The sequence below is a fragment of the Micromesistius poutassou genome (genome assembly GCF_964030765.1).
Source record: "Micromesistius poutassou genome assembly, chromosome: 11".
In the NCBI taxonomy this organism is placed as follows: domain Eukaryota; kingdom Metazoa; phylum Chordata; class Actinopteri; order Gadiformes; family Gadidae; genus Micromesistius; species Micromesistius poutassou.
In genome coordinates, this window is record NC_140281.1 from 14,762,831 (window position 1) to 14,885,746 (window position 122,916).

General features: G+C 45.6%; 6 protein-coding genes across 13 annotated transcripts in view; 4 read left to right on the top strand and 2 right to left on the bottom strand.

The window, feature by feature from the left end:
* The window catches only part of LOC311355874 (nuclear receptor-binding protein 2-like), a 30,494-nt gene extending 29,337 nt beyond the window's left edge, over positions 1–1,157 (top strand). The window contains exon 18 of the mRNA XM_084475692.1: positions 1–1,157. This exon is cut by the window's left edge and continues 1,268 nt beyond it. The gene's annotated coding sequence lies outside the window, so the exon portion shown is untranslated.
* Positions 1,158–1,589: 432 nt separating this feature from the next.
* LOC311355299 (poly(U)-binding-splicing factor PUF60-like) lies at positions 1,590–11,096 on the top strand. 3 transcript variants are annotated; one of them, XM_084475056.1, is made up of 11 exons: positions 1,590–1,682; positions 2,428–2,523; positions 2,615–2,704; positions 3,511–3,561; positions 4,924–5,085; positions 5,788–5,880; positions 7,670–7,883; positions 7,982–8,214; positions 8,873–8,987; positions 9,711–9,973; positions 10,320–11,096. In XM_084475056.1, exons 2-11 carry the CDS (start codon positions 2,446–2,448, stop codon positions 10,617–10,619), a joined length of 1,599 nt encoding a protein of 532 aa, XP_084331182.1. In that variant the 5' UTR covers positions 1,590–1,682; positions 2,428–2,445; the 3' UTR covers positions 10,620–11,096. The 3 variants fall into 3 exon arrangements, with proteins under 3 accessions (XP_084331182.1, XP_084331181.1, XP_084331183.1); XM_084475055.1 differs by having other exon boundaries at positions 1,590–1,631; XM_084475057.1 differs by having other exon boundaries at positions 1,590–1,631; positions 7,982–8,172.
* Positions 11,097–15,377: 4,281 nt separating this feature from the next.
* LOC311355433 (B-cell receptor CD22-like) lies at positions 15,378–19,327 on the bottom strand (the record flags this gene model as incomplete). Its single annotated transcript, XM_084475197.1, has 7 exons — positions 15,378–15,450; positions 15,557–15,699; positions 17,901–17,961; positions 18,030–18,156; positions 18,383–18,643; positions 18,770–18,985; positions 19,312–19,327. 6 exons carry the CDS (start codon positions 19,325–19,327, stop codon positions 15,595–15,597), a joined length of 786 nt encoding a protein of 261 aa, XP_084331323.1. The 3' UTR covers positions 15,378–15,450; positions 15,557–15,594.
* An 8,809-nt stretch (positions 19,328–28,136) lies between these two features.
* LOC311355338 (uncharacterized protein) lies at positions 28,137–33,469 on the bottom strand. The gene is made up of 8 exons (XM_084475100.1): positions 33,209–33,469; positions 32,338–32,721; positions 31,360–31,563; positions 30,973–31,233; positions 30,626–30,746; positions 30,497–30,557; positions 28,735–28,970; positions 28,137–28,610 (listed from the first exon to the last, which is right to left on the bottom strand). Exons 1-8 carry the CDS (start codon positions 33,339–33,341, stop codon positions 28,589–28,591), a joined length of 1,422 nt encoding a protein of 473 aa, XP_084331226.1. The 5' UTR covers positions 33,342–33,469; the 3' UTR covers positions 28,137–28,588.
* Positions 33,470–51,575: 18,106 nt separating this feature from the next.
* LOC311355434 (tubulin alpha chain, testis-specific-like) lies at positions 51,576–53,364 on the top strand (the record flags this gene model as incomplete). Its single annotated transcript, XM_084475198.1, is given in 6 exon segments — positions 51,576–51,593; positions 51,935–52,116; positions 52,118–52,439; positions 53,077–53,112; positions 53,114–53,288; positions 53,291–53,364. Coding segments are annotated over 6 exon segments (807 nt in total).
* Positions 53,365–53,962: 598 nt separating this feature from the next.
* scrib (scribble planar cell polarity protein) lies at positions 53,963–121,651 on the top strand. Of its 6 annotated transcripts, XM_084475412.1 has the most exons (44): positions 53,963–54,270; positions 54,724–54,955; positions 80,566–80,683; positions 80,864–80,942; positions 81,749–81,838; positions 82,616–82,672; positions 83,110–83,173; positions 84,384–84,458; positions 84,984–85,128; positions 86,493–86,611; positions 87,690–87,889; positions 88,344–88,510; positions 88,773–88,903; positions 89,173–89,298; positions 89,934–90,107; positions 90,752–91,168; positions 95,959–96,048; positions 96,178–96,255; positions 96,590–96,907; positions 99,065–99,145; positions 101,517–101,774; positions 103,126–103,236; positions 103,986–104,162; positions 104,515–104,631; positions 104,872–105,060; positions 105,442–105,561; positions 105,694–105,750; positions 106,351–106,407; positions 106,628–106,708; positions 110,060–110,578; positions 111,700–111,771; positions 113,202–113,258; positions 113,515–113,637; positions 114,737–114,847; positions 115,295–115,342; positions 115,785–115,937; positions 116,538–116,697; positions 117,136–117,445; positions 117,964–118,053; positions 118,450–118,635; positions 119,616–119,762; positions 120,695–120,834; positions 121,125–121,162; positions 121,547–121,651. In XM_084475412.1, the coding sequence occupies exons 2-44, from the start codon at positions 54,797–54,799 to the stop codon at positions 121,634–121,636; spliced, it is 6,099 nt and encodes a 2,032-aa protein (XP_084331538.1). In that variant the 5' UTR covers positions 53,963–54,270; positions 54,724–54,796; the 3' UTR covers positions 121,637–121,651. The 6 variants fall into 6 exon arrangements, with proteins under 6 accessions (XP_084331538.1, XP_084331534.1, XP_084331533.1 ...); XM_084475408.1 differs by lacking the exons at positions 106,351–106,407; positions 110,060–110,578; positions 114,737–114,847; positions 119,616–119,762 and having other exon boundaries at positions 54,721–54,955; XM_084475407.1 differs by lacking the exons at positions 106,351–106,407; positions 110,060–110,578; positions 114,737–114,847; positions 119,616–119,762.
* The last annotated feature ends 1,265 nt before the right edge of the window (positions 121,652–122,916 follow it).

Genomic DNA, 122,916 nt, shown 5'->3' on the forward strand with positions numbered 1-122,916 from the left:
TGGTCAAGCAAGTGCCATTGCCGTCTGTTGCTACTGTACATTGGAATAAATAACTGGCTATGGGTTGTTGTTTTTACTCATAACTATCAGTCAACACTAACATGCAGATCATAATGTGTGTGAAGAAAGTGTACTTCTGTATGTCTGGGAGAAGGGGAGTGGGACAGAATGTGTGTTCAAAGTCACGCGACCAAGGATTTACAGAAAATTTTTGATTTTGTTTGATAATATAAATATTACTACATGATTGTTTCTCTTAAATGTTCACATTTCTAAATGGCTTCTCATTTTGATTTGTTTTGGCCCAAAGTGAACATATTTTGTTTCTGTTTGTCTGTATGAACAGGAGCTGTTTCTGTAGCATGTAGACATGTCTAAGCTTCTGTTTAGACAGTTCAGAGGTCAAATGTGTGTTTAGTCAATTAAACACTCATTCTAATTATCCAATTATTGTGAAAAGGTGTGGGTTTAAAAGCAATACTAATGTAACCCAAACTGGTGAAAGTGAGAGATATTTTCCCTGTGTCTGCTAGAAGCTTTCGGTGAATGTATAGATACAGCTGGACATACTAGAACTGTTATTATGGTATGTGTTTTCCTTGGCAGAAAAAACTGGGGTCGGGGTACATGTACATTAGTCCAACTCATCTCTAGCACTTCAGTTCTAGACAATCTCCTGTTGTAGAATGGTCATCCTAGGAGGTATGTGGTTCCACAAAACCCTCATGTACAGTACATGGTTTTCAACTCCAGACCTGATCGCTCTGGTTCTGCCGATTAGAGAGGAGCCAGGATGTCACCGGCGCGTGTTGTACATATTTATTTATGGATTTCAAAGAGGTTTTACTCTCAAGCTGCTCTGCTTTTTGCTCTTGTGTTTCTCTGATCAGCAGCATGTTAATAAAGCCTGACAACTTTGAAACTTTGGGAACTTTGCATCTTCAGTATTGCCTTTGTTATGAGCGGCCAGAGTCCTGGTCCAACATATGAATGTTTAGACTGCAAAAACAAAACAACCATCCATATCCGTCATATTTTCTGTTTTAATAACTTCCTGTTCCTGTGAATCTATTGAATGAAACTTGGCTTTGGATGTGATATTTTCAATATTGTAGCTATGGCAACTACAGAAATTCTAATAAAACTATGTGACGTGATCATGTAACATGATTTCTATTTGTTATTACTGTCTATTAACATGTACAAATATGTATTTGTCCAAAGCATAAAGCAGGACAATAAAGCTTAATCTGAACTAATATATCAGAAAGATGAAATACGCCACACAACATCAACGGAGAAGAAATTAGGTTCTGTAGACCTATGTTTATTACATTAATTTGTCACTGACAAATAGATTTCTCTGTTCAAATCATCTGGGTGAGCCCAAATATATGCACTTGGAAATACAATTCCGATAAACATAAACCGGAATGATGATTTCAAAATATGTAGACGAGGTGGATAAATTTCAGCAATTGGTGGTACGAACCAACCCGCACAGACGCAGGAGCAGCCAGTTGCATCCTGTCGCGAGAGTTGCCAATTGCATTTGCGGACTTCTCGCGGTAGCTAGCGTTTGCGGGGGCCTTTGGAGTAAGGCGTGCTACATGGCGATTACTGACACTGCGGTAAATTTCTTACTTATTGAATTGTTGCGTGTTTTTACCAAATAATTAGTGGTAAGTTAACATCAACTTTAGTAGTGCATACTGTGTACTTCGGAAATTGTAAAGGAGTCGTATTTTTTTTTCTTGGTAAATATGGTTATTTTGTGGCGCCTTGTGAGTAAGCTATGCTAAACTAGCTAGTGCGCGGCTAAAGAAGCGTTGAACGGGCCCGATCCTGCAGAATGTTGTCAAATACGATGATTTACTTCTACAGATATTAGGCATGTGATACCAAAAGGCGGCCCTGGCCAACCATAATCTATTTCTACGTGGTTTGCATATGTGTGTACGACGTTTCAAATAGCCATATGATGCTGGCGCTAACGTTCGTCATTCAAACAAAAGAGGGAAACATGCTGTTTGAGTGCTCTGTCTGTGTGTCTCCGTGATGGAGGGCTTTTAGTCTGGAGACATATTCCTTCTCTTAGAATGTGTTGCGTTGTTAAAGATTCATCTGCGGCCTGCTACCTGTCTCTGTGGAGGATTGTTGACCTCCCCTACTAGCGGGTGGAGGAGCCTCCTGACTCGCGGGTCTAGTCTGTTAAGCGCTGGGCTGGCCGAGCCGCATTCAACTGCACATGGTCATCTGATGTATGGGCAAACGTTTACATATTTTATGATTTTATAATCATTAATTGCATTTAAATTATATCATGACCACGCTCTCCCAGTATGTAGACATATCCCGATGCACTGAATGATATCGTAATCATACAGTTCTGAAGAAGTGGTGTTAAATTGGTGTCCCTGCTTCCAGGGAGGAGACGCCGTGAAGATGGAGAATGGACAGGGGACGGGCTCGAAGCTCGGGCTCCCACCGCTCACACCGGAGCAGCAAGAAGCGCTCCAGAGGGTATGCCAATGCCACACGTACTTCCTGGAGTTTGATCACAATCAATGTGTTATTTTGCTTGGCTTACCTTATAACGTGACTGTTCCCCCAGGCAAAGAAATATGCGATGGAACAGAGCATTAAAAGCGTCCTGGTGAAGCAGACAATAGCGCATCAACAACAACAGCTCACAAACTTGCAGGTGAGAGGATATTTAGGATACTGCCTCTTCTAAAGATGAAAAAAAAAAAAAAAGATGAAACCGTTCAACTTATGTATTGACTGAAATATAGCCTGTTGTATATCCCCGTATCAGACATGACCTTTTGGGGTCATGGCATTCAACTTTAAATCCTGCCAATACTATGTTCCTTATATTCCAATAGGTCTGGGTTAGAATAGGTATTTTTTCAATATGGTTAAGTTTGGGTATTTTGTTAGCTATGTGTGTCATCATGTTTTCATGAATTGTTTCATGAGTAACTCATGAGATTTAGGAACTTAATTATTGCAGGAACATACTACTCCATCCTGCTAAGCTAAGGGTCAAACATTTGGGCAACGTGACTATGCCACGCCACTCTTTTTCCCAGATGGAGAATGTAATGTTCTTATACCTTGATAAGACATTCAAAAGTTGGTAATGCCAATGCTAGCTATTTATTGAATGTAACACATTAATCGTGTCTCTGCTTCTACCTATCACCTGTTATCAATAGGATGGAGTCTACGGCCAACTAATGGTCAGTGATGCATATAGCCTAGCTATAGACATCTATCATTACAGAGAAGTCTTATAGACGATTATAACCCTGTTAAATGCTTTGCAAATATTTCCAGATGGCTATCTTTGTTAAAATGTTAGTGATTTTGATAAGGGTTCCTTAAGGACTTGAGGTGATATTTGTGTTAAGGGGAGATCTGCATATGTGTGTATAGACTGTCCATTGCATGAATCAAAGCAATGCCTAACCTTTGAGCCCTTTTTCCACCTTTACTGTCTTTCAGATGGCAGCCGTGACAATGGGCTTTGGAGATCCGCTCTCACCTTTACAATCGGTCAATAGACTATTACATTTTCTTCTGTGCTCATTCCCAATTTTTATAACTTAGACATGGACTGTTCCCCTTTTTATGCTGCTCCCTCTGGATACGACCCCTTTGTTTACCCCTGACCATGAATGCATCGTTGACTAGAAAGCTAGGAATACTCTAGTCTTCTAACTCATTATCTACTCATTCAAATGCTTATTTATTTAATGTTTGGACAGTACCATATAGCGTTGGGTGATATTCTGATAAAGTGGTCTATAAAACTAGGACTGTGTCCATGTCAATACCGTCTCAAAATAAGGCATTCGTAAGCGTTAAATTGTTTTCACACTTGTAATATATATTACAGAACTAATGTTTCTCTAACTGACACTGATATGCCATCGTGCCAGCTGTAATTTGAGGCTAGAGAATATGATTCATCAATTGTTGGGATGTGCTTTAGCGAGCCGCTCATGGTATATTAGAAACGCATATAATGTGATTGATAAGTTAACGTTTTTTCTTTTCAATCATAAACCTCAATGTTTTGGGGAGATTCAAACGTTTTTTAAAAAATGGATCTCACCCAACCCTACCATCAGTCACTTTTCCTTCAGTTCATTCACAAGTTTATTTAGAGAAATGTGATGCAAATTCCACTTTTCAGAACTCTTCTAAACATTCATTCCCTTAAAACTGAATCAGGGCAAGTTACTTTAGGGACCAAGAGGGATGGCAATTCCTTTTTATTTTACAAAATGAGAGAACTGCTGGACCAGACGTCTTTCAAGTCATCTCAAACCCTTAGCGTTACCCCAAGAACATGTAGATTTCCATATATTTGCCCTACAACCAGGTACGCAATGTTAATACCTGGACATGGCACAGATTTGATTCAAACTCTCAAACTATTATTGCATATTATAAAACCTTACACTTGAGTCCCAGGAATACAGGTCAGTTACAGAAGCAAACTCGAGTGAAGGCTGTGCAGGTCTATCAGCAACTATTCTCCCCTACCGTTTTCCTACTACCCCTACTTAAATATCATTACACTGAAGGACTGTGTGGTAATAGTACATTGAGGATCTTTATTGATGTTGGAGCTAGCACATAGATCCTGTAAACAAGCACTCCATGACTTATGAGTTATCTCATGACTTCTGACTTAACTCAGCTATATTCAGGTTGGGCCTGACATAAGCTTCTGATTTCCACGTCCACGTCGTTTCATGCTAAATGAGCTAAAACAAACCACAGCTCTGCACATACATGAACCCCTAACACAAGCCCTTATACTGACTATACTTTTGTTACATATTGATTTGTAGTATGTGTGGTTCTGAGGGGTGTACTAACGCCAGGTGTGTTCTTGTTGCCTGACAGGTGGCGGCCCAGCGTCAGCGTGCGCTAGCCATCATGTGCCGAGTCTACGTGGGCTCCATATACTATGAGCTGGGCGAAGACACCATCCGACAGGCCTTTGCCCCCTTTGGACCCATCAAGAGCATTGACATGTCATGGGACTCCGTCACCATGAAGCACAAGGTCAGTCTGGTTTTAAATGTTATATTTTCAGGTGCATGTCCATAAGCGAAAGCTATTGTGCACCTAGTTGCGGGCCGGAAGACTAGTCGTTTGACTCTCAGCCGAAGGGATCTGGGTTCAGAACCTGAAGTCTGCACTTATCCTTGAGAAGGAGGCCAGATCACACACTGTGTAGCCTGGCCACAGTAGATCTACACTTATTTAAATATTATTCCGAGAACGTTCATCCAGTTCCAAAGATTTGTTTCTTTTCGGTAGAATATCTCAAACAATACGGGAAACTGCTTAACGTCTCCCCCTTGCAGTTTTTTTTTTTCTGGCCCAGGACCTGTGCTGTCTCCCTCCAAAAGTTTTGCGACAACATCGTAAGATAGCTGGATCCCATATTATTGTCCACCTTATTAGGAGCAAGGTAATCTACAGTTAAGGGTGTTTGTCTGCAAGATACCCCTAAACCCTAGCTGCTCCTTAGAGACATGTATGTTGTATAAAAATGTCTGCTTAATTTCAAAATAGTAATGGTACGTGAGATACTCCCACCTGTGTTCACCTGTGACTCATTTGGAATCGGGCTGTGATGCCACTAACTTTCGCACCGCCTAATAAAAGGCTTAGGGAGAAGCCGTGATGGATACGTATGGCTCCGTATGGCAGGACGTATCTGGTTGGTTGTGAATTACTGAGGTGTTTGTGTGAACTCAGGGCTTTGCCTTTGTGGAGTACGATGTGCCTGAAGCTGCCCAGCTGGCTCTGGAGCAGATGAACTCAGTCATGCTGGGGGGACGTAACATTAAGGTAAGTGGCTTTTAAACTACTTGCAATGGGTCTCATTCCCCCAGCGGCCATCTTGGTTCTTTACGCTCTAGCTGGGTGGGGGGGGCTGAATGGGACATTCAGTTCACCCCCCCCGCCAGCCTGTTTACAACTAAGATGGCTGCTGGGTGAATGAGGCCTATGGAGCTTTCGACTGGGTCTTGGATTTTTGTATTTTTGCTTTGCTATTTTGGTATTTTTTTTGGTTTTTGGCACATTTTAGTTGTAGTGCACTTGGAACTACACCGCTGTATAAAAATAGTTTTCCTTTTTGTAGGTGCTTGTTTTTTCTTCTAATCCTGCCTAGTCATGCCACACACAACCTATTGAAATGACACTAAACATTTTTATCCTCTTTTCCCCAAGTTTGTCCCTCTTGTGTTTTCATATCCTAATTTATTTTTTGTTCCTCCCACAGATTGTATAATGATTAATAACTCCAGTCAACGTTTTTTGTGAAATGATCTAAAAACTTGCTTTCATTTTTTCCTCTTTTCATTTGTGTGTGTGTGTGTGTGTGTGTGTGTGTGTGTGTGTGTGTGTGTGTGTGTGTGTGTGTGTGTGTGTGTGTGTGTGTGTGTGTGTGTGTGTGTGTGTGTGTGTGTGTGTGTGTGTGTGTGTGTGTGTGTGTGTGTGTGTGTGTGTGTGTGTGTGTAGGTATGTATGAGTGTGTGTATGCTGTGTCTCTGTGCTGTCTCTTTGCTTCCATGATGTCACCACAATGTTCTAGCACCCTGGTCCAGCGAGGTGCCCCCCGGCTGCGCGCGCCTCGGCTCTGTGTCCAAGATGTGCTGATGATGGGCTGCGCCTGTTTGGTGTTGCTTGGCCGCCCCACCTGCAGCACAGATGCAGTCACACCTAGATACTCCTGCGGTTAGGGAGCCCCGGCTGGTGGATCAGCGGGTTAGCTTCCAGGGTTAGCGACAGGCGCTCGTCTCGCTTAGCTGCTGGAGTGGTCAGACAGGGATGCTACGTGGTTAACGTTGGGCCAGTATTGGATGGATGTAGGGTTGGTTATAGTTCTGGTTAAGACGCTGTTGGTGGTTTTCAGGTTTCTGTTGCAGTTTCATTGCATTGCTTTTTATTTTTTTAAAGGAATTGGCTTTTACACAAGTGGGATGACGCGTTGACTGATTTGCACTTGTGTAATCAAAAATTTGCTATATATCGGAGGTTTTTCAAATTTGGCTCGTTTTATTTGGGGAAGTCGACAACAAAAACAATTTTTTTTATTTTCATAGTGAATGCGGTATGCATGGTGCATTTAAAGACTTGGAAGTTTGTCTGGATTAACCTGTTTGTTGTATAAGAGTGATCTAAATAAAAGTCCATTTCAAATTAAATGGACTTTTGGGATGTTTCCTTTTTGCATTTGGTAGTGAGACCTATTAATTCTAATCTCTATTTAGGTGGAGGTATGCCATATAAGTTAATACCAGATTGTGAGCTGTTGAGTGACAGGACTGTTGCCATACAGCAGTAGGTAGTCAAGTGATGCTCAAGGAAGTGGATTATGGTGAAACCCTTCTGTTGCTCCTTGACAGGAGGGCTAGTGGAGATGCAGCTGACGGCTAGCTGAAGCCATGGCAACAGTGTAGCGCTCCGTCGTTTAAATCTTTGGTTCCTTCGTAAAGGTTCCTAGTGTCCGCGCTCGCCCCCTGGTTGCGTCAGGTGTGACCCGAACGTACTAGTTTGCGGTAAAACGTATCTCGGTTGGCTCTCTGGACCCCCCCCATTCAGTGGCCCTGTGCTGGTATGATCTGTGCTGTAGGTGGGGCGGCCAAGTAACATCGGTCAGGCGCAACCCATCATTGACCAGCTGGCAGAGGAGGCGCGTGCCTTCAACCGCATCTACGTTGCGTCGGTCCACCCCGACCTCTCGGACGAAGACATCAAGAGTGTGTTTGAGGCCTTCGGACGCATCAAGTCGTGCACGTTGGCCCGCGACCCCACCACGGGACGCCACCGGAGCTTTGGCTTCATCGGTGAGCTGCGAGGAACTTCTAGCCCTGTGGTCGCCTGGCACCGCCCCGCACCGCTGCTAAACTCCTCTTCCCTCCCCCTTAACCCCCCCCCCCTGCAGAGTACGAGAAGCCTCAGTCCTCCCTGGACGCCGTGTCCTCCATGAACCTGTTTGACCTCGGGGGTCAGTACCTGCGGGTGGGCAAGGCCGTGACCCCGCCCATGCCGCTGCTGACCCCCACCACCCCCGGTGGGCTACCGCCAGCTGCAGCGGTGGCCGCAGCGGCCGCCACCGCCAAGATAACGGCCCAGGCAAGTATGAATCCCTTCCAAAGGGATTTAATGGCCTTCCAGGTAAATATGACCCAGATCTAGCCCAGACATAAGCTCTTCAACTTCTCAAAAATACATTTGAAACGGTAACACGGTGCTTCATGAAGCTGTAAATGTATCTTTACTCAGTCACCCCCTCCCACTACATTATTAATACTTTGATGGAGACTATTCCTTTGTTGATAGGTGACTGGTAGAAGACCCGTTTGATTCTGTTTCCCCACTAATACATTCAGGTGACGGCAGCAGCTCCGCCTTAAAGCCATTCCAAGTCTTTCTAAAATGGCCGACCTTTCCTTCCTCAAGTTTCCTCTTCAAAACCTTGAATCAACCTTCAATAAAAGATTCAGTCTCATTTGATTGGATAAAACGCACCTGATAAAGTAATGACAAGTCAAGCTCCCACTCACTGCCCGGCTGTGTGAGCCTAGAGCTTATCTTGGCTCGCACAAAATGTAAACCACTAGCCATTGCCATGCTATGTTAAAGAGGATAAAAACCAGGCCCTTGCCGCGTGTCTTTATGAGCCCGTAGTGTCGTTAGTGAGCTTCACGGGCCTGAGGAGAGGTATGGCCGTGCTTGCCGTTTGCTACACTGGGTGGTCGTTGACTGTGCTGCCTTGTGCTGTGTTCTGTGTGTTTTTCCCTTGCCTAATGTCTCCGGCCCCCCCTCTCTCAAGGAGGCTGTAGCCGGGGCGTCAGTCCTGGGGGCGCTAGCCGCACCCCAGCTTCTCGGCCAGCAGATGGGCATCCCTCAGGCTGTCATGGCTGCCCAGGCGCCGGGGGTCATCACAGGTGCGTAGAGACCACGGATTGTCACACTAGGGACTTGACATTGCCCGTCGGTTTGCACGTCATATTGAGGGTGTACATCTACAGACGGAGTCCCGACATCCAAACTAAAATCTATCCTAATTACAGCCATCTGACACTAGACGGGCTCGCCCGCGCCCCAAGTGTTTAGCGGTGTGTCTGCCCAGGGGACGGTCGGGCAGCAACCCTCGTCTCTATGGAGCCATTGTTTTGTCAATACTTTTACCCAATAGGTGAATTACGAAGTACCCTGCCCTAAACAGCTGCGCCTGTATTCCATTCGTTTATGGGAGTATTTCTGGCATCCCTAATAATGTATATAATGAAGATATAGAAACTAAATGTACAATGATAGATAAACACCCCTTCTGAGTTGTATTTCTTGATTATAAAAGAGATAAATAACTATAGTCTTCTAATAGTCGTCCGGATTGCTTTTAGTCAACTACCAAAATCCTCATTCGGGGACTGCCCTAAACTGGTCTCTCCAGGTGGCCGGATTGTTCGGCCCCTGGGACAACACCTGTGAACCAAACTGGAACGCACAGTACACTAGTGTGAACTCAACCTTTGTCAAAACGATCCATTTCTTCTCCCTGCTTCTACATGGCTGGTTCCCAGTCCTAATGCGTTTCTGTATCCCTATCCCACACCTGTTACGTTCTCCATCTCTTGTAATGTTTCTGTTGTGAACACCTGGCCCAGGGGTGACGCCGGTGCGGCCGCCCATGCCAGTGCTCCCCCAGGTGGGCCTGGTGAACCCGGTGCTGGCCTCGCCCCCCGTGCTGTCCAATCAGGTGATGGCTGGAGGCCCTGGCCAGCAGCAGCAGCAGGAGAAGAAGGAGGAGAAGGAGGAGATGCTGCAGGAAGGAACGGGCCAGGAGATGCTGAGTGACCAGGAGCATATGAGCATCTCGGGCAGCAGTGCCCGACACATGGTGATGCAGAAGCTGCTCCGCAAGTCGGAGGTGAGGTCCATTCATCACCAGTGTTTACATGCGTTAATAACAGTTTAATCAGGTTGACCAAACTACCTGGTTTGGTAGCAGCCATGGAAACATCTCAGGTCAGTTAAGTAAATCACTTGAAGCCTAACCCATTTAAGACACCTCCTATGAGTAGATCATTCTCCGATGTAATTTGTCATGTTATGACCATTAACGGTCTGAATTTGTTCTCTGAACACAAAAAGTCAATTCAGTGTGACCCAATCGATTATGTAGCCTTAATAAAATAACCAGTTAATCCTTAACCGGATGAAGCTGTACGTGCAACCGCGCAGCCGGTACTCAGCCTGTCCATGGCGTTCTCCAGTCCACAGTCATGGTTCTGCGCAACATGGTGGGCCCGGAGGACATCGACGACGACCTTGAGGGAGAGGTGACCGAGGAGTGCGGCAAGTTCGGAGCAGTCAACCGGGTCATCATTTACCAGGAGAAGCAGGGCGAGGAGGAGGATGCGGATATCATCGTGAAGATCTTCGTGGAGTTCTCCATGGCATCGGAGATGAACAAGGCCATTCAAGCCCTGAATGACCGCTGGTTCGGCGGTCGCAAGGTGGTGGCCGAGGTGTATGACCAGGATCGTTTCAACAGCAGTGACCTCTCTGCATAGACTGCCACCCATTTGTACCACTCCTGAATCCTTCCGGTTGATGACCAGTAATATGTAATTATCTTCTGTTCCTTTTTTTTTTTTATTGATGTTCATGTTATAGAGGTCTCGTCCCAGGGGTTGATTTGGGGAAAGGGATCAATCTTTGCTTTGTGAATTGTGAAGAATTATTTTGTATCTTTTTTTTTTTTTTTTTTTTTTAAACACCTGCCGATGTTAACCCCTACTTTCCCCACTGCTAAAACTGTCATGACATGTCGACTTTTTATGAATAAAGCTTATTTGTCCAAAAACACTGTACAATAATACATTTCTTAAAAAGATGGTTGAGTGATTTTAAGAGTGAATGATGACCTGTATCTCTAAAACACGTAGAAGAGTTATGATTGAAGTACTGGTATTTGATAATTCAGTGATATCTTGTGCTCAATAAAATCCTTTAGCCTCAAGTTAACTTTTCTCTACCATTCTTGTGTAAGGCCATTCTGGAGGGATATTGCTTGGGTATTGTAAATGACTGGTAAACTTTTCTGATGTCCCTTTTTTTTGTTTATAGAATAGTGTATACAGGTGCATCTCAATAAATTGGAATATTGTGGATAAATTAACTTATTTCAATGATTAAATTTTAAAAAGTGAAAGCTCATGAAACCCCAAAATCCACTATCAGAAAGTCTGAATAGTGTGAAAAAGTGGCAGGCATGCAAACTGCTTTGGGGTGAGAATGATGCGTGAGCCGAGGAAAACACAGACCCACTAGGGCAGTGGTTCTCAAACGGTGGTACGCGAGCGTTCTCTAGTGGTACGCGGAGTATGAACGATTTTTTTTTTTTTTTAAGTTGAAGCAGAGCTGGGTTCACCGTGTGACACACGCTTTTGCCTGCTTACACACACGCCACACATCCAACAACAATAACAATCCTGATCGCTCCCCCCCCCCCCCCGTCAAAAATCCCGATCGCATTGTTGACGGTTCATTACATAAATGAACTGGCTACAACAATGAAACAATAAATGATTTACAATGCTCCGAATGAGCACATGTGTGATGGCCGTGCAGTGTTTCCCACACATAGGTCAATGTGTGGCGCTGCGCCACAGATTGAACAACGAGCGCCACAAATTGATTCCGCTTTTCTTATTTATTTTTACTTGAACGCGTTTTTTAAATGTAACTCCGCCAGCCCGTAATCGCGCCCCCGTAATGCTGCCAGTCCGACATGTTCCCATTCCGACAGTCCTGTGCGCGTATGCAAATTAGCCATGTGCGCCAAACAGAAGAAGGGCCCTATCTTGCGCCCGGCAACTTTCTACACCGACGCATGTGTCGTTGCTAGTTTGCACCCGGCGCAAAGCTGATTTTCCCCCGCAGCAACCAGGCACCACTACACTTGCATGTTAAATATTATGATGTCAAAGATTATGCATACGTGTGAAACTGCATAGAAATAGCGTGTGGATTGTGGAAACATTTTTTTTTCCATAGGGCTGCATGAATGAACATGAATGAAGTATAGTAAGCTATGCCATGCGTTAAAATAATAATAATAATAACAATAATACATTCGAGAAAGTATATTCCAGACTTCCAAAACAAAATCTAGTTTTAGGGTAAATGATTGGTTAAATGATTTGGGAAAAGAACAGCTGATACAGCGGTAAATTGTAGGCCTACTTTTAAATCAATGCATCTGCAAACACCGTACAGCAAACACATATGTTCTTGACAAAGACATCGTGTACAAGCCCATTACTTTTAGGATTGATGAGTATTTGTATCGTGAGAAAACATAGTTTTACCGCGAGTGAGTGTTTAAAATAATGAATGAATGCGGATGATGCTTGGTGCGCGTGTGTGTGCACGCCCATCTGTCTAAACACACGCAAATTAAACACGTCAGTGTATGAGAAGGAAATCGAGTCAGTCGACCTGCGATAAGCAGCTGATTCTGAACGAACTCGTCTTCGAGATGGACGTGTTCTAACGCATTTTTAATCAATGAAATGTTAAGACAACAGTATATATCTGACCATTTAATTTTCGGGGAATTTTAGGGGAAGCCGAGCTTCCCTTGCAGTCGAGAAGTCGCCACTACGAAAGAATGCAATGTATCCAACTAGCGGGATCTAAACAAACTAAGCTCCAGCGAATTACTACAATGCAGAAGTGGTGGAGAATGGCGAAACACAGCAACTCTAGCCTACTCTCAACCAAAATAAAACTAATCGCAAACCTAAGTTAGGTTACTTTTTAGCAGGATGGAAGTGATGCTGATGCGGCTCTCAGCTGTGCCAGAGCGTTCACAGTTGCTAGGGAGACCACCTGCCGTCGCCGCCCGGTGCAGCAGTGTGAACTGCCCCGTTTTTAGAACGTCTCAGCCCGTCTCGCCGCAAGGAGTTGCGAGTTGCAAGCAGTTGCGTCGCGAATCTTTGGTCTGAACTGGGCTTAAATGTTGATTGTGGGGGGGGGGGGGGCGATCGTGATTGTTGACGGAGGGGACGGGGGGACCGACGATCGGGATTGAGGGGGGGGACGGGGGGGTCACACGGTGAAACCGTGCAAGTTGGCAGCTCTGAAATGTATAAATCGAATTACGTGGGAGCCAGAGGGAACCAAGCTCCCAAAAAGGCAACAAAGTCAAAAAACTGGGGGTCTCTCATATATCTGAAGGTGTCTGCCATATTTGGCATTGTAATTTCATCTTAAACAACGCTCATTATCCATCCCCGTGCGGTCTTACCTATTATTAAATAATAAAAAAAATAATTATAAAAAATATATAAATATATATTAAAAAGATATTAAAAAATTATGAAAAAAAAATGATATTAAAAAAAATTGTATAAAAAAATTATATAAAAAAAATTATATAAAAAAAATTATATAAAAAAAATTATTTAAAAAAAATTATAAATTAAAAAAATAATAATAAAAAAAAATTGGACCTGCGCACAAATGATTTTTTGGACCTGCGCGCGCATGTCCAAAAAAAGATGCGCGTGCGCATGTCCAAAAAAAGATGCGCGTGCGCAGGTCCAATTTTTTTTTTATTATTATTTTTTTAATTAATAATTAAAAAAAAAAAAAAATTATATAATTTTTTTTTATATAATTTTTTTTTTTAATAATTATTTTTATATAAATTTTTTTTTAATAATTATTTTTTATATAATTTTTTTTTAATATAATTTTTTTAAAATAATTTTTTTTATGATTTTTTTTTTTAATAATTGTTTTTATACAATTTTTTTTTTATATAATTTTTTTTTCAGAATTTTTTTTAACTCTTCTAAATTAAGGAAATGATACAGGGAAACGAATAAATCATTACACGCCACGAGTGAACTTAATAAGCGATCAAAATACTTTTTTCAACCACCGCCTCTTTCCCTTGACATTTAGTTTTCACCTGACAAATGCGACCGATGTAATTAAGGCAACCCGGTCTCACAGGAATCCGTGAAATGAGTCAGTCTACGTGACGTATAGTAGGCTAGCCTATATTTTAATCTAACATCTTTAATGGTAAGAGACTGCACGGGGATGGATGAGTGTTGTTTAAGATGAAATTACAATGCCAAATATGGCAGACACCTTCAGATATGAGACCCCTCAGTTTTTTGACTTTGCCTTTTTGGAAGCTCGGTTCCCTCTGGCTCCCACGTAATTCGAACACTGATTTATACATTTGCAGGGCATGTTAAATAAGTGCGGTGTAAAACCAAAGATAATACCGTTAGCATCTACAACTTGTATTTAATAAGCCTAAATTGTTGTGCTGTGTCCTGATTGGCTGAAGAGAAATAGCCACATCGTTGCGTTCTAAAACAGGACCTGGCGATTTGACATGTTCAATCTTTAGGGACTCCTTGCAACGGCATCAGCCGCCTTGCGACGACCAGTTCACACAGCTGCAACTTTTCCCCTGCGACGTCCCAAAAGAGTCTCGTTGCGTCGCGAATCTTTGGTCTGAACTGGTCTTAGGAGACCGTCTATGTGGTATCAATGATGAATTTACCTTAAAGGCCAATGTGCAGGTTAAACACCACTGTCGATTAATGGGTACATAAAGCACTCAAGATATGTATATAAAGTTAGAAATGTCTCCAAAATGGTGTTAAATGGATGTTGTGCTACATAACAATATGTAATATATGAGTGTATCCAATATACTATTGGGTACACTCATATACCCAATTTCTCATGAATTACATTTGGGAACAGATTCAGTCTGACTCTCTAGATAGGCATTGTGTTGTTTAATAAAGCATGGTCATTTTTTGAGTTACAAGACAGAAATATAAGTCTTGAAAGCAAAAAGTGGAAGATACACAGGTTATATAGGAACAGTGGAAGGGAGTACAGAAAACGATGTATTATCTATATATTATTATAGAATCTAACCATAGAAACCCTAACTCTAACCCTATGTAACCATACCTAAACTTAACCATCTATAAACATACCTAAACTTAACCATCTCCAACATGATAACTAAACATTACCATCTCTAACCTCATATCTAAACCTAACCGTCCATGAACTTCATGTGAACACAAGAGTAGTGTCTGAAATCAATCACTCGTTCACAATTTCGAGCACTATTTGGAAGTCAACATTTTGTTGATAAGATGTTCTTATTCCCACACTATATCCACATACAGACACATAAAATTTTCCTTATAAGTCTCTTTAAAGCACAAAGTGGAAGATACACAGGTTATATAGGAACAGGGGAAGGGGGGGGGGGGGGGGGGTACAGAAAACGTATTGTTTGTCCAATTACCGTCATAACCAAATTCACCCCAAGAGGGCTGTCCCTCACTGTCCCTGAAAGAAGACAGAAGATATGAATCATCTTACATACAAAAATGTATTATGTCAAAGTCCCAAACCTTGAGGTCTATTTTCTCAAGAAATACCAAGAGGTGCATACTCAGGGACAGTGTTGGATCTTTGAAACTTGACGGCAGACTAAAGGACCTGCTCGTTCTGCTGTCCTATTGGTTGTCCCTGTGTCACAGGAGCCGAGTGATTGGTCAGAGCTGAGACGTTGTCATCAACAGCAACCAGAAGTGACTGACAGGGAGATAGGACAGAAGAATACATGTAGAAAACCCTTGACCCTTGGTGTGTTTCTGGTTCAGAGACCCTTGGTCTAGGAAGGCGGCTGTAGGCCTCACTTCAAGACTCTTTAAGGGATATGAGGAGATACCTGTGAATTAGCGTTTGTTGGTCTTGCCTAGATTCATCATCATGACTCCAGATGTTCATTGTTCACTACATACAGCATATTTCATAGCCTTATTTATTTATTGATCTATTTATTTATTTAATATTGACTCAAATAGCATTCCATACTTGTGCTGCTAAGCCCAGACACGGTAAGTAGACATCATTGTACCGACTACTTTACCGGTCTTTGCATTGCTGCAACATACACTATACTACCTCTGACCATGTTCTCTGATGCCCCTGTTTCTGTTTTTGTCTTTCCTTGTTTACACTCCATGCCCCCTCCCCCCCCCATATGGACAGTAACCACACTCCACCTTACAATAACTGTGAACTGGCCTTTGCATTGCTGCAACATACACCATAGTACTACCTCTGACCATGTCCTCTGGCGCCCCTGTGTTTTCTTGTCCTCTTTTTCATGTACATGATATGCCCATGGGATTCTGCACCATTGCACATTTTGCACTATGCACTTTTCACTATGTAAGGCTGTATGCTCCAACGTAATTTCATTGTTATTTATGGCAGTGACAAATAAATAAATATTCTATATTCTATATTCTATTCTACTGTGGTGAAAGGGGCTGAATCTGGAGACAGGCTGAGGATCCGTGTATGTCCTCATCTAGGGTGGCGGGTGAGTTTGTGTCTGAGGTGAAATAAACGTTTGAATCCACCAAATATCCATGACTGTCAATGTTTTGGTGTGGGCTGGTCTCATCGCTGCCATCACAGCTGTCACAGCCGACCCAATGACTTTTTTTTCAAACTTTGATTTGTTGTGCATGCTCACCTCACTGATATATACTGTATGTAGTGAACAAGTTACTCCAGACTGTTCTGAGAGTTGAGGCAGATGTCTTAAAGTTCAGAAGTGTATATGGTCAGAAGTCTATAAGGTCAGAAGACTGTATAAGATAGATCAGAAGTCTATAAGGTAAGAAGTCTGTAAAGTCAGTGTATAAGGTCAGACGTCTCTGGGTTTTTGCAGAATAATTAGGTAGTTTCTACTGTGTGTTCACACCAAAAGACACACGTTTCGCCTGTTCGCGCGAACAGGCGAATGTTGCTGCGCGACAAATCATCTGTCGCTGTGCAGTTATGTGTGCAGTTATGTCAGGCGAACTTGTCGCGCAGCGAATTTCTCATCAACCATGGCCGAGATAACCACCATTGCATGTCTTTACCTGTTGTGGAAGAGGGAGAGACGTCGGAATGCCCGTCGTTTATGGGTTAATAATAATCGGTTCACTGCGGAGTGCAGGGAACGGTTGGCCCAGCCGGTTGAACGGTGATTGGCTGTTTTACGTTACTTCACCCACGTTACCCACAGGGAGTGAACGCTGATTGGCTGTCTCACGCGAATGCCGTGGAAAAAATGAAATATTTAAACTTCAGCGAATTTGTCGCGCTGCAAATCCTCGTGAACGCGCTCGCCGTTCACGTGGAAAAATGTTGCGCCGTCAATCAAATCTTGTTGCGGGTTTCGGCGACAAAAAAATTTGCCCGATTCGCGTCTCTACGTTGAATTTGTATTGAAACGTGTTGCGCCGTCGCGTTTGGTGTGAACACACAAGGGTGTGTGATTTTAGAATATTCATAGATTCTAGCATTAATGTGTGAATTTATTTTTGGGGGTTAACATTCTTTACATAGTCCTCTAAACTCGCCATGTTCCATCCAAGAGTGGAGTTGAATGTTAAGCCATAGCTCCTCATGGTTTCCTTTGTTTATGACTTGAGATGATCACCTATATATTGTTTAACCCTTTGCTGTCTTTAACTTTGTTTTGTTATTGTGTGTAACGATGAATGCATGGAAACCTACGTCTGCATGCTTAAGAAAGGAGAACAAAGAATTCCTCAACATTAGTTACTGTGTCTCAGCCGCCCCAAACAGGATTTGGGCAGTTTCTGTTCTTTCTCACTTCTTCATTTCAACTTAATAAAAAACTAGAAGTGTCACATGTGGTTTTGGGGAGGTTCTGTTTTTCCACTGTGTTGGTAAAGGATGTGTTAGTAAAATGGCTTCCTGTTTCTCACCTCTTCTGTGGTATCTGGCCTTCCTCCCTGGTCACATGCTTTTCTGGAGGCCCTCCTTCGTCTGGTGAAGAGAAGACGAGTTAATAACAAGAAGTGAACGCATGTCAAATGATAGAGAGAATATCTCACCTCAACCAGAGGAAGACGAGGAAGAGTAGATTGGCCAGGAAGACCCCAACAGTTCCTACAGCTGCTGCTGTTATCACTGATGATGATGAGGATGATGATGATGAAGATGATGAGGATGATGATCTCGCTGGAAAATATTGATCAGATTTAACGCTTGTAAAATGAATTCATTTCTTTGAATTGACCATAAGAAGGTTATACCATTACCAGAAGAATATAATTTTATGATTAAATATTGTAGTTTCTGCCCCCTAAACTATATCTAAACAACTTGTTACTGCTGTTACTGAAGTTGTATTCAAGTGATTGGGTGCTCTTTGAACAATGAGGATTATTTTTAAAGCAACCATTACCTGTCACATTACCGGACAACCAGGTGGAATTATGATGTCCGATTGCATTATGAGCTTGACAGTAATAATGTCCTCCATGCTCAGATGTCATATTAGTGAGGGTGTAGTTCTGTCCTGATTCCTCCACTGAGTCGTCATGTTCCTTGAACCAGGTGTACTTAGCTGCTGGGTTGGCATCACTGCTGCAGCTCAGAGTCACTGAACTGCCCTCCTCTACTTCACCAGAGGGACTCACGGTCACTAAGGGGGTCTTTGGAGCATCTGTTCAGTTACATTTCATTATTATATTAAAAACCAACAGTTTTAACATTAAATGTACATGTAGTTCTTAACCCTAGTGGTCCATAACATCTAGCTTCATGTCAGTGTACTGTGGAGTTGACTTACACACTGAAGGTGAGGGAAAACGTTCAAATCCTTCAACAGCACATGCATAGCTGTCTTCAGAGTTAACCAAGCCTTTGTAGTACTTTCCTGATCCTGCATTCTCTCCATTCCTGAGCCACTTGTAGGTAGGGTTAAATAGACCACAAATGCTGTGACATTCCAGGTCTAGCTTGGTAGGCTTGTCACTGTAAAGAAAGGCCAATTTCACCTGCAGATCTGGGAAGGAGAACAAATAATTGTTATGTATACAACCACAAAACCTTTGTATTATGTTTGGGGTACAGCGATCATGAGCAGCTGGTAATGACCTATTACACACATTACATGGTAAAAACAAGGGAATAATTATTATCACCAATTCCCATTCAGGCCACATTAAAAATATATTGTTGTCAAGTTTACCTTTTAAAGTTACGGTCACTCTATGGTTAACAGTAAATTCCAAATCTGGTCTTTTTGTTGATTTCCTGAATGTGTACTCAGCAGAATCACTCAGTCTCACGTCTTTGATTCTCAGGTCACATGCTCCATAACACTTGGACCTGCTATATGTCTCATCTTGACAGCTGTAATCAACCCGACCTTCATAGTCGGTATCATTTCCTATATCAACTGGCTGATTTCTGTCTCCTTTAATGAACCACAGTTCTTCCAGGACTGTGGCATTGCAGGGCTGACCTTCTTTAGGTTGGTCATAGGTAATAATAATAGGATACCAAATGTTGATCCTCTTAAAGCGCAGACCGGACGAGAGCCGGAATGACTTTGACGGATTGCACCCTGTAGCTCTGTAAAAAAACATCTCATTGAGAAAGAACAAACATTTAAAGTCAGGAAACTACAACTTACATTTTTTATGTTAAATTCAGACTATTGCATTTAAAGACCCGGACACAATATGCAAAAGGAACCATATTTAATATTGTAAAGAGTTTATAGTCATCAGATTATGGCCAACATATCTGTACTAATATCTGAAATGAAACCAGCGTGAAAAAAATGAAATGGGCAAATTCCCAGAATATTATCTAAATGTATATATATGTATGTACTTTAGATAATATATATATTATCTAAAGTACAAATGACACCGAACTAACGTATGGATAGGAACTATTTTACACTTTAAAAAACTTTCTTTCAAAGACTCAAATATTTATAGTATTTTCTCAACCAAACCATAGCATTATGAAGTTGGATTATCAAATGTGAATCTCTACAAGTTGGTTTGAACCTCTCTTGATTGTGTTTTCATTTCAGATAAAGATAAAGGTTCAGAATGTAAATGTACCAACCTGGTATCAACAGAAGAAAAGCTAGAAATCCTCTAGCTGCTGATCGAAGATTCATTGTTTGTTCTCACTCTCTTGCTAGAGATTTATTTAAACACATCTGCGGGTTAGGGTTGAAAAAGAAAAGACATAAAATTTGTAAAATTCAAATCAATCATAATTTAGCTGAGAAAACCATCAACAAAAATCTTCCATGTATTTAATATGTATCACATTAACTCTTACCTGCTATGCTTGATACATAAATGTTAAGTTTGTTAATTCTATTCAAGAAATAAAATCTAGAGGAAGGAAGCGGGTCTGACACAGTTTCTGTGGCGGGCCTGTTTTGGATAAGATGGTAGACCAAAGAGGAACATTCAAGGACTTCTTCCTCTTTACACAATTTATATACACCAGAAGTAACATGTGATACGGCCTTCGCCGCAGCAGATGCTCTGCTCTGTCTCCCCATCTGGCGAGGCATTCCCTTCCCCGGCTCTACACCTATTGGACATGCACACCTGCCATCCATCTCCGGTCATCATCTCTGTCCTACCTCAACCCTGGTTCTTCATCCACTCATCGCCAAATCGTTGTTTCAACCACAGTGGTAGACAGGGATGGACTGATACAAAAATTTGGCCCGGACTTTGGGGTGGAGAGGCCTTTAATGAGACTGTGAGAATAACACGTGTAGAATTTTGACACTGTAAAATAATATAAACTATTCCTTACCCATGGATGTGCATTGCAACTACATGTCAATGTTGGGATGTGCGTGTGGTTAGAATTTTGTCAAGATCACAGGCAAATATTTTATAAGCAATCTTGTCCATGTACAACATATTAGAAATGGCATGTGCCTAGAAAGGTAAATCAATGGTGAAAAGGTTCCAAATAGTGCAAGATAAAAGTATTTTAGTGGAATGAAAAAAGTGGGAGGTAGAAATAGTCATATCTAACAGCATACAACAAAGATGTCCCACTGTTTGCCCCACACTGCTGGATACCGCTCCACATAAATCACAAATCAAGCTTTTTTTCAACATTTGCAATGACAAATGAAAAAAAATGGCTCTGTCAGTCTCTGGCTAGGTAGGGGCTATGTGACATTTCAGAGTGATAGGTCAAGCTATAAAGGAGAAAAATGAGGACATACAGACAGACAGACTTTCCTTGATTTATACATGTATATATTGAGCCAAACATACTGAGCAGTACAGAGAGTTGTCTTTGTTACAGTATGTGAGCCACTTTCTGTTTATACCGTCTTTGGTTTCATAGATGCTCACACCTTTTCTGGGGGTTGTTGAGGGTTGTTGAAGGAAAAAAATCGGTCAAAATCTTTTGAGGCTGGGAGTGCAAAAAAATGAAATCCCTCATCTTCATCTGGGTGTATAACTAGCTCAGCTCTCCGTTGCTGGACCCTGAATTTGCCTGTGTTGACTGACAATAATTGTTGAAGAAAAATATTCAGTCTGACCTTCTGGTTAAATGTTAGCATGGTCATTGTTAGAGTTACAAGACAAATAAGATGTACCCTATAAGTCTTTAAAGCACAAAGGAGAAGATACACAGGTCATATAGGAACAGGACTCAAGAGTACAGAAAACTATAAAAACATATAGATAAAACTTAACTATGTCTAGGGTTAGGGTTACCCATCTCTAACCTGATAACTAAACGTTACACAGGTTACATAGAATCAGGGTATGCTGCCCTCGCAATGAGTTCCAGTCAAAACTAGACAGCTAGTTAACACTTTTTATAAAGAAGTGGAATCCAGTACGCAAGGCTTTCTTTTCTTGTTTCTTAACTGAATGTTATTTTCTTCATTTTCTTCTTCAAGTTTGTTTTGTAAAACAGTAACAAATACCGAAATAAAGACGTACATGAGTTTACATGTCTTGCATCATTTCTAATACACGAGAATCACGAAAGCTAGTATTGTTAATCTGATTACATTTTCAACTTAAACTCGGTCAGAATCTTATGGATTTGACGTAATTCTTGTAAATATTAACACAAACTAGTATGAAATCATCCGATATTTACTTACAGACAAATGATTTCCAAAGTTCAAACGTATTTGCGATAGATTGCAGGAGCGATATTACAACGTGGTTTTTCTTTGTAGAGTGAATCAGGAAGAGAACGAAAGTAGGCTTGCAGTTGCTTATACGCCAGTACCACAATTTGACCACAGGGTGGCAGTACACACGTTTGTGGCAACCAAAGTCCTCTAAATTACTCAGAAAGGAGCACTACAATTTCTGAAATAGGCCTCAAAAGCAGTTTAGAAGTCCTTCTTTTACTATTCTAACTTCCACCTTACGGATCCTCTTGTCACCGCTCGGCAGAGTGTTGACAATTACTCCCACAGGCCATTCGTTTCTGTGGGCCTGGCTGTCCTTGAGCAGGACGACGTCGCCAGCTTTGACATTTGGCCTTTCTTCAGTCCACTTTCTGCGGCCTTGCAGTGTTGATAAGTAGTCCCTTCTCCACCTTTTCCAAAAGGTGCTTCCCATGTAGATCAACCATTTGGAAGTTTCCGGAGGGGGAGGAGACGGCACTCATCTTCTGGGTAAGCAGCATCGCTGGGGTGAGGACTGCAGGCATATCGGGGTCGGACGACACCGGGACCAGGGGCCTGGCATTCATGATTGCCATCACCTTAGACATGAGAGTGCTCAGGATCTCGTGTGTGAGGTGGGTGTGTCCTGGCTGAAGCAGCATGGCATCCAGGATGCGTCTGGCGACACCGATCAGTCTTTCCCATGAACCCCCCATATGAGATGCGTGTGGCGGGTTGAAAACCCAAGTGCACCCCTTGCTTTGGAGGTAGGTTGTTATGTTTGTGTCTTGTGTATTAATACTCAGCTCTTTGCAGGCTCCCACAAAGTTAGTCCCTCTGTCCGAGCGGAGAAGTCTGGCTGGACCACGGATTGCAAAGAATCTTCTGAGGGCGTTAATGAAGCTGTCGGTTGTCATGGATTCGATGAGCTCAAAGTGGACTGCTCTGGTGGACATCTACATGAATATCACCGCCCATAGTTTACTGTCTGCACTTCCTCCTCTTGTTCTCCGTGTTGTGATGGCCCATGGTCCGAAGACATCAAGGCCTACGTTGGTGAATGGAGGCTCGGGTGTGAGTCTGTCGGCAGGTAGGTCTGCCATGTTCTGCTCCTGTAACTGCCCACGCAGCCTGCGGCAGGTCACACACTTGTGGATGACAGAAGACACCAGATGCTTACCGGCGATGATCCAATAGCCTGCTGCTCTGACGGCTCCCTCTGTTATGTGTCGCCCCTGATGCACCACCTGCTCATGGTAAAACCTCACCAGGAGAGTGGCGATGTGGTGTCTGCGTGGAATGAGCAGTGGGTGTTTCTCTTCCCGTGACAGGTCCGAAGCGAATGTTAGACGACCTCCGACCCGCAGCAGGCCGTCCTCAGCGGTCACTGGATTGAGTGACTGGATTGCAGAGGTTTCTCCAGCTCGAGAATGTTGTAAACCGCTGTGTTCCCAGCCGGGCATCCGATGTCCTGGTAGCCAGAGCAGTGACCTCAGGTCGGATCTCTGCATCGTTGTTGGGCTCCACCAGGGTGAAGCTGTGAGACTCCCAGGATTCCTCTGGATTGGTGTGTGTTAGGAAACTGGGCCCGGAGAGCCAGCTGCTTTCCTGTAGCTGTGTTGCAGGCATGTACCTTGTCGCATGGTCCGCAGGATTTCGGTCCGTGGGGACGTAGGACCACTGGTCCGGGTGAGTGGATCGTCTTATGCGGCTCACCCTGTTGGACAGGTACACGTAAAATCGTCTGGATGACTTACTGTCTGTGAATAATCTGTCGGTGTCCACATGGATGTCCACTTCATCTCGGATCAGCTCGTACAATTCAACGGCAAGCATAGCCGCACATAGTTCAAGGTGGGGAATGGTGTGTGTAGGCCGGGGAGCCAGCTTTGACTTTCCCATAATAAATCCTACGTGCGCTTTGCCATCAGAGCTGATTGTTCGCAGGTAGGCCACAGCCCCTATCGCCACTGTCGACGCGTCAGAGAAGATGCAGAGTTCTTTTCTCTGGGTTGAAGACAGCAGAATGGGGATATAGCACCTCTGTATGTGTAGGTCTTCCAAGGCTATGAGTGAATCTCTCCACATCTTCCACTCTGTTTCTCTATCGGGGTCAAGTGGAGTGTCCCAGCCTTGCTCAGATGAGAGCTCGCGTACTAATGCTTTCCCCTGCATAATTATGGTAGCGACGAACCCCAGGGGGTCGTATAGACTATTGACTGTGGACAGGATGCCCCTTTGCGTGTATGGCTTCTCCTCTCGAGACACCAGGAATGTGAAGCTGTCTGTTTCCAGGTTCCAGGAGAGGCCCAGGCTTCGCTGGATGGGGAGAGGATCGACGCCGAGTTCCAGGTGCTTCAGGTCTTTGGAGCGGTCTTCCTCGGGTAAGGCCTCCATCACCTGTTCGTTGTTCGACGCCACTTTGTGTAGCCGCAGATTGGAATCTGCCAGCATCTGTCTGGTTCGCATAAAGAGGTCTACTGCCAGCTGAGGGGAGGCAGCAGATGTCAGCCCATCATCCGCTCCACGAACTGTCTTGCATCGGAGCCGTATTCCGTCTCACCTTTCTCTGCAGCACGTCTCACGCAGTAGATGGCGATGGCGGGTGAAGGGGTGTTTCCAAATACATGGAGTTTCATCCGATACTCCACCACTTTCTTGTCCAAGTCATTGTCCTCGTACCAGAGGAAGCGGAGGTAATCTCTATGATCACGCTTGACCACAAAGCAGTAAAATATTTGCTGCACATCTGCTGTAACAGCTATTGGCTCTTTGCGAAACCTCAGAAGCACTCCCAGCAGCATGTTGTTCAGGTCTGGGCCGCTGAGGAGTACATCGTTCAGGGATACGCCGTCACATTCAGCGCTGGAGTCGAATACTACTCTTATTTGACCCGGCTTCTTTGGGTGATAAACACCAAATGTGGGGAGGTACCAGTGTTCTTTACCTGCCTCCAGTTGTGGCTCACGTTCAGCTTGATCGTCCATCATTTTCTGCATGAACTCTGTGTAGTGACTTTTCATTTCTGGCTTTTTCTCCAGGGTCTTTCTGAGACAGCAGAGACGTTTGACAGCTTGTTCCCGGTTGCTTGGAAGAGGTCGTCGTGGCGACCGGAACGGCAGGGGTGCTACCCAGCTGTGGTCGACGTCCTGGAAGACCTCTCTGTCCATGATGGTCAGGAACGCTTTGTCGTCCATTGACAACGCTGTCTTGTTGTTGTCTCTGGAGCTTTCGAACACTGTGTGGCCGAGGCTGTCTGTGCTTGTTGTCCAGCCTGTGCCTTTGTCACAGGAGGGTGAGAGGGCGTTGTGTCGCTGCGGTGTGCTGTTGTGGTGCTCCTTTACGTGAATGTTGTTTGGACAGGGAGGGAGAAAGGATGTTCGTCCATTTTGCAGCACGTTGGCTTTGTACACGTTGACTTGGTTGTGGGCTGGTTTGTGGGCCGCCCCCAGGCAGACGACACCCACGATGACCCAGCCCAGGTCCAGCCTTTGAGCGTATGGAGCGTCGTGTGGCCCGTTGATTTGTTCGCGCACCTTATGCACTCTGAGGATGTCTCTTCCCAGGAGCATGAGGATAGGTGCGTCAGGGTCCACAGCTGGAATCTTGTTCGCCACTGGCTGGAGGTGGGAGTGTCGCTCTGCAATGTCAGGAGACGGGATTTCAGATCTATCGTCCGGCACCATGTCACAATCAATTAGTGTGGGGAGGGCGAGTTGTAGTTTTCCATCCATAGATTCAAGCATGAAGTTGTCGACTTGTCGGCCGGAGGTCTCTGTCGTCCCTGCGCAGGTCTTCAATGTGTATGGGGCTGGACTGGCCTTGACACCGAAGAGGTTGAAGAACCCTCTTCGCGAGCGATTTGTTACTCTGTTCATGCAGCACAGCATATATCTTAACAGCTTGATCTCTTCTCCCGACAGGATAGGCTTTGATCAGGCAGATCTTAGCACATGAGCGTGGGCTGTCTGCATTACCGCATATCTCTGCACTTGGATGTGACTGTGGGTGCGTCTTCATCTGGCTCCCCGCTTTCCTCCTTCTCCGTGTGAGCTCTCTCGCTGGATGTAGGAGGGCCTGGGCCTTGATGTGTCTCTCACTATTGCACTCGTCACATTTGATTGATGCTTTGCAGTCTTTTGCCATATGCTGAGTTGAGCTGCAGCACTTAAAGCAGATGTGATTATCTTTCAGATAAGCTTTACGTTCTTCTATAGGCTTAAATCTAAATACTTTACATTTTCTGAGTAGGTGAGGCTTTCTGTGTATTGAGCACTCATGGTCTGGGTCGCCTGTTTTCTTCTCCGCAGAGCTGGTGTCGTTGTTAGTAGGTTTGGGTGTGACTCCTGTCTTGTGCACACTTACTTGGGCTTTGTAGCCGGGCTTCACAGCTGCTTTCGGTGGCACGTTGCTGTTGGAGGTGTTGAAGGCAAAGCTTGGGTCGTTCCTCACCTTGGCCTGCCGTCGGACGAATTGGGAGAAGAGAGTGAACGGAGGGAAGGCCACTCCGTGTTCTTCCTTGTACCTGGATCCCGTGGTCACCCACCTCTCTTGCAGGCTGTAGGGGAGCTTTTCTACGATCGAGTTTACTCTGCGAGCCGTATCCAGAAAGGCAAGGCCCAGTAGGTATCCTTCTTCTTTGGCGCACTCCAATTCTAGCAAAATGTCACCGAGTTTAGCATTGTCTTTGTTGGTTAGCTTGGGGAACACTTCTATCTTTTTCAGCAGTGCATGTTCTACGGCTGGTGTCCCATAGCATTCCTCCACGCGTTGCCACACCATGCGGAGCCCTGCAGCAGGATTTAGGACGTGTACTGAATGGATTTGCCGTGCTTGTTCGGCTGAGTCTGCACCGAGCCACTTCACTAGCAGGTCCAGTTCTTATTTAAGTCCTGTGTGACACTCAGGAATGATGCTTTCCATGACCAGTATTGTTCGGGACGGTCATCAAACTGTAGGAGGCCAGAGCTCACAAGTTCTTGGCGCATGAGGTACCTGGCAAGGTCTTGTGCTGGCTGCGGCTTGGGGGAAGGTCCCTTGTTCAGATTGGGGGACGGACGAGGCGGCTGTGGGCAAGGCTTGAAAGGAGACGGTTCGCTTGGCGGTTCCTTCTTTATGTTGCTGATTCTCGGCTTTGGGTCTGTGTGAATAACTGCTCCAGCGTATTGGTGGGGTAGTCTGTGGAAGTCCAGCGGCTCATGTGTTGATGGTTCTCTGCCGAACATTGCTGAGTGCTGTTGGACGTAATCACCTGCACGTTATCACCTGCACGTTCATAGGCAGTGAAAGGCTTACCCGGGACGTATGGCTCATAGCGCTTCTCCCCGCTTTCAATCTCCTCATCCTCGTATGCTGCAGCTGCTGCCTCAGCAGCAGCAGCCATCTTCTGGCTCATGAGAACGTGGGGACTGGCTTCGAGTTCAGCTTTCTGCCTCATCACGCTTGCTTCTTTTTCAGCGAAAGTCACCTGGGCTTGTGCTGCTTTTGACTTGGCACATGCTCTGGCAGCCGCTGACGATATTGCTGATCCACCAGACCTTTAGGATATCTGTGACCGGGAGTCGGGTGTTCTGTAAGCGTCTTGCCTCACGGCCATCTTCTAGTGGCTCTTGAGCTGCCGCGCCCTGTGGCTGTTCGGCGGCTTCCACCTTCGGTTTGTCCCCGTGTAACGACATTCTCCTGGGCTATCTTCTTAGCTTGAGCTTGCTGAGCTCTTGTCTTTTTACTATACTGCCCTCGCAATGAGTTCCAGTCAAAACTAGACAGCTAGTTAACACTTTTTATGAAGAAGTGGAATCCAGTACGCAAGGCTTTCTTTTCTTGTTTCTTTACTGAATGTTATTTTCTTCATAAGTTTGTTTTGTAAAACAGTAACAAATACCGAAATAAAGACGTACATGAGTTTACATGTCTTGCATCATTTCTAACACACGAGAATCATGAAAGCTAGTATTGTTTATCGGATTACATTTTCAACTTAAACTCGGTCAGAATCTTACGGATTTGACGTAATTCTTGTAAATATTAACACAAACTAGTATGAAATCATCCGATATTTACTTACAGACAAATGATTTCCAAAGTTCAAACGTATTTGCGATAGATTGCAGGAGCGATATTACAACGTGGTTTTTCTTTGTAGAGTGAATCAGGAAGGGAACGGAAGTAGGCTTGCAGTTGCTTATACTGACGCCAGTACCACAATTTGACCACAGGGTGGCAGTATTTACCAAACTAGGGTATTTACCAACTAGATGTACACGAACACAAACTGAAAACAATGCATTTCTTATGAAAACTTTGTATTGTTTTGTAACAGTTGAAGACACCCCCAGAGGGTTGGTAGTCTGTCCACCACAGTCTGTAATCATCTGTTGGAGACACTGCACTGCATTTGGTAACTAGGGTTGCTCTAAAATGGTCAGCTTTAGTAGTGGTCCCTATTATTATTATTTTCATTATTTTTTGAGTCTAGCAGCTCCCGTCCCTGTCCCTGAAAAGAACACAGAAGATATTAACTGCATCCCCATGTGAAGCATCTTACATGGATACAAAAATGTCTTTGAAAATAGACCTTGAGGTCTATTTTCTCTCTCGAAATACTAAGAGGTGCTTACTCAGGGGCTGCGTTGGGTCCTTGAAAGTTGATCGCAGAATAAAGGACCTGCTCTTGCTGATCTGATTTGACATGGGAGCCAGCCAACCGGTGAGGCACTTCCTGTTTCTCTGAGCGAGAGATGTGGATGACGGAATAGTGGACTTCATCCTGCTGTTTCATTGGTTGTCCCTGTGCCGCAGGAGCCAAGTGATTGGTCTGAGATGAGACGTTGTCGTACACAGCAACAGGAAGTGACTGACCGGGAGAAAGAATAGAAGAATACATGTAGAATTCATTTTGGACCCAAGGGGAGGTTACCACTGAAACATTCAGGCTGAAAGAATGTTTAAAAGCTTCCTGTCAAAGCCTCTCCTGGCATCAGAACCCCCCTTCTCCCACAACCCCTGATTTTACCCTCAGATTTTCCTGACCTCTCCCATCATGTTGGCAGCAGTCACTGGCTGGAGGGAGCGGAGCACCCATTCTTAAGGGCTGATTATAGTTCCACGTTCATGCAATGACCACGCAGACGCTTGAACCTTTATGGTTCTGCGTCAGGTTTTAGTGAGAGGACTAATCACAGCCCTTGCGGCTGCGTTGCAAGGAGGGTCTGCAAGGACGTAAGGGGTCCATAACCCCCTTGCATTGCATGAACATGGGACCATCTGTGGCCTACTGGTTAAGGGGGGCCGGTTCGAATCTCGACGGTAGGCAAAAATATGGACGGGGGCGAGTAGTTGTGCAGCACTCTCCTACGTCCTCATCCCCGGATGAGGTGCCCTTGAGCAAGGCACCTGAAACCCCCACCTGCTCCGCGGGCGCTGCACTGCGGCTGCCCACTGCTCCTGGTGTGCCGGTGAGCCCCCTGTGTTCACCGGCTCCCGGATGGGTCAAAAGCAGAGAAAGAATTTCCCCCAAAAAGGGACAATAAAGGATAACTTAACTTAACTTAACCATAATCAACCCTTTAGTGTGGACCAACCACAAGAACTTGGAGTAGGGTCACACGTTGTTCTCCTTCTGATCTCCTACGCATGTTCCTGGCCCTGCATTGCCGCTGGTCGGACATCTCCCTGGACTTCGTAACTGGACTACCCCCTACTGAAGCTAACACCACTTACAGTGGTGGACCGATTCTCCAAGATGGTGAACTTCATTCCTCAAACTACCCTCCGCCAAGGAAACGGCAGAGGCCGTCCTGTCCCATGTCTTTCATCGACATGGTTTCCCTAGGGGTAACAGATAGCGGTCCCGGATTTGTGTCCCGTTTCTGGAAGGTGTTCCACTTTCTACTGGGGTCTACGGTCCGTCCCTCCTCCAGGTATCACCCCCAGTCCAACGGCCAGACTGAATGGCTTAACCAGGAGTTGGAGACTGGTCTGCGCTGCCTCGTCTCCCTTAATCCCACCTCCTAGAAGAAGCAGGAGGAGGTTTACGTTCCAGGAGAGAGGTTTTTGGTCTCGGCCAGCAACTTACAACACGACTCCGGCCTCATCCGGGATTTCCACCGCCGTCGTCCTGACCTGTCTGGGACATCAGGTGCCGTTCCTAGGGGGGGGGGGGGGGGGCGGGGTACTGTCATGTCTCACTCTGCTCCCTAGATGCGTCACTCCCTGCCTCTGTGTTCCCAGAGTGTGTGAGTGTTCTCCGTTCCGTTAATTGTTTTCTTATTAACTCTGCTCCTCCTTGTATTTAGTCAGTGTGTTTCCCTCCTTCTGTGCTGCCATTAACTCTGCTCCTCCTTGTATTTAGTCAGTGTGTTTCCCTCCTTCTGTGCTCACCTCTTCTGTGGTATCTGGCCTTCCTCTTTGGTCACATGCTTTTCTGGAAGCCCTCCTTCTTCTGGTGAAGAGAAGACAAGTTAATAACAAGAAGTGAACGCATGTCAAATGATAGAGAGAATATCTCACCTCAACCAGAGGAAGACGAGGAAGAGTATGGTGGCCAGGAAGACCCCAACAGTTCCTACAGATGCTGCTGTTATCACTGATGATGATGAGGATGATGATGATGATGAGGATGATGATCTCGCTGGAAAATATTGATCAGATTTAACGCTTGTAAAATGAATTCATTTCTTTGAATTGACCATAAGAAGGTTATACCATTACCAGAAGAATATAATTTTATGATTAAATATTGTAGTTTCTGCCCCCTAAACTATATCTAAACAACTTGTTACTGCTGTTACTGAAGTTGTATTCAAGTGATTGGGTGCTCTTTGAACAATGAGGATTATTTTTAAAGCAACCATTACCTGTCACATTAACGGACAACCAGGTGGAATTATGATGTCCGATTGCATTATGAGCTTGACAGTAATAATGTCCTCCATGCTCAGATGTCATATTAGTGAGGGTGTAGTTCTGTCCTGATTTCTCCACTGAGTCGTCATGTTCCTTGAACCAGGTGTACTTAGCTGCTGGGTTGGCATCACTGCTGCAGCTCAGAGTCACTGAACTGCCCTCCTCTACTTCACCAGAGGGACTCACGGTCACTAAGGGGGTCTTTGGAGCATCTGTTCAGTTACATTTCATTATTATATAAAAAACCAACAGTTTTAACATTAAATGTACATGTAGTTCTTAACCCTATTGGTCCATAACATCTGGCTTCATGTCAGTGTACTGTGGAGTTGACTTACACACTGAAGGTGAGGGAAAACGTTCAAATCCTTCAACAGCACATGCATAGCTGTCTTCAGAGTTAACAGTGCCCCTGTAGTACCTTCCTGGTCCTGCATTCTCTCCATTCTTGAACCACTTGTAGTTACCACAAATGCTGTGACATTCCAGGTCTACCTTGGTAGGCTTGTCACTGTAAAGAAAGGCCAATTTCACCTGCAGATCTGGGACGGAGAACAAATAATTGTAATTTATACAACAACAACAAAAAAAGAGCTATTATTGTAGCACTATGTCTCTAGGACGCTGAGGAGCAGGGGGGGGGGGGGGGGGGGGGGTATAAACACAGGAGCACAAGGCTGCGGCCTTCCTTTGCACCAAGCCTGAATTGAGTATTTGGTGAACCGATTGTCTGAGCAGCAACAACAAAAGTTAGTGCTATTACTACTATAATTGCATTACATTCAACCATGGCATTTCATGGCATTACCTTAATTTATGATAAATGACATAAAATCTTTTTATATTCAGGCTAAAGCTACTAATTCATATGCCACTGTTTTTCCCATGTTTTATTTGTGCTGCATTATTTTCTTTGGCTAATGTTATTATTGAGGGCTGGGCAAGCATCGTCATTTGGGCCAGGAACGGCATTGTGAGGCAGGCTTATGGTTCTCTGTAGGCTTTGGGCCTTTTTGTGTGCTGTGTTTTAAGTATAATTGTGGTTCTGATTACATATTACTAAAGCATAACCCTACGGCCTCTGGTCCTATTCACCCTGGACTCATCCCTGTTTGGGGTGACTTCAACAAGCCTCTATTAACGTGTTATATGGTAGTTGCTAATAACCTATTAAACACATATTACATGGTAATAACAAGGGGATATGTCATCACTGCAAATTTCCCCACTGTGGGACTAATAAAGGATTATCTTATCTTATCTTATCAACAATTCCCATTCAGGCCACATTAACAAAATATTGTTGTCAAGTTTACCTGTCACAGATAAGATTACTCCATGGTTAATAGTATATCCCAAATCTGGTTGTTTTGTTGATTTCCTGAACGTGTACTCAGCAGAATCACTCAGTCTCACGTCTTTGATTCTCAGGTCACACATTCCATAACACCTGGACCTGGTATGTCTATCATCTTGACAGCTGTATTCAACCCGGCCTTCATAGTCGGTATCACTTCCTATATCAACTGGCAGATTTCTGTCTTCTTTAGTGAACCACAGTCTTTCCAGAACTGTAGCATAGCAGTACTTTTTATGGTAAGGGTATTCATAGGTGAAGCTGAAATGAACTGTTGATCCTCTTAAAGCGCAGACATTACTCAATGTGTAAGTGGCTGTCCAGTTATTATCACCCAGTAGCTCTGTAATAAACAAACATATCATTGAGAAAGAACAAAACATTTAAAGTCAGTAAACTGCATGTTAATGTTAAATTCAGACTATTACATTCAAAGACGTGGAGAACCTACATTAACAGTTATTAATATTGTCAACAACTGTAACCTATAGCCGTTGGATAATGGCTAACAAGTCTGTATTGTAATCACAATTGAAACTAAATTAAACAGGTCAATGTGCCAATTCCCAGATTATTATCTAAATGTAAGAAGTACAAACAATACCTAATTTACATACTGACAGGATTTATTTTTTATTTTTATAAATACAATTTGGATAAAAGGACTTGAATATACAAACTGGTGTTCTTAACTAAACACAGCATTCAGAAGTTGTAATATTTCGTTTCTATCTCTTTGCAACATGGTGGATTGATCCTATATCTTCATTTGGTTGTCATGTGAAACTAACTAAAGTTAAACTAAATGTTCAGAATGTAAATGTACCAACCTGGTATTGTCAGAAGGAAAGCTAGAAATCCTCTCGCTGCTGATTGAAGATTCATAGTTTGCTCCTCTCCCCTCTTCTTAGTGAATTTGCTTGATACACAAATTTTAAGCTCACAAGTTAAAAAGTAAACCATTTATGTTTATAGCTGAGAAAATAATTAAATGGTTTTTTGTTTTTTTTTAAATCTTGCCTCCTTTTCTTCATGTATGATTGTTAAGATTGTTCAGCAATTAAAGTATGATAAAGTAAAAATACATCTCGCTGTCACGGCGGCCACTGGTATAGAACAGAAACTTCCTTTCTCTTCACACCTTATACACACACTGGAGTTAACATTAGCTACTGAGCTCCAGAGGTAATGCAAGAGGGAGAGAAAGCAGAAATACTTTCTGTTCAGTCAAGATTCAATGGACGGTGCAGCTACACTGAATTACATTACTGCCCTACTCTGAACAAAACTCAACCACAGTAGAAACAGAGTACGCCTACATCATGGCATATTATAAAAACAACATTTGAATATTTCCACATGTGTAGTTCAAGATAATAGCTAAAGTCTAGGTTAGTATAGATTAGGTCTTGTTTTCCTCTGTGGGCATGTGTTCATCATTCAGTGTGCATCTGGTTTTCACTTCCCTTTATGGATGGCTGAGGCGAATATGACGATGACATCAAGATGTCACACCCTGTTAACACTATGTTAGAGCTCACAGCCTCTGTTGGTCACTAGTTTGATCCTGCAAACAAGGTGGCTGCAGTGTCAGGCCTGCATTACTAGGACTCTAGTTGTTTAAATATATTAAAATACTACTTCTGTCCAAGTACTGATTGCTTAAAAGTACCTCTAGTTTCAAAGGTTAATCCACCCACAAACGAAACAAACCTCCTCTATTGCAGGAAGATGCTACTCCTGTTGGTTCTGTCTGTAACAGTCACTACAATAGACACAGCTGCAAGACTGCAACAAACCATAGGCCTTGGTCATCTGTTGACATCGCTTCATCTATTTTTTTCTCATAATCTGGAGACCCTAACTGTTAAATAGTGCTAAATGTAATTCAGTTATATTATGTTTCTTCACTAATCCTTACGATATGAAGGTAAAACTTGTAGGCCGGTTGCTGTGCTACACCACACACTTCAGCTAATTAAACATATGAAACGAAATTCACCACAGAAGGCTTGATCAAGGACGGGAACTCCCCCATAGTAAAGTCACTGTTGGTCCGGACTTAGTTCTGCCCGGAACCAATATCTGCGTCCCTGTTCCTCATCGGCATCCTTTGCCCGTCGACGCAGGAGCCGCACAAGAAACCACAGGTGTTAAACTCCCAATCTATTTCGCTATGTAAGTGTGGCGCCTTACCTACAATAACGACAATAAATATGTGCAACATGCATTGAAGTAACTTAATCGTTTTGTCATTCTTATAACCGGTTAAAATGTCCATTGACGTTGTGCAAAACTCGCAAAGTAAAGTGCAGGATGTTTGTGGCGTTAGCCGCTTAGCTATGGCCAGTAGCTGGTGCCTCTTCCTGTTTGGCGCAAGTCCACTCTTTGTGTGTTATCAGTAAGTGTATTGATCTTCTTAATCTTCGGGATTTCACACGGTATCAGTATACATGTCAGACCATCAATGTATGTAGTGCGTGCGTGCATGTAGGTGTAACCAGCTGACCGGGAGGCCAGACGAGTGCCGAGCCGGCACTTCTCCTGTGCGGTCCTCTGGACCGTCACAGCAGGAATATGGCCAACAAGGTTCTGAGTAAAGTCAACTCCAATTTTTTAAATAGGTAAACAATGATCATTTTAGCTAATTCCTTAATTTTAAATAATTTTACATTTGCTAGCACTTCCTTGTTTGAAGGCCTAACAAACCGACTCAAAGGGAGGCTGCAAACAGCACAGAATAAATGAATGCGAGTCATTCTGAACTCGGGCCATAGGTCTCATATAGGTAGGTCAATCCATAAAATATTTAGTAATTTTTTTTGTCGTGTCTTATTACGAAGGTAAAGGATACACACAATATTTGCACTCGTGGCAGCACTTCAGATCTGCGTCCTTATAAATTTAAGACATTGTCTGGGAAGAGCACTTTTGCCTATATAAGGCCAATTCAGTGGAACAAGTTAGATAGGCAAATTAAAGTCATTTCTAGCCTGAACTCGTTATATTCTTATGTATTTTCATGTGTGTGTGTAAGGCACTTTGATACAATAAATAAATCAAATGAAAAAGTGAGTGAGAGAGACTCACCCCACCCAGAGAAGGACGAGGAGGAGTATGGTGGCGAATGAAACAACAGAGGTTGTCAAAGTGACTGCCAGTAGAGATGAGGATGGTACTACAGGATAGAAACATATATGCTTATTAAAGATCTCTGATTAGAGTGATTTTGATTTGTGTCAGGATTATCCCTATAGTAATAATTTGACATGATTCAGTTCATGATTTACATTGTGTGTGTGTGTGTGTTTTAAAGCAACCATTACCTGTCAAATTAACAGACAACCAGGTGGAATTATGACGTCCAATTGCATTATGAGCTTGACAGTAATAATGTCCTCCATGCTCAGATGTCATATTAGTGAGGGTGTAGTTCTGTCCTGATTCCTCCACTGAGTCGTCATGTTCCTTGAACCAGGTGTACTTAGCTGCTGGGTTGGCATCACTGCTGCAGCTCAGAGTCACTGAACTGCCCTCCTCTACTTCACCAGAGGGACTCATGGTCACTGAGGGCGTCTTTGGAGCGTCTGTTAAGTTACATTTCATCACTATATAAAATACCAACAGTTTAAACATAGAAAATGTAGTTATTTACCCTAGCTGTCCATTAAGTGGATATCAAGTCAGTGTACTGTGGACTTGACTTACACACTGAGGGAGAGTGATGTTTGTATCCTTCCACAGCACAATAATAGCTGTCTTCAGAATTAAGGTTGCCCTTATAGGACCGTCCTGATCCTGCATTCTGTCCGTTCTTGAACCAGATGTAAGTAGGGTTATGTAGATCACACATACTTTGACATTCCATGTATAGAATGATAGGATAGTCGGTGTGAAGAAACAATTTCACCTGGAGATCTGGGTCAGACAAACAAATCATTTAAATGACACAACCACAAGATCATTATATTGACAGGACATTGTTGCCAACGTTTACCTGTCACAGATAACATCACTCCAGGGCTACCAGTATATTCCCAATGTGGTTGTTTTTTTCTTATTGTGAGCTTGTACTCAGCAGAATCTGTCTGTCAGGTCTTTGATAATCAGGGGACACCATCCATGATACATGTGTGGTAGGCTTCTTCTTTCCTACTGGACTACTACACAGGAGTGTGTAATAAGGATGTTGGCAAATGATACTTTAAATCATAAAAATAAATTAATAGAAAAAACAAACAAACAAAACAAGACAAACTAACAAAATAAAATAAAAATAAGTAAATAAATATATATTTAAGGTTAGATTCTTCTAATTAGTTCAGTATCATTAAGATACATAGCAAAATACCTGTTTCTTTGTCCCTCCATACCTTGCTCCTGTAAAAAATTGTGTGTCACTTTCTTCATCCAGTTCTTTCTATTTCTGCCTGTGTTGGTCAAATTTCTTACATTTAAATAAAACATGATTTACAACCTCTACAACATTGCACTCAGAGCATACACCATTACTTATTATTGTGGAATTAAGGCCAGTATGCCCCAATCTCAACCTTGTTATTACTACTTCCTCATGTCTGTTTAGCCCCTTTGAGGTGATTATTCTCCCTCCAACACTGCTCTGGTTCCTATGGTAGAATCTGGCTAAGCTCTCTGACTCCCATTCATCTTGCCACCTTGACATAACCTCTGATTTAATTAATGATTTAGCATCATTTTTGCCCAATGGAATGTGAATATCTGCTTGGTCTAATTCCAGTGCTTTTTTAGCTAATTTATCAGCAGTTTCATTGCCATAGATTCCATAGTGGGCTGGAATCCAACAGAACTGAATAACTAATCCAAGGTTTATAATATTTAATAGAAGATGCTTTACCTCTATTAACAAATCTTCACATATTGAATTATCTGTTATACAACTTTGTAGTACTGCCATAGAATCAGTACATATAACTGATCTAAGAGGTTTAGTATCTACAACCCATCTAAGAGCTGTTATTATTGCAGTCATCTCTATTGAGTATACTGATAAAAAGTCAAGACTCACTCTATATCCATATCTTTTTTTCAAATTCTGGAATATATATACCAATACCACATTGCCCTTTGGGATCTTTAGAACCATCTGTAAATATTTTCAGATATCCATAGTATGAAGTATTTAAATAACTTAAACAGGCATTAGTAAAACTTTGCTTGGTGAGATGCAATTGCTCATACCTTAAATTAATTGGAGCTTCCTTAGATTCTACTAATTGGGCGCTTGTAGGAGTTGTAGTAAAAGCACCTAAGGCAATCTTCAACGGCTTATACTGCATTATTTCAATTTTTTTGAGGGATGTCTTACATGCTAAGCTGTACACTATACAACCATAATCAATTGTTGATCTCATCAATGCTTTATATATGTATATATCAATGACTGCCTGTCTGCTCCCCAACTATGCCCTGTAACCATTATAAGATTAGTTACATTTTTACACTTTGATCAATATAATCAATATGATATTTCCATGTGAGTTTGGTATCCAACCATATTCCCAAGTACTTAAAATTTTCACTTCTGACAAGTTGCTGATTATAGAGCATAATTTTGTAAGTTTCAGGGACTTTTTAATATACAACCTGTGATCTTGAAACAGAAAATTTAAAACCCCAATCAACTCCCCACTGTTCAAGTATATGAATGTCCTTTTGAATCTTATCATTTATATATGAAATGTTGCGTCCTCTTCTCCAAATCACAGCATCATCTGCATATAATAGGCCTTCATTATTCTCTCCCAGTTTGTCATATATGTCATTAACCATTATGTTGAACAAGATAGGACTAATAACACTCCCCTGAGGGATACCATTTTCAACAATAAACTCATTAGATACTGCATCACCTACTTTAATCCTGATGGACCGTTGAGAGAGAAAATAAAGTATGTAATTATACATCCTCATCCTCATCGTCATCCGCTTATCCGGGGTCGGGTCGCGGGGGCAGCAGCTCAAGCAGGGGGCCCCAGACTTCCCTTTCCCGGGCCACATTGACTAGCTCTGACGGGGGGATCCCGAGGCATTCCCAGGCCAGTGTTGAGATATAATCTCTCCACCTAGTCCTGGGTCTTCCCCGGGGTCTCCTCCCGACTGGTCGTGCCTGGAACACCTCCCAAGGGAGGCGTCCAGTGGGCATCCTTACCAGATGCCCGAACCACCTCAACTGACTCCTTTCTAAGCAGAGGAGCAGCGGCTCTAATCCGAGTTCCTCCTGGATGACTGAACTTCTCACCCTATCCCTAAGGGAGAAGCCAGCCACCCTCCTGAGAAAACTCATCTCAGCCGCTTGTATCCGTGATCTCGTCCTTTCGGTCATCACCCATCCCTCATGACCATAGGTGAGGATAGGAACGAAGATCGACCGGTAGATCGAGAGCTTTGCCTTGCGGCTCAGCTCTCTTTTCGTCACAACGGTGCGGTAAAGCGAACGCAATACCGCCCCCGCTGCTCCGATTCTCCGGCCAATCTCACGCTCCATCGTACCCTCACTCGCGAACAAGACCCCAAGGTACTAGAACTCCTTCACTTGGGCTAAGGACTCATTTCCTACCCGGAGAAGGCAATCCACCGGTTTCCTGCTAAGAGTCATGGCCTCAGATTTAGTGGTGCTGATCCTCATCCCAGCCGCTTCACACTCGGCTGCCAGCCGATCCAGTGAGTGCTGAAGGTCACAGGCCGATGATGCCATCAGGACCACATCATCTGCAAAGAGCAGTGTTGAGATCCTCAGCTCACCGAACTGCAACCCCTCTCCACCACGACTACGCCTCGATATCCTGTCCATGAATATCACAAATATAATATAATAATAATTATACATTTTCCCATTAATTCCCAATTTTCCTAGTTTAATCAGCACACCTTCTCTCCACATAGTGTCATAGGCTTTCTCAATGTCCAGGAAAACTGCCACCATTACTTCTTTCATTATCAAAGACTTTTCAATTTCATTGCAAACCTTAACCAAAGCATCATTTGTGGATTTGCTTCTCCTAAAACCAGTTTGGTAACCTTTAAGTGGATTAATGTACTCTAAAAATTAGTTCAAACGTGTTACAATAAGTATTTCCATAAATTTTCCAAGATGTGAAGTGAGCGCAATAGGCCTATAGTTTCCTGGGTCACTTGAATCTTTACCTGGTTTAGAAAAAGGAAGGATTGTTGCCCATTTCCACTTGCTTGGTAATTTGCCTTCATTCCATATTTTGTTAAACAAATTAAGAACTTTTTCCAAGATATTATCAGGTAATTTCCTAAACATAGCATAACACAGGTTGTCCATCCCTGGTGCAGAGTATGCAGTATTACTCAATGCTCTTTTAAGTTCTGACATATTAAACTCACAATCCATAGTAGACATGTTTGACTCCTTGGTATTTAATATATTCCTGTGTACTTTCAGTACCTCTTCTTACCTTTTCTTGTAACACTCCTCCAGATGGCTACCCTTATGTATCTCATCAAAAGCTCTACCAAGCATATTGGCTTTCTCAACATCTGATATTGCATGGGTCCCATCTTTGATTAACACAGGAACATGTGGAGGCTTAAATTTACCTATCATCCTCTTAATCATCATCCACACATCATTCAAAGTGGTCTCTCTTCCTATTGTTGAGCAAAACTGTCTCCATGACTCTCTCGTAGTCTCTTTAATATCCTTCCTGGCTAATGCCTTCGTCTTTTGATAGTTGATAAGATTATCCATTGTTAGTGTTCTACGCAGAATCTTAAAAGCTCTATTCCTCTCCTTGATAGCCTCAGTACACTTATCATTCCACCATGGAACATTCACTTGTTTCTTTTTACTCTGACTAACAGGAATACTTTGGCTGGCAGCACACAATATAAAACAACTTATACTGTTATTAATTTCATCAACTGTCTGACCATTATTAGCTGATATATCTTCCCTACTCTCACAGATTTCTACAAATTTCTTCCAATTTGCTTTTTTAAAGACCCATCTTGCGATGTACTTAACTCTGTTCAATTTTAAATTCAATATCTACTTCACATGTAATTGGGAAGTGATCACTACCCATGCTTGTGCTTTGATCTACTTCCCATTCACATCTACTAGCAATTTTCCTATCAACTAAAGTTAAGTCTATACAAGAAGTTTCATTTTTATAAGCATTCATTCTGGTACCATAACCATTATTTAGGCACACCAACATTCTTTCATTCATCATATCTTCAACTGCCTCACCATTAATATCTGTCCGTTTACTACCCCATAAACTATTGTGAGCATTGAAATCCCCACACCAAATTTCTCTGCAGCTTTTCTTACCAATACCTCACTATTTAATGCTTTACATGGATTATAATAATTAATGATAGTAAAGTGACCCCTTCCTTCATTGAATATTTCTGTTATCACACATTCATGCCCTTTGGAATCAACAGACCTATATGGAATTCCTATTTAATAAATGTCATACACCCACTTCCTCTGCCTTTTTCTCTGTCACATCTACTGCCATTATATCCTTTCAATATAAAGTCAAGTTTTGGTATTAACCATGTTTCTTGGATGCATATGACATCAGGTTTCTCTTTCAAATTGTGTGTATATATCTTTTAAATTCTTGACCATTTGAAATTAAACTTCTGGCATTCCACTGAAGGATGAGAAGTACCATAATGCTTTTAACCAAAATCTTGACCATCATATTTACATTTCAGCATATCTTTAATCTTACTAGCTTGTGAGCTAAACCCTAAAAAATAATTTGCAATATTCACAATTGAATTGGCCGTATCATTTCCTTGAGGAAGTTCTGTTCTGAGGAAGTTCACTGCACAAATAAAGGCAAGGAAATAATTTTTCTTGACCAACAACACATCTTCTGACATTTTCTTTTTGAATTCACAGCATTCTAACTGATGAGAACTAGGTCTAGGCCTACTGACCTGTTGGACTTTCATTGCTCCTGTTGTAAAATGTCCAAAACTCTACATACATAAAGCTCACTGAGCCATTCAAACCTATGCATACTCGAAAGAAAATTTAAAATTGTGTTACTTTTTATGTTCAGTAGATTTTCAATACATGCTGAAGAAATTGTGTTACTTTTTGTTATGTTCAGTAGATTTTCAATACTGAAAATTTTTTGTTACTTTTTATGTTCAGTAGATTTTCCATACATGCTGAAAAAATTGTGTTACTTTTTGTTATGTTCAGTAGATTTTCAATACTTACTGAAATTTTTTTGTTTTGTTTTGTTTTTGTTATATTCGGTAAATTTTCAATGCATACTGAAAGGGTATAAATTCTGTGTTATGACAAACAAGTGAATTTAAAAAAAAGGTTTAACCATTTACCTATGCTGCTCAATTTTTTGTAATGTTGAAAGTATATGAATTTAATATTGTTTTATGCCTAGAAGTGTTTTGACAAAGTTTCCATTGATGAATACATATGTGCCTTTATGATTATGCCTTTATGACCATATGACGTACTGATTGTATTGTGTAGTGTTGATTATGTTGATGATTGTTCCATGGTAACCAACCCATGGGTATGTACATATTTTCTCTTTTGCTTTTTACTCTTGTTTTTTTTTTATATGCTGTTGGTAATATTAGTGGTTTGTAGAATGGTCATCTGAGATGACCAAGGAGGGAATTGTGACATTTTTTAATTGTAATATTCCCTAGTGATACATTTTTACTGTAATACTGTCACATAGCCATATCCAGTAGCACCAAGCATAGTTTAGAGTTAATTTCCCCTCACAATCGCCAGAGGGCAGCACTGAACACATTTGACAAAGTTACGAAACATTTACACTAGGGGCAGCAACGGACACACAGAGGAAGTGGGAAAACCATAGATGAAAGGGGGCGGGCTTTTAAAGCCACAGAGCACGCCCACCTTTTACCTTCTTATTTAACTCGGACTCCGCCAGTTTAGACCCAGAATCTCTCAGCAGCGTATCCCTGCATGCTAAGCTCTGAGACGCTCCGCGCGTGTTATTTACCATTCCTCTCCTTTTGTTTCATAGACAATAGACCAATAACCTTAACCAAATAAAGTGAGTTAAAAGCGATCCTGTCTCGGCGGCCTTTCCTGGACCAAAATCCACAACACTGTGATTCACTCTACTTATTGGGCTGCTAGCATTTGTTTCCCAATCCTTCTCTGATGTAGGCCTACAGAATGGGACATTAAGGCTGGCACCTTTCTTCTCAAGTTCAATTTTCTTAGTAGCCTCTGCATAGGATACTTTGTTAATAATTTTAACTTTCTGGACTCTCTTGCCTCTTTGTTCTTTTCACAACCTCCATATGCTGCACTATGATTGCCTCCACAATTACAACATTTTAATACTGCATCTTTGTCACATTTGTCATATTCATGGTCTCCTCCACATTTAGCACATCTAATTTTACCTCTACATTGGCTAGCAACATGACCAAACCATTGGCACTTAAAACATCTTATTGGCGGTGGTATATACTCTCGCACTGAATATGACTATGATATGTATTCCAGTTGAATCCTAGAAGGTAGTTCTTTCTTAAAGCATAGTAGAATAGATCAACTTTGTTTTTTCTTTACCTCTTGTCAGGCACTTAGCTTCAATGACATCATGCTCTTTTAAACTGTCCATGATCTCCTCCATTGTTACTGATGTTGGGATCCCAGATATTACTCCCCTGACCTTAGATGCTGCACCCGGAATGTGTGGCGTTACCTTGAGGTTATTAAGTGTGTTTTGCTTGAGTATTTTGTCTTGTTGTTCCTTGGATGCTGCAAAAATCAGAATCCTCCTGTTCCCCATGAATCGCGCATGATTAATCTTACCTATCTCTTTCTCTATTGCCTTCTGTAATGAACCTACATTTATATTTTATTTCTACATTTTGTTTTATTTTGACATGATTCTGTATGACATGATTCTGTAGCTATGTTTTATTTGTGGTCATAAGGTCACCTAATTTATTGTTGTCAATCATCAGATCAACATGCGTGTTTAGGGTTAGTGATTGGTCCATTCCTGATTACATGCGATACATAGGGACGGTTTTTGACTCTATCCGCGCCCGTGGATGCCTTATCGGTTGGCCACTCTCCTGGACTCTATCCACGCCCGTGGATGCCGGTTCGTTTGGACACTCTTCACTCTCTCCGCTCTCGCGGACGGCTTATTGTTTGGACACGCTTGATCTTTGGATCGTTTGAACACTCTTCACTCTCTCCGCCTTATCTCCGACGCTCCGTGGTCGCGATGGACATTATTGGACTTCATAAGCACATTCTTCTGAATGTGAACCTTTGTGTTTAGGAAAGAGGGAAAAAGTAGCGTAATATCGTGAACTATGAAAACCTTGATGCTGAAGTTTTTCAGATAAATATCATGAAACTCATCCATGACTCTCAGCCTGCCTTTGCTGCCATTTTAACACATAACCCTTAGTGATGTGGATTGGATGCAGATCTGGCCCACCCTTTAGCTCAAACACCAACAGCACTTTCCAAACATCTTCCTGAGGCCTCAAAGACCTGTCTGTTTTGCTCTTTTTCGTCACAACCACTGACTCTAGACTCCCCTTCACTCTCAGATTTTTGCCTTACATTCTTGATGCCAGCAATCGCATCTCAAAACATATTATCTTCACCAACAATACTATCAAGTCCTAAAGTTAGATAAGTTCCATCAGAAGTAGCAGCCATTGTCCAAAATGACATTCACTGTGGGTAGTTTATTTGATTTTACCGTCGGCGTTCAAACTTTCTGCGTCGCGGGCAACACACTCGTCTCCAGATGCAGACTCCGTGTGGTAGGCCGATGCCTGAAGGCAAAGGAAATGTTGGGAGTGTGGCATGGAGTGAGTCATTGATGCGGGCCTCTTTAAAAACACAGGTGTGGATGCCTTAATCATTATGGCTGCCATTAATGGTGGTGTTGGAGAGACACAAGACTTGGTTGTTGCTCTGCACGTTGGGCATAAAGCTGGTGCTAGGTTCGTTAAGATCCTAAGAGTGGAAAGTGGCCTCTGTGGTTTATTCAGGCTGACTCAATTAAATGCAAGGTTATTTCACAGAGGACTGTAGTAGGACTACTTCCTGCTTTTACGAGACAAACTCGTCGGTCGTCACAGACAACCTGTTGGCTGCTGCTTTGCTATCGCGTGATTGGCCGCGTCCGTCACGCTGCTTCCCCGGCCGCTTGCTAGCTGCTGCTGTTACTACATCTAGCTTGCTTCCCTTCTCGCGTTACGCTGTGCCGTGTGCTTCGGCATTGGCATCTTGCATTAGGCTACTAGACTCACTTGTTCTGGCTCGTGTGTATGCTTGTGGTGTGTCGGTGGTGGCGTGAGTGTGCTTGTACAGAATGGTTGTGAGTGATTTGAATGGTGGTTGCTTGTCTGATGTTCTAACCAGGTCATTCATTGGAGTAATGTGTTTCTTTATTCATTCTTAGTTTAATTTGTGTTATTTTTGTATTCATTTCATCCGGGGGGGTTAACCCAGTACTCATTGGGCAAAGTTACATCTAGGGGCTGTACAGGGTTGCTGCCTATAGGGCTTTTCTTGGTGTGATTTTTGTTTGGGTTTGTTGTTTTTAATCTTTGTTCATATTGATTTGATTTGTGGTGATTTACAAGTGTGGCAGACTTGGAGTTGATTGTTTCATAGTTGGATTATTATTTGTAGTTTTCATTCTGTTCGCTCACAAAGCCTAGGCCTGGGCCACTGCTACACTGTCCAAACTGCTGTCACTATAACAGTGTTTGTTCTGGGGATAATCCCTCATTTTTAACTTTTCTACTTTTTTTTTACTGCAATGAATTGCATTTAAATAAATGAACATTTGAGGAATCCTGAATCTGTCACATTCATTTGGTTGAGTGGCCTGTCTGGGCAAACTTGGAATAACCTTGTTTGGGGTGGACTCTCGTAGTGGTAACACATAGACATAGACTCAGTAGAGGCCGTCCTGCCTCACATGGAACTGGATAATATGGTTCTACAGTGGTAGTTAACACAATCTGCATAATCAGTATCTATTCGCAGATCAAATGGCTGATTTGCTTCCGGTCTTGTGCTATTGGGAGACTCTTCAAAATCAAAGAAGCCATCAATTTCAAAGTTATTCCAAAGTCCTTCAAACCATGTAGCACTGTAAAAAAAAACTTAACATCTCATTGTGAATCAACAAAACCTTTGAAGACAATCACTGCATTTTAATGTTGAATTCAGTCTAATGCATTTAAAGAGCTGGATGCAGTATGCAAAAGGAATACATTAACCCCTGAATATTGTGTATAAGAATTGTACCTGATAGACAGATAATGGCCAACAAATTTGTATTGTCATCCCAAATTAAACTGTAGTTAAACAGTTAAATTGGACAATTCCCAGAATCATTATTAGAATGGGGTACAAATGAGACCTAACCACTTATGGATTGGTATTCTTTTCACATTTAAAAAACCCAACTCAAATGTATAAACTGGTGTTAACTAAACAAAGAACACTGAAATTGGATTATCAAGTGTTTATCTCTTTGCAACGTGTTGGCTTCACTTGGTTTCTTCATTTGGTTGTCATGTAAAACAGTTCAACTATTTGTTCAGAATGTAAATTTACCAACCTGGTATTGACAGAAGGAAAGCTAAAAATCCTCTTGCTGCTGATCTAAGATTCATAGTTTGTTTCTCTCACTCTGTTGCTCGAGAGATATATTTAAACACCTGCAGACAAGAAATTTGATCAAAAGTATACACAATGAGAAATACATAGTCCTGTAAAATCCCTATCAATGGTCATATAGCAGAGCTAACCACATAGCATTTTCTGTTGATCATATTCATTCTTAGTTAATTTGCTTAATACATGAATTTATGGCTCACAAGTTAATATTTAAAACAGTTTTTTGCTTTAAAAACCATAAAATGTATATTTCGATTTTGTGTATTTCCATCACATTCATTTTTCCTACTGTTCTTGATATACACATGTACAGTTTGTTAGACAATTAAAGTAAGGTCAAATACAAAAATCTTACTGTTGTAGAGACAGCTGGACTGAAATAGTCAAAGGAAAAGACTCACTTCCTCACACCTTAAGTATGCACCACATTAGCTACTGAGCTTCAGAGGCAAATGCAAGAGAAAGACAAAGCAGAAATACTTTTGTTCAGACCGATTCAATAGATGGTGCTGACACTGAATTCATACCTGCTCTGCTCTGACCATAACTCCAACCACAGTCCAAGCAGAATAGACCTACATCATGATAAACTATACAAACAACACTTGGATATTTCCACTAGAGCCAGATAACCTCAATCTAAAGTCTCAGTCCAACCCTAACCCAAACAAGGATGTGGAGAAGATGTCAGGTGAAGTCTAGTGGTCCCAGAGTGCATCTGGTTCTCACTTCACCATCAGTTTGCCTCACGTTCAAGTATTTTATCAAGCATTTTCAGTTTGTCATGTAGGTTGGATGAAGAAGTGGTTGAGTGTGTGTTTAAGGGTGTTGATGTGCTTCTCAACCATATAGCACTCGACCTGTTTTATCATCCTCAATTTCAAGCTAAACCATTCAGCATTGACACCCATGCATCTAAGAGGCTTTCAAAAATGCTATAGCTACATAACAGTCACTAGAAACTGCAATACTGCAACACACCATAGGCCTCCGCCTAGTGGCCAGCATTTCCATGGTCAACTATTTTCATCTCATTACACAGGATGTGATGTCATAGGTTGGACTTGTTCTTCAACCTGTGGTCATCAGCAGGTTGAATACTATGTTGATGGTTCTTCTTGTTTGCAGAGCCTATCGGTTAAATAGTGTTAAATGTAATAATTTCTATCATGTTTCTTCACTAATCCTTACGATATGAATGTAAAAAGAGAAGTAGGCATTTGAAGCTGTTTCTGGATCATGTCTTGTAGGCCAGTGGCTACATTTCAAAGAAGGTGTCTGATCTGTTGTTGAAGGTAAAGTGTTGGCCTACTGCACAATATAGACTACATTTCTGATACATGGTTGTTATGTATGGAATGCTATTTAAGTCGATATTAAATTAATAAATACATTCAAAAGTAAATATGCCTATAAAATAAATATATATAGCATGGAAATAAATAAATATACCAATGAAATAATTCCTGAAATAAATTAATGAGGAAATAAATAAATCAAAATATCATTCAGTAGTTTAATAAATTCATGAATAGGTTTTATATAAAAACTTTTTTTTTTCCAAAATGACTACTTTTAATTAATATCCGGGGACTTTTATTTCCTATTTTAAGTCGGCTCGGTTTGTCGTTTTATTTTGTTTAGTGTTTGTTCTCCCTCTGTCCACTAGATGTCCCTAGATCATCTTCACAGATCCGGCCATTTCCATCTGTAGTCAATTCATTCCCCTCACCTGAGCTTCCTGTCAATCATCCCACCTGCCACCATTAGTATCTCCCATTATATACCAATTCACTTAACTTGTTTTCTTGTTTGTTCCTTGTTTTTGTCATGTCCCTTGCTTCCCAAATTGTTAGAAATGTGTTTTCCTATCAGGCCTGAGTTGTCCATTTATTAATTCAATTTATTTAACTTTTTTTCAATTTATCCTATCCCCTGCTTAGTGCTTGTTCCTGCTGCCCTGCCAGCCCCCGACCGTGACATGCAGGACACAGGACATGCAGGTGATATTGACACCCTTACAGTCGGGAGAGCTTTATTCAACCCGTCTCGATATTGTTTAGTTCGCGTAGTGTATGGAATTTAGAGAGCTTTAAGAGAAGGCGCAGATAATCATGTGAACAGTGGCGGCTGGTCAATAGAGGGCGCTAGGGCACCGCCCCTCTGTGAAATATTCACTCGAATATAGGCCTATCTGCCAACTTTGAATAAAATATTATACATACGAAATAAATCAACAAAAATACATAGCGTTTATCCTCGTTTAATTATGTGATAGACCGTACTTGCAACTGCCAGCAACCATTTAAATGCGTCTGAACGTCTTGGGCTACGCTAGTTATTGGTCATTCGAAATAAAGCCATCCTTCAGGTCAGGGGCGCCGGCCAAGTTGAAGTCAACGTAAACTCGCAAACTTTTTGCTGTCTATCAAGCAGAGACGGCTTTTCATTGGCGCAAAACAAAAAAAAATCGCCATCGGGGCGCATCAGTGTGTGCCCCTGGCCAATGGTATGGCTTTTCTTCTTTTTTTTTTATCACCACACGATTGGACAATTCAGCGAATCAATCAAATAGGCTACCTCCCTCAGCAACACTCGCGCAACACAACTACAGCAGAGAAGAGATGGATCGCTAACTAGGAGGGAGTTGTAAAAGCACTTTCCACCCATTTCAGTGGAGGAATTGGACTCCCCAAGCAATGTTATACTTAAAATGAGCAAGTAAGTTCCATATGAATTTAGTCTTTCGGCCTGTAGCATATAAACAATATAAAGCAACTGTCCCATATTTCTAACTGCATTTGAAATAGCCATTGAGACACAAAAATGGACGTTATAGGACAGTGATCATGATTTGCTTCAATATCATAATAACAACAATGGGTACTTCTTTCGCCTGCGACCTCCTGTTTTATTTTTTGAAAGACGTTAGAAATTTGTGAAATATGGTGAGTTGCATTACTATATGGTAGTTGTACTAATTTGCGTCTAACACCCGGTTGTGGGCCGGACACATTTTAACGGACATTCAGGTACAATGTCCTTTAAATTTGTCCGGCCGCCTGAGGTTTTGACCGCTGGTTCAGCTCTACCGGTTTGGATAGGACTGGATTCATCACGGATTAACACAACTTTTATCTTTTTAATGTAGGCCTAGTGTATGCTGATTTTATGTTATTCGTATTGTAGTGTCTCGTCGAGTGTATATAACCCTTTTCAGCTATCCCCTAATGAACGGGAATTACTGGCATGGTAATTACAATAAAAGCACACATCCTTTTTAGTATGAAAAATGTTTCTTTGTATTACCCGTTAAACATCAATTAAATAATTGTTTCCAACAACACACGTAAACCAATTCACAAATTGAATCACATTCCATCAAGAAAAATAATGTATAAAGCAAACAGTCCTATGCTGGCACAAACTAGATTTATCCCCACGTTGCAGGCCTGTGTCGTCGCTTGAGTACGTGGAGGCCAAAAACAGAACGGCTGCTTCACTCACATGAGCAAACGAAACAACAGGGTACCTTTTACCTCACTTGGAGGATAGCTATGTGGGTGTGCATGTGGAAGCGAGTGGAGAGTCACGGTCCACGTGTCGACTGGTCCATGCTGGCGTCTTCCCTTTACCTCCGTATTGTCCAAACGACCGGCAAGATCTAGCCAGGCTAGCGCCGCCTACTGGTTCCGGCAAATTTAATTTGCCTCAACCATATAGTCAGGGAACTAGCAATGCGTTTCGGTTTGCTCCGTCCGCCAGAGCGGACGGACCAATCAGCGAGCAGATGTGGCGATGACGGGCGATGACGGGCGATGACGTCGAACTGAAGCGCCCAAACTGAAATACCGGTGTAGTTCCCAAGCTGCGGTAAACAGTTGACGAGATGGATGCCGGCTTCCGGCGCATAGCATACGTCACCGCCAAGCAGCAGCGATTAGTCGAAGCAAACGGAAGCAACCGCCTCCCGGAAGCAAACGAATCTCTACGGCTCGTGTTCAGACGCTATATGAAATGTAATGAAGTAAGCGGCTGATGCATCAGGCTAGGCAAGATCCTCATTTCAGCACGTATCTCACTTCGCAGCACTCAGCCTTCGCCGCGTCCACATCTGGATGCAGGTTCAGCATCTCCCGCAAAACTCAGAAGAACGTCCACAATATCTAGCGTTTCTGAACCTCAACATAAATACACGATCACTGATCTGGGCCCCGTTTCCCGAAAGCATCGTTAGCCTAACGACGTCGTTAACACCGTCGTACGATCATCGCAGAATTTTCGGACCGTTTCCCGAAAGCATCGTTAGGTAACGACGTCGTTAAAACCCTCGTAGCTAACGACGCCTACAGGGGTACTCGTTAAGCACTAGGATGCATCGTTACTATAGCCTCAGTGGAGTCACCAGCTGGACATTCCGTGTATTGGATGTGTTTTATTAAAACACGTCATCTAATACCACTGAATGTCCAGCTGGCGCTATTTCGCAATACCCCCAAAACAGTGGTTCCCGCATATATATTATTCGTAGACTACTGTTAGATTTAAACAGCAAAGACAGACATGTTAGAAGTCAACACAAATTGCAGCAATTTAAAATTCCAAAAATCCATGCGCAGTCGAAATGTAGGCGATCAAACGCCACGTCACAAGGCAACCCTATCACAAGGCATATAATAAAATCAAATGATTCCGTTGCTCGTGTTGGAGGTCGCTTGCGAGCGGCACTTGCTGTCTGATTTTAATTCAACCATCGTGGTTAAAATGTCCTCATATTGATCAATGACAGAAGACATACTGTAGGGCCTACATGAATCATGCTGAGACCAGCGGGTGTCGGAGAATTTCTGCATTTCTTCTGAGTTTCGGGAAACGCTCCCCTAAAATTAACGATGCATCGTGAGATCCATCGTACGATGGATCGTACGAGCATGGATCCATCGTTATCGGGAAACGGGGCCCTGGTATAGTTATCTATCCGACAACCGGAACAGTATACCTCTAGTCCTATATTCTAGACAGAGTATTCACATGTATCTATAGTAATGATTAGCGAGCTCAGACTAGCCGTCCACACTCTTCCTTCACACCACTTCTTCCTTCCGCTAACTTCCCAGCTTCCAACCCTCCGGTTCAAAGGTCACATTAAGATATCAACCAACAACGTACATACTCAAATGAAAATAAAATAAAGGCCATAGGAAAATAAAACATTCTGCATAATGCATTCAAAAACATTTTAAACATTTATTAGCACCTTTTAACTTAAAAATAAAAAAATAAAAATAAAGGAAAATATAGCACAGGGCTACACATGTACCATACCTTGGTTAGTTAAGTGTGACTAGTGCACATAGTTATAAAATATGCAAGTGTTAATAGTTTGTGCCTCTAATTAGTTTAACCAAACCTGCACCTTTCTGATCTGATATGTTTTTTTATTTCCAGGCAAGTTTGCACATAGGAGTTCGCAAAATGTGATGGTTTGGTGTGGTGTGGTAAAGGAACAGATCACATCAGCATTCAACTGTACAAAGATATTTATATTTATCTATTTGTATCAATCTGTGTATTTGCGGTTCCCAGATGAGGTCCGCACGGGGACTTACCGCCAAGCTGTTCCACCCAGAGCAGCTGCTCACTGCCTATTTTCTTTCCCTTTTTTTTTTTTACAAAACAAAATGATCTACAGTGACCGACATTTTATTTAACATGCATTTATTATTCCTCCGGGATGAGGACACAAGGAAGTTCTGTTTCCGTTTGCGCTCTCGTTAGAGCTTTGCTGTGTTCTTAACATGGGGAATGTGTTTTGAACTGTTCTACCTTTGGTGTCCAGGTGTCCACGGCAATAGTGGAGCCCTACAACTCTATGACCACCCACACCACACTGGAGCACTCAGACTGTGCCTTCGTGGTGGACAACGAAGCCATCTATGACATCTGCCACCGCAACCTGGACATCGAGCGCCCCACCTACACCAACCTCAACCGCCTGATGGGCCAGATCGTCTCCTCCATCCGGTGCCCTCAACGTGGACCTGACGGAGTCCCAGACCAACCTGGTGCCCTACCCCCGAATCCACTTCCCGCTGGTCACCTACGCCCCAGTCATCTCTGCTGAGCAGGACTACCACGAGCAGCTCTCCGTGGCGGAGATCACCAACGCCTGCTTCGAGCCGGCCAACCAGATGGTGAAGTGCGACCCTCGCAACGGCAAGTACATGGCCTGCTGCATGCTGTACCGCGGAGATATGGTGCCAAAGGACGTGAACCAGGCCATCGCCACCATCAAGACCAAGAGAACCATTCAGTTTGTCGACTGGTGCCCCAATGGCTTCAAGGTACCGTACACTCATTCGAACCAACATTTTTCGCTACGGGTCTAACGGTTTGATGCGCGTTTCATTTCGGTACTGTACTTTTTTTTTACTCAAGTTTTTATTGATTATCACACACTCTGACACTCTGACACTGTGAGTGTCTTGACTTGTCCTGATGTTTTGTGTTGAGGACCACAATGGAAATAAGTCCTGGACTTGATTGTGTTTTTATCCTCAATTGTATTTAATGTATTTTCATTTGTGTTAGGCATTTGTTTGATACAATTTAATAAATCAAATCAAAATCGAATTGTTTAATAAAAACTGCTGTACCGAACCGTGACTTAAAAACCGAGGTACGTACTGTATCGTGACTTTTGTGTATTGTTACACCCCTACTGTTTATGATTGTTCCATTTAGTAATTTAGGTAACTCTTTTATCCAAAGGGACTTGTAGTGAATTCAGATTCATGTCCAGGTAGGGGTTAGGGGAATCTTGCTATCCACATATTGGCCACAACACTACCATGCCCCTTCAAAAAAAGATTAGAAGATGGAGAAAACGGCATTGTGCATTACTCGAGCTGGTGTCTGATGAAATGAGTCCCTGACTGTATGGTTACGTGATGATCTCCGCTCCTATTTGCTCTCCATCAGGTTGGGATCAACTACCAGCCCCCTAAAGCGGTGCCGGGGGGGGGACCTGGCCAAGGTGCAGAGGGCCGTGTGCATGCTGAGCAACACCACAGCCATCGCTGAGGCCTGGGCACGACTCGACCACAAGTTTGACATGATGTATGCAAAACAGGAGTTTGTTCACTGGTACGTGGGGGAGGGGATGGAGGAGGGGGAGTTCTCTGAGGCCCATGAGCACTGGAGAAGGACTACGAGGAGGTGGGGTTGGACTCTACTGAGGGAGATGAAGAGGAAGGAGACGAGTATTAAAACACTCGCCCACTGAAGGTCGTCTCTGTTCTCCTTGGGCCTGTTGTTCCTATCCCAACACTAGCAATACAATGAGTTCATAGCTTTGGGAGTTATACTTGACTGTTATTTAAACTGTTATTTACTAGACTGTTATTTGTTAAGTCCACTATGTTTGTTTTGGTAAAATAAAGGATATTGCAGAAATGCAACTACATTTCTAACTTGTGGTTAAACCGAAATGGAGCAGGGACACGTGTTTAACAGTGCTCAAGTAAATTGTTTAAAAAGTTGGTAGGAGTCCAGATTTCCACAACAGCATATGAAACGTGACTGAACTTGAAAATAACTTTGAAAGTAGACTTTAACATTTCATTTCATTTCATTTACAAAATGGTGCAAATAAGTTGGCCCAGTTAAGAAAAGAGAAAGAAAGAGAAATATATAAACAACGTATATATACAATATACAATATGTATATGGATTAATAAAAGTCCCATATCCGAACTCCGCAAGAAGGCGCTAAAAGCTAGCTGGCTTTCTAGCCCCAGCAGGGGGACTGAAGCTGCGCTGCTACTCGTCGAGCTTAGCCCAGCCCCCCACACGCCTAGCCGGCCTGCTCCAGAGGGGAGGGAAGCGCTGCAGTCGCTGGAGCACCGCTTATATCTTCCTCATATAATTGAATTAAGTATTGGTCGGGGTCACTTTCTTTCGTGACGTGCGTACGTATGTAGTCCCTGGCAGGGGCTCGATGGTGTTTTCAGTGTTTGCCCGTTGAATAAGCTTAACGTCCGCTGGTTACAAGGCGTAAACGAAGTGTATTGCTAAGCTAATGTTGCTATCGTGAACTAGCTCGCTAATAACAGCCGGTGAGGACGTCTTCATCCCCGGGTCAACCCAGCCATTCGCTCCGTGGGACATTATGCGGTAGTTATTCGTTATAAGCATAATTAAGCATAGTATTTCAACTGTTTACTGTAGAGCTACTGTAGAGATGCCAGAGCTTCATAGATAGTCGCATGGCTGTTTGTCAGTGTTTTCAGCTAGCCACGACAGGGACGTTGGCTTGGATGATTATATGGGTAGCACAGGCTAGCATCAGCCACTGGGCAGGGAGTTCAAGTGAGGGAACACTTTAGACACAGCGAGAGTTCCTGGCTGCATGATAGTTTAAGTTCCTCTGCGACCAACCCCCCCCCCCCCGTATCTGCACGGCGGTGGAATTGAACCTAGATTTAAAAAAACGTTCACAGAAAGGATTATTTTTCTTTTCCCAAACTGGATATTGGCCTCCTCATTTGGATCGCCGTGGAAGAGGAGTGTCGCGACATTGAATATTTTTTTTAGGCCTGATTCAACTGTGATTCCTCGCCCCAGCAGTATTTGCGTGCTGTTCCCTTCGATGTGGAGGATTGAGTAGCACCGGCAACCAGATCCCCCACGGCGGCCGGACATGCTGAAGTGTATCCCTTTGTGGCGGTGTAACCGCCACGTCGAGTCGGTGGACAAGCGGCACTGTAGCCTACAGACTGTCCCCGATGAGATATTCCGTTACAGCCGCAGTCTAGAAGAGCTTCTCCTCGATTCAAACCAACTGAAAGAACTACCCAAGGTATGCATAATTTTACAAATTCTTCCCCCCACCTCCGTGTGAATATGAGCCCAATGTCAAACGTCCGATTTCCTCCTTTTAAAGCTGTGAAGCAACATGCAATTGATATATGTATTTTTGTGGATGGATGTTGTGATTGTGAACTGTTAAATGTTATGTGGTTGTTATGTAGCTCGTGGGACATCTGTGCGCTTAGTTATTTAAAGCGCGCGGACACAAAGTTGAGCGGTCTCACTTGATGGATGCCTGCTTTGTGGAGAGGCATGCAGAGGAGCGTCCTGCTGCAGAGTGGGCGTGCATGGGCCAGCTCGGCACGCCGACCGAGCGCTGGCGTGCACTTTGTTGCCTGTAGTAACGGCAAGAAGTGGTAGGCGCGGGTTTGGCGACTGATCGCTACCAGAGGCATGCTTGGAACGAGTCTCTCTCACTCACCCTCTCCTCCCGCCCACTCTTGTGTACTATGGTGGAGGATGTTAGCCGTTGGTGTTTTGGTGAGGTATGATGGTTGAACATTTGTCCTCTTCATTCCCTCCTGAGCTGTAGAGCCTCAAGCACTGACCAGAGAGACCACACACCACTCATTATGCTGAGCTGGCCACCATTGTTCCGTCCCCTGGACAAGGAGAGCCCTGTGACGCGGTTCAGAGGTTCATACAAACACATTGTGTGGAGAACATGATGCCAGTCGGTTGCATACACTTGTACAGTTGGCTGTGTGGGAGAGAGAGGTCAATTTAACTCCTTTCGGCCAAAATACGGTTATTTCCTCCAAGCCATGTCTGCGTAGCCCCCTGAGAATGGTAAACAATGGACATGCTCACTGTTTGTTTTGGCCCGTCGTACACATGGGCCAGTGTGCCACTGCTTGTTTGGCGTTCCATGTGGTTGGGACGCTGTATATTTAGGGTTGTCATTGAGCGGTGGGTTTCAGCCCAGAATGAGTCTGAAAACAACTGTTTAGAGTATGGGTTCTTCAATTCTTTAATCTCGTTTCCCCAAAATACCATCCCGGTGTGTCCGTTGGGCATCTTCCCACACACTCTGAAATATTCACACCGGAGAACATCCTAGTTGTTTACACATCGGAATTTGAGATCCTTTTTTTTCGTTTTTTTTGTTGCGTTGCCAATCCTCGACTAGACCCCAACTGCATGGCCGCCCATATTAAGAATGGCTGGTCTACAGAGCTCAACGACATGCTTGCTAAGTAGTTCAGCTCGTCCGTCTGCTGGTCAGATCAGAGAGAGAGGAGACCCTTGTGGTGACAACTTAAAAGAGTTCAATTTGTGCCGCATGGCCGTGAACTTCCCAGGCACAGGCCCCTGTCTGAGTTTCACCAGAGAGGAGGCTGCCGTTAGTGTTTGAGGAACTTGACAAAAGACCTACAGTTAATTATTAATCCGTCCTCATGCTCGTGAGGGCGGTGGGGGAAGGGGGGTTTTCCCAACTCAAAATCTTCCTGACTGGGTGAAAGCCTTGTGAGTGAGCAACGGCTCCAGCTGTGGAGCTGAGGGTTGCTCCACAGGTCCGGTGGAAAGGAACACTTGGGGTCCAGACTTGCCCTGGCCACCAAACAGACATAAATGCGCAGTGACAGTTTGGCTTGCTGCGAGCGTGCGGTGTGTAGACACAGAGCATATGGCCTCTCTCTGGTGCCAGAGAGGGGTAAGCTTCTGGACGGTCAGAGCTGGGCCAGGCTGGGCACCACAGTAGCAGTGAGTGACTGTGTGTATCGGTTAAAGCCTTACCTGTGGAGGTGTCTCTGCATCTAATGGTGCCTTCTATTTGTCTCGTAATCGCGACTTGCAGCTTGGGTGTGACGTCACATCCGTCTCGTAAAACGAGTGACCCCGGGTTTTTCGTTCTATTTGGCACACAACAAGACGAGTCGGAGCTCTGCTTTCTGCTCAAGAATCGGCATTGTTGTCATAGCAACATGGAGCGTCTCTAGTCAATTTCAGCGGCACAAGCTACAAAATAGGCGGTATTTAACACATAATAAGACTGTAACAACATGCCTATAGGTAACAGTATACAGTGCTATGTGTACGACTTCTTCATTTGGTTACAACAAAAACACAAGTGCTTAAAATAGTAGAAAACCACAATGTTTACTTATGTGATGCTCGGAGTAGCCATCTTTGTTACTGAACTCGGGGTCCTCTGAGTTCAGACGAGTTGACGAGTCGTTTTTACGACCTCGGGGGCGTGCTATTTGCAACTTCCGGTTCGTAACTCGGAAATCCGACTCGCAGATCGAGTCGGGTGGACAAATAGAAGGCACCATTATTCCCCCCGTGTTCTCCGTTTGTGGCTCTCCAGTGTGGAGGTAGGTCACATTCAAACAAGTCTCGTCCTTTTAGGTCTACAGACTACGTCCCTTGCAGTTAATTCCCAATTCCCATTGTATTCCCAAATGTTCCCAGTTCATACATGGGGTACTGGGTTAATTATTACCTGTAGACCGTACACATCTCAAACGCTGCACCTTAACTGACTCATATGTGTGTCTGTTGACATTTTTACACTGCCAATCAGGTACAGTCATTGCTTAGCAGATGTTTTCAATTTCACTCTCTTGCCTGTTTAAAACCTAGGAGGTATATTCCCTCTTCGTCAAGGAGCCGGCTTTCTTGGTTCATTGGGGCGGGTGGGACCATGCACAGAGACCTCTTTAGAATAAAATCCATACTCTGAATGTTTTTTTTTTTTTTTTTTCCCCAAGCCACTCGTATGCAAGACTGAGTAGACTACATATGTGTGTAGGCTACAAACAAGCCTCATAAGGAAAGTTCCTCTGCTACTTTTGTAGATTGCATCTTTCATCATCTTAGGGGTTTGAATTGAAGACGGCATTTTACCTTGTTCAGTGTAAATGCACGGACCATGCCAGGAAAAAGACTGGCATATTTGGCAGTGTAAAAACGCTTGGTGTTTGGGTGTACTTAAATGCACCTTGTTATACCAGAACTCCCACCATGATCTGTAGGAGCTCTCTATAGGAGTTGGGTGGAGGTCCATGTGAACATGTATGTGTGTATTGTTTAAATATGTGAACAGATAGATTTACACGCCTTGGTAGGTTTGCATTACTTCTGTCTTTCCATCTTGTTCAATCTATGTAACTCTGTCTTTCTCTCTGTCTGTCCCTCTCTCTTGCTCTCTCTCTCCCCCCCTCCACTCCATTAGACTCACTCACAGGTCACAATACAGTCAGATAACTATAAAGTGTCCAAACACCTCTTCTTTGTATTGGCAAGCCATGTGGAAAACATCTCTCATATCAATACAGGAATGATGGCCCAGTCAGAGAAAATGAATACCAGTTTGGCAGCATACCAGTTTAAATATCAAAATAAGAGCAGGAGTCTTCCTTTAAACTACGTGTTGGTGAATGGACCCCTGAGTATAGTACTAATACATGTTTTGTGTGAACTGGCTATGAATAAAATCCCTTACCAAACTATTTAATTCCTGGGATGAAGTAGTGCAGTGGAAGACTATAATAGTAGTTCTACAAGCTTTACTGAGAAATAATCATGTAACGCTCTAAGAGAACAGGCAGTTGACATGTTTCCAAGTCTTTTTGTTCAGAGCGAGGGAGAAAGAGGGATGGTCCTGGCTCCTCATTTGAGATGGAAACACATCCTCTCTGGAGTGTACTCCGAGGAATTCCCCTCGTACACGGCTCACTACTGTACAGACCCGACACACACCAGCACTACTCGCGTACGCTCCAGTACATCTCTTGTTTCACTCTGATGCCTTTCACTTAGGTGCCCTAGTTTCTCTTTTCCTCGGTTGTTTGTATTTAGGGAGTTGTGTCAAATGCTAGTATCAGTGATTCTGTATTCTTTTTACTCTAATGACTTAGTACTGTAGTAGAATCGTATGTTGAAGCCCTCCATTCACTTGGTTCCTGTTAATGAATGTCCAGCTTCTTGACTGGTTCAGTGGAGGGGGAGGGAGGAGGGGGGGGGAGCCCTCTTTAATAAATGTCTTTCTTGCCCTTGTCAAACTGTTGATCTGAAGGGGAGACGCTCAGCCTGTAGCTGTGGCTGCAAGATCGTGTTCAGGAAGAGGGAATTATCTTCTTAGCCATCCGTGAGTCCCATGACAGGGTACAAAGTAGTCTATTCAGCACGTCTCACTGGACCCTCTCATATCCAATGTCATGGCTGTTGTCTGCAAAATTCCCTCCACCCTGCACAGGGTCTCACCCCAGCCAGCCCGTCTGTTGGGGCTCGGTGGATTAACTTAACCTGGGTCTCATCTTCATCATCGTCATCTGCCCTTCCTGAGGAACCACAGCATCGGCTCTTATATTATTTTTGTACCTAAAAAGAAATTGTTGATTAAAAAAAAAAAAATATATATATATATATATATATAAAATATGATCATTAGTATTTTCATTCCTATTTTCTCTATTATTCATTAGTATTGTTTTTGTTTAATATGTAACACATATCTGTCAATCTGTAGTATATTGAAGAAAAAAAAAACATATACAAAAAAAACAAATACCGGTAGCCTGAAGCCGGTGTTTAAACCACTGAAATCACCTTTCCGTTAAACCCTATGTTCCGGATCATGTTCTGTTGGGTCTGCAGCTCCTACGAGCGCCTGAATGGGGGAAACAAACACCACGTGGGTGTGTCTCCATGGGCTATGATGGGGGTATTGTCTACTTGGCTAAACAGGTTTTTATGCGTGGCCCTGTACTATTAGCACACCCTGGCCAATGGTACGTTCATCTGCAAGCTATAGCTGACATCCCACTTGACTGGTTTGTTGTCATAAGATGCCAGAGCACACATTACTAGCTCTTGTAGTACGGGCGTGCCCTGCCATCTTCTGTTCGTTGGGGATGTCAATATATATAGTAATCGCTGTTCATCTTCATAAAATAAGGTCCCTTTTATTGGTTGATAAAGTAGATCCATACTTATCTTTGAACCCTGCAAACCCTGTTATGACTGCCCTGTTATGACTGTTATTTTATGTGGCCGTGTGCATGAATGATGTATAGAAAAGACCCTCTTCCATACTAGCGAATGTTTCTTATTTATCTTGGATTTCAGGACCAAACCATGTCATGGTAATGCAATTCTCTGCTGGGGTTGTGGTTGGTCATGGAGCATACTCAGATATTGACATAAAATAGTTTCTGAAGTGGTCTTTGGAGTCTGTGTTTACTCATGGTCCTGATCCTGTTTCGATCACACTGGAACAGCTTTTGGAGTATAGGAAAGTTCAGTTTGACGGTGTTCCTGCTAACTAGGCTAGCATCCCCTCAAGGGCTTCCATGTAGATGTGGCCTGTGGAGCTGTGGTCCCTCCTGAATTACTGGCTGAATGGGGCTGGCCCCTCCTGATCAGTTGGTGAGAACCTGTCTAAGATGGGTGATGAATGAGAACGGCTACCTGCTTGCCCTACTGTAGAAACTTGCTTCATCACGGCTGCTCTTTGCTGCCAGTTAAACCAACACTCACTTGGTATATTGAAACATTAACTCGGCTATGTAATGTGCACAGTCCACATCGGAATAGGATGGTCAATATTTGACCAAGGATCCACGTGTCCGCCCCTTTCTTCTTGGTGTGGCAGGCCTCAGAGCTGGGCGGTGCCTGTGATATTGGGATACCTGTTCAGTATGGACAAACCCTAATGTGGTTTTCTTCTTGGCATTTAGGTTAACTTACTGGGCATCTACTTTTCACACCATATAAACTTCCTTTGGACACACATTCTCTGACTGAAGCTGCTTGTTTCTTTCATATTTTATATTGTGTCTTTTAAAAATACCTTGCATGTAACCGACTCTTAACCGGTCGGAAGAATTTCATTGTCCAGAAGGACCCTGTGGTGTACTGTCATTATGATGATATATACGTTAAGATATTCTCATGAACATTAGCAGACAACTGAAAGCCTAGTGTGTCTTCAGGCCTCTCATCGCTCTTTCATGGCCCCTCCCCCTCCTCACATTCCATTGGTCAGATTCATCACGACAAACAAAACACAGGAAACAACTTATTCTGGGCCATTCATCTCCTGGTGGTGGATCTCTGGCTGATGAGTTAGTGAGCCACCAGCAGGGAGGATGGATGGATGAAGAGATCGGGTCTTTTCTAATGCATGAGCACATTCAGAAGGGTTCTTTGTCTGGAGGAGTGACCAGCTGGTCCAACCCCGCCTCAACCCTCTTTTGCCCATCCCCCACCGTAGAGGAGGTGTGAAGGGGTAGGGTGTGGGTGTGATGAGGCTCTACCGTAGATGGAGTAACAGGAGGTGGTGTCTTGGCTCCCCTTTTGGAGGAAGTGGAATCCTGGTTCTACATTAGTGAAGGGGTGCTGAGCGGGTCCTATCCCTCTGGGACCGGACACCCCCTCTCCCAGACCCTCACCCCCTCCAAGGAGGCCAGCAGGACAGGCAGCATCAGATGGGATTGGTTAAGCCCTTTAAAGCGCTTTAAAGATGGATCTCCACATGGGTCTGTTTTAGCTCTGAGTGACACAGCACCACACGTCCATGTTATCATGCACGCACACACATATACAGGCACAGGCACACACACACACAGTGTGACTATTCCCCCACTCCACCAACAACACATAATATTAAACACCCAAGGAGGTAATCATGTTAGGGCTGTTACTTTTCATTAATTTGGCACTTTTATCTGATTCTACAATTTAATTTTGATACTTGTCACTAAGGAGCAGATCGTGGTGAAGAATCTTGCTTAATGTTGCCTGGCTTCTGGCAGGCTGTGGATATTCGGGATCAAACCTGGTCAATTTCAGTCTTGGCACCCTATACAATTCTCCCCTGGCCACCAACTCTTGATGGAGCAACACATATCCAGTATCCTAGTTTAGCTGGAGTAACGTCATATCTCTGACTAGAACATGTTGTAGTCCAAGGCCAGGGTTGCACAGCATGGGAACGTGTATCAACAACACAGACTGTCTGACTACCCTTTATCTAGGCCTGGAACTTTGCTGATCTCTCTCTGTCTCTGTCTCTTGTCTCTCTTGCTCTCTCTCTGTCTCTGTCTCTCATGCTCTGTCTCTGTCTCATGCTTTGTCTCTCATGCTCTGTCTCTCATGCTGTCTCTCATGCTCTGTCTCTGTCTCTCATGCTGTCTCTCATGCTGTCTCTGTCTCTGTCTGTCTCTCATGCTCTCTTGGCCTCTGTCTCTCATACGCTCTGTCAATCTGTATTCCTCCCTAAATGTCTTTGTCTCCCTATTTGTCCCCCTCTCTCTGTCTATGGTATGTCTCTCAGGCTCTCGGACCGTTTGTGTCTTTCTCCCTCTGTTGTTTCTCCTCCCCATGTCTGTCTGTGTTCTCTTCTGTTCTGTCTCTCTCTGCATCGGCCATCGGATCACCTGACCGAAAGGTGAACAACATACATCTGCGGTGAGGGTTGAGGTGGAGGTTAAGCACGGCTGACGAGCGGAGCTGCAGTTGCAGGCTGCACTACTACTTCTGCTGCAGCGCAGCGATAGGACAGGGGGCCATGTTGGCTCTGAGCTATCTGTACACACAGACCCATTTATCTGACCTATCAGGGTTCTCTCTGTGTTCCCGTGGTTACCTCAGGATTTATGTTCGCCTGTCAGAACATCCCCCTGGAGAAAGGAAGAGAAAGAATAAACCAGTAGGAAATGGCAGAACCAGGTGAAGGATTGAACTTTAGGAGGGATCAGTCCTCTACGGCGACAGGGGAATAAGATGCTCTTTAATGATGTGCCTCTGAATTCACTGTACTTCACTTTGGCTAGGAGTGTCTGCGAGATAGGAATAGTAGATGGCAACAGAAAGTCGATAGTTATATCTACCCTTAACGGATGGTGCTGTTCTAGTCGACAAGGTGGGTACGTAGGAAGCGTAGAGCATGCGGCAGCTTAAAGCAGGTGGTTGGTGTTTAAATTTATCTTTTGACATTTTTGTGGCCTTGCGGCTGCTGGTCCCAGACCGTTTGACCCAGCAGGGGCTCTGGGCCCACGGCCCCGGTCTGGGTAGCGGTTCTTTGAAGGCCACTGCGGGCCTCTGACGTCCTTCTTGGCACTACAAGCCACACCCGCAAACAAAACCCTGCTGTTTATCTGCAGGCCACACACACTTACCGGACCCATCCATCGCTTTTGTCTTCCTGTCGCTCGTGAAGCGGACACCCTGCAGCACTCTGGGCTGCACGCTGGGCAGGCCGGCGAGTCGATCGGCATAATCATCTGGTTACTGTGCTTGTTAACCTTGGTTCGTCTTGCTGTATATCTAGTGATCCATTAAGTAGTACTTGATTACTTTGGTCTGTATCTGTATATCCATATGTCATCTGCTTACTTAGTTCGATCGAACCTTGGTCTGTCTGTTTATATATCAAGCCATCCATTTAGAATGCTCGATCGCCTTGGCCTGTCCATATAACTATCTGCTTATTAATTTACTGTGCTCAATTTGATTGGTTGGTAAAAAAATTTATCTTGTCATCCTCTAGATGCTCTCGATCACGCAAGTCTGTCCTTCTATGTATCTATGTTTTATCTATTTACTGGACTCTTATTAGCATGGTCTGTCACACTATTAAATGCCATTCCTTTGGAGGGTGAAACGTTGGCAGGCTGGGGGCTGTCAAGCCACCATCTCCATTTGTGCTGATTGGTGGAGGCCTGTGTTATTCTTGTTGGATCCTGTTCTAATTGGGAGCGCCCCCTGTTTTGCTGGAAACCGAAAATAAGCAAGTTAAGCGGTGGATTACATTGTTCTGGGTCCTAGTGCCTGGCTCCACAGCTCACCAAGAACATCACAACATGCCTGGTCTCAATATTCAACGTAGATACGTTCTCCTCTTTGAATTCAACCATGTATTAGGGATGGGTCAGAATATTTGATTATTCGTTCCCGAGGGTCAAAGCCGATTTTTAACATTTGGACCGTTAACATTTTTTTTCCATTCAAATAAACAAGAATTAACAGATGGAACTAATGTTGGTTCTGTAGCACTATTAGTGTTTTTTTTATTATTATTAATCATGTACAGAAAAACAATATATACAAGCATAAATATTAATATATATGCATACAACACAAACACTGATCACTGTTAAAGTTTGTTTTTTTGCATTTAAGATATTAAGGGATTTCTTGCCGATGATCCATGGCTGCCTTTTTGAATGTCGGCACACATCGAATAATCGATTTTTCGTTCATACCACCCACTGATTATTCAATCATGAAAAATTTGAGTTATTCACATCCCTACCATGTATATCACTGACCACCTAATTGTTTTATTGCCATCAATAGGTTCTCTGTTAACAGCCTATAACTACCTATGCAATACTGGTGCAAAATCAACCCTGATACACACACCCTTGTTGGCACAGTGATGTTGTACGGTCCCTCGACAGCGCTAACTCTAACAATATGGCCAGCCTTTGGAACACTCTTCTCGGGGACTGGCCGTCCCCCAGCGCTCAGCATCCTGGGTCTTTGTCTCGCGCTCCAGCGGTCCTATCGCAGCACCGTGTGTGGTGGCGCTTTTTAAAACTTGTGACGGCACAAGAACAGTACTCGGTTGAACGGGTTTGGCGGACTGGTGAGCAAACACAACACAGGTCTGGTCTGGCTGACCGGGTCTGCCGTGGTGGTGGTGTTGATTTGGGGGGGCAGTCTGGTCAGAGGGGCTCGTGGGTGAACCATGTTTGGAGCCATCGGGTGAAACTCGACAGGGGGGGTCCCGGGAACATTGTGTGTGTGTGTGTGTGTGTGTGTGTGTGTGTGTCATGCTTGCATGTCATGTACAGGAACTAACAAGGAATAATGGGTAATAGATTGGATGTTGTCACACAAGAGAGAATGCACCCATGTGTGCGTGCACACACACTCGTCAGCAGTCTTTTTTACGCACCCTCAAGCTCTTTTTGTATGTCTTCGTTCAGCCAGAAGCCTGCACAAATTGATTGTCTGTCCACATATTTGCACATTAATATCTTGTAGCTCCAGCACTTGCCAGGGCTGCCTTGTTTGTTTATGATATTGGGGGGAGTGGGGGGGTGGCCGGTATTTTCACGGCAGTTGAACTCGGTCAGTGGGAGGGAGAGAGGGCCGGTGTAAATCTGCTGACGGGGGGCTGATGACGGTCAGGGCATTGTTTTGTGTGAAAGGTCGGGGTCCGGCGAGCCGCGGCAACGCTCTGTTGCCGCACAATGCAACTCTTGAGAATTCTCTCGGCCTTCCTGTCTCCCAGCCAGCTCTAATTATACTCTCCGCTGCAACACTGTTTTGGGTTGGAAAACCAAATTACGCTTCAAAATGATGTGGGTCGCCTAGGGCCTATGCCCAGAAACACGGCTAGTTTTGGTTGGGTCCATCATGGACTCACTCACTCACTCACTCACTCACTCACTCACTCACTCACTCACTCACTCACTCACTCACTCACTCACTCACTCACTCACTCACTCACTCACTCACTCACTCACTCACTCACTCACTCACTCTGGGTGGGTGGGTGCACAGTTCTCCCATTTTCATACGTTATGAAATATGAAGTCCAAAGAAATGGATTCATGTGAGTTTCGGGATTCTTTGCTTCCTCGAGCGGACTCTGAAATTGGAAATAAATGTAAAATGTTCTACAGGTGTCATCTCGAGATAGCCCCAGTCTGCTGAACGCCGCTAGCTCAATAGAGTTGTTTGCTCTAAGTCACGTGACTTTCCAGGATATTCAGTTATGCCTGGAATCTCCAGGAGGCTGCCCTGCCCTCTCCAAAACCACACGCAAATACATTCACAAACTACTCCACGCACACACATGCGCATTGCTTGTGGCAAATCTCTCACACCAACCGTTGGCTAACACAAACAGTAGAGTGATACGTGTGCCTCCTACACAGACACAAACTCTGTCTCTCTCAAACACACACAGACACACACATATGTTTAACACACGTGTTTAACCACATCTCCAATCAGTGGTGCAGTTTACAGCTCATAACAGTTGTCCTGAGTATGTGTCGCGGTGATTAAAGTGAACAACTAATTCCTCTAGCAGTTTAATTAAGGCTGCTGTCTCACCCTCCCCCATAGGACCCGCTGAGCTGGGGGAAGGGCGGGAGACTATAAGCTGCTAACCATGTTGTGTGTGTCTGGTTGGTCGTGTGCGTGTATATATATATATATATACAGTATTGGTTATGGATGGTTAATGGTCGATGTGTAGAGGTTGGGTTAGATGGGAGGTCAAATTGAGATCAGTATTCGAGTTGAGTTCCAGGTAAGGGTCAGGAGAAGGGCAGCATGTGTATGGAAGTTCAAGTACCAATAATTTCCGTCGAGTAATGTAGTTTACTTGGTTAGATTCCCAGACTCCACATTCTACCTGTAGCCATTGTCGAGTAACCCATCCTCATGCCGTTACCCCTACCTGCTCCTTGGTGATCTGTCTATACCATCTAACTCCAACCTGCTCTTTAGTGATCTGTCTCTGTACTGTCCAACCCCCACCTGCTCCTTAATGACCTGTCTCTGTACTGTCAACCCCCCACCTGCCCCTTAGTGACCTGTCTCTATACTGTCCAACCCCCACCTGCCTGACCCGTCTCTGTACTGTCCACCGTCCACCTGCTACTTAGTGCCCTGTCTTTGAGCTGTCTATCCCATACCTGCTCCTTAATGAGTCACTAGTAAAAAGCATTTCATAAATGACTTGATAGTGGGTCCCAACGGCCACTCAATGGGGTTTTCGTACTGGAATGTTTTATGGTAGTTTATATTAGGGCTGGGCTATAGTACCATTCTTAACTGTCTAACTGAGGGTATGTGGACGGACATTTACGTAGACAGACAATAATGTATAGTTTCAGACTCATACTACTTTTCCTTTCCCTCTGACATTTCAAACATCATATTTGATCATTGTAAGGGCATGTCTCAAGACTAATTTCTAATTTAACTCTAAGGTAATGATGAGGTAATGGCTGGCGGAGCGTTTCAGACCTACAGGCTCACCAGTAATACCATGAAGAAGTCCTCCTCCACCCAGCCAATGTCTACAGTGGAGGCTTCAGCTCTGCCAAACACACACATGCTCCCAAGGGTTCATTTTACTGCCACGCAAAAGTCCTCCAGGCTGTGTGGCCCACCGTCACACTGCAGCTCCACCACCCCCTGCTAGCTCCACCGCCACCAGTGACACCGCCTGCTGCTTCAGAACGGATATACGCAACCCTGCTTCATCACAATAATCATGATGATGACAATCATAACAGACCGTTGGAGACGGTCACCGTGGCAACCTGAAGCTGGGGTGTGTGTGTGTGTGTGTGGGGGGGTGTGTGAAGCAGGTGGGTGTGTTCGGAGGGGGGGGGGGGGGGTTTGGGAAGCTGTTCATGCTGATGCAGGGATCAAGACAGCCGTGCGTATGTCTTCCTGTCGACTTAGTGCGGGTGTTATGGTAGTTGCTACTAGTGTGTATGTGTGTGATGCATGGGGGTTGTGGGGGTTGTGTGTATGTAGTTTCATGGACTTGTATGAGCAGGGGGGATTCTAGGTAGCTCTGTCTCTGTGTGTGTGTGTGTGTGTGTGTGTGTGTGTGTGTGTGTGTGTGTGTGTGTGTGTGTGTGTGTGTGTGTGTGTGTGTGTGTGTGTGTGTGTGTGTGTGTGTGTGTGTGTGTGTGTGTGTGTGTGGTGCTCCCTGCTCTGTATTGACTGTTTGGCTCGTAATCCGTGGAAACGACATCCCCCTCCTCCTCAAGTGCCGTCTGTGTCTGTCTCGGTGTGTGTTGTGGGCTTATTGTTTAACCTGTGTTATAAAACTGGAGAGAGGGAGAAAGGGCCCGGACGATGTGAGGTCAACCTAATGCAACATTATATTCTCTGATATCATCTAGAATGTACACTCTCCGTCAGTCTCAGTACAGTGATACAGAACACTTTAATGATAAGGGACTAGTTTCTTTCTTTAAATAACATCTTCACCATTACCTTTTCCAAGCTGTATGGACCTGTAGACAATTTGTTTAGTGCACATCATAAATAACGGACACGTACATCAACGAGTTGTCTGGTTCCTCGCTCAAGCTTAAAGGCATCAGTTTCTGCTGTTCCTCGACGACAATCACCAAGTCCTCTCCCCTGCCTTGCCCCTTAAAGTGCTAAGCAAAGCAAGAATAGCTTTTCTCAACACCCGACTCTGTCCTAGGGCCCAGTCACCGCACTAAAGGCTGGCACACTTAAACCCTTAAACAGCCCAACCTAAATTTGACTATTTAGTTTTAGTTTTATACCTCCGTGACCTACACAGAGGCGACTTTGGCCTGCTGTTGCTATGGGATGTAGGTCATAGAAGGCAGGTTTTGTGCTCTGCTACTGCAGAGTGTGACACTACCTTCATGGCAGTCTGTGGGTGTGTATTTTACTCTAACCTAGCAAATGATAGGCCTTGAATAGACACTTGACTGAGGGGAAAGTATGTGCATGGTTAGTGTTGACACTTTTGTCCCTGGTCCAGTGTTAATGACCTATCATTTGCAATAGTCTACATGGCTGAGGCGACCTGGTCAAAGGTGAGACCCTATGGGTTATATGTCATGGAGGGTATGATCGTGAGGAAGTGAACCGGTCTTTATACAGTATAGATCTTCACAGGTAAAGTCATTTTTCCTGATCCAATGGAGGAAGTACATCTCAAGTTTACCAAGCAAACAGTGTGGGGTGTTTTAAGTAATGGATATCAAGTGTCCGCTGTGGTTTTCCAGGAGACAGACAGACAGACACAGACAGACATGTGCCTCAGGTGAATCAGAGGTATGGACGAAACAAGAGCACTACATGATATTGGTCCAAATCTCTGCTTCGACAGACGTATGTGAGAGATCATGGCTCCATGTAAAAGAGCCATTTTACCACCGGTCGTGATGTTCTACGTCGACCCTATAGAGACGTCACACACGATGTCACACATGATCTTACATTTCTTTTAATCTTTTTTTTAATCACCAGCGAACACAGACAGATGTCCTCTGCTGCTGTGGATGCCGTGCTGACGGTTTCATCCTCTGACATCGTTTACTCCATTCTAATCCAACAATCAGATGTCTTCAGAGTCTGCAGATTGAGGATCAGAGCTATCATTTTGTATTGACCCTACTTTCTCCTCCTGCCCAGTTTTGTTGTTAGTCAATACAGCTAATACTAGTAACTTCTGCTGCTGATAACAGCCTACATTTTCAGTGCTATCAGCAACACACAAAAATGTCATCACTAGTAATGATCAACTTATATTTATTCTACTTCAAACTGATTTGATTTATTTCACACTGATGGACTTTTATGGACTTTTATCTATTGTGCTGTTTTAGGTAGCGCATTTGCTATTCCTGTTCTACCTGTCTCTATCAGATGTAAATAAGTGCTAGCTAGCTGGTTCAATTTCTAATAATTGTGAGCTGTCCCTGTAAAAATACACAATAAAATAGACTAGCTAACTGGTGTGTGTGAATTGTCTACCACCCTGGCCAATCCCATCTCTAGCAGCTCTGATAAACTACCATTCAGTGCTAGGGCCAGATAAAGGCCTATCTGGGATCATTATAATTAGCACAATCTGCGCTGGGCTCCGCACACTTCCTGGTGCTTTTATGAAGACCAATCAGTGAGAGAATAGCAGAGATACAGTGGCATAGGATGTTGTGATAGGCTGGATGTTATCAGGGTAAATAGGCAGGGGATTGGAGCACTTTGTTGCCAATGTACAGCCATTAACAGGACAGATTTTGCTACTGTTTTTAGGTGTGCTTACGCGGTTTGTTATATATATATATATATATATATATCTCTCTGCAAAACATTCACACACGTATATTGAGAAACAAGGGGAAACAAAAGGAGACCAACAAGTTCTCACATTGCCAAGATGCATGTAGGGCACCACTCGGGGGGGGGGGGGGTTAATACAGGAGAAGTGCGTCCCATCTTCTACGTCATATTCCCAAGAGTTCCTCTAAGCTGAGACTCCTCAGAAAGCTCACTCTGCTTCCTAAACGATCCAACTCAACCGTGTCTGCACTGAAACTTGGTGTACACCCCCCAATTGACATGCACATGCTAGCTGTACCGCAAGACAAACAGCCTGGGCTGAGTGCTGGGGAAGCCCGCTGCACAGGAGGCTGTGGGAGATTTAACTGCAGGGCTGCAGGCTGTTCAAATACGTACGTACGTACGTGCGTGCGTGTGTATGTTTGATCGGCGCCGTGTGTGTTGACAGTGCGCTGTCCGAACAGGAAGAGAGTTTTTAAACAAAGACAAGAAGCCCAGTCGGCGTCGAGAAGGGCGGAGGGAAGGGGGGGGTAGGTGGGCTGTTGCCATGACGACAGAAAGACGGATCAGGACCTTCACAGGAAGGTGGTTGACGTCCTCTGTGTGGACTGTAAACAGAGCTAGCGAGAGGTGCTCACGTTTGTGTTTTGGTAGGTGATGTGTTGGCAGGGAGATAGTTGGAAATACAGTTTTTACATAGATGTTGCTGTCACTGGAAGTGTAGTACCGAACTTGAGGTGCAATATCGAACATTGTGCTGTTGAGTCTTTGACATTGCTACTTCTATTTGTAATGGGGATATTGCGCGTGTGTGTGTGTGTGTGTCTGTGTGTGTGTGTGATCAGCCTCATGCTGGCTGATGCAGGTGTATTTTGAATATGAGGTTTGAATGCAAATCTGCTCCCAGGCCGCACCTCTGCAAATCATTGTTCAACTCACCTGTGATTTTCAGTTCTTTAGGTATTGTTACTTTATATGGCGATATTGTGTGCCATATAATGTGACCAAGTTTGATTATTTTTATATATTAATATATATATATATATATATATATATATATATATTCAAAATAATTTCATGAGAATATGTTGAATGCATGTAACACGTTGTTTTAGCATCACTTTTATCCAAGGCATCCTACAGTCAGTCAATATCAGTTTTCAGTTGAATTCACCTTATGAATAAACAATACATTCTGCCATTTTCAGCCTTGTGGCGAACAAGGTCCAAATCGGACCAGAACGCCAGTCGTTAAGAAGATAACACCTTTCAGAATCACGTGGGTGAGAGAGCGCCCGGCGATGACTACTTTGTTTTTATCCTCGCGGTGGTTAAACCCTGGTCACATGTTAAAGGTCGGGAGGCCAGAGAGGTGTTACATAGTGTTATTGGGCCCTTACCCCGGCTAACAACAACACCCAATCAAACCGCCTTCCCGCCGCTGGAGAGATTAGCTTAACGCGTATGTACGCGTATGTCTAGATGATAAACAATGTGAGGAGAGCGACCACGGCCTGCATGAAACGCTCTGCATGTTTCCTTTCGATTGATTTTCTTTTCACAGAACCGAGCTGACATACAGCCATCCTTATCCCTAGCTGTACTTCAGGGTGGGAATTGTTTCAAGAAAGGGGCAAGCGTTACAGGGCTGTAACCTTAAAAATACATATTCAAGTTGTCGTTACTTGAGTAGAGTCAAGTACTGCAGGTAAAACAATCGTGGGTATTAAAAACAATTCTAATACTATTATGTAACCATTTTCCAAATTATTAACTCAAATTTGAAACCATGAAACAACGGTGTGGAAGCATGCAAAAAGAGAGGCCAGTTCAAGCAGTCAACACCAATAGAGCCATGGTGACGGCGATCGCTGAGTCTGTCTCTCGCACCTTGCTTTGTATGCTTTATTGGGAGAGCTTATTTCAGACTTTGCGTGTGTTCAGCGAAAAGTGAATTTGTTTGTAGAGGCAGATGGTCAATTACCCCAGATGCTGGGCCTCGCCTATATACACTATGGGATACCCTGCAATTATTTGCGTGCAAGATAGTGTGGTGGCTGGAGTAGTAGAGCAGACCCTCTGCGGCAATGTACTGGGTTTGCTTCCCAATGCCTGCAGCCTACCTGTAAGCATCCTAGAGCTGGATACGCTTAGCCCCTAGCTTCTCCGTAACCACACATGACTGAATGCACAAGTCACCATGGATCAAAGCCTCTGCTAATAGTAGCAGTCATATTGTTATTATTCCTAGAGTGGTTCGACCTGTATGGGAAATGCCTCCGATACAGCGTGAAATGCTGGATCGTGCAGCGGAGAGTGCAAAAAACTATGTAATGATCTGATATGACGTAATGTATTAGCCCCTTTAAAATCCACTTGTAAGTAGATTCACCTGGCATGAATCAATTTTTCTTCACTTGCTGCCACTGGCAGCTACTGTTTTATAGCATTGAAGAAGAATTTATTTCCACCGGTAATTTATCCGCGGGAACAACTTGTCCCAACAGTGGGAGGTGACTTGGCGGTCACCACATCCAGTAGTGGTCCTGTGCGTGACCAGACCTGTGTTGTTTCTAGGCTCCGATAGCGGTGTGTTAAGCTGAGGGGATGCGGATCTTCAGGCCTGTTAATAACCTGATAGCTGGTGGGTTTGCAACAAACAGTACAGTTGTGTTCTGTTATAGCACAGTGTCCTCTCTCTCTCCTACTCTGTGTCTCTTTCCATCTGACACTATATATACACCCCTGTCTCCCGCTAAGGATTCTCCATGCGTTGATCGCTCACTCCCTCACTGTCTCACTCTCTCACGATGTTTCCATGTGTCTTTCTCTGTCGCTAATTCATACGTGTCTCCCGTACGCTGTATCGCTCCCACTTTTTCTCTGCCTCTACTACTAATGTCCTTAAAATAGACACCCGTAAACACATGGTCAATGTGTGCACACACACTTCCACTTTATGGTTCGCTGTGGAGTGCCTGCAGGTAATCGCATCAGGGTCACGACACACACACCGTCGCTGCAAAGTGTGCAGATGTTTTTAGCGCCGCTAACCTTGCTGTGACGGATATTTCTGACTTAAACGCACCAAACGCACTGTGACGGCAAACACACACACACACGCACGCATGCATCCATAAGGGGTTCATTTAGAATGTGGCACCATCCGTCCTTCACTGTCAGTGCTCTACATGCATGTCACTTACGAGGACATGAGTTAACCTGTCGGTCAAATAGGCATAGGCGTCAATTATGCTGGGGACGCTGGGGACGAGTTTTCATCAAGATTCATTTTGTACCCACCACTTAAAAAGACAAAAAACTTGAGTTTAATAATTATAGATTATTACACGGCTCTTCTCAATGCTGTGGAATTCGCCGTTCACTTGCATGGTCCTTCCTGACTTCCAGCTGTGAATTATTTTTCGATAATTGACCGTTGCATATAATGACCGTTGTCAAGGAAAGTGGCTCTGATTCACGTCTCTCGTATCACTCCGCAAGTAGGTAACTATCAAACCAATTTGGTTGCTAAGCAACGTCAACGTCTTTGGCGGACTATTTCTCTGCTGAGAACGAATGCTACGAATGCTGGTAACAAATTAATTGTAAAAAGACACACCGTGTGAAGTTATTTTTTCGGTTTGGCAAGTAGCCATGTAATAAGCGGGATAATGTATAGAACGTCGCCGGTCATTATCTAGAACAAGCACCTTCAGGGCAAGACACCTTCGCTTCGCGCGGTGTCCGGGCTTATTTCCCCGATAATGACCGGCGTTCTATAAATTATCCCTTACTTATTATTGTATGAGCTGCCAGCCTGGCTTGGACAATGAATGAGGTATTAATACCGATACTCTTTGGCTGGGATGCAATGATGAGGCATCAGACAATCAAGTCATTTTAGCCTAAATACATAAAAAGCACCAGAGCAGGTTGGTAGTACCATGGACATTATCAGAGCGATAACCTGTAGAACTAAATGGATGTGGTAGGCTACATCATGGGATGCATCTGCAGACCACTGCCACATAAATAAAGGTAAGATGCGATATTTATTGCTTAAGATTTGCTGGTGCTGTGGTGAGGTGTTTTGTGTTTTTTTGCACTCAAGTGGTCGGCTGTTTCAACTCTTGCAATTGATGTTGGTCATAGCCACCAAGTAGCCTAACTTATCCACGGTTTGCGTTCGTACAGTGTTGGGTATAGTGGAGATGACGATAGTGGAGTAATTAGTGGAATAATTGTGGTGGGGAGTGCGTTTTGGTCAGAATGCCTGATGTAGATTGGATGGATGTGTGTTGTGAATTGAGAACAGCCAGCTCATGATGTGATACAGCGTTCAGCTGTACAAATATCTTTAGCTTTTTCAATCTTTTTCGAAATTTGTAATGCTGTGTGTAGCCACACGTTTGCCCCTTCACAACTTAAACACGTAGTTAATTTCCTTTACTAGCTCCTCTTTGTTTGTGTTGGTAGCTTAGTCATGTCATGTCACGTCAACATTGGGTACATGGAGCACAACATAGTGGGTCATAGCCTATGTCCAATGCTTTTTGGAAACGCTTTCTTCATAAAACGTGTCAGACATCAGTTTTTTGTATACATTTTATTCATTAGTAAGCTACATGGGTATGCCGTCTTTCATTCATTTCATTCATTACCTGCATTAAAGAGAAAAAAAAGTAGTACCCAGCACTTCTGAAAATGCACTTTCGAATGCGTCTCTGTCCCCAGCACATTTCAAACTAAACTGACGCCCATGCAAATAGGTACACATATACATGCACGCATCACACACATATGCAAAAGACACACGTGTGTGACACACACACACACACACACACACACACACACACACACACACACACACACACACACACACACACACACACACACACACACACACACACACACACACACACACACACACACACACACACACACCGCAACCATTCAGAGAACCTCTCTGCAGTGAGAATCTGTTGTTCTATTCTGTCCTCATCGATAATGATTCCCCATCAGCCTCTTGTTTAGAAAAACGCACACAGACACACTCTGAGCGCACTCTCTCGTGCACTTCCCTATTGTTTTCTCCCAGTCAGTGCCCTCTGTTCAACTGTTACCTCTTCATCCCCAGTACATCTGTCAATGAAAAAAAGCATTCACATTGCCAAAGCAGTAAACAGTGTAAAACAAAGGAAAAATAACAATGTCAGCCAAAAAATGGAAAAGCCTATAAATAAAGGACTGATTTATGTGACAAATAAAATGCATCAAACAAAAATAAAAGTGACGTATGACATACTATAAAGAACCCCGCCTCTCTTACCCCCTTTTTGACATTATGGGAATCCCCTTGCTCCCCTAAAGAGAGTGAGATAGGGAAGTTATGGGGTAGAGAGAGAGGGGGGGGGATGATGAGGTGAGGGAGCGTGAGGGAGAGCTCAGCGATGGGAGAGGGGGACGGTGGGGAGAGAGAGAAAGAGAGGGGGAGGGCTGAAGTCATTGAAAGTCTCTGTGGGATGGCCGGCCTGGCCTTTGTCCCTCCGCCATAGAAAGATGTGTGTGTGTGTGTGTGTGTTGGGGGGGGATGATGGAATCGGACTGGGGGAGTCGTGTGCATGGCAACAGGAGGTCATCACCTATGCAGATGGATCCAGACCTCCAGGAGTGTGTGGCTCTATTCCCTGGTCTTCAGGACTGTCTCTTTGTCAAACTTCAGATTTGCAATGGCCCAGTAAGACACAGCGGTGCTGTCGTCATCAGTCTCAACTGACTGACCCTCACTTCTTCATTGTTCTGGAAGGTTCTGTAGCCTCAGTAGGGGCCTGGAGGAGGGGGGGGGGGATCCGGTGGTCATGAAGCGTTCAGTCCAATCAAAACAGTGAGCAGTGGTTATCTATAGGCATGCCTGTCTTAATGAGGCTGTGCACTAGCCTGGGCAAGCTACCCAGCCAACCAAATCCTCCCAGTGCTTAAAAGGGATCTCCCACACACCCTCCCTCCCCACCATAACCACGTCTCACCCTCACCTCGTGTGTGTGTGTGTGTGTGTGTGTGTGTGTGTGTGTGTGTGTGTGTGTGTGTGTGTGTGTGTGTGTGTGTGTGTGTGTGTGTGTGTGTGTGTGTGTGTGTGTGTGTGTGTGTGTGTGTGTGTACTTGTACCCAGGGTTTAGAGTGGTTGGGGAATACGGCTCAATTCTTTGGTGACGCTACCTCTAGATCAGTAAACAAGAGAGAGTGAATAGGGGGCTCACTTCCAGTTGAAAGCAGGACGACGACAGGTGGAAATGGAAGTACGAGAGGTTGAATAGTCTGTAATTCAGATTCCTCCAGAGGGCCCCTGGGAACGGCGTGCCATGTGATCAAACGCCTTGAGAGTCGGTTAGCTGTTAATTCCCAGCAGAGGGAATACAGGCTCCTCCTTTCCTCGCGAAGGGATTAGCACAGGCCCAGTGGCCCTCCAGCCAGCGCCATGCTAAAGCCCTGCACTTGATCTCATTGTACACCGCTCATTATGCCAGCGGCTCTTCTGCTTTCAGAGAAGGAGGGAGAGAGAGGGTAACGGACGGAGAGACATGCTAAGCGCTGTGCGTAGCTATGCTTACTTAGTGCTATGTCTTAGCCTGCCTAGTCTCTCAAATTTTCTAAATTTTCTATCTAAACTGATGGCAGAAGTCCTTAAAATTGGGTGTGAGCCGAGTGTTACACTTGTTTCGACCAATCATGATGCTTGAGGCGAAAACAAACAAACTCTGCCAGCAGTAGTATACTTTTTTAAAAAAAGTGTCACTTAAGGTTTTTAAATAGAGGTTACAAATCAACACCGTTTAGACTGGCCACTAGAAATACACTGATTTAGATCCCCCTCTAAAAGCTTCCTTTCCTTGGGTAATATATCTTTGTGACGAATCTGGGAAACAAGGCATAACCCTGCACACTTTCTTGGTTTTCCGGCCCGGGCTCTGTGCCGTCCCCTCCCAGAAGATGTGTTATAGGACTCCCAGATTATAGTTCTTAGCCAGCCTAGTTTAGTGCTATGTTTTTAGCAAGCCTGGCTACGGTCTTCATCTGAGCTAGCCTGGCTTAGCACTGTCTAGGATGTCTAGGTTAACCTGGTTTAGTGCTATGTCTAGGTTAGTGCCATGTTTTCAGCTAACATGGCTTAGCGCTATGTCTAGGTTAACCTGATTTAGTGCTATGTTTTCAGCTAACCTAGCTTAGCGCTAGGTTTTTTGGTAGCCTGGCTTAGTGCAATGTTTGGCTTCACTCTGGGTTGTGTGTGGAGAATGTGAACATGTGTGTTGACTTGAATACCTGCCGTGCACGATCTGCACTGAGGATTCATTCTTCGTGTTTATCTTGAAGTCACAAGACTGTAGTCTCTGGCACTCTAACATAGAGACACAGTCTGTAACAGGAGCGCAACACATACACATGCGCACAAACACCCACCCACACACACTCTCAATCCGACACAAAAGTGTATGTTTGAATACACACAAAGACGCACACACTGCAAACTGATATAAGATAAGTGATGCCGTGTTTTTGATTGCTGAAAATGCAAACAATATGTTCATATTATTTACTTTCCTTTAATTGTGTGTATAGTAGCAATACGTTTGTTTACCTGTCCTGGAAAAAGACTAATAAATATTCAATTATTAATGCATTATATTTCCACTTACACACAGATGCTACCTCAAGTACCTCATAGCGCCTCGTTGACCGCTTGACCTCTGCTGCATTTTTCATAACGTTTCATTTTAATCTTTAGGCACTTAAAAGCAATTCCTGGAATCCTCTGTGGTTCCATCAGCAGTCCTGTTCTAATTCCGTTTTTTTAATTCCTTTTTCTTACGAGCCGAGACCAGACGTTTTATTTGGGAGAGAACGGCCAGTAAAAATCTATTTAAAAAACTAACAAAAAACTCTCAACACAAAAGAGGTCAAATGAGTGACCAACCCTTCAGTCACTTAGCAGGAACTGTGGGTCACCTCCCCTCGCTGGTCGTAATTGCACCAAAGCGATGCGTAACTCAAACAGACTGCGACTCCTCTGTGTTGTCCTCAGACATTCCAGCCCAGCCCTGGCCCCCTGCCATCGGGCTCTGCGGCCGGGGTTTGGACCGGGCTCTGACCGGGCCTGGAGCAGAGTTCTGTGGCGTTGGACCCGCCTGGAGCCCAGGGAGGGTTAATAGAGAACCGGCTGTTCCGTGGCCAGCTGAATGGCGGTCTTTGTGCGCGTTCGTAATCGTCTGTTCACAGACCTGATTGCATTACGGACCCAGACCCCCCCCACTCCCTGCTATTACCAAGCGACTAGGAATTGGACGGGATCCACCGGGAGGAAGGGGGGGTTAAGGAGGCGAGGGTGGAGGAGCAGCCTAAAGATGGAGGGAGGAGAAGGAGGCCAAGGATAGAGTTGAAGGTGAAGGGGGGAAGCATGGAGGGAGGTGGAAGGAGAGGGCTGTGAAGAATGAGGAGGCTTGAGGGTGAAGGAGAGGAGAGATGGAGAGGGGGAGGTGGATATCAGAATAAATCGCTGATCAGACATGGCTCCTCACATTCACACACATGTGCCGTTATACTATAGGTGTCCTGGAAGCCCCACCCTGTCCCGGACGCCATCATCAAAATTAACGGCTTTCCAGAACTAGCTCCACACATCCACATATCAAACACGTGGCATTATACTCCAAGTGTCCAGGAAGCCTAACCGTCTCTCAGACGCAGCATTCAACCGCTGCCCAGACAGAAGTCCACACACGACCTTGGATCGTGACGTCAATGAGTATAGGCACTTTATAGTCACGGAAAATACTTTTTTATCTGCGTTCGAAGCAGAGTGGAATGTTGTGCTGCTGCGACCATAAGACAGTACCACGTTTAGGGGGAACACACCCATCTCATTCCAGTGCCTGCGACAGATGCATGCGGTGTATGGCAGGTGTGTGCAGCACAAAGAGATGCAGATGCCAGCTCAAGCCGCAAAGCACCTTCCAAAAAGAAGAAGGTGACTTTGGCAACAAAGTCATCCCATCTGACACAAAAGTGCACCAGTGGCAGGCCATCACAGATGCGGTGACATATTACATGGCAAAAGATATGGCCACCATTTACACAGTACAAAAAGGGGTTGATTGAGAGGCTTCAAACGATATACCATATACTTAGCTGTTGTTTTTCTTGTTTAGTGAAAAACTCAGAAATCGTCCATTAGTTATAAATTTGTCCATTTAATTTTTTGGGCAAAAACACCCAGCACTGGGAGGATGGTTAGCAGGAGACTCTATAAAAGACTCTGTAAAAGTTGGCCCCGTTGGAGGAATCCTAGGCAGTGTTGCAACGCCTCTCCTCCCTTCTAATGTTGACTCGAGAGAGATAAGAGACGCAAATGTACCAATCAAAAGAGGCCACATGAGGGGTGCAGGCACTGACCACTAAATACTTTTCAATACTTTTTTCTGATGGGAAATGTTGCGCATGCCACAGCCAACCACACCCCAGCCAATCCCAATAGACCAGAGCACTCTAGATCAGGAAGTAGCTGTCACCACACCACAACAGGCCATGACATTGTTCCTTGGGCTGTTATTCTAGAGGTGTGTGTGTGTGTGTGTGTGTGTGTGTGTGTGTGTGTGTGTGTGTGTGTGTGTGTGTGTGTGTGTGTGTGTGTGTGTGTGTGTGTGTGTGTGTGTGTGTGTGTGTGTGTGTGTGTGTGTTAAAATGTCTGTGTGTGCTGGTGCCTGCATGCACACAAGTTCACACACATTCACAATGGATCTTTCAAACTTTGGTGTGCGGTTTCTCCTTTACCTCTGTGATGTGGTCAATCTCCCTAACAGTGGGTCTTGGATGTATGCATCTTTGTACTTCGGCTGTATGTACCCTGTAATAATTGTTATTGAAGTGAGTGTGTTACAGGTGTCCATAAATCTTATACTCACTACTACAAACTCTGTGGGTCCTGAATGAGCTTTGAACGCTGTTGTTGTGGTTCCCCTGTACGGCAGCCAATCGCTCTGGGTTGTGGAATGATGACGTCCTCATCCTGCATTCTCCTCTAGCCGAGAGGAGAGCATCATTGAATCATCACTTCTGCTAAATTCAAGCTAATTCCAGAATGTCTGTGTGTGTGTCTGAAAATGTCACAGTTCACCTCTGTATTTCTATATTTCCCAGTTTGGATCAGTGTTTCATATCTGGGGTTTTGGCCTCGTAAAACGAGATGAGGCGAGAGAGTGGGGGCATATTCATATACATTTGTGAATAACCACCTGACAGGCATCCCTTTCCGGCATGTGGAAAGAGAACTTGCTGGTCATTGGATAACCATGCATAAAACCCTAACCCTAGATTTTTGCAAAAATACTGACGAGATGACCACTGGTAAACATTCAAGGATCGTGTTTTTTTTAACTACACAATCTTATATCTTGGAGATGGGGTTATCCATATAATCACTCACGTATTATCATTTGATTAGGGAATTGAATCCCTGAGGGAAGCTTCTGGGACATCCACATGCACAATTCAGAACAACTGAAGTGTGTGTAATCTGTGTAATCTTATGTCAATGAATCTGATTTAATATAATCTAAACTGATCCAATTTGATACAAAGTCAATGGTCTGAATTAATTTATCCAAGAGAATGTGAGTCTTATGTGAGCGGTCAAATATGAAGTCGTCTAATGGGATGGCTTTAAATGGCCCCCGATTCAATCTGATGTCCCCGGCTCTGACCTGGTGATTCCGTGTTGTGTTTCAGCCGTTCTTCCGGCTGCTGAACCTCCGGAAGCTTGGCCTGAGCGACAATGCCATCCAGAAGCTTCCTCCAGAGGTGGCCAACTTCATGCAGCTGGTGGAGCTGGACATCTCCAGAAACGGTACGGACAGAGGCACACAGCTACACAGAAACACCAAACACACACACATACAGTACATACTGTATATGCATATAAGCACCCATATACACGTACACACACACAAACACACACGCATGTCAGATACATGAACACACACACACTCTCACTGTCTCACTCTCTCACTCTGGTGTTCTCCTGCAGACATTCCTGAAATCCCAGAGAGCATCAAGTTCTGTAAGGCCTTGGAGATTGCTGACTTCAGTGGGAACCCCCTGTCCAGGTAATAGTCTCTCGATCACTGTATTTCTTTGGTCTTCCGCTGTCCAGGTAGTAGTCTCTCTCTCATTCTCTCTCCTCCTTCCCCTGGCCAGGTAGTAGTCTTTCTCTTTCTCTGATATTCTGCTGTCCAGGTAGTAGTCTACTTGGTTACCTGTGCGCTCTCTGCCCATCCACTGATAGAAAGCGTCTTTCATAAGGCTGGGCAGTCCTATTGCTAAAGCTAGCAAGCTAGTCATGTGTTTTGGGGGAGTGGCTTTGGAAGGAGGCCTGAAGGGAGGGATATTTTTTTTCTTCTTTCGGTTGGATAATTTTTTACTGACTTTTCAAAAAAAAAGTCAGTTAAACATATCGGAGATAAGTCAATTTGGTTTTCGTAGCGCTTCCTTTGTCCAACAGTAGCGTTATGAGCACCCACTTATACACCCTCACAATTAGTCTTGATTGGACTTTGGCCTGGTTGACTGAGTGAGCCAACATGTTATCTCCTGGCGCCCGGCCAGAAAAACGGTATTATATATCTGTCCTGTCCCTGGACCCAGTGGCATGAGGACCTAGGAGAGGCCTCTCTCTGTTTGAGACCTCCGGCCGTTCATCACCACCGCACAAGCTGTCTTATTGGTGGTGAATACTCCAACAGATGGAGAGTTTTACTCCCAGGCGAAAAGTTCTGGGTCAGATCCCAACTGTACACAGCCTTATAAGCCTCCTAGATCTGCTAATTGTTTTTTAATAACATTACTAAATGACCAAGTAATAATAATACATTTTTATCTTATAAGTCTCATAATTCCTGTTTTGTTTTCCCAGATTACCAGATGGATTCACACAGCTGCGAGCGCTGGCTCACCTGGCACTCAACGACGTGTCGTTACAGACACTGCCCAACGACATCGGAAAGTACGTATCTCCTCGTCCTAGAGACCTGAACCTGTTTAGATCAGCAGAACCTGAGCTAGGACTGAGGGAACCGCAGGCGAGATTACGTATTCAGTTCCCCTGACCAGATCCAAGATAGAGATCCAAGATGGCCAGTTGGTGAATAAGGCCCATAGCAGTAGAATTCGTCAATCATTGAGTCGGGTTTTGGGTACGTTCATATCCGATCAGACAGATCCAGTCCAACACACTACCTTTAACCTCCCTCATATCTTTGTAACAACTGCCGAGTCGACCAGTTCATCCAGATGAACAACATGTCTGAATATCATTAGTAAATATCACAAGTGTTTTAATGTCTGATTTATGTCCAAAGTGATGATGCTATCATACATTAACAGAACAGTTTGTCAATATCCTTTCAGTTTCAGTAGCCATTTAAACTAGTTAGATTTCCCTACCCAGCGGGCTACAGAGCTCAATCTCCATATTTGACAGATGGATCAGACCTATCTGCATGCCAGATCAGCCCCTACCAACAGACCATCTGACGGCTAACCATCTCTACCCCCCTCACCACCCCCCACTGTCTCAATCACCTCCATCCCCCTCCATATTCTCTCTCTCTCTCTCTCTCTCTCTCTCTCTCTCTCTCTCTCTCTCTCTCTCTCTCTCTCTCTCTCTCTCTCTCTCTCTCTCTCTCTCGCCTCTCTCTCGCCTCTCTCTCGCCTCTCTCTGTCTCTCTCTCTGTTTGTGTGTGTGGTCTCTCTCTCTGAACGTGTCTTTCTCTCTCCACAGTCTGGCCAACCTGGTGACGTTGGAGCTCAGGGAGAACCTACTGAAGTCCCTTCCCACGTAAGTGCACCCTTGGTCGGGTAAACACAGGCCGTGCTCAGCCTCTTATGGTGTGGAGGCAGAGATGAGACAATAACTCTCCCCACCGGTGTTCCTGCAGACTAAACGCTCTGGGATCCAGAGGATGTAGCCAGCGTTACTGTGATCTGGAATCTGACCTAGAGTCTAGTTCCCTGACTGGAGGCAGTCACATCTGCAGATCTAATGATATTTGATATCTTGAAGCGTTTTCAGAGGAACTGAACACTTAATTAAATAAAAAACAATGCTTTCCCCTAAAAGCTTCAGGCCTCTACAATGGTTGCTTTTTGATTGGCTGAATTCGATGACCTCGGCAGAAACAACCTTTGGTTTAGCTGAAATGTTTTGAGTGAAGTGTTTTGGCAGCATGGTTTCAGCACACATGACTGTATGACTCATTTCCTGTTCCTGTCCAGGTCTTTGTCCTTCCTGGTGAAACTTGAGCAGCTGGACCTGGGATCCAATAAGCTTGAAGAGCTGGTAAGATAAACATTCATACAAGCACACATACGCACATGCAACGCACATACGCATGCAAGGGCTCTGTCTCTCACACACACAGACAACACACACACAATAATTCTGTCTCTCATACACACACAGACAAACACACACACACAAGAGCTCTCTCCAACACACAAACTCAGACGCACTCACACAAAGGTAAACACAGACGGCTGGACACAGGAACTGATATTTACTCAAAGGTATATATACATGCTGTACTCAGGGGCAGAGGTATACTGTACTGTAGGATGTATGTACTGTGGTACTCTCAGGTGTATATAAATACATGCAGTACTCAGGGGTAGACGTATACTGTAGGTTGTATGTACTGTGGTACTCTCAGGTGTATATAAATACATGCAGTACTCAGGGGTAGACGTATACTGTAGGTTGTATGTACTGTGGTACTCTCAGGTATATATACATGTTACACTCAGGGAAGGTAGATGCATACTGTACTTACACACTTGGCATGTGTAGATAGAGTGTATGGAAACAGGGGCTTGTTTGAATAGACAACGGTAAATAGACCCTGGACAGAGCAAACCGTTGACATCCTCCTTGAAGCCTTGTTTGTCTGTTTTCTTTTTATGTTTGCTTACATGTCTGTCTGATCTCCCTTTTTCCTTGCTTGTCTTTCCTCTGTCAAACCTGCATGGCTTTCTTCAAGTGTGTCCATCGTTTGTCTGTCCCCAAGCCTGCATGTCTCTGTCTGTCTCGCTGTCTGTCTTGCTGTCTGTCTCGCTGTCTGTCCTTCTTTCCAGTCTGTCTGTCTGTCTGCCAGCTGCATACCGGCTTATAATTAAAACTGACATCATGGCGCTTGGATTTTCCTGTTCCTAAATATGTTTTGATAGGTTTTAAAAAATAGTGTTTGAAAGCATACAGAGCATGGTTTTGAGGAGCAACCGATTCTGATGATTCAGGGACGAATGTTTGCTACAACTGTTAATCTGTACCAAGATGATATGGGCAGGTCTTTCAACCCATTATGGGATCTTAAATTAAAAACAACCAATGAACTTAAACCCTGAAATTAGTTTAAAACAAAGTAAAAATCTGAATCACAGAACTACGTTTGAGAGCATAAAGTTTGGTTCAGAATGATCCACCTTGTTTGTTCAGCTGATTATACAGTCAACATCTAGTCATGATAACCAGCTCCACCCCTCTGCCCCTCCAGCCGGACACCCTGGGAGCTCTGCCAAACCTGAGGGAGCTGTGGCTGGACAGGAACCAACTGTCTTCCCTTCCCCTGGTGAGTCCTCCACCAGTCCCCAAGTCCTCCCTGCTCCACTCGGGCAACCAGGACCTCAGCCCTGGTCCAGTACCATGTACTGGTTAACCAGGACCTCAGCCCTGGTCCAGTACCATGTACTGGTTAACCAGGACCTCAGCCCTGGTCCAGTGCCATGTGCTAGTTAACCATGCCCTCAGCCCTGGTCCAGTGCCATATACTGGTTAACCAGGACCTCAGCCCTGGTCCAGTACCATGTATTGATTAACCAGGACCTCAACCCTGGTCCAGTACTGTGATCTGGTTAATCATGACCTATACCCTGGTCCAGAACCATGTACTGGTTAAGAAGACTTCACGTCTAGTCCAGTACCATGTACTGGTTAAGAAGCCTTCACCTCTTGTCCAGTACCATGTACTGGTTAAGAAGCCTTCACCTCTTGTCCAGTACCATGTACTGGTTAAGCGGACCTTACCTCTAGTCCAGTACCATGTACTGGTTACCAGGACTTGTGTGTGTGTGTGTGTGTGTGTGTGTGTGTGTAGGAGCTGGGTAACTTACGGCGGCTGGTGTGTCTGGACGTGTCGGAGAACCGTCTGGAGGAGCTCCCTGCCGAGCTGAGCGGTCTGCTGGCCCTCACGGACCTGCTGCTCACGCACAACCTGCTGGACACCGTGCCAGACTCCATCGGTAACCACGGCGACATCATCAACATAATCATCATAGCTTTATTGATACACAGGCTGTCAGCGACGCTGATGTTTTGGGATTCCAGACCAATGAGTGAATATAAACGACTCAGAAAATGTATTTCCTGGAATGACACAAAGGAGGACTACTTCAGTCTATCGTGCAAATGGTGGCTGCCATTTCATTAACAAAAAGTCCCTCTCAATGAGCCGGACTGCTTCAGAAACACAGTCTTCGATTTCTCACGTCCATTGCCAGCCAGTCATTAGGTGCCAGTCAGGCACAGCTTGGAAATACACATCCTAGTGGAGTAACACCTGACCAGCACCTGCCTGCTTAGCGCCTTGTGTGAGTCAGGTGTGGTTCCAGGAACGGTGTCATATTGATCTAGTTTGTCTGTGGCTCACTGGTCTGATAGAGAGAAGAGCAGCACTGCCCTCTAGTGGTGGGGACATGCCAATGAGCGGTGTCCTAAAGATAACATAACTCAGAACCTGAAATTAATTCATACTGATGGAGCCCTTGTGGTCTATTATACTATTAAGGAATACAGCCAATGTGTTGAGCTCTGTTTTATAGCTGGCCTCCGGTATTGTGTAATGGGGTTGTTCAGAGCGTCTCTTTATTTAGTAATGCGATATATTTCCCACTAAAGTATAATATAATGGGAACATAACATGAATTCAGATCATTCAGGAGTGCTGATTAGAGGACTCCCCTTTGTTCCTCCTCTTTACTATCAAACAACAGTGTAACCATTGGTTGAAATTTCTGAACCTGGATCCTATTCTCCTGTCATTCTGGATCTCGGGGACTAATTCGGAAAACAACCTTTGACATTGGTCCAGTATTGAGCGAGAATGTTGCAATGTTTGTGGCAATGCATCCCTTAATTGTAGGTAGTAGTGCCAGTAGTGCTCATACTACTAGTAGTGCTTGTTTTGCCACTGACATGCTCCGATATGCATTAGAAGTGTCTGACCACATTATCAAACAGATCCCTACAGTGGAACACAGTGTTTGCTTATCTCCGGCTCAATCCGTTGTGTTTGTTGTTGTGTATAACCATGTCTAGATCGCGGCAAAGTCTCACTCTGAAATCCCAGGAGAGAGGAGTCGAAGCCCTCACACATAAATTGCGCGTTTCCACCGGAGGGTGCGGGTCGGTTTCAGTCTGCAAAGGTGTGGCACGCGTCGTGTTTCCACTGTCAAAAGTGTTCGTGATCCGGACTGAGCCGTACTTGTTTCGCAGTACTCCTCCGTTGTGGTACTGAGACGCCAGGATGTGATTGTAATTCTTTGACTTGTGGAATTTAACATGTTCATTAGGCCAAACTGTGTTAACAGTAATGTGAATCCTGCAGGCTGTCTGCGGCAGCTGTCCATCCTGAAAGTGGACCAGAACCGTCTGACGGAGCTCACGGACTCCATCGGAGAATGCGAGAACCTGACGGAACTGGTGCTGACGGAGAACCTCCTGCAGGTAGGGCGATGCCGACTGACGCAATCTTGACCGCTGATCACTCACCACTATGCCAACATTCACTGCTAGCTCCAATGCTAGCCTGATGCTATCTCCAATGCTCAGCTATAGCTCGTCAGTCACTATGCATTCCCCCTCAGCATGCTTCCTAAGATCAACGCTATCCCAAATTAAAGCAAGCTCAGTGGTTAGCCAAAAACGCTGCTATCCAACTGCGAGACTGTCGCCCAATTGGGAGCCCATTGCTTAGCTCTTAATCCAATACTTACCGCTTACTATTTCTAAGCATTTAGACCTAAACCCAATTCTAGCTTAAGTGCACTGCTAACAAAACATAAGCGCGAATCCAATGTGAAACTTTAGCCCAGTATTAACCAATAGTTGATGTGTGGGCTTTTATCCAAACCGGCCATTAAAGCTCATTTAAAAGTGATTTTGCTTGTGCATACCAAACCCATTATTGTTTTTACCCCTTTATTGATGATTACTTCAATCTGTTTTCCTTTGGCTTTTAATGTCCCACATTTCCGAATTTCACTCTCTTCTCTCATCATCTCTCCTTCCTCACTTCTCTCTTGCTGTCTCTCCCTTTTCTCCCTACTTGCAATCCTTCTCCTTTTCCCTCATCATCTCTCTTCTCTCTGTCTTGCTCTCTCTTGTAATTGAATACCAAAAGGTTTATTGGTATGTAGCATTTATGTGGCCAGAACAGTTTTCAATTTAAAAGTAAAAATTACAATGCCAGCCTGGTCAAATATAAAATAAATTGTTTCTCTACCTCTGTCTCTCGCCTTCTCTCCCTCCATCTCCTTCCATCTCTCTCTTCCCATCTTCTTTCACTCCCTCACTCATCTCTTTCCTTCCATCTCTGTCTCCCTCTCTTTCAACCAAGTGTCACCCCACAGGCTTCCTGAAGCCGTGCATTCATAACACGTTACCTACACACACACACACACACACACACACACACACACACACACACACACACACACACACACACACACACACACACACACACACACACACACACACACCAGAGTGTGCTGCTAAAGCATCTGAACACACCTCTCCTCTGCAGGCACTGCCTCGGTCGCTGGGCAAGCTGAAGAAACTGACCAACCTGAATGTGGACCGCAACCGCCTGGGCAGCGTCCCCAGCGAGCTGGGCTTGTGCTCCAGCCTCAACGTGCTGGCCCTCAGGGACAACCGGCTCAGCAAACTGCCCGCCGAGCTGGCCGACGCCACCGAGCTCCACGTGCTGGACGTGGCGGGGAACAGGTACTGCTTCATCCAGGGGGTCCGGGGCAGCCCCGGAAGGCAATATGAATGGCTAGCTCTGGAGGACAAACTCTGTGCAGCTGACTTTGTTTTACTCAATGGCCCAATTGGAAATGGTTGAGTTCTTCACAAGTTCTTCGCCACAATAGGTGGATGTTTCCTGGATCGGTCCTGTTCACTGCCATCTGTGTCCTCAGATGCACTAACCTCTCAAGACCAATCCCAGTGTGTTTCATCTATACCTGTTGGGTTCATCAGTTATTTAAACGAAAATCAGAATTTGACTACAAAAAAAAAACCTGGTTTGAATACAGTTAATCTCGAAACCAGAACACAGGGAATCTGAATTCAATTTTGTACACATATTCATTGTTCATGAACAATGAATATTGTGGATGAAGTGTCCCTGCATAATGACGAGGTGAGTGAAGACTGAGCCCTTGTGGGTCTCCAGGTTACAGAACCTGCCCTTCGCGCTGACCAACCTGAACCTGAAGGCCATGTGGCTGGCCGAGAACCAGTCCCAGCCCATGCTCAAGTTCCAGACGGAGGACGACGAGCAGACCGGGGAGAAGGTGCTCACCTGCTACCTGCTGCCCCAGCAGCCCTCCCCCAGCCTGGGTGAGTCCCTGCTCCCCCCCCCCCCCCCCCCCACCACCACCACCACCACCTCACCCAACGCACTGCAGCAAACACACTGCACCACACTATACACCGAACCATCTGTATCTGTGAAAAAATTGTTTTTTGATCGTCTTGCCCTTCACTTTAAAGTTCACTGGCATCCGTTAACAGACAAATGTGTGGTTGAGATCCATCGAGAGGAGCCGTTCCCCCCCTCACATCCCGCTCTCTGTCTCTCTCCATGCCTGGTGCTCACCAGAGAACCTGCTCCAGAACAGCGTGGAGGACACGTGGACGGACAGCAACCTGAACCGGGTGTCGGTCATCCAGTTCCAGGAGGAGACCAAGGGAGAGGAGGAGGAGGACGACGAGGCGGCCGCCGAGAGAAGGGTAAAGGCAGAACAGGACAGGGACGCTCCTACAGCCGTTCTAGAGGCACGGCAGTGTAGTAGTGGTTCAGGGGTTCAGACTCCCAGTCGAAAGGATCTGAAGTCGAAGCCCGTAGTCTGCAGTCTAACCTGGAGGCCAATTTCTGCAAGCCAATCTGTAGCCACTAACAGGCCCATTCTTTTTTTATTTTTAACAATTTGGTGTTGAATCAGTCACTGAAATCAAAACATATATTGTACGATATCCAACTGTCTGTCTGTCGGCCCCAGGGTCTCCATCGTCGAGCCACGCCCCACCCCAGTGAGCTGAAGGTGATGAAGAAGGTGATCGAGGAGCGGAGGAACGAGGCCTACTCCTCCAGGCCCGATGGGGAGCCAGACTCTCCTGATCAGCAGGTACGACAGCTGACCAATCAGCAGCCAGAACCACCTGCAACGCAGTAGTTACAGGAAGTACAGAAGGGGCAACAGATTGACCGTGATGACACACGATCAAAATGGAAAATAAAGTGCATTATAGTTTTGAGTTGTGTTTTTTGGGCTTGAAACGTTTCAGGTGAGGTTTGAGTCAGCGTCCGCCACTCGCGTCGCACTGCATTGTGGGTTATCCAAGGGACTGTAGTTTCCATAGTTTGCATGCTACAAATTTGGCAGGAAATAGTACACTATCCTGTTACTTTTAGTATACTATTCAGTGTTTCCCACAGACCAGGTAGCAATGTGTGGTGCCCCCCTGCAGGGTTGGCAACTTTTGGTTTTTGGCCGGAGTGAGACTCTGTAGAATTTTATAATGCTTACATTATAACAGGGTCCGCGGGTGGAATTGTTGACGGGGGCGTGGTAGTTGGATTGCGGGCGGACGGGATTGTAAAGGGGGGGGAGGGGGGGGTTGGTAAAAGCGGAATCAATTTGTGGCTCTCGTTGTTGAATCTGTGGCGCTGTGCCACAGACTGGTCTATGTATGGGAAACACTGCTATTTTTGCTTTGGGCTCAGCCACTGATATACAGCATTACCTTTGCTTGGTTACAGGGGAAGCGGCTAAGCGACCTCTCCAATCAGAGCCAGGAATCCCAGGCTTCTAACAGCACAGTCTCAGCCAACTCCCATGAGGAGAGGCGGGGCTTAACCACCATGGGGGAGGAGCTAGCCGATGGCCACGCCTACCAGGAGGAGCTGGATGAGATGGAGGTGGAGTACATCGAAGTGAGTTCCTGATGATAAGATTAATGAATTGGAACATGACAACCTACTTGTGTTTGGGTCTCAACAGATCCAGCCTCAGCACCCACATGTGTAATTAACAGGATAGGCCAAGATATCTGTAAATGGTCGATTGCATGTCTTACCCAGATTCAGTCGAGTTGTTTAATTCAGTCACTGTGCGTCAAGAAAGGGAGTTTGCTGGGTTAGCATTTGCTTTCTTTAAGAATGTGATACTGTGATAAACTATGCTTTATTAATCCCAGAAGGGATATTCGGGTGTCACTGCATAAAGTACAGGACAGTATTAAGAAACATTTTAAAAAGTGATACAAATAATTAAGAGTAAGAAATACATACTATTTGGTCATTTGAAATTGTAGTATAATTAGACATGACCATTTAGGCTGGAAAGAAGGACACGTGGTCATATTCCCTTCTCTGCCATTTCATGATCTGCTCTGTGGTCAAACGTATTATCATCCAGTATTTTGTGTGAAATATAACCTAATTCTGATGACACAATCTTCAGCCTTGTTGGTCAGCCACATGTAATCCCTGAAAGAGCAAACATTAGCCACGCCCCCCTGCCACTACTCTACACATGGTGCGCTATCCTCAACGCTCGCCCCACTCTCTCCCGGCAGCCCACTGTCCACTTCGCCGAGGAGTCAATCACCTGCGGCGGCGGCGAACGGGATGACGACGACGAGGAAGAGGAGGAGGAGGGCGAACGCAGCGACGAGGAGGGCGAGCGGAGGCCCGTGGCGGCCGAGAAGCAGCGGCTGATCCGCAAGGACACGCCGCACTACAAGAAGCACTTCAAGATCACCAAGCTGCCCAAGCCGGAGGCGGTGGCCGCCCTGCTGCAGGGCTTCACCCCGGAGAGCCTCCTCCCGCCGCCGCCGCGGACCCAGGAGCCCCACCCCCAGGACGAGGAGGAGGAGGAGGAGCCGGGGCAGGGGGAGGGGGGTCACGTCACGCCAGAGAGAGAGAAGTACAACAGACCAGAGGTGGCTGAGCTCGAGGACAGTCGGCTCCAGGTCAACACCAGCCAAGCCAAGGTACACACACACACAAACATAGTGGACGGCTGGAGAGCAACCGAACACCGGGCATGGAGCAGCTGCAGTGACTGGGGTTCACCAACTGTGGCGCTGTTGCTGTGGTTCCATTTGAGTGTTTGGCTGCGCTTCAATTTATTTAACAGATAAAAACCTATTCTAAGTTCTTGGGTTTCGTTTGCAACTTAAGCTGATTAACGGTAAAATGTACTCTAGTAGTCCCAGATGAGAAATCTGGGTGTGTACTTCACTGTTAAACGTTCAAAGTTCAATGTCTTCGCTATGCTACCATGACCAATGCCTTGCCCGTTGCCCCTATGCAAACTTACCATGCATAGAAGCCCTGCGCACCACACTACCACTGCCATCTTGCTACCTGCATTCATACTGTGTTTGGATTGCTAAATCCTGAATCTTGCCAGCGCATGCAGGGTTGTGCCAACAAGCTATCTGGCTCTGGTCTCAACAGTGGCCTTGTTGAGACACAACCTGCTTTTAATTTGCTTGTCATCCAAACTATGGCATGTGACATCATCCTGACACTTGCTTAAGCCAATCAAAAGACAGCAGTGGCATACCCGATTTCACCAGAGGGGCTGCTGCAGACTTGGGTTCTACTTTACCATGGGCTTGGTTCATATATTGATAAGCTATACATTAATACAAGGGTTAGGATGAAGGATGAGTGATACCAGCAAACTATGCAGCTTTGATGCAACGGCTCTATACAGAGTTGAACTAACAGACACTAGAGATTCAATGACCAAAAGACCTTTCCATGCAGTTCATTGCCTCCTGTTATATATGATGTGACATAACTGGCACAACTGTGTGTCTGTAGCACGAGTAGAATATTCTCCTGCATCGTTGAAGTGATTGCGCACAACGTCCTGATTAATCACCAATTACCAGCCAATCAAAGTGCCCCAATGCTAACTGGGATCATGCTAATCCGACCATTGTAATCTGAGCTGCTCCGTTCCCTGGTCCTTCATAATGATATGCTAATGTACATGATGTGCTGATGATAATTGAGTCTATGGATAATGTACATGAATCAAATGATAATTCACATTTCTAGAGCAACAAAATTCAGGCCACATAGCCAATTTAAACTTTTGGTGACCCTAACACCTGCCTTTTAGGTACTTTATTATGCGGAACAGGAACGTATTCATCTGTTTGCCTAATGTTGTACCGATCAAATGAACTTTGTTGTGATTGGTTGTTTGCCTGTGTGACATCACTCGGCCCACCCGGAGCTCTTTACTGGCAGAGTGGGGACGCTGAGATCCAGAGAGCACTGTTAGAACCATGTTGGGTGTAGTGAGAGCCTTTATTGATGGGGGGAAAAAGCTTTTTATTGTAGTTTTTAGGAAGAATGTCGTGGAACTTCGGTAGCTGCAGGGTCTATTTTAGACATACGTCTTTGCTGTATTAGCACATGCTAATTTTGGCTAATATCAGCTAATGTGATCTTATGTTTGCTTTTGCCAGCTAATCTCTCGTGTTGATAACTTTGGCTCATGTTAGCTAATGTTGACTAATGTTAGGTAATGTTTGCTTATATTATCTCATGTTGGCTGATATGATCTAATGGTCTAATCTAATGTTTGCTTATGCTACCTAATGTTAGCCCAGGGCTCCAAATACGGTTAGATCTCCTTGGAAATAAACCATTAGTCACTCCCAACAATCAGCAAAACTTACTGATCCCATCCCAACCCATCCTCCCTTATACACCTTCCAACAGTAACATCCATACACGGCACGCTTCTAAATACACCCCATTACAGACTCAAGCTAGCTTCAGACCACACCCTCACTCCAGCAGGGAGCTGTCCATGTAGACGATGGGGGTAGGGGCATGTGTATAGCCTGGTGGTGGGGGGGGGGGGGGTCTACCTCTGCTTCCTCTGGTTTCTCTCTGTTCTCGGCTCCTGGGGTCTCCACTTCACACTCTGCCTTTAAATGCTTCTGGTGGTGGCAGGTGTGTGTGTGTGTGTGTGTGTGTGTGTGTGTGTGTGTGTGTGTGTGTGTGTGTGTGTGTGTGTGTGTGTGTGTGTGTGTGTGTGTGTGTGTGTGTGTGTGTGTGTGTGTGTGTGTGTGTGTGTGTTGAGGTGTAAGTGCGTGTGCAAGTGAGTGTCTAGTGCGTGTGTGTGTGTTGAGGTGTAAGTGCGTGTGCAAGTGAGTGTCTAGTGCGTGTGTGTGTATTGAGATGTCTGTGGGCCTGACTAATCCGCATGCTTGTCGCTGGTTCCTAACAGGGGGTGTCCTTTGATCAAGTCAATAATCTGCTGATTGAACCTGCTCGAATTGAGGAGGAAGAGGTCTGTACTCTCTCTCTATTTCCCCCTCCACATCCACTCTATCCCTACCTCGCTCGCCCTCTGTCTCTCACGCACCCGCTCCCTCACTCACCCACTGCTCTTAAAGGGAGTGGGCGGGGCCAAGCCGGGGATCATGCCATCTCATTAACCCCAACGAGCCAATCACAAGCCAGCTGCTTGCGACAACTCATTTTTAACATGCGGCGAGTGAGAAGCAGGAAGTGGTACTATGTTTTTGTGTATTTTCTATTTTATTTATATGTACATTACATTTTGCCATTTAAGGTTTTAATATAATGAAGCAATACTATATCATGGTCACTCGGGTTAAAACACATTTTAATGTTTCATGGCGGATGTTTTTCTGCAATGTTTTCGGGTTTCTACCACATCTGAACTGCTCTCTCCCACTTAGTCTCTCCCTCTATCGCTCACTCTATTTTAATCTTTGTGTCTCTCTCTCTTTTTTTTCCTCCATCATTCCTTCCCTCAGGCTGTGTGGTCCAGGAGGGAGTCTCTGTTTAGTTAGTTATTAATTATTAATAATTTAATACATTATTAAAGGCCTGTCTGAATGGGGCGCAACAGCTGTTAACCAGGGAGGAACCAAACTGTTTTCAACAGTTATTTCTTCATGAGATCCATCCCCTGGTTCTAATCTTAAAGGTGCCATGACATGCCACCAGGTGTGGTGTGATTAGCCGTTACAAGCCGTTTTGGAAATCAGCCCCTTAAGACATAACAGGTGTGCGTGTCCACCTAGATGTGTGACGGATAGATGTTTGCTACAGTCCACTGGGTAGGCTGATAGACTGATCTATCCAGCACACATCTAGGTGGACATGCCCACTTTCCAAAATGGCTAATCACACCACACCTGGTGGCATGTCATGGCACCTTGAAGTACTGCCTGTGGTTGTTTTCACAGCTTCTGTACCCATGCTGTTGCTGCCATCTAGTGGTGTAATGAACCAATGGTTACTCACCTACCCTTTATTCTATCTGCTATGAGCAAGGTCCCAATTAAAATCATGGTCATTGATGCCATTGCCGTCTTACAGCTTAGGTTATATTAAATATATATTAGGCTCCATTAACTTGGTATGTCACGATCCAAATATATGTATACCCTGGAACTGGCTTGCACTAGCTTATGCAAAGACATCAACTAACAGACACTAAGTGTCTTGATATAATAGCCAATCTTCATTATGTAAGTGTTACGATTTAGGGACGCCTTGCTTGATGTTGCAGTTGTTAAATGCTGAAATTGTGAATAATTTATCCTGGGCGATTATGCAACGACAAGCTTTGTAATGTAGAGTGATGAAATATTGATGTGAACAGGACGTGGTTGTGTGCTTTGTATTAACAGCAGTATGCATTAAGTTAACAGGCCGATCGATCGATAATAACGTTAGCCATGATGAATACATTCAGGGGTACAACCCAGGACCCACCACAACTGCTCTGTCGATCTCTCCATCTCTCTGCGTTTTTTTCACTCTTTCAGGCTCTGTCGTGACTCTCACTCTATCTCTCTTTCTCACTCTTTATCTCACCCCTCTCTCTTATATTCTGTCCACCCATCCTCCATCCTATTGTCCATTGTCCTCCATCTTGTCTATTGTGCATGGCTTGTCACCTGAGTCCCCACACACCCTTCCCATTCTCTCCATGACTTGAACTCTCCATTAAGATGTAGACTTGTGGTTGGACTCATTTTCCCACAATGCATCTACAGTGACTGTGCACGTGTTCAGTTTAAATCCGGGAGGTCTAGACTAAAGGAAGTTAGACAGTACATCCTCTATGCCTTGGGACTATGGTCACCTCAGTGACAATATGGATTATTATAATTTTTTGACAAGAGTATTTGTTTGCCTCTGGCACTCCTAAAAACACCTGATTATCAACATGTTCAAAGGTGTGTTGATGATGAATCTACGTAATTCAATCATTAGTCTGTTGTAACTAGAACTGGCGTGTATGTACAGGCAGACTAGTACATTCATATTTGCCAGTTGATAATGACAATCTAATATTTGTATAAACAATATCAATATTCACATATTTTTACATATTGTAAATGTAACAATGACTGCATCCATCCATTCACTGAGATGACCTCAGCCCTGACACAGAGTTGCACGTCCGTGTGTGTAGTTCTTCTGTCCCCAGTTAGCCGCCACCTTCTGTTGAATACGAGGGAGCAAACCCCACAACAACTCTAAGTCCAGTCACAAAATGCAACGTAATAATGCTTTTTTTTTAAAAATCCACACCATGTGTTGTTGGATTGTGGGAAAAAGTAATAGATATTGATATTTGATATTTTAACACAAATTGCGCTGGCTTACTGAGCTGTTGAGTGGTGGCTTCTGGCGTTGCTTGTTATATCTGCAGTTGCTGTGATGTGTGCTACCGCTGAATGCTAATCCCTCTATCCCTGGCCTGTAGCACACTCTGACCATCCTACGGCAGACTGGGGGTCTGGGAATCAGCATCGCGGGAGGGAAGGGCTCCACTCCCTACAAGGGGGACGATGAGGTAGGTCAGCCTGCCCATCTTGTGGTCAAGATGACATGGGCTAAGCCGCTGGCTCACAAAGCCCAATTCTTAATGAAAGGTCATATTAAAATAAATGTTTTCAGTCAGTATGATTTATTTGGTCTCCAGGGAATCTTCATCTCCCGGGTGTCAGAGGAGGGCCCTGCAGCCAGAGCGGGGGTCAAAGTGGGAGACAAACTACTCGAGGTAAAATGCTAGGCTAAGCTAATGCTAGGCTAACGTGTGCCTTGTCAGCTTCAGGCTATGGTTTATGATCTTTCTCTCTCTCCCTCCCTCCCTCTGTTCTCCATGCCCCTCTGTTTGTCGGTCTGTCTCTCTCTCACTTGTCTTCACGGCTCTCTCTCTCTCTCTCTCTCTCTCTCTCTCTCTCTCTCTCTCTCTCTCTCTCTCTCTCTCTCTCTCTCTCTCTCTCTCTCTCTCTCTCTCTCTCTCTCGTCTCCACGCCCTTTTCCCTTTCTCGTCTCCACCGTCCTCTATCTCTCTCGTCTCCACTCCTCTCTCTCTCTCTCTCTCCCTGCAGGTGAACAGCGTGGACCTCCACGGCGCCGAGCACCACACGGCGGTGGAGGCGCTGCGCAGCTCCGGCTCGGCCGTCTCCATGTCCATCCTGCGGGAGCACATGGTGGAGCCGGAGAACGCCATCACCACCACACCGCTGCGGCCCGAGGACGACTACTTCCCCCGGGAGCGGCGGAGCAGCGGGCTGCCCTTCCTGCTGGAGGCCGGCCCTAGCCCACCCCGGCAGCGGCTCAGTGCCTGCCTTGTGCGCAACGACAAGGGCCTGGGCTTCAGCATCGCGGGGGGCAAGGGCTCCACACCCTACCGCACCGCCGACACGGTGAGACCACGACCACCCCCCCACGCCGCCACAAACGCTGTTTCAAATATGATGGATGACGACGATCAAACACCCAGTGTTATACAGGAAAAATAAGATTTAACGAAGGGCTGGATGATCCGATGGATGTGAATGTAAGGACGAACCTGGTTTCACCTGTGGCGCACCGGATCTACGGCAACGTTCCTTTGAGGGACAGTGCGCACCAGCCAAAGAAAATCTTGACTTGAGTTTTCTTCCAGACGCTGCGGGGCGTAACTTGTGACTATAGAGTATATCAGTCGTTTCACATGGGGATGTAGTGCAAATGAACGGAAGAGGCTGAGACTAGTGCTACAGGCTAGTTTTGAAGGTAAGGGCTGAATGCTAGTGCTTCATGCTATAGCTACATGCTTGTGTGACATTCTAGTAGAGGCTATTAGTGTCTAGGGCCTTGAGACTGCATGTTGGTGCCTAGTATGGCTGGCCTGAGATGATGCAGAGAATCATGGATCCAATTTGGTTATACATTTGGCTAGTTTGGTTAGTTATTATTAATACCACTGCCAAAGCTTCTTAAATATATGTTCAGGAATGTTTTTTTTTTAATGCAAAGCATATATAGTTCAGAAGAACGATTTTAAGATATGAGCTAACTTACTAACCAATGTGACGGAGTTCCAAGTGTAATCACAATCATGATCTGGTACAGACAGACAGACAGACGTGATGGGGTGGCAGCCATCTTTGTTCCTACGTCTATTCTGGCCCAGCGTTTACATCCATCGTCACGGGGATGAGAGATATGAATAGCAGGGGCTGACACTTGATCCGACTACTGTAACTGGAGGGGTGGTGGCAGCGGCGGGGAGGGGTGGGATGTATATTTGGGTCAGTGTCGGGGCAGCACTGCGTTCCCTCTTTCTCAGCTCAGAGAACTGAAACGGACAGGAGCGAGGACGCATTCACCTGTGGTTGAGGTCTGTATGGCTCACCGGCCTAGGGGCTCTGGCTCTGGCTCTGGGGTTGTGTTGTGGATGGGTGTTGATGTGGATTCTTGACTTAGTTTGTTTGCTCCTTGCCTTTGTCACCTGATTTGGCATCTGTCCAACAACCAGCGCTCAGCTGGACGTTACCGGCTTGTCAAGGAGGTTGTGTTGCATGCAACGTGGGCATATGGTCGACTGGAGTACATTATTAATGATCTGCTCCAAACCTTTTTAAACAATGCGCTTGAGTTAGGGTGGGACCATTTAGGGCATTCATATGCACACTTTACTGTCTTGGATTTAAGTTTTATTTACAGAGGTCTTCTCTCTAAGGGACCTCTCTGAAGTGCTACCACCAGGGAGGATTGTGAGAAAAGGAGGTCTATATTTGGTTTGGCTGAGCCAGATCGTCCCAGTGAAGCGTCGGTTGAATCCACCTAGCCAGTCAGCCAGCTCTTTCATTCATCAGGAAACTGGAGCCATGTGTTGAAGGGAGGAATACAGATTTAATTAGATGCATGTCTAGCATGTCTGAGCCAGTGCAGAGATATTTAATGTGGCCATTCCGATACACTTGAATGTTTTGTTTGAAAGTGTAGTTCTAGGCTTCAAACACAGACTTTAAGCGTTTGGGTTAGGTTTTTATTAGTATTATTAAAAGATAAGTGATTGCAACCACCTGTCTAGTTTGAATGCTAAACAAGAAGATTGCCTAGATATGGAAGGGTTGCTGGTTAAATTCCCAAATCTCCTCTTAGCCAACGCCTCTAAACTCCACAAATCCTGCAGTCCCCCAGCTGCTCCGGACGATCTGTTCGGCCCTCACAGGTTTACGAACGTCAATGGCGTGTGAACGTGATTGCATGTGAAGGGTCCGTTGAACGTGGTGCATTGAACATGAAACTCCTTGAGTGTCCACGGTGGCTGAGTGCTATATTAATCAGCGAGGTCGGCCCTCAGGTCTGTGAATGTAACGCTAGATAAACTTGTCGTTGTTGTATCAACGTGAATGTGAGTGCATGTATGTGTAATGCTAGACGTCTCGTCGGATGCACTGCAGAAGGTGTGTGTGACTGGTTAATTGTGACGCACCGGGCCCTGTGAGTGGGCCCTGGTGGCTGAGCGCTGCTATATTCATCTAGTCGGTTTCCCCCTGGCTTCCTCTAAGTATGTATCGTTGGTTTTCCAGGGGATCTACATCTCCCGTATCGCAGAGGGAGGGGCAGCCAGCCGGGACAGCACGCTACGCGTCGGAGACAGAGTTTTATCCGTGAGTACACACACACACACACACACACACACACACACACACACACACACACACACACACACACACACACACACACACACACACAGGTATGTGTGTGTGTGTGTTGTTAATGTTCATATCTATCAAGCAATTGACAAAATGATGGCTGACAGGTGCTGATTATACAACAATACTAAATGATTATGCACCATGATTCTGGAGACGTCTGGGATGCCCCCTCCCCCTCACATCTCCTGTCTGTGCCGTACAGTAGAGACGTTGTATTCTTACTGTGGCACAGATGCAACCCAAACATGGCCCTATCATGGTGGGATAATAGACCTCTTGTGAGCTCATAGTCCTACTCTGGTGAGCTCATAGTCCTACTCTAGAGGTAGGTCTGTGCTTGAGTTTCATGTCAACTAAATACAGGAAATGATGTAATCCTACTGTGTTTTCACTCATTAACAACATTCTTTAGAACAGTAAACTGGAGTAGTCTCCATGCCGGGTCTATCTAGCCTTGTGTTTCCTTTGGAACGCATTCATACAACACTACAACACCACCACTTTTCACCAACTCAAGCCAGTCAGAAATAGCATTTGCATGAACACCTGCAGAGGAGCTAAAGCTAAAACCTCCATCTGCTGACAGGCTTCTGCATGGCTCATATTCTCTCTCACAAGTCTGCTTATCTCACCCTGGCACTTCTTGTCTTTCTCACCTACTTTCGTCACCTGCATGTCTGTCGTCTTTAAAAACAACCACAGATTATAGAAAAATATCTCTGGCACTTAAAAAGATACCATGATTTTGGTGACTGATATGGGCATTACAATGTGTGTTTTAAACCCATCACATTTACTCATGCTGCAGATTCCCAGATTTTAAGTCATACAGATAATTATTGAAGACGATTTGAACGTATATCTAATGTTGAGAAGAGCTTAACCAGAGCCGCTGGCCCTGGCCTTCAGCTCTCCTTTTCCTCATCTCCTGCTCCTCTTCTCTGCCTCCTCTCTGAGTTCTTAACAAAATGGCTTCCTAACTGATCTGCTCTGCTGTTCTTCTCCAGCTCTTCAGTCTATCTTTTTGTCGACAGTTTATTATGTCTCTCTGTCTGTCTGTATCTCTCTCTGTCGTGGTCTTTCTTTCTTTCTTTCTTTCTCTTCCCTCTCTTTCTTGCTCGTTCAATTTCTCTATCTCTCTTGTTGCATGTCCACTAATGCAAGCCACAAGTCTGTATGTTTCTGCCCTTGGCCTGCTCTGGTGGGTGTGGCTTGCTCTGGTGGGTGTGGCCTGCTCTGCGTTGGGTGTGCCCTGCTTGGTGGTGGGCGTGGTGGGGGAAGATGTGTTGGGGCAGAGCCTTGTGGCTTGCTGTTGTGGTAACTGCCTGCATTACCATGGCAGTGGTGACTGCCTCAGCCATCAGAAAGAGCTGTTACTGTCTGGGCAGCGCCTAGCCTCTGTCACGTACAAACAGGACCATTATGTCACTTCCTTCTTCCGGTTTCATATTCAATAGTCAGGGAAACTCCTTAAAACATTGTTCCTTGCCTTTGTGGACTTGAGATCAGACCACCTTGGCTGGAGCACACACCACTAAAGCTGCTATACTGTGTTTTAAGTGTATAAAGGCAAGGAGGTGTCCAAAGTGTGTAAACTGCTCTAGGGTCAGAGAAGGAAACATGTTATGCACTGATTTGTTTTTTGCTTAGTGCTGTTACAGACCGATGCTAAGATACAATAACCTACAACAGTTACCTTCTAAAGTAAGCTATGACAGAATGCTAGCCCAGTTGCCTTCTATAGTAAGCTACCTACCAAACTAAGCTAGGCTATTCAACTATCCCAGTAAAAAGCTAGCCCAGTGAGGTACTACGTAACAAGTCAACACAATATAACCATCTCAACAAGCTAGCACAGTGATTTAGAGCAGTTATTCACTGCAGCTATGATGTAATCAAAATTGCACAAAGATGGACGTCTTGGCCTGCAGCAGCTCTCTGCTCCCCCTCGCTGCTCTTCTGTCTCTGCTGTCTGCGCTGCTGGGTTTCCTGCTTTAACTAACCTCTCTCACCACCATGGTGTCCCCCTGGCACTGCTAGTCTGAGCATCGTAACACACACACACACACACACACACACACACACACACACACACACACACACACACACACACACACACACACACACACACACACACACACACACACACTCTTAACGAGCTGGTTAGTGTCTAAACTTCAGTTAACTTGTCTGCACGTCAACGTTGACCAACAACCAAGCTTGTTCGGTCCTGAGGCAGCCCTCTTGGTTCCGTTCCATTGGCTCCGAGACTGTGAGCCGACTCCCTCTCCTCTCTGATTGGTTGGTTTTGCTGTCAATCCAGATCAATGGTGTAGACATGACAGAGGCCAGACATGACCAGGCAGTAGCTCTTCTTACTGGCACCTCCCCCACCATCGCCCTCGTGGTGGAGCGGGACCAGACCGCCCCCGGGGGGTCCCCGGGTCTGTCCCGGGGCCGCGCCCACTCCCCGCCTCCCCCAGAGCCCTCCGACTCCCCCGACAACGAGGACCCCACAGAGGACGGCCTGTCGCCGCAGGGCAACCACCTGAACCGCCTGGAGGATGAGTATCCCATAGAGGTAAGACCAACCGGCCAATCAGAGGTGTACGTTCAATGAGACTACCAATCGGAATGTTCGTTCAATTACTGAACCGATTACAATGAAATGTTGAATTAGTCAACCAATCGGAACCTTTCTTTATTCAGGAAACCGAGAACAATATATATTAAGCACACGGTAATAACACAGTAATATATACACACATACAACATTATGGTGTATATTTGAGTAAAAAGGCTTCAGCTTCCATGTATAAATGTCTGTTCATCTGGATTCCCGTCCTCAATGCTGTCCAGCGGCACAGGAGAGTGTGCACGGTACGCCTGGTCAGAGCCACCGACGTCACCAGGGATGTGACGGGTTCCACATCCCTGGTGACGTCATCCCTGTGTCATTGTGGTGGTGTCGGTGGGCACAAATGTAGACCTAGGAGCCCTTGTGTTTGGTAGAGAACCCCCTTAATCAGGCGAAGCCATAGAAACACCACTTAAACTTAAAAACTTAAAATCTTAGTATACTACTTCTAAAACATTTATTTTGGGGGATCAGGAGGTAAGGCACGTTGTCTGGTAACCGGAAGGGTGCTGGTTCTATCCCCATCTCATTTTAGTGTCACTGAGCAGCACCCCAAACCCTAACCGCCACTGACCTGGCTGTTGCCTTGCTTGGTTGACACAGCTGTCGGGCCGGGGTTGTTTTCATCGATGATCACTTATTGTAAAGTGCTTAAAAAGACCCCAGGTTGAAAAAGATTGTACAAGTGCAGTCTATTTACCTTTTCTTCATGCGTCCCAAGGGGAAAATAAGGTGTTCTTTTAAATGTCCTATTTATTTGTCAAAGTTATTATATTAGGGATGCACTGAAATTTCGGCCACCGACAATTTTCGGCCGAAAATGGCCCAAAAGCGCATTTTCGGCTTTTGGCTGTTTATTCTTTGAATTGCAAGCCTTGATTTTAGTGAGGTTAGTACACAGTCATAGCTATAAATGCAATGGTAGGCCTACTAATAATTGGCATAATAATTTCTTTCGGTGTTTCGGTTTTCGGTTTTCTGTTTCGGCCAAGAATTTTCATTTCGGTGCATCCCTATTAAATATACAATCTATATATCTTTCATTCTATCCACAGTATTGACATCGCTCTCCAATATCTAGCTCTACTTCTTTATAAAATCTAGCTCCATCTAGCTACATTAGCTAGCTTTATCTTTATGTATATAATCTAGCTCCATCTAGCTAGGTTAGCTAGCTTTATCTCGATCTGGAGAATCTTTCGCTCTTTTTCACCACATCCGGTCAAATCCTTTTTCTATTTCTCTTTTGTTGAACACACCCCTGTAAGAATTGCTCTACTTCCTGTCTCCACAGGAAGTGATTCTTGTGAAGTCGGGCGGTCCTCTGGGACTCAGCATCGTGGGGGGTAGCGACCATGCCAGCCACCCCTTCGGCATCAACGAACCCGGTGTCTTCATCTCAAAGGTGAGAATATAATGTTGGAATGGTCACACGGCTGTCTGTGATCACGACGCCTCCTCCAGGTAAGGAGGCACATTACGTCACAGTACAACTGCTACTGATGGTGAACAACAAACACACTGACAGAAAAGAAGATGGCTTGTTTATTTACCTTCTTCCAATCTAAGCTACGGACCACTGACAATTCTCTGCTTCAAAACGATCAGACTCATCATTCACTCAACAAGAACTCTATTGGCATGCAAAATGTTCATTGGCGTTGCCAAAAATAAGAAACTTTTTGTAGAAGAATATATTAATATCTCTTCCGCTTCTAATATCTCCTGTCTTCTCTATCTTTCCATCGCTGCTTTCCCCTTGAAACTGTCCTCTCTACCTCTTCTCTCCTCTCTACCTCCACCTCATCTCTCCTCTCTATCTACATCTCTTCTCTCTTCTCTACCTCCACCTCACCTCACCTCTCCTCTCTATCTCCATCTCATCCCTCCTCTCTATCTACATCTCATCTCTCCTCTATCTACATCTCATCTCTCCTCTATCTACATCTCATCTCTCCTCTATCTCATCTCCTCTATATCTCCATCTCATCCCTCCTCTCCATCTCCATCTCATCTCTCCTCTATCTCCATCTCATCTATCCTCCATCTCTTTTCTCCTCTCTCCTCCTCTATATCCATCTCATCTCTCCTCTTCCTCAATCTCATCTCGCTCCTCCTTCTTCTCCCCTCTCCTCCATCCCATCCCTTTCTCAGGTGATCCCCGAGGGCCTGGCATGTCAGAGCGGGCTGCGTGTGGGTGACTGCATCCTGGAGGTGAACACCATGGACATGCGTCACGCCACTCACCAGGAGGCGGTCCGTGCCCTGCTTGCCAACAAGCAGGAGATCCGCCTGCTGGTCCGCCGAGACCCCTCCCCACCCGGCATGGAGGTAGGCCAGGGGGTGAAAGTCTTGTGGGAGGAGACTTACCCACAGACGATGGCGTGGATGATTGGTTTGCAGAGGTTCAATGTGGATGTTGAGAATCATTCCTCGACTTATTTGGCATTTTAATTATTTGTGAAAATGGGATACAACTACCAAAGACTAGTAGGTGCAACTATTGGGATAAATGTGTAAATGTTAACTCAGTGTTTCTGATGAAGTGTGTGTGTGTGTGTGTGTGTGTGTGTGTGTGTGTGTGTGTGTGTGTGTGTGTGTGTGTGTGTGTGTGTGTGTGTGTGTGTGTGTGTGTGTGTGTGTGTGTGTGTGTGTGTGTGTGTGTGTGTGTGTGTGTCCACAGGAGATAGTGATCCAGAAGCAGCCCGGGGAGAAGCTGGGCATCACTATCCGGGGCGGGGCCAAAGGCCACGCGGGGAACCCCTTCGATGCCACCGATGAGGGCATCTTCATCTCCAAGGTGGGTGGTCTGGAGGTCCCCAACACGCCAAGCACCCTCTCAGTTATCCACTATTCACTCATTCATATTTTACTGGTATTTGTTAGTATTTTAGTGTCACATCTAGATTTAAGAGACTTAGTCAATTCTTTGTTTGGTTTCCCCGGCATCGTGAGAAGACAAAGAGAGAATGAAAGTGAAAATGTATTGATTGAGATTGCCATGATTGACATTCAATGGACCCTCCCCTGCCCCCTACAGGTGAACTCCAGCGGCGCGGCGGCAAGGGACGGCCGGCTGCAGGTTGGCATGCGCATCCTGGAGGTCAGCAACCACAGCCTGCTGGGCATGACCCACACAGAGGCAGTGCGCGTGCTGCGGGCCGTGGGCGACACCTTGGTCATGCTGGTGTGTGACGGCTTTGACCCGCAAACGGCGGCAGGCGTGGAGGTGAGAAGCAGTGATAAATGGAGGGTCTCTGGGTGGATTCATGCGTTGGGAAGGATTTTGTTCAGTTCATGAGCATAAGGGTGGTTGACTTTGGGTTGGAGATAGTTAAGTTAAGGGGTTAGGATAGGGATGGTCAAGTTGTTTTGAGATGGTTAAGGTATTAGGTTAGAAACGATTAGTTATTTGGTTAGAGATGGTTAAGGTTATCTATTAGGTCAGAGGTGGTTAACTTTAGGTATTAGGTTAGAGGTGGATAAATGTAGGTATTAGGTCAGAGGTTGTTAAGTTTAGGTATTAGGTCAGAGGTGGTAAAGGGTATTTTTTCGCTTTAACCCCAAACAATGACTTACTTTGAAATTCCTCTGTTTGTCCGATCCCCAGGCTTCCCCTGGTATCATCGCCAACCCCTTTGTGACGGGCATCGTCCGTAAGAACAGCTTGGAGAGCATCTCGTCCATAGACCGGGACCTCAGCCCGGAGGAGATAGACATCATGGAGAAGGTGAGATCCTGGGGAAACAGACCTCCACCTGCACCTTCTCTCCCCCACTTTAACCCTTCTAGCTTCAGGCGCTACATGATGAACACGTCAAATCTGTTTATTTACCGCATCTTGTCTTCTCTTGTCCCTCAGGAGTCAGAGATGGTGAGAGAGACCTCCCAGTGGGAGAGAGAAGAGATGGAGAAAGTGGTGAGAAAAACGGAGGAAGAGAAAATCAGTTAGGGATCGGTTTGGGTACGGACTAGCTTATGGTGAGAGTACCGACACTTGGATCAGTTCAAGTGTTCTTGTAAATCGGTAGTGCGGTCAGAGAAAGAACAAAACCTGAACAAGTCTGGAGTCTCCAACAGGGCGGCGCCTTTTCTATGGGGCGACTGAATCCTTCCCCTCTCCCCCGGTGTTTTACGACGCTAAACGTTCTACCTCGCACGTCTGTTCCGTTTCTGTCAATGATCCAAACAAAAGACCGAATCACCTTCTAATGTCTGTGGGTTCTATTGTTTTTTTTTTCTTTTTCCCCTTCACCCCTTCCTCCTCTTCCCTGTTACGGTTTAACTCTGGGTGTGTTTGGACTCACCTTCATCTCATCCTATCACTGCTGCAATTAACCCACATACACCCCCATCCTGTTCACCCTTTGTTTGTCCTCTCTTGGCTCTCTGTCCATCGCTCCCCTGTTCATTTCACCTCTGTCGCTTGTGTTTCATTACCATGTGGTTGCTTGGGTGTCCTTCCTCCTCCTCTCCCCTCCCCCTCCTCCTCCCCCCCCACCTTTTTCTCCTGGTGAAGGAGCGCATGCGTTTGGAGCGCGAGGAGGCAACTCGCCTGTTGGAGGAGGAGACGGAGGTGAGACCGCCCCCAACGCACCGGTTCCCCCCCACCAGATGAGACCTCGCTCTTGGGCTCGCGGTCCAAAAGGCCTGATCCCTCTAGAGTCTGACGTCTTTGAGGATCTCTCGTGTATGACATAATATGAGATGTTTAGCACCGTCGGCCATTAGCGGGGGCTGCTCCATCGGTGCTCCGCCCTCTTCCTCATCTGGCCCTTTCTGATTGGTTTGTTCAGAACGTCGGGGCCGGACCTCTTAAGCTGGACTACAAGACGCTCGCGGCTCTGCCAACCACCAGTCTCCAGAAGGTCAACAGGGTGAGTTTAACAATGTTTTAAAGAATTCTCTCCTCTATTCACAAACCCTGTTGATGAATGAGACGGTGAAACCTGTTATTAGGACTTCTTGTTGACCTGTGAGGCCTTCGTTTAACGAGGTGTCAGGAACTCTTGGGGGTTTGTATGTAGGGGGTATAGGTCGCCTGAGTTTATGTTGGGGACCGCATTGGTGGTCCAAAATAGATCTCAACGGACCTCCATCTCTCCATGGAATCCACTTGGTTCACCCCTGGGAAACCTTGTGTGACCTGGGGCCAAGGCAGTTGGCCTTGAGGGGGATCAGAATGTCTTGACTTCCCTGTCCGTCGTGGTCATCTCCCCGTAAGCCCTGCGATACCTTCTGGATCACGTCAAGTCAAGCTCTCACGGATATTGGATGGACGAACGGACGGATGGGATAGCTATACTCAACAACAGACCCTATGTGCCGCAGCGACCAAACAAAGGATGGTTTGAGGAGCGAGGTCCGCAGTTTTCTTTTTGAACGATGCCAAAAAGAAAACTGTTCGAGTTCATGGTCAACTCTCACTTTTTTGGCAGTTGACAATGCGTTCTGGCACTCCAAAGGTCCAAACATGATTTTGTTGAAGCCCAGTTTGGATCCCAAAGCGATCTAGAAGTACAATCAATGGGTTTTCTTTGCGTTGTATCATAATATCCGTTGTCTGGGACCTTCCCCATACTACCACACTAGAGCATGGAGCAGCAGGGAGCAGCATGGGCCAGTCTGGCCCCACTGACCTCTGGGAGATGAAGGGAGCTGGGGCAGAGGAGGAGGAGGAGGAGGTGGGCAAGGCCAACAGCTGGCTACTGTCGGCCCTGCCTGCCCCCTCTCATGGTCTATTTTAACCCCAGGGCTTCGGCTTGGAATTGGACGGTTTTATGACGGGGGGGGTGGGCTCGTGAGACAGAGGGTGAGAGTGACCGCCTTCTCAGGAGAAAGAGAGGAAAACGGGTCTGAAAGTTGGAGGCTGGAGTTAGAGTTTGTTCTGGACACAGTGCGGACGTTACCCTGCGTCTTACAGTGAGTATCGGGACACTTCCCCTCTTCCCTCTCCTGTTCTTTCTTTTTCTTGCCTTCTGTCTTTCTGTTCCTTTGTCTTTTTCTTTCCTTCTCTAAAAACGTTTTTTTTATCTTTCTATGCGACACCTTCAGACAGATTTGGGACTATTTCAGACAGATAAATATCTCTGTGTACTGGACCTAACACTACAGTTTTGTAAATGCAGTATTTTTAGTTTGAAACCTGCTTAGCACATTTGGTCCCATACCTTTTAGTTCCCACAGTGTTCTTTACATATAGACGTGTGGCTTGGCTTTTACCAGGAGGGCTTAACGTAAGCATGCTGTTCAGCTGTTCCGGCTCTTCAATATTAAAGCAGAACTCAGGTTCTTCCACCTGTTTCCCCCTGACCGCACCACAGAGATCCCTTATCCTCCGCTGAGAAAAGGCTTCAGCTGTCCGACATGTAGAATTTTCTTACTCGAATGAAAAGCAGGTGCTTGTGGACTTTTGAATCCTCTAGATTGAACTTGGCCTAGATTTCAAATAAGTTTTCACTTGGTTACAAACCATGTTACAAAGGTTGTTGTTTGGCAGTTTATATTGGTATGCAAGTCTTGTTATCCGAAAAGTCGTCTGTCATTGCATCGTTTCTCGTATCTTGCGCACCATGATGGGATTCGATCTCGGTTCCTATGTTAACCGTACGTCCCGTCATCGCATGCGTACAGGACCCTTTCCCCCCCCCCCCCCCCCCGTTCCCGTCAGTACACCACAGATGTGGACCATCATCGCTTTGGCGTCCGTCCGCCCCCCCCAAGACCCTACACCCTGCCCCAGCTGTCTCCAGTGGGGCCTGTGTGCCGGTGCCAGAAGCGCATGGGTTCGCATTCCAGCCCACTGACCCCCATAGTGCCGCCGCTTATAGCCCTGCATGCCGAGAACCGAGTTCCTGTGTCACAATGCTCATGTTCTTCGTGCCGCTATTTAGATTGTCACCAGATCTGTCACGGCCATGTCTGCGAATTCTTCACGCTGAAACACACTACACACTCACCTTCACGCCTTCTTGTTAAACAGGGCCGTCATACTCGGCTATTTTGTCATTTAACAGAGTACCGCGTCATGCACGTGTTGGGATACAATCGCGTTCTGCAACATCAGCTCCTATTCAGTGAAAAATGAGTGGAGAAGTTGGCACGATTGGCACAATTTGGCATTGAAGAATGCAAATCCTGGACCGATGTTGATGATGCAGAGTACTCTAGGGTGTACTAGACTGTAGTAGACTAATCTAGAATGTGTTAAGACTCTAGTTTAGTGGATTACACTACATAGTGTTGTAGACTGTAGTGGACTAATCTACAATGTGTTGCACTCTAGTGTAGTGGATTAGACTAGTAAATAGTGTACTGTACTCTACCGGAATGGACTGTACAGTACAATGTGGGGACTCTATCAGCTGGTCTGGGGCCCAGGGAGGTGTCCAGGAGTCTGGCTGTCTCTGGGAGACTCATAGCCATGATAATGGGGGTTATTTCAGGATGGAGACGGGAACTCCAAGTGTAGTCAGGCTCCATTTAAAGGCAGCTGAGTCCCTTATCTTAATGGCCTGGCTGGCTGGTTAATACAGTCATGTACATGGTTAGCTTGCTGGTCTTTTTTCATCACTGACTTAAAACCATGGGGGATGGTATTCTAAAATGTGTGTATTATAAAAGGAAAAATCTAAGAATGGTTGGTGTGGCCGTTTTAGAATTATATTTGTCTGCCTTGGATCATCAAGTCCATTGACTCTGAATGTGTCTGGTGTGTGAAAACATGAAACGGGTGTGTATCTGGGGATTGTTAATGTGGGTTTGATGGCCAGCCGGGTAGCATGAACCTTTGGAAGAGATGGGGATGACTGAAGATTGGCTTTGATTGAGTTGACTGTACTACAACGTTGAGATTTAAACATAAGGGCCCTATACCCATAACCAAACTTCTGTTGGGGCAGCATTCATGTGACGATAGTAACACTAGATCCATATGCCATCTTCTCTGCTTCCTTTTCATAGTAATTTTTACATTGAATCCTCCAATTTCATAGAATGTTTATAATTGTAAAATGCCACTTTTTTGGGCGTTTTTGCATCATTTGTGCTCTACGTGTCAGATCTAAAAGGACCTTAGGTTCACTGTTGAACTTCCTCTGCACATAACCCACACTACCCTGTTTGTACTCTTCCTTGGTTTCTCCTCCTATTTAAGTTTCTTGTTTTCCATGCTTTTTCTTTCCTCCTTCTCTCTGGCATCTCTCTGTCCCTTCTGTTCCCTCGTTCAGTTCTCCCCTCCGCTCAGTCGTTCTGATCCCATGGAGGCCGCCGTGCAGGCCCAGTGCTTTCCCTCACTAGAGCCCCTGGGCTTTGGCCTTGGTCCCCCCTCCGCCACCCTCTACCCCACGGACCCCCACGCCGCCGCCCTCTACCCCACGGACCCCCACGCCGCCGCCCTCTACCCCACGGACCCCCACGCCGCCACCCTCTACCCCACAGACCCCCAGGCCTTCCCCGGTATGAACCAGGAGAACGGCCTGCTCCACGTCTGCCCCCCCTCCCCCGACGTGACCTCCTTCAGCCAGAGCGACGCCACCATCTCCCTGGCCTCCACCTCCGCCTCCCTGAACGGCGAGGAGGACGAGGACGAGTGCCTGGTGGAGACCCAGTCCATCTGCTTCAGCGAGAACCCCTTCCTGGTGGCCAATCGCAGGGGAAAGGGCCGCCCCCCTGCCGAGCGCGTCCTATCAGGGCCGCCCGTCGGGTACGGCAGGGGGGGTAAGCTGCAGCCCTGGATGTACAACAAGGCAAGAGGGCCGGGACCCGCTGTCGGCTGCATGGACTCAGGGACTCACTTTAACACGGCACATTAGACTGGAAGTGGGTCTCCACATCACAGCGGTGTGGTTTGTCTGTGTGTGTGTTACTGATTGTGAAACCATTCTCACATTTTTGGGAATGTGCAGAACGGTTTGCTGTTTTGTGGTTGTGGTTTGGCTTTGGTTTTTCATGAGTTCACAACAGCACGGTTTGAGGGCTAGTGTTTTATGCAGAAGCCCTTGCTCATAAAATACCACACACACACTACAGCCCAACGTAATAATGGCAGTGTTTTGCTCCAAGGCGAATTGACGGCTCGTATTAAATACCCTGAACTTACAGCATGTGCCGTTGGACGTGTGCGGTGACCAAGACAAGTCATGCTGGGAGCATTGAGTGTTGATCGGGCCTCATGATGACTATAGGTCAGGAATGATTAGAATGTCATTCCCAGCAGCTGTTTTGGGAATGACAGGAGCGTTGGAAGTCTCGAGGGAAGCCGACCGGTACGCCAAGGGAGACGGTGGGATACTCATTCATCAAACAACTTGGTAGCTGCCTGGGGCGGGATAGTTTAGGCTCAGTTGCCACAAAGCCACAAAGCCCAGCCACAAAGGTTATGAGTTCGATTCCCGATGTGCACAGCCTACCTGAAACCATCCGTGGGCAGGATGATGCCTCATCCCGTCCTTGCCCTGCGTTGGATAAAGAGAGGCATATATATCTTGTATATCCTCGCATAAGAACTACTTCTCCCCACAAAAGCTGTGGGTAGGAGTAATGTTACATTGACCACTCCACCAGACTAACCTGTGTTGCTCTGCTGTTAATACACTGCTATGAGATGTTAACACCACTATGAGATGTTGAGATGCACTGCTATGCCTAATTCAGAGATGGATGTTCCAGGTCCAGAAAATTCCAAAGTCCTTCCCAGTATTTTGACTAAATTGGACTACTCAGATGTACAACCGATGGGTTGACTCCACTGGCCTGGAAGCTGAGCCAGAAAGTGGCAGGACTTTTAGTCCTCCGGACCTGGAGTTGGCCTCTACTGAGAGGGATGCAGGCCGGGTGCTTACATTGTTGTGCTTGTGTTTTGAACTAGACGTCTAGCTCCGATCTGCCACGCACTGCCAGCCCGGTGAGGGACGGCTCCTACTCCCCCAGCATCCAGCCGGTGAGTCCATCTCCCCCAACTCCCTCCACTTTTCCCCCCATTTCCTATCCGGGACTCACATAGTACGGCTCATCTCATAGTTCCAATCAACCACACGGCTGCTCTCTGCACCCCATCTTCACCCTATGCACCATAGTTCAAACCATTCCAGAGGCGCGGGGAGCAGGTGATGGTTTGAACTCCTGCTCCACTGCTTTACCGTAGCCTAGCAATAGACAGGATGTAGCAGTAGAACTACTTCCTGGCTGTGTTGAATAGTGTGTTCTCCCTGTAGCCCGGCCACCCCACGTCCACCAGCCTGCTGGCAGGCAGGGAGACGCGCTTCGTAAGTGAGGACCCCCCGGGTTCTGGTGATCTGTACTCATTGTTTGATGCTTGGTGCCGTGTCCGTTACCGGGGGCAACTATGGAGACGTTTCTGGGGGTTGCGTGATGCATCGGAGCTGGTGGAGAGTTTAGGTGTAGGGTTGTAAGGTTTGGATATTATGTTTAGGTATTTGACAGATGGTATGGATTACAGATGGGTATCTTTAGACATAAGATCATAGAGGAAGTTTAGACATTAGATCATAGACGAAGTTTAGGCATTAGATCATGGATGAAGTTTAGGCATTCAGGCATAAATTAAGTTTAGGCATCTGATCATAGATGAAGTTTAGGCATTAGGGTATAGGTGAAGTTCAGGCATTAGGTCACAGATTAAGTTTAGGTATTAGAAATGCCTACATTTTGGTATTAGGTTAGCCATGGTGGGGTTAGGGTTAGCGGTTTGGGGTAGTCAGAGAATGTAGCTCGGGCGGGGAACAATGCATTGTGGGAATAATCCCAACCAAAGTCCACCTAGTTGCTCCCATGTTGTGCTGAAGTGCAACCAAACCAACAGAGCCATCCCTTCCACTAAGGGTCACTGATTGACCCAATCAGAAAAGTGCTTTTTTGTTGTTGAGATGGTGCTGTTGGTGTGGTTGGTCTCAGTGTTGGGTTCCTCTTCAGAGACATGCAGGTTAACAGCTGCTGTACTGCTGCCATGCGCTGACAGAGGAGGCGGTCGCTGCTTCATGAATGTGTTAGTCTGGGGCTTCGCCTGCTGCTAATCCAGACTGGATTAATATAGATTGAAGTGGATGTGGATTAAAGACCAGATTCCCAGTCTGTGTCTATTGACTGGCTGTGTTTGAAATTAACTTAAATTGAGCTGAATTGGTTTACTTTGCTCAAATATGCTTTAAACAACATGGTTGCATTGGTTTTGAGATTTTGAAGTGTGGAATGAAAAATACTTTTACAAAGAATATATATTGGCTGTGTTGGAGTTTAGGTGCGTGCGTGGTTGCGTGTGTGCTTGCATTGCACATGCTGGCTGACACCCGAGCCGTGGGCGTGTCAGGTCATATGATATTGGCGTGTGACTTCATGTGTGTTGTGTTCCAGGCCAACGTTCACTACAGCTCCCCGGGCCCCACCGCCCGGGACAGCAGCCCCTCATCTGTGAGTGTGAAGCTTCATAGCGCCTACACCATCACCGCCTCCATCACCCCTCCTCCAGCACCACCTTCGATCAGTTAACATGGGGCTCATATAACCTTTCCCCATTGTCAACCTCTCTATCTGCCTCTCTCTGTGTCTCTCTCTCTATCTCTCTATCTGATGAATCAATTAATCAATTAACAATCACAACCCTACTAATAACTGGTAAATAAAGATAATAAATAACAATACACAACCTCTCTCTCTCACCCTTCAGACCCGCCCGGGGGCGATCCAGCCGGCGGGGCGGGTGTGGTCCACCCCGTCCCCGGCCACGCCCGACGCCAGCAGCCCCAACCCCTTCCAGCATGGCCCCTCCCCCATCAACTCTCAGACCTCTGTAAGACCCCTCACCTCCACCTCCACCATGTAGGGCTCCGGTGTCTGTCCACGCTCCACCCACCCCTCCGACACCACCACCACCCCCATCACCACAACAACCCTTACCCCCCCCCCCCCCTCCACCCGCACGCTGTGGGCGGTGCCACAAACCAGCTGCACTACACCCGCACTGCCGTAACCGTAGCAACGCACGGCTACGACACACGGCGCGACCCGAGAAGAGATTGCAGTGGTTTGGTTTACATTACACAGGCTCGTACCAAAGAGTTTGTTTAACCGGGTTATGTTCAGGTAACTAGGTTATGAATGGGTGACTAGGTTGTACACCGGTAACTTGGTTGTGTACATATAACGAGTAACCACATTATGAACAGTAACCTGGTTGTGTAGGTTAACCAGTGTGCCTTTTATCCTGGGTTGGTTGACATGGCAACCACCAGAAAACGGCACAGGAAACACACGCCCTTCCTGTGTCCCTCCTGAATTGTACATATTCCTACCAATCCCAGAATTCCTTACGGGAATGTGCTGTTTGGTGGACAGTTGGACCTAGCTGGCTTTGTATAGAGAGGTCGTGGGGTTTCTTCAGTGTGTTTGATACTTAAGGTAAGGTTATCATATAGCCGAACCTCTAGAGGAGACCCAGGATGGGTTGAGAGCAGCCTAGCTTATGTTCCGAGCCCTACCATACGTCTGTCTGTCCGTCCGTCTGCCCCAAGAGAACCAGCCACACACCTGTATCACCTGTCTTCCTCCTCCTCGTCTTCTTCTACCTACTGGTTTGTTCTCATAGTTTTCCTCTCCTGTTTGTGTCTCTCGGTCTGTCTTTCTCTTTGTGTCACTTCTATCTCTCTGTTTCTACTTTTCATCTTGGTCTGTTTGTCTCTTGTTTCTCTCTGTCTTCTGTCTGTCTCAGTTGTTTCTGCCTGTGTCTCTATCTCATCTGTCTCTCTCTCTCTCCCCATCTCTCTGTCTCTACTGTCTCTCTCTCCGTCTGTCCGTCCTCCCTGCCGTCTGTCTGTTCCCCTCGTCCCCACCATATTGAACGCCCCCTCCCCACCTCCATCGCCTTCCCTCCCTCCCCCCTCCCGCTGCAGCCTCGCGGCCCCTCCCCCGTCTCCCACGGTGACTTCCCCATGAATATCAAGCAGGCATACAAGGCGTTTGCCGCCGTGCCTCACGCGCCGGCTACGCTGGAACCACCACAGGTAGGCCCCCCCCCCCCCCCCCCGGAGACCCTCCCACCCCAGGGGGTCTTCACCACGAGCATGTTGTGCTGATTGGTCCGTCCCCTCGTCATGTGACATCTCGTGGCGTGTGGAATGCCTCTGTCATCGTCGGTGTGGTGTTGCACATCCGTGACGTGTCGTCGTTTGGAGTTGAGGTGTTGTCGTGAGCCACGCTGTGATTGGTCCCCGCATCGAACGTCAGACCTCCCCCCGTCCCCGTCCCGCGTTTCTTTAACACCTCACCGTTTTGTATTTTATTTTTACTTCTCTCTAACTTTCTCTTCTCTACTGGTTTATTTCCGTCCTCTCTTCTCCATCTCCGTCTGAGTGTTCCCTGACTGCATCTTGTCGTGTTGGTCTCCAGAAGAGCTCTAGTTTCCACCGAGCCCTCATTCCCTGTTCCCTCCCCCCCCCCCCCTCCACCAGGACCTGTACGGCGGGAGGAACCACGTCCAGCAGGTGTCTTCTCCTGAGGTGAGGGCCTCTCCAGGCTTAGACTGGAGCACATCACAGCTCAGTGCAGAGTGGTTTCCATGGGAATTGAGCCTTCAGTAAAAGCCACCTGATATTCAACCTTATTTTCAAGCAGAATCTATACTTGATACACTGAATTCATGACAAAGTAATGGCACCATCTAGGGACAATCAATGTTAAGGAACAGTGGAAATACACACAGGCATCACTTGGCTGGAAAGATGGAGGTTATAAATGTAGCGACGTTGTATGCATGTAAAATACTCCTTGCCAGTTTACAGTTAATCAACGGGGCAACAACATTAATGTACGCCTATCACCATGGAAACAAAACAAATTTCAGCCCATAGCCACAGCTACCGCGTAGCTGTGTCAGCCAATCGCCACGGGCATACAGCCCGACTTCGCCACGGTAACAGCGACCTGTGTGGCCCTTTCCAGTCGGCGCGGTTCAGCGAGGTATTTGAGGACGGTGTAGACGGGGGGGAGGCGGGCGGAGGCGGGGGGGCGAGGTCCCCGCACGCCTCCGACCACCGGGACTACCAGAGCATGGCCGCCGTGCCCCGCTTCTCCAGGCCCTCCATGGAGCCCCAGGTACAGACCAGCACGGCCGGAGGACCGCCCCCCCCGGACCGTGGCCTCCGCTCGGCGTGTAAGAGGTGGAGGAGGAGGTGGTGTAGGAGGGGGCTTCTGCGGTGGAATCAAAACAGAACGCTCGCCAGTCACCTGACTGAGAATGGGCTTGGGGCGCTGGGTGCTGATTGGACGTTGACAATGATTTTGCCCCTGAACATGCTGGAGTTTGGGGGAGTGGCTTGTGCTGATTGGCCGTTCAGAGCAGGGTCTGAACCAGGCTGATCCAGGTTCTCTGACGTCTGTTGATGCTCTCGCTGCGTCGCTGCCTCAGCTCCTGTTATTCACTAACGCTTAACATGGTCCAATAATTAATATTCATATCGATGGGGAAAATCGACTTCCTGCAAAATGACCTCATTCAAATTCACTTTACTCAATATCGGCTTCATTTGAAATAACTATTCAGATGACCTTTTCAAAGCTTATTTCTCTTTTCACAACAAAATGGCAACAACTCTCTCTGCTCTGTGTTATTCCCAACTCTCTGACCTCTGACCTCTATTCTGATCTATCGGACCCTTTGTGACCCTCGTGGACGTTTGCCCCCTCCCCCTCCAGACGCCCTCCCCGGGGGTTCCGGACACCCCGGAGCAGCGCTCCTTCCGGGACCGCCAGAAGTACTTTGAGATCGACGTGAAGCAGACGACGCCAGACAAACCCAAGCCCCGCGTGTCACTGGTCGGAGCCGATGACCTGAAGAAGATGAGGGAGGAGGAAGGTCTGCTTGCTTGTTTTTCCTTCTCAACGAAGAGTAGCGGTGTAATGGGCAGGAGAGGTGTAGTCGTTGGTGGGGGGTTCGACTCCCAGCTGTAAGGTCTTGGGTTTCGATCCCTGATGCCTGCAGTCTATGTGTAGGCACAAGATGGCCCCTAACCACTTACTGCTCCATAACTGACCTGTCTTAAGGGTCTTACCCCTACCTGCTCCTTAATGACCTCTATTAAAGGTATTTCCCCTGCCTGCTCCTTAACTGGCCTGTCTTAAGGGCATAACCTCTACCTTCTCCTTGTCTCTGATCTGGCTGCTACATAACTAAATGGTTGTAATATTTAAAGTCCCTAAGATCTGCTGTTAGTTTATTCAAGTGAAGCTAGAGGCCAAAGATGGCGGCCACGGCAACAAACACATAACTGCTCTGGAATGAACCCCCCCCCAGAGCGGCGGTTTGAGCAGCGGGCGCGGGAGTACCTGATGGAGGACGAAGACGACGATGACGATGATGACCTGGCCCACATGAAGGCCACTGGGAAGGTGCTCCTGGACGGGGTGGAGTACCGCGTGGAGCCCCTCGCCACCACCACCCGACTCCCCTCCACCCCGGGGTACGCCTCTACCTCCCCCGGCTACGCCTCCACGCCCCCCGGCTACGCCTCCACACCCCCCGGCTACACCTCCACGCCCCCCGGCTACGCCTCCACTTCGCCTGGATACACCTCCACGCCCCCCGGCTACTACAGCAGCTCAGGGTAGGAGACCACTTACCCTCCTAGCTTCCCTCCTCTCCTTCTAACCCACCTGTCCTCTATCCAGCCGGCCTGCTCCCTTCCTCTCCCTCCTCTTCTCCTCATCCTCCTCTCCTTCCATCCCTCCTCTTGCCTCCTCTCCTTCCATCCCTCCTCTTGCCTCCTCTCCTTCCATCCCTCCTCTCTCCTCCTCTCCATCCATCCCACCTCTCGCCTCTTCTCCATCCATCCCTCCTCTCTCCTCTCCTTCCATCCCTCTCTCCTTCTCTCCATCCATCCCTCCTCTCTCCTCTCCTTCCATCCCTCCTCTCCTCTCCATCCATCCCTCCTCTCTCCTGCTCACTTTTAGTTCTATCAGCAGAACTTGTTACTATACTTAATTTCTACTGAACTCTGACGTGACGACGGGAACATATATAATCACAATTTGCTATGTAACAAATCGATTGAGCCTACTGGATCCCCTATGCCAGGCTATGTATGTAAGTATATGTAAATATATATTGTTGTTGTGTCTGCAGAGCGTCCTCAGTGGACGGGAAGGGTGATTCCCAGAGGAATTCCCTGGAAGACGGATTCAGGTTGGACCAGCGGCCCAATTCCATGACCGGGTAGCTAGCACTAATATGACCCACCCACTAGTACTCTCTAATATTACCCCACCCACTAGTACTCTCTAATGTAACCCATCCACTTGTACTCTCTAATATTACCCCATCCACCAGAACTCACCAACTCTCTAATATTACCTCGCCCACTAGTACTCTCTAATATTACCCCATCCACTAGAACCCACTAACTCACTAATAGTACCCATTAGCCGTATCATATATAGTCTACAGTAGTCAACGTCTACAGTAGTCTATGTAGATCCTGACTGTGTGTGTGTGTGTGTGTGTGTGTGTGTGTGTGTGTGTGTGTGTGTGTGTGTGTGTGTGTGTGTGTGTGTGTGTGTGTGTGTGTGTGTGTGTGTGTGTGTGTGTGTGTGTGTGTGTGTGTGAGAACAGGCTGATCCCGGCCTACACTGGTGAGCCGGCGGCGGCTCCGATCCGCACGGCGAAGGCTGAGCGGCGCCACCAGGAGCGGCTGCGGCTGCAGAGCCCGGAGCTGGTTGTGGCCCCGGACCAGGACCTCTCCCCGGCCGAGAAACGAGCTCTGGAGGCCGAGAAGAGGGCCATGTGGAGGGCAGCGCGGTGAGACACCGGCCTGTAGCATAGCTCTTCTGAGCTTAGCTTAGCTTAATCGTGCGCTCCGTTTAGCTTATGTTTAGCTTAGCCCAGTTGGGTTTTGTTTGGATTTTGTTTGGCTCAGTTCGGCGTAGCTTCCTTTAGCTGAGCTTGGTTTGTGTTTGCTAAATTGGGATCCTTGTGGTTTTGCTACATTCCCACGTTAATAGAAGGCAATTTGACAGTCAGGTTTTATTTGGGGGGTGCAGTCTAGCAGTCTATGCACAAACAACATTTACATTTCACACTATCTGCTTGGTAGATTAATAACTGGTAACTGTCACCAGTATTCTAGTGCTTTTATTGTGTGTTTGCATCCGTGGGAACAGAAAGGGGGATTTGCTTCCTATGTTTAATGTGGGTCTGAAGTTCAACTGTTTTATATCTGAGAACTCTGGGATATGTTGGACTGTGGTTTGGGTAAGTTTGTTTTAAAGTAGACCGTGTCCTAGAATCGATCTGATCCACCTGCTACAGAAGTTAACTAACGGTGTCTATGGCCGGAAATCCATACTCTGATTTCTCGACCTTACTCTGGCTGGTTTCTCCCCGTTGACTACCCTGCATTGAACTAAGACTAAATACGTCAAATGAAATGGCTGTCCTTTGCTAGTCGTCCGTATTTTCTCTCTCGCTCTCTTCCTCTCTCGCCCACTGTGTCCCGTGGATGATTTCCCAACTATCTATGTGTCTGTGTTTTATCTTTGTTTTATCTTCCTTTATTCCTGTCGTTCTTGTCTCCTACCCTTGTTTCCTCCTCCTTCAACCTGTCGTGCCACCCTCCTCTCCTCTCCTAAATACCTCCTTCTCCTTTCATACCTCCTTCTCCGTTCATCAATCCTCCTTTTCCAACCCTCCTCCTTTTCCTACCCTCCTCCTCCTCCTCCTCCTCCTCCTCCTCCTCCTCCTCCTCCTCCTCGTGGTGGCGGTGGTGTATCTGGGTGCAGGCCGTCTGGTCTGGAGGAGGATGTTAGGCAGTATGAGCAGGACCTGGCCAGGAGGCTGTACCAGGCCAGGGTGAGGGCGTCTCAGTGCGGGTCCCCGAGCCCCGAGGCCCCCCCCTCCGGCACCTCCTCAGCTGACACCCAGCCCAGGTCTGCTCCCGGGCCACCGCTGGGCCGCACGCACGGCATTGTGGGAGTGTGCCGGGGGGGGGGGGGGGGTGCTTTGGCATGAGATTGGTTTAACGTTTTCTTCAACCCAAACCCAACCGGAGCCACACGCGAGCAAACATGTTGGAACACCACACAGCGCCTGCTTCTGATTGACTCGGCTCGGTCTGATTTCCAGTGTTTGGTTCCTCTTTCAAAGAGAGGGAGCAGTAGAGGCACCCGCTCGCCCAAACACCATCACCGGACTAGCTCGCTTCTGCACGGCTTGGCTTTTCCTTCACCGGCTTCCTGCCTTCCACCCCCTCCCTCTGTCCCTTCTCTTCTCTGCTCTGCTCTGTCTTCTCTCATTAGTGCATCATTACTCCAACTAACCTTGAGCCCACAGGGTTACCACCTAGTAGTGAAGAGAGGCTTCTCATCCTGGGATGCACTGGGTTTTCTTGGGTTACGGTTTGAAAGCAACATGACCGCCGAGGTCATGTTGCGCCTATGGCGTCCATGTTCATGTTGCCCGGCACCTTGAGAGACAGGCCTAATGAAAGCTTGTGCCCAATGGTCTTTATACTGTTGAATGTCAAGAGGCTTAATACTTCAGATTAAGGGGCTCCTAATGAGGAGTAGCCATCATCGCTTACCCCGTAGTGGCATCACAAGTTGAATGATGGATAGATTGATGGATTGATTGATGGATCAGCCTTCCAGGTGACTCTACCGGGGCAGGCTGCACTTGGGACGTCCCAATAGGAGGGGGTCCAGCCACACACACGACGGACAGATCGGCTCACCAGTTGGTCCAGTCCGCTTGGTCGGCCGATCTATCCCGAGACCCATCCGGGATAGATGGGTGGACCCTCCCCCCGCAGCCCTTCCTGCCGTTGACCGTACCCCCTCTGACTGTGGCATTCCCCCTGCAGGATGAAGTCTCTGGAGCAGGACGCCCTGAAGGCCCAGATGGTCATCGCCAAGTCCAAGGAGGGCAAGAAGCGCGGCACGCTGGACCAGCTGACGGAGTCGCCGTCCCCCGCCCCCACCCCCTCCCCCACCCCCATGGAAGGTGAATACTATGCCTCCAGACGCCACACGTTTTTCTATTGAAGATTTGAGTCAATTCAAGGTCACTGTTTTTGTATGTTCTGTTCCACAAATAGACATTTTATTGTTTCAGCAAGAAGAAAGACAATACAAAGTATGTTAAATGTGCTTAATTAATCCTGGATGGAAAATGCGAGGGGTCAAAGTAGAATAAATAATTAAAACATGAAAATTAGAATTTACAAAAAATGTATTTACAAAAATGTACAGCGCCAGGTATTGACGCGTTTTTATTGTGTATTCCCCCGACAGAACTCACCCCTCGAGGAGTCACTTCCCCCGGCAGACTGGTGAGAGGCCCTCTTGTCATCCTTACTTACTGATGCTCCCTTCTGTTTGGTGTCCACCGTTGGAGTAGCCCACCCAACGGGACAGGAAGTAAACAGCGGCCCTGTAAGACACTTGGAAGTTAACCCCCCTCCCCCCCACCCCAATGCCTTGCTCATGGGCACATGGCCAGTCCACGCTTTGATCACGCTCGCCCCTTCTACCTCCATTCCCTGGCTGGCTGCCTCACCCTTTGTCTTAGCTCTCCTCTCCTCTCTCCTGACCACTACCCTCACCCTCCTCTACTCTCTCTCTGCTCACACTCCCTTCCCCTCCCCATCCTCACCTCCCTCCCCCCCTCCATCCTCACCTCCCTCCATCATGCTGTCCACACTGTGTCCCTCCAGTCCGTGTCGTCTAAGAAGTTTGACTACCGACAGTTCGCAGCCATTCCTTCTTCCAAACCCGTTTACGACATCCAGGTACCGGTTGCATGAGCACCTCCCCCACCCCCCGCCCGCTCCTCGCTTTCCCCCCCCCCCTCCCCCCCCCCCCCCTGTTACTGAGAAGGTGTGGCCGTGGAAACCCTGAGTCTGTTTTTTTTGGGGGGGGAGGAGCTTGTTGATTGGCTGAGGCTCTCTGTGGGGGTGTGGCTAACACTGCTCTCTGGACTCTGGATGTGTTTGTGCTGTTTTACAAAACGTGTTTTGTGTTTCGTAAGAATAACCTCAAACATCTGCCACCAGTAACCATACGTCACTGTTCCCTGGCTCGCTGTTCAACCAGCGAGGCCATCACCTAGTCCCCATGTGGGACCAACACTCGGTATTATCATGATGCCTTTACGGGTCAATGGGTCGTCCCCTCTGAGGCCTTTTGGTAGAACATAAACATCACAGCAGGCTCCTTATCTTACCCTGCAGGTTGGCTTATCTAAAGTGAAACCCCAAAGTTTAAACCCACAAAACTGGTGTAAAGTTAGTTCAAACAAATTAAATGTCAATAAATCAATCAACTCACTAACCTGCAGCGTAAGTTGTTAGTTTAAACCAACTAATGAAATCGATCAATCAACAAACTAACTGACCTGCCAGGTAGATAATGAGATGCATTTATCAGACGCCTGCAACAAAGGAAGTCAATTCATGTTTTCTTGCTACGGGAAAGCTTCTAACAGGATGAAAGACTGACCCAGAAACAGATATGATAATACAGAGCGGTGGGGTCACAAACGGGGCGACAATCACTTCATTTTAACACTAACCAATCCTACTTCTCATGCACATGTGTGATCAAAACACTACAAACAGGTGATATTTGCAATCGCTGTTTCTGATGCCACATCACCAACTGTAATTGCGACACCCACTGCTACCACCGGGAGGGCGCTATCCCTACCGTTTCACCTCAGCATTCAGTCACCCATTTTAACCAGGATGAACTCTCGGTTCAATGACCACTAACTGCCATCCACCTTCACTATGGCTTTCACCCCCACTCCGGCATTCCACGCATGGCTCAGATACCAAGGCTTTCCTGTCCTTAACCAACACACTGTTGAAGCTTCTTTGATCTCGACCCGGCCAGGGCAGTCTGTGTGCTAGCGACAGCATGCAGTGTTCCCCAGGGGTTCGGCCTGGTTGCGGGGCGGTGTGTGTGTTGGGTCTGTTAGCCCAGGCTAAGGCTAAGGCTGTACTGTGGTGCAGTGAGGGCGTGTGTCGCCGTCATGCTCCGTCCTCTTGGCGTCTCTTGGCTTGGTCTACTGGAACTGACCCCC

Excerpts from the sequence above, each read along its gene's own strand:
- scrib (XM_084475412.1), top strand. The coding sequence starts at position 54,797 with ATGCTGAAGTGTATCCCTTTGTGGCGGTGTAACCGCCACGTCGAGTCG. Across the intron at positions 89,299-89,933 it reads CAGACTCTCCTGATCAGCAG|GGGAAGCGGCTAAGCGACCT; the intron begins GTACGACAGCTG and ends GCTTGGTTACAG. Across the intron at positions 110,579-111,699 it reads AGCCCTGGATGTACAACAAG|ACGTCTAGCTCCGATCTGCC; the intron begins GCAAGAGGGCCG and ends GTTTTGAACTAG.
- LOC311355338 (XM_084475100.1), bottom strand. The coding sequence starts at position 33,341 with ATGGTTTACTTTTTAACTTGTGAGCTTAAAATTTGTGTATCAAGCAAA. Across the intron at positions 32,722-33,208 it reads TTTCCTTCTGACAATACCAG|AGCTACTGGGTGATAATAAC; the intron begins GTTGGTACATTT and ends TGTTTATTACAG. Across the intron at positions 31,234-31,359 it reads TTTTCCCTCACCTTCAGTGT|ATGCTCCAAAGACCCCCTTA; the intron begins GTAAGTCAACTC and ends GTAACTGAACAG.
- LOC311355299 (XM_084475055.1), top strand. The coding sequence starts at position 1,611 with ATGGCGATTACTGACACTGCG. Across the intron at positions 5,086-5,787 it reads CCGTCACCATGAAGCACAAG|GGCTTTGCCTTTGTGGAGTA; the intron begins GTCAGTCTGGTT and ends GTGTGAACTCAG. Across the intron at positions 7,884-7,981 it reads CCGGAGCTTTGGCTTCATCG|AGTACGAGAAGCCTCAGTCC; the intron begins GTGAGCTGCGAG and ends CCCCCCCTGCAG.